The 104,768-nt window shown below is 39.6% G+C and overlaps 4 protein-coding genes and 2 long non-coding RNA genes across 9 annotated transcripts; 4 read left to right on the forward strand and 2 right to left on the reverse strand.

Moving 5' to 3' along the window:
* Positions 1-16,234: 16,234 nt before the first annotated feature.
* Positions 16,235-40,199, forward strand: marchf9 (membrane-associated ring finger (C3HC4) 9). Its single transcript, XM_003457079.5, has 4 exons — positions 16,235-17,963; positions 33,176-33,331; positions 36,033-36,225; positions 38,862-40,199. Exons 1-4 carry the CDS (start codon positions 17,604-17,606, stop codon positions 39,191-39,193), a joined length of 1,041 nt encoding a protein of 346 aa, XP_003457127.2. The 5' UTR covers positions 16,235-17,603; the 3' UTR covers positions 39,194-40,199.
* A 1,366-nt stretch (positions 40,200-41,565) lies between these two features.
* LOC112843280 (uncharacterized) lies at positions 41,566-47,116 on the reverse strand. Its single transcript, XR_003215506.1, has 2 exons — positions 47,033-47,116; positions 41,566-42,994 (listed from the first exon to the last, which is right to left on the reverse strand). It is a non-coding gene; the product is annotated as an uncharacterized LOC112843280 (long non-coding RNA).
* Positions 46,929-74,846, forward strand: LOC100690878 (natural resistance-associated macrophage protein 2). Of its 4 annotated transcripts, none has more exons than XM_005477899.4 (17): positions 46,929-46,968; positions 48,473-48,716; positions 49,955-50,044; positions 54,321-54,475; positions 54,578-54,700; positions 59,149-59,268; positions 60,563-60,669; positions 60,793-60,863; positions 60,942-61,009; positions 62,907-63,062; positions 63,149-63,307; positions 63,414-63,500; positions 65,778-65,897; positions 66,176-66,325; positions 70,389-70,462; positions 71,569-71,722; positions 73,295-74,846. In XM_005477899.4, the coding sequence occupies exons 2-17, from the start codon at positions 48,695-48,697 to the stop codon at positions 73,400-73,402; spliced, it is 1,764 nt and encodes a 587-aa protein (XP_005477956.1). In that variant the 5' UTR covers positions 46,929-46,968; positions 48,473-48,694; the 3' UTR covers positions 73,403-74,846. The 4 variants fall into 4 exon arrangements, with proteins under 4 accessions (XP_005477956.1, XP_019205248.1, XP_019205250.1 ...); XM_019349703.2 differs by lacking the exon at positions 46,929-46,968 and adding an exon at positions 47,841-47,856; XM_019349705.2 differs by lacking the exon at positions 46,929-46,968 and having other exon boundaries at positions 48,358-48,716; positions 73,295-73,416; positions 74,562-74,846.
* LOC109196202 (uncharacterized) lies at positions 49,293-50,174 on the reverse strand. The gene is made up of 3 exons (XR_002057696.2): positions 50,131-50,174; positions 49,941-50,032; positions 49,293-49,522 (listed from the first exon to the last, which is right to left on the reverse strand). It is a non-coding gene; the product is annotated as an uncharacterized LOC109196202 (long non-coding RNA).
* A 4,984-nt stretch (positions 74,847-79,830) lies between the features above and the next one.
* ctdsp2 (CTD (carboxy-terminal domain, RNA polymerase II, polypeptide A) small phosphatase 2) lies at positions 79,831-89,302 on the forward strand. Its single transcript, XM_003457078.5, has 7 exons — positions 79,831-80,535; positions 83,412-83,590; positions 84,803-84,904; positions 85,275-85,331; positions 86,489-86,581; positions 86,913-87,098; positions 87,472-89,302. Exons 1-7 carry the CDS (start codon positions 80,475-80,477, stop codon positions 87,595-87,597), a joined length of 804 nt encoding a protein of 267 aa, XP_003457126.1. The 5' UTR covers positions 79,831-80,474; the 3' UTR covers positions 87,598-89,302.
* A 1,033-nt stretch (positions 89,303-90,335) lies between these two features.
* Positions 90,336-101,874, forward strand: tegt (testis enhanced gene transcript (BAX inhibitor 1)). The gene is made up of 10 exons (XM_003457055.5): positions 90,336-90,495; positions 92,737-92,845; positions 92,951-93,059; positions 97,105-97,225; positions 97,313-97,361; positions 97,511-97,608; positions 99,241-99,320; positions 99,418-99,518; positions 100,405-100,480; positions 101,684-101,874. The coding sequence occupies exons 2-10, from the start codon at positions 92,790-92,792 to the stop codon at positions 101,705-101,707; spliced, it is 714 nt and encodes a 237-aa protein (XP_003457103.1). The 5' UTR covers positions 90,336-90,495; positions 92,737-92,789; the 3' UTR covers positions 101,708-101,874.
* The last annotated feature ends 2,894 nt before the right edge of the window (positions 101,875-104,768 follow it).

The following is a 104,768-nucleotide window of genomic DNA, read 5'->3' on the forward strand; positions in this document are numbered from 1 at the left end:
TGTGACAAATTAAACATTTTTACTGGGTACAGAAAGCTTTCATTTTAGCTTCTTCTTAATTTATTTATGCTGTCATTGTGTAAAGCAACCCGGTGGTGGAAACAATACGTTTGCACCTTCGTAATGGTAATATGAATTTTTTCTTTAAAGCTGATTTAAACTGTGAAGCCAACTTACAGTTGAGACTTTTAATGTGCCACCTTTCGCCACATGATGGCAGTACAGAGTCTGTGCAGCTGCCATTTCTTTTTCCGCCACTCACTGCTATTTCAGCCCTGCTCTGAGATGAGTAAATACCTCAAGACAAGCAAAGAATCTCTACACAGAGGTGCCTTTTCCCTGTGACTGACATCATACAGATTGATTTCCTCCCAGCTGAAGGTGGACTGCATCGACGTGGCAGCTGTGAAATTAATTCATTCTGGTAGTAGGTTTTGTTATATCCTGTGATATTCCTTCAGAAGGCCATTAATCCCTTTAGCTGGGATCGGTCCAGAAATGTGGTGGTGGGTGGGTGGGTTTGGGGGGGGGTGTAGTGTGGCGAGAGCAGAAGGAGAGCTCAAGAACACTCTGATAGGAGAATAGAGATAACGCACAAGAAAATTATCCTGATACCTTTCAACCAAGGTTATCCTAAATGAGGATAAACTGCTCTTCTGCCCTCATCTTAATGGCCCATGGCAGACTGTCACCAGCACCGCTGCCCCCCGCTTCATGAAAGGCGTGACCTAATCTCTGGTGCTGGATGAAGCCCGCCAGCAAGCACCTGCAGGTTCACTTTCCTGAGACGCAGGAACATTTATGTAAGTGAAATATGCCTGCTAAGGGCTTTGGGTCTTGAGTGTATCCGGTGGCTGGGAACCAGCATTTTAGAAACTGTCCCCTGTCCTGTCAGCGTGCTGTCCCAAGGGCCCGGTGCCAGTCCCCCACCCTGTGATGCATGTCCATATGCCGGGTGTATTAGTTTGGAGAAGCTGTGGAGAATCACACCAACAGGGATGGCCATCTGTCCTCTTACAGATATAGCATGGGCTCTGCAAGCACATCAAGACAGGATCTTAAAACATTTGGTCCATTATATCACAGCGCTCTGGTGAATGGATTTTACAAGGGCTTGTCCGTTAGGCAGAACTAATTATGTATAGCTTGTCAGCATGGGGCATGGTATTCAGATCAGTAGGGACCAACAAACTGCTTCCTGTTATATAGTATTTCCAGCAGAGGATACTCTACTATTACAACTAAAAGCCCTGCATTCAGAATCCACTGGAGTTCACAGTGCAAGGCTCAAAGATATATTAAACTATGTTTTTTCAAATTCAATATAAACAAACCAACCCCTAAGGTAAAAACAAACTGGCAAACCAAAGTTAAAAATAAACCTCAAGTACCGCAAGTTCCACTCAAACGGTTACTTTTTTAATGAAAGGTTCACAAATGCTGTTATTTTCTGCTCTGGGATGAAATAGTTGTGTCCGTCCCAAGGCTAAATTTGAGCACTAACGATGCAAATTTGATTTAGGCCACAAAATAAAAATCTTTTAATGAAGAGATCCAAAGAAATATGTTTGTCGGGTTGCACAAATAAAACATACTCTTTGGTATTAAGAGTTGTACAATTAGCTACTGATTCTGAAACTGGGGTTTAAGCCCATTCAAAGGGACATTTATAAAAACGCAGGGTCACAAGATGATAAATGTTGAAATGTAAAAAGTAAAGATAAATGTTCATTTTGGAAACTTTATCATTCATAAATTCCCAGTTCATGTAAATACTAAAACATATGAACTTTTACTTCATATGTTTTATGAAACACATGATATGATAAAATATAACATATAATAAAATATAAACTGACCTCACAGACCCTGTATTATGACGTCTCAGACTCACAGAGGCACCAAAAGACCCCAACAAGCTGTTAGTTTAATGGAATATAGTGCTTAAGAAATTTATGTGACCACTTATAATACAACAAACAAACAAAAGCAAAACACAAATATTTTAGAAATCTGTCAGAAACGTGTTTAAAAGTAAAGATATCGCGTTTTTATATCCAAATTTGAGGCAACGCTGGACTTTAAAAATTAATGAAGCACATTCAACCGTTAAAACTAATTTTTTCTGTTCAGGGAGCCAAATAAAAAACTGTAATTTGGCATCTTAATCAAAAGATAATGAGCGTTTTTCAGCATTTTAGTAAACCAGTAAATTTTAAAATTCATGGACAAAAACAATTATATTCTATCATTAAAAACTTTATTTTGATGAAAGAGTTTGCTCCTACTGGTGGATTAATCATTACAGCAACACTAAAAATTATTTTGGTAATTACCAAAAGTGTTAATTTAACTGTGGTATAAACCTTAGATTCAGTGGTATTCTAATAAATTTGTCTTTATGCGTTTATGTATACATACCTGGTGCATCAATGGTGAAAGTTTGTCTACGACGTTTGGAGTTACTGAGAATAAACCTGTATGCTTTTATTGGGTCTGTATCTAGATTCTTCCCACAGCTCAGCGAGGACAAACAGGAAGGTAAATCATTCTCATCAGTTAAGAGAGACAAACAGGTCAATATTGCCTATCAATAATGAAACAGAGCAGGGATGCATGTTGTTAGATCTCAGATGGAAGGGCAGTGCAGGTGATGTAAGGAGTTATTCTGAGCATTCAGGTCTTGAATTGGTATTTCACTTTCATAAGATATTCCATTTTCATGCCTTCACCTCCACGTGAAAGAAATAATTCTCTGATTTATTTTGCCTCACCAGTAGCAAAGAAATGATTGAGATCACTTGCATCATTTATTAACCACTGGGATGATTATCCATTTCTTAAACTGTTATTAATCGTTATTAATCTTTTTAGTAACATTTACAACTATTTTCCACTCAGGTAAAAGTAATTCAAGCATTCAAGTTAGCTAAGAGTGAAGAATAAACCAAATTGTTTCCAAAAGCTAACACAAGATTTTAAGGTATAAAAAGATTGTTAAAATATTTAGAAATGTGTAGAGACTTTTAAATGTGTGGCATTAATAAATCAACCATTTCAACAGTTAGCAAAACGTATTAAATGTTGAATGAATAAATATTCAAATATATACTAAAAGTTTCAGTAAATTTGATGAAAGTAATGAATTTAGTATGTTAGCTAAAAGTAACAAATAAAATATTTTAGCATGTTAGCTCCAAGTAACAAAATTAGCTCAAAGTGTCAGAGTTGGTAAGCTCTATTAACATATTTAGTATTTTAGCTAAAAGTAAGAAATAAAACATTTTAGTGAAATAAGTAACAAAAATAACTCAAAGTGTCAGAGTTAGTAAGCTCCTTAAAAGTAACAGATTTACTGAGTTAGCTAAAAGTAACTATTTTAGTAACATTACAACTGTTCAATTAGCTAAGAAGAATACATGTGTATAACTGAATCATTTTAATAAAAAATAATTGCTAAAAAGGTTAAATATTTAAATTGAACAGCTAAACAGCTCAAAGAATTAGCTGAGATCACAAGAATAAAGAATCAAATAGTTTGCCAGCTATGTTTTTGTTGGAGGGACAGACCGACAAGGATACAGGAAACAAAGGACACCCAAGTGGAAACAAAGACATGAAATATATTCAAATCCATGCATTTCAGCATACATGTTACTTCAAAATAAGTCTGGATCACTGCTCCAGAAAACACAAATTTATAGTTAAAATGTTTTTACTTTTTGTGTCAGTCTGCTGTTATATTATAGACCTATCAGGAAAGTAAACACTGTAAGTATTACTTATTTAAGAAAACTTGGATGGCCCTGTATCGTTGCCCTGTACCTGTGCATGTGCAATGACAATAAAGTTGAATTCTAATTCTATTCTATTCTATTCTGTTTTTGCACACAGCCTGCTGAAGCTACAACTTTTATTTTAGTGAAAGTAATAGATAATAAGTAATAGATTAACGTCTCAGATAATTAAAATTAATGGATAAGCCATACAAATGCTTTCATAAGAATAATGAAAACTGTTCAAGTAGTAACTTGGGTAAAAGTAATGCCTTGTGATATTTTTATATCTAAGGCTACCAGACAGATGGTTGAAATGTCTGGTTTTTCCCACTCCAAGGTAGTTATACAAACATCTAATGAGAGCAACCAAGCAATGATTAATAAATGGCGTGGTGAATATGCTGGGACAATATCAGTCTAACTGACATATTTGGAAAATAGTGGGTGGTGTTGGTGAGGAGGTAATTTAGCTCAATTGACAGTCTGTTGATACATCAGAAGAAGAGAAAACATTTGGGAGCAAGCGCTGCAGTTGATGGGCAATATAAAGAAAATAGTTTTAAAAATGAGTTACAGGAGGCAGAGAAAGAATGGGGAAGGGAAAGGTAGAAGATGAGTTGAGGAAATCAAGTTTACACATCATTAAACATAAATGTTAGTAGCCTACTTTACCCCCCACAGCATCATCATAACAAGCCCTCCCACACAATGTAATAGTTTATTTGCAAAATCATTTATTTCTGTGCTGTGTAATGCTAATTTATGTTAGAAAAATCACGAGTGTTACACCTTTTTCCAGCGCTCTGTATGAAAACAATGTGAGCATACTGAATTTGACCAATTTTGCGATGGTCAAAAATCTATAAACAAGCACCTGGGCCGCTCACTTGCATCCCGGCTTAATCATTACCTCGCTGCAACAGCGCACATACAAATATAGCTGTAGATACAAGGAAACCGTGGCGTGATAGCTGAAGTCTGGCACCGTATCTCAAAACAAATGTTACGCTTAAAATAAATCCATAACTGTAACAAGCAGAGTGTGAAAAATCAATCAAGATCAATGTGACAGGGGATTTTGTGGGAAGTGCTGCCACGGTGGAGAATACAAAGTGTGCGAAAGCGAGAGAGGGAGACGCAGTGAGGCATCTTCTTCTCTGAAAGCTGCAGATTAAAGTGACCTCTTGACCTGAGCCTCTGATGTTTCCCTAATTACCTTGTCGCACCATCCTGATAAAAAGCAGCGCGGCGGCTTCCTCCTCTCCTCTTTACAGCATCATTTACAGCCTCACAACCTGACACAAGGACAACGCCTGTGGAGCGACTGGCCAACTCTGAGAGTTTTGTGCAGATATTAATAGAGATTTTAGGCATGCTGAGGTCCACTTTATAGAGGATAAGTCTGTATTACAGAGTAGTGGGTGGTGTGTGTTGGCTCAAATGTAATGAATTCTAATCTCATCTCAGGGTCTGTTAGTATCAAGTATCAATAAAGGAGCAGCCTTGGTTTATTCATGTAAATTAAAAATATAACATACTATGTAAGTCTTATTTAAGAAGCAAATTACAGGAATATTTATCAGAACTTTATATTTTATATTGTTGGAGTTTGAAAACCGATGCACTGCTCACTAAAAATATATATTTTTCTGTTGTGTTTGGTTAAACTGTAGCTGTTATTACGCACAATCATGCATTACAAGTTACTGAATGTCAGTTTATTTACATATCTCCAATTCACAGCAACAGGCATCTTAAAGCTCTTTATATTGTAAAGTAAGGAAGAGAGAGAATGCCAACAATCTGATGATCCACTATGAGCCAGCACTTGGGAATGGTGGGGAGGAAGAACTGCTTTTTAACAGGAAGAGAGCGGCTGAAAGGACCAGCAGTAATCTGCCATGACTGGTTGGAATGTGAAAAGAGACAGAAGCAAAGAGAGATCACAGATACTGACAAAAAGGCCAAAACAAACATGAGCCTAATCATATAGTATTTAATTTTGAAGTAAAGTAAAACATTTGAGTATTGCTCAGTTTCAATGAAAGAACAGCATTTTTGTCGAAGACAGGCAATTTGATGATAAAAGCTTGTTTAATATTTAGTTTTTCGCATTCTCACACATCAGTTCCTTTGCAAAATTAATTGAACAAACAAATAATAATAATAATGATATTCTGTAGAGTTACAGTCAGGACCTCCAGCCTTTAGAACATTTAAGTTTACTTACAGCAACTTACACATTCTTCTGCTTGTTGTTGGAGTTTGTAGGATTCATACATTCAGATAGGAAGTTATTCTTCTTTAAGACAAGCACTTATAAATTGGTCATTTTGAACAAAAACATGAGAAAAGTACATTTTTGTCAGGGCACAAGGCTCGGAGGAATTTACACATTGAATACTTTGTAAAAAAGTGACATGAAATTCAGAATTTTCCGGGTCCAAACTTTCTGTGTATTGTATATACACACCAAATGTTTTGTGATAAATTCTTCCTCAAAAAACACACTGTGAAAAAAATGACATCGATGTCAAGCGATGATGATGATGAGCTGGTCCTGATGTTTCTAAACAAGTTGAGGAAGAAATTGAGTTTCTGGGTTCATCCAGTTCTCAGGAGAAGACAGCAGCAGGGAGAATTTCATGGTTTGATCCAGGAGTCGAAGCTGTATCACAGCTGTATTCGTCAGTGGAGCAGTTTGAACTCTCGTTGGCAGAGTTGGGACCACGTCAGAGAAATGCTTTTAAAGAGTCGATTGACCAGGAGCAGCATCTAGCTGTGTTTCTGAGGTGAAAAGGTATTATTTTACTATTGGTATATTGAGCTGCGGTGCACTTGTTACCGAATGCAGTGGTACGATTCGTCGGAACTGAAAAAATGAGCTTGGTTCCAAAAAATAGAATAAAATAATGCCACGTGCTCGGTGTGAATGGCTGCATAAAGAATAGGTGAGCCAGTAAAATATTTTTAACACACAAAATATTCACATAGATTTTACACGTCTGGTGTGTGAAGCCCTCGAGTGTTGGATCCCCTCTGAATCTGAAACTTCTCTGCCTGAAGCTGAAGCATTGTTATCCAGAGGTTAGCGACTGGGTGCCCTTCCTCTCCGCACACGTCTTCTTTGCCCCGCTATCTGTTTAAATCTTCACATCCACGATTTGGATGATAACTTTCAGTGTCAACTCCGTAATTCCCCAAACTTCTGTTTTGTGTTTTACTGTTATGATTGTCATGTTTTGGTCCACCGCATTCATCAGATCTTGCAGATCTGTTTCTTAAGGTGGACTGAGTTTGAGTTCTTCAACAACTCCAAGGTTTGGTAGCTATATACTTCTTATTAGACATTAGAATATTCTCTGCTTTGTAGTTTGCATGTTAATTAGCTTTGCTGTGCCCTTCTTCTCCTCTTAGCTCATGATGGATGTTCTTCTCCATTTATTTTCCAACACAGAAGTGTTTTACTATGTTACTAGATGTGTAACAATGCCCCTCGTCATACAGCAATGAAAACACAGCCTGAGGAAATATCTTTTTTATTGGCAGAAATAATGTTAATAATCATTTGCTTGATTAAATAAGGTTTACATTTGCCTGCACCAGTTTCTGGTACACAATGGTATTACACAAAAGTATCGTATTTTTCAGACCATAAGGCGCATTAAGCGAAACAAAACAGTGAGAAGAGTCAAACTTTACTCAACTCATTCTTCTTGCTTCCTCCACTTCTGTACCATTGATTCATTAATGTTGAAATCTCTGGCAGCTGCTCTATTCCCATGTTGTTGCAGTATATTAATGACTAACCTCGTATTGTGGATGGATTATCTCAGTTGTTCTCCTGACTGAAGTTTGGTCCGTTTACAGCATCCTGCCATGCGATTGCCTTTGTCCCTAACCATCGGGAACCCTCACGTTAACTTTTATTGAGTGAAAAAAAAAGTTTGTGTTCATCCTCCAGTTCATCCACTGTATTTATGTTATGCTAACATAACATGCACACATCATTATATACCAGCTAGCCAACTTCAGTAACCCTACAAACATCACTGCTGTTTAGTTATAGCAGAGCTGTGCATTTTAAATTTTTCCGAAATCTCTCAGTCAGAACATGCTTTATCATGTTTAGGTGAAAACTAGCGAGCTAACTTCCTGCTAACTTCTAACGCCGTTAAATTTAATAAATGGTGTTTTCATGGATGCCTGGATGTTAAACTTAATTGTTACACCTACGTCTTACAAAGTCATACTAAAACAGATTTTTGAGCACCATGTAGCACATAAAAAAATAAGGCGCACTGTTGATTTTTGAGAAAATTAAAGGATTTTAAGTGCACCTTATAGTCTGAAAAATACGGTACAGCCCAGCCCTGTACCGCTAGAAACTCCAACATCATTGTGAAGTTTGCGGATGACACTACAGTGGCGGGTCTTATCACCAACGGTGATGAGACGGCCTACAGGGAGGAGGTCAGCGCCCTGACCCACTGGTGTCAAGACAACCATCTCACCCTCAACGTCGCAAAGACAAAGGAGTTGATAGTGGACTTCCGGAGGTGCAGAGAAGTACACACCACCATCACCATCAACGGCGCCGCTGTGGAGAGAGTGAGCAGCTTCCGCTTCCTTGGTGTACATCTGGCTGAGGATCTCACATGGTCAGTACACATAAACAAGACAGTGAAGAAGGCGCAGCAGCGCCTCTTCTTTCTCAGGAGACTGAAAAGATTCGGCATGAGCCCCCGCATCCTCAGGACCTTCTATCGCTGTGCCATTGAGAGCATCCTCACTGGATGCATCACCACCTGGTATGGCAACAGCACCGCTTACAACCGCAAAGCTCTCCAGAGAGTAGTGCGGTGTGCTGAACGGATAATTGGAGGTGAGCTTCCCTCCCTCCAAGACATCTACAGGAAGCGGTGCCTGAGGAAAGCAGGGAGGATCATCAAGGACTCCAGTCACCCCAGCCACAAACTGTTCAGACTACTTCCATCAGGAAGGAGGTTCTGCAGCATCCGGTCCCGTACCAGCAGACTGAGAGACAGCTTTTTCCACCAGGCCATCAGACTGCTGAACACGTCATAGACACCTCACCTTCACTACTGGAACTTCAACATTATGCACTCCATACTGTACATTAATGCCACTGTTTTGCACATGTCCGACTACCAACCTCTGTATATTTTATATATCTTATTTTATTGTCTACTCTATTTCATTTGTAAAATATGTATATACACACTCACACACACACACACACAGAAAAACATATTTAGTATACACATCCAGTAATGCATATACTCTTATATATTGTATATATATTTATTACTTTCAGATTTAGCCATTCTTATATTTTTGTTTGTTTTACGTTATTGTATTTTTGCACAACTCTGTTGCTTGAGAAGCTCGCACACAAGAATTTCACTCGCATGTACTGTACCAGTGTACCTGCACATGTGACGTGACAATAAAAGTGATTTGATTTGATTTGTTTCTACTGCAGTTGCTATCTCTTCAATAAAATAGAGAGACATAGAGTCAAAGTGGTTATGTCCTTACATTGTGTTCAAAGCATTTGGTGATTGGGGATGTTTTAATCCATTTTTACACACAAGACTTTAAAGTAAGCACCTTTACAAGTGCTTCAAAATAAGTAGCATTAGTGGTGCACTCAGAAAAAGGGATGCAGTTAAAGTCTATTTCTGTCCCTTCATGTACAGTCTACATCTACATGTCCCATTGGTTTAATAATTTGACCTCAAGGTAAATATGTGAAGAGCAGAGTTTAGCTTTTACTGTTTATTTGTGTTGAATAGAAAACATTTGATCCACTTCAACACGTTTCATTTTGTACATGTTTTGTGTATTTGGAGAATTGTGGTTCAGAGGTTAACACCATTGCCTCAAGGCAAAAAATACAATAAGCTGCTTTATTTTCTGAGACTCAATTATTCGTTCTAGTATTGGTGGTAGTTATTTGAAGCCAACTTTTGCTGTGGCCCTCTAAAAATAACCTGCAGCAAAAACACTGAATAAGAAACTGTATTTATAGTGGTTCTGACAAAGCTGGCCCATACCTGGCTTTATTTTTGCTGAGAACCTGTGCTCATCCACCTACCATGTTGGGGTGCCTTTGAGCAAGACCCATAGCGTCAAGCCTTTGAATATACTTTGGAAAAAGGGCAGAAAACGTTCCCAAAAAAGAGTTAGATGAGAAGGCTGATATCACTGTTTATACAGTAGATATGAAGCCACAGCCGGCAGCAGCAGCAGCAGCTATGTTCAGGACTGTTTCTTGGCGAGGGCTTGGCTGGGACTCCCGCCAAGAAATAGTCCTGCTCAAACATAACCCCACATAAAACTGCAAATTCTCTTTTTCACACGTTTTGGTTTTTGTTGAAGTATCAGATTGGCATATTTAATGGCTCATCAGACACACAGTGACTCTGAGTATCGATCTTCATGGGACATTTTGTTTTATGACATCTTTGTGGTAATCTTTTTCACATTTGTGGCCGTTTATTTCTCTCTGTTGACATATTGTGCATTTGTGGACATTTTCCATGTCTTAATTTTAATTTTTATCTGTTTCTGTGGTATTATTCATCCTAATGTCCGTTTGATTGCCACCTTGTTTTGTGTTTGTGTCTCTTTGTGGTCTTTTTGTAGTTTTGTTGTCATTTTCTCTTTTTATAAGTGTTTTTATAGGGTCATTTTATTTAATGTGGCTGCTATAAGCACCTCTTTCATCGTTTGTTATCTAATTATAGTTGCCTTGGTTTCCTGATGAGGGATTTTCGACGTTATCAAATTTATCAGTAGCTTTTTTTTGTAGATCTGTGTGGTCATTTGAAGCCTTTTCATGTTGAGTCTCTTTGCAGTCCTTCGATGTTCTTTTGTTGTTGTTTTCGGTGTCCTTTGTGATGGTTTTCCTCTTTTTAATGTCATTGTGTGTCTCTTTGTAGTTGAAATGTGTGGCAACCGCCTGACTTTGACTCCAAGCTCTTTACAACTCTGTAAAGTTAACAGTGGTAACTTTGTCTTCGTGTTTGTCCACTTTCGTTTTCTAACGATTTAAAGCCATTTTGAGTCTCTTTGTGAGCCTTTCATGTCTTTTCATGGTTGACTTGTTCTCTTTTGTGCTGAATGGCCTCATTTTTCCATCTTGGAAAACGGGGCGACCGTGGCTCAGGGGTTGGGAAGCGTATCTGCAACCGGAAGGTCGCCGGTTCGATCCCTGGGCTCTCTGTCCTGGTCGTTGTGTCCTTGGGCAAGACACTTTACCCTACCGCCTACTGGTGTTGGCCAGAGGGGCCGATGGCGTGATATGGCAGCCTCGCCTCTGTCAGTCTGCCCCAGGGCAGCTGTGGCTACAACAGTAGCTTGCCTCCACCAGTGAGTGAATGAATAGTGGCATTGTAAAGCGCTTTGGGTGCCTTGAAAAGCGCTATATGAAATCCAATCCATTATTATTATTATTGTTGTGGTCCCCTTGTAGCTCGGTTGACAATTTGTGTCTTGTTTTTGTTTTTTGTTTCTTTATGGTCATTTATTGTGCATAACATTTCAAGTCTTTCATTGGTCCTTTTATGTATTTCCACAGTAGTCTTTATCTCTTTGTTTGGTAGTTGCCCTCTTTGTTGTCATATTATTTCTTTCTGTAGATCTTGAACTCTATTCTGTCCATCTTTTTTGGCCATCACATGTCTCGTCACCATTGCAGTGCTCTCTTTATGTGATCACTGATCATCACAGTTGTGTTGGTCCCTTTGTGTCATGCCTGGCCACTATTTGTTGTCATTGTTTGTCTTTTTGTTTGCGTTTCAGTCTCTGTAGCTGTGTTGCATCGTTGTATGGTCATTCTGTGACTCTGGTGATATTTTGAGCCTCCTTTTGGCTCTTTTATCTTTCTTCACTGTTTTTGTAATGTATAACACTTTGCATGTGGTGCCAGTGACTCTTTGACTCTCTGAGCCCTGTGGGCTAATTCAGTAATCCAACCATGACCCTCAAAGAGGCCTTTACAACTCTGTGAGTTAACATAGTGGTCTTCTTTTGTGTTTCTTGTCATTTTGTGACTCTATGAGTCTCTTTTTGGTCCTTTTATGTCTTTTCATGGTTGACTTATTTTCTTGTTGCGATGACTGGCCTCATTTTTTCATCTCTTTGTGGTCTGCTTGTAACTCTGTTTGCTTTTTACATCTTTTTTGGTCATTTGGTTTGTGTGACTTGTGACATTTCAGAGTCTCGTTGTTGTCCTTTCATATCTCTTCATTGTTGTCTTGGTCTTTTTATGTGTTGCCCTGTTTTGTTGTCATTTTGTGTCATTTTTCAGATGTTTTACTGTCTCCAGCTGTTTTGAGTCTCTGCCTGACCACCTTCTTCCTCTTTAATGTCATTTTAAATCTCTGTGTTCCTTCCATGTCTCTTTGTGGTTGTCTTTGTCTGTTTAAGTGACAGATTACCTCTCTTTGTCCTTTTGTTTCTCCTCAGAAACAACTCTGTGGCTGTTTCGCATCTCTAGGTGGTCATTTTGAGTCTCTTTGTGGTTACATGTCTGTCCATCATTGTTGTGATCTACTAAATGTGATCATTAATTTGCTTTTGTTGTCATTTTCTCTATTTTGTTGGTGTTTCTTTGTGATTAGTGCTTGTTGCAGTTTCTGTGGTCCTTTTGCATTTCATCATTGTTATTGTTCTGTTAGTGTAATTGTTTTGTGTTGTCGTTTTGTGTGTCTTTACAAATGTTTCTGTTGTTGCAGCAGTTTTGAGTCCATGTGGTTATTTTGTCTCTTTTTATTTTCCATTATCTCTTTTTCATTGTCACGGTGTCTCTATTTAGATGCTTTAGTCTCACCAGCTGTTTTGCATCTCTACGATGTCAGTTTTTGAGACTTTAATGTCATTTTAAGTCTTCATTTATTGTTGTATTTTCCTCCTTTTTGTGAGGAATGATATATTTTTGTTCTCACTTTATGTTTTTTGTAGATGTTTCAGTCTCTGCACCTGTTTTTTGTCACTGTGTGGTCATTTTAAGTCTCCTTTTGTGTATCTCCACAGTTATCTTGCTCTCTTCCAGTGATGATTGGCCTCTTTTTACTGTCCTTTTGTGTATCTTTGTATATGAAATATCTGACACTTTGCACACACACCCTCTGACTCTTTAGCTCTGTGGACCCTGTTGGCTCGTTCAGTAATCCATGCGTTACTGTCAGACAGGATTTTATAACTCTGGAAACCTTGTGGCACCTGTTTACACTGTGAGGTAGAAGTGCAGCATGTATTTGACAGACCAACACAACATCTTGCCAGATGATCCTGCAGCAAAAGTTTGGTACAACTTTTTTTTTTGCCAACCCTGCACATTGTTGTTGTGCTGAATCTCACTACAGGGCTACAGTGGGTATGAATGTGGCTCAAACTAGTTCTTTTAAGGTTCAATACTCACTCCTGGTTGTGAGAAGGAGGCTTAGAAACTGCATTAAGAGTTTAATTTTGGGAGTGAATAAGTAAAATGTGGTCTCAGTATTGCAGGAATGACCCTCAGGCAGAGTGGTGCTGTCAGGGTTGGAAAAGGTAATGAAAAAATCTGGAAAGGACCCCAGATATGAGGCCGGAGGCAAGAAAAGTGACTGCACTTGAGTACAATTTAGATTACTTGTACTTGATTCAGCAGTTTTGTTAGTAGTTTGATTTAAGCTTTGTTGTATTAAACCAGTTGATTTCAGCATTTTTAAATTACAGCGTTTTACCAAAAAGCAGTGTCTATTTAACTCATAACTCACAAAGAGTTATTAGCTCTTTCCACCCAAGAGATGTTTAACATTTAAGATGACTTAACTATCAAATTACACAATATTTCACCACACTAAATACTGGAGGGTTTGTTTAAAAGAACTGTCACAACCTTTTCCTCTTTGCTCTATTGATTATCTGTACTCTTCAAGTTATACTGATGTATGCTGTCTTCACAGTGCATTTCAGGCAAAGCCAGACAGCCAGTTAACATGTAGATGTTCCAATAAACCGACATGTCCTTGATTTCTTTGCAAGGTTTACTGAACAAATATCAGCGGAATAAAACTGAAAGATCACAGAAATATACAAGCATATTGCTCTATGCAAATGACAGCAGATTCAGCAAAATAAATCAAACTAGTTCGCAGCTTACCGAGAAGGCAGAACACACCATTAATGAGCTAGCTTACTTAAGATGGCACCTTCCAGTTAGCTTCTTCAAATTAATAAGATTTAAAACGTCAGAGGAAATAAGAAACACTATGACAGATCAATCACTATCGAGCTATCAAAAGTAGTAATGGAGCTGATTACAGGCAAATAAACTCCAAGGCACAGCACGGGTGCAGCTGCATTCTCGGTGGCAAGCTAACACTCCAATGACAAGCTACAAAACCGGCCCTGTCATTACAAAGAAGGGCCACTAGGAGGCAGCATAAACAAATCGGGTCACATAATCAATCATTTAAGTCAAAACATTTCTGTTAAAGACAGCACATTGTTGTACGTGCCCAACAGTTTCTGCTTGTTAAACGGTGACATATTGACCCCTTTTCTGGCTTCGGGTGTCTCCTGCGTTAGATGAGGCTGCAGTGATTTTTCTCTCGGTTTTAACAAGACCCGAGCGGCCAAAGCTATTCAGAATTAGTTCTAAATCGTGTTTCATTAGCACCGATAAGCACGTTTGAGCTAAATGCCTTGCCATTTTAATGCCTCATGAAAGAATTGCTAGAGCTTAGATTGTGATTTTTTCACGAGGCATTACAGTGTTTGGGCTCGTCATGCAGATGTAGTTTGGTCTGTTTTCTGTGTCTTCTTCCTCCCATAGGGTGGTGTTTGTGTCCACACACTTTAACCCCCATCCTGCTTTTACTTCATGTGTTTATAACCATGTAGCTCTAACCATTATCACCACACCTCTGCAGCTGTGCCTGTGTGTTGTTTGAGACTGTTTTCATTTGTGCAGCTAACTCATGCTTTAGTTATTAATTTACTACAAACCTTCATCCAAAAAAGGATAGGATTTGGCTAATATTTCTGTCTTTGAAAAAAAAAATTCTTAGACATGAATACAGGACAGATTTTTATGCACCATGTTTATCGGGACTCATTAACACAGTCTTTGGTTGTGTTGTTTGCCTTGGGGCACCTGTGGTTCAGGTGGTAGAGTTGGTTGTGTACCAGTCGGAAGGTCAGTGGAGTGATCCCTGACTCCTCCAGTCCATGTGTCGAAGTATCCTTGGGCAAGATACTAAACTCCGAGTTTGCATCCATCCAAGTGTGTGACTGGCTGAACAAGTGCTGTGAGTGCTCAACTGAGTAGAAAGGTGCTATATAAGTACCAGACGATTTACTTTTTAGGACACTGAGATGGTCTAATCACACCTCAGTGATTATCATGAAAAACTTATTTAGGGTTAGCCAATAGAAGTACTTGATTAGATTTAGAAATATATGCTTCAGCCTGACATTTTTTAAAGGAATGTTCCGGACTGAAGAGTCTGGCCAGAATAGGTGCTGCAGATACCAAAATAGCCTCTGTCTCTGTTCAGATTCCGGGGTTTCAAACTTCTACTCGCTTTCAAGAAAAAAACGGCACAATTTTCATGAAGATGCATGGCTTACTTTTATTTGACTTCTTTGTATTACGTGTAATATTTGTGACAAATGACCACTGAGCAGCAAAGCTAGAGTCACCGCAGGCAGAGACAGGATTTAACACAGCCCACGTTTTCTTATTTTTATTTATCCAAGTTTAAATTTAAAAGCTTAAGGTGACAGCTCTCCACCAACTTCCTCCTTGGTGTTTCCAAGAACCCTTAAGTGTGTCCCAAGGGGTCCGAACACCCCGGAGAAGTCAAAGGAGAAAACAGGTTGCACTAAAAATCAGCACCCACACTAAAACACAGTTACAAGTGTGGCTAATATTGTGTCTTTATCTTACAGCATCTGTCCACGAGTAGCTGCCCAAGTGCCTGAAAGAAGGAATTACACAGATCAATACATAATCAATAAATATTTGAAAGCATGCTTCTTAATGTGCAAATGTTTTCTTAAAAATGCAGAGTGCAAATATGTCCGGAAAAGTGTCCACTGGGGTTAGGGTTACCTAAAACAAAGATACATATTACTCTAAACAAGTAACGAAACACCTTCCTTACATCTTGCACCTCCTTTAAACGGAGTTTTTCTTCCAAGCTGCTTCTTTAAAAAGCTTCATCGGAACTTGTAGGTTAATCTTTGCTAGAGTTTTAGTCGGGTGTCCCCAGCAGAGGGGTCCTGGTGCGGGTTTGTACTTCGCGGGTTCCCGGCGCATGTGGCCGCAGCGCGCACGTCAGCAGAGGGAGATCAGCACCCTGGACAGCGGCGCTCGGTCAATAATAAAGCAGCCAGAGCTCCTTCCCTGCCCAGCCGCTGAGAGCACGGGGAGAGGCGTTTCAACCATCGGGAGACGGACGGATAGCTGGAGGAAAAGCAGCGACGTGTTTACGGGATGACAGTCTTTTATTTTTTTTCTCCTCTCTCCCTGTTCCGGAAGTAGCTGCTGCGTTGGTTCAATCTCCAAGCCGACCATTTCGAGGAGGAAAATCAGCGCCAGCAGTATCATCACCACCATCTATCTGATCCAATAATCAATGCCATTACTGCTGTGTAATTGCTGTCGGAAACGAAGACATCTTCACGCGTCTTCCCCGTCTCTCTCTCTCTAATTAGAAAAATCGCAGGGTGCCTTTATTATTCTGCCTCTCTCTGGCATTTCAGCGTTGCCTCCCGTGTTCTGGGCTTGCAATGAAATGCTGATGGACATCGAGCGAAGATGGGAAGCACGGGGCTTTCGGGTGTTTTTGTGCTGCCGTGTTTCCAGCTAGGCTGCTGAGAGAGAGGGGGGAAGAGAGACGGAAAGAAGAAATGCAAATGCACAGGATTGTGTTTTTGATGCCGACGTGGATTGTTGGGGTGAATGGCACGGATTTTTCGTGGATCAAGCCGGGGCTTTACAAAAAGGAGATGAAATAGAGAGAAAAGGGGGAAAAGGGGGACCATGATCTGACGCTTGGGATGCTACAGTGAGAGGGACAAAAAAAAGACATTATAATCACATTCAGATCAAACTTCCATTTCATCTTCCGCACCCTAATTTTTCTCCTTTTCTATTTTTATTGGATTATGATTCTTGACAAGAGTCTCAGATGTGGCTGTGTGGATGGCATGTCGTTGTATTTTACATCCCATCTTCTATTTCCTGGCTCTGTGTTGCTCTCTCCTCCACTCGTCCACTCTCTCGCGGTCTTCTGCTTCGGGTAGCAAAAAACATGTAGGCTGTTTTTTTTTCTTTCTGTCTTTCGTTCTTTCTTTCTTTGCCGCGAGCCTCAGTGCGTGTGGAAAACAAAACCAAACAAAGCAAAACAACAACAACAATAACAAAAGGTGTATTTGAGAGCGCAGGAAAATGGACCGTGGAAATCAAAAACCGTGCAAGTTGTAATGTTTTCTGGGGTGCGGTGGAAGATAGACGGCGTTTGCTGAGTTGTTTGAGTAATGAATATTGAAAGAGTGTGTCGGCCAGCTGAAAGGGAAAATCTTTCATCCGCATTGGCTTAGACACACATGCCATCAGTGGGGCGAGAGCCTTTATCTCCTCTCTGGATTTTCCAATTAGCAGTTGTGGCATCGTAGAAAATACTACAGTAACCATGAACATATCGGATGTATGAATAATAATAATAATAGTAATAATAATAACAATAACACAGGGAGAGGAGGGGAGACAAAAACACTTAATTTATTTATTTCGGATTCTTTATGTGGCCAAACATGTTCAAGTATCGAATCCGCATGTTTTTTAATGAACTGAAAGTCCTGGTGTTTATGCGATCCGATTCAAGACAGTCCAGCTCAGACACAGATAGACGGTCCAACACCAACACCAACACCACCATGCGAGGTCTGGGGATGGGCGGCTGCGGCTGGCCGCCTTTCGTCGACTGCCATTCCCGGGACGACGAGGAGGAGTACTACGGCAGCGACCCGCGGCCCCGGAGCCTAGCGTTTGAGGAGAAGGAGCCCAAGCTGCAAGTGGGCCTGGACGCCGTGTCCCTGGCCAGCACCGCCAGCAGCCTGCGGACCCCCCAGTGCCGGATCTGCTTCCAAGGCCCAGAGCAGGTAGCAAAAAAAAAAACAACAAAAAAAAAAACAGTGAGGTTCCTGATGCTGATGCCACGTCCTGCGTGGACGGCGGGCGGGCAGGCAGCGTGTTTGTTTCACATTTCACACTGCTTTGAATGAGCCTTTGTGGGGCTGTGGAGAGCCATTTCACCATGCATGACTTGTTCCAGATCAGGAGGGGGTTTAGGAAGTTGCTCCTTTTTTCCCAAGTCTAATCTACCATTTTGATATACAGCGGAATTTTGATATATATATATATATATATATATATATATATATATATATATATATATATAGGTGTATGTATACGGAGTCTCTACTATTACCATCCTGTCCTACATTTGTATCTCTCCCACCCACCTTCCCCTCCAATACATCCTTTGGAAAAAGATAATCTAAGATGAGGCCAAATCATTTTTTTTTAAAGTTTTATTTTTATAGCCTAAAAATCACAAATTCGCCTCAAGACATTTTTACAGTCTGTGCATCCAAGCACACTCTCAGTCCTCCCAGCTTCAAATTAGAGGCGACTATTGTCCTTCTTCTCTCACCCCCCCCCCCCCCCCTTTTTTTGGAAAGATGATTGCTCAGTGATCTGGTTATCTAAATAACACTGTTTTCATAAGTAAGCTAATCAGAAAGGCAGCAGTTCCCACACATCTGAAATCCGGCCAGCATAGCAACAAAGAAAGTTAGCCAATTAGGCCTGCAGGATGACAAACAGAGTGAGAGGCACTGAATATGCATGAGTCACAATCATTTTGTAAATGTAAATCAACTGTCCCCCGTCCGCATGTGTCACAGAACACGATGATCAACTATTGATCTTGTGATGATCACAGTTCCTGGTCAGACAATGGTGTCGGCTGTGATGAATTTGTCACACGTTTTCTATTATTGCTTCTATTTTTCTCCTCCTACTTTCCAGTTCTTGGGCCCAAACAAAACAATAAGTAGTGCGTAGCTTTGGTCTGTGGCCAAATGTTGGTCTCACCAGATGTGTGGAAACCTGTGCCGGCTGGATCAGCAGGTAGCTCCGAAGCCTGAGATAATTAGAAACCCTGTAAATCCTGTAGGAGCACAGATGGATATTATCATTTAGTCACTTCCCTAAGATAGGCGTATAGTGTTATTACAGCCCATGTGCTAATTTATGACATCTGCCTGAGAGTTTGTATTGTGAGAGCCACAGGACTGAGTATAAATCACTTCAGCCTTGTTTTGGATACAAGGCAATTTGATGTTACAGACAGGGATCGACCCCAGGTTGTTGTCTTGCCCACTCAAACATCTTCCTTTAATAAAAGGTTCATGTTTTGGGCTCTGGGCTCTCCGGCAAGGTGACTCATCGTGCAGCATGGCTCTGAGCTGCCTCTTTTAGCTCCAGACAAAGAGCAAGCAAACAAAGCACTGAGGGAAAACCCTGAACTACACTACTACATCAGCTCCTCATGCTCATATTTGCTTTTATTTTGCCTCCACAGCACTCAGCTTTCTACTCAAAGGGAAAGTGCCTCATACCTCCATGGGTGCAAGGTGTGTGTGTGTGGGGGGGGGGAGCTCACGTTTGCCATTTCATTGTTATTTCATTATTCAAGCAGGTCACAACAGGGGCCGGGGATCATGTCGCTGTCAGCGGGCCAATTACCTACAGACATAATCACTTTCCTCTGTGGGTTGCATTGAGCACGAATCCTTATTAACTGTCTGTCAAAGGCGTCAGCGGGCGCCGCGGTACAGTCACTCGGCCACTGATTCCACTTAACGCAGTCTGGATTCACAAAAGTCGTCGCAAAAGGGCTTGCGGGGAATTACTGGCTTGTTGGTGTAAGAGGAGGTGGTGGAGGTGGGTGTTGGTAATCACCCCGGCCTGCCCTTTACTCTGGTAGTGCTCGGCGGCGTGTTTCCACAGGCACACTCAGTCAGGAGCTCGGGGGGGCACTTCCACACCTAAATTTTTTTGTCTAAAGGTTGCAGCTGAGGAGGAAGACCATTTTCTTAGTCATGAAGTGACACACCAAATTAACACCTTCGTGCTCTGTGAAGTGGCCTCGAGGGACAAATGCATGACAGCTCATCCGAGCAGGAGGAGTGTGTATTTGTGTGGGTGTATTTGTGTGTGTAGCAGGCTGCCTTTATGTTTGTTGGCCCTCTTGTTGTTATGAGGGTAAATCTAGCTAAGTATTAGTGTTAACAAATCCCATGAAAACAAAAACAATCAGCTCATCTGAATTAAAATCATTGTCTGTTTGTCTTAAATGTTCTGCACTCTAGAGCGCCGCTGTTGCTCATTAAAATCATAAATCTTCAAAGTTAATGACAAATTAAGTCCAAAAACGCTCTCCAGACACACGTCTAATCTGACGCCTACTTTGGCAGGAGGTAATCTGGCCACGGTTGTGGTTCGGTTACGTTTAGGCACAAAGATGACCTGGTTTTTGGAAGAGAAAGGCTGTGGTTGAGGTTAATATTATGAATTTGTTAAACTTTAACTATCACACATTTCCTTATTTTCCATCAGGCGTATGCTGCTGCATATACTCAGTTCAGACAGTTTGTTTCTACTCATATTGCTAATATGAACCTGAACTTGGGCAGTCAATCAAAAGAAAGCTGGCTTAAAGGGAGAGGACCTTAAAGACATCACAGCCCAGGAAACATGCTTGTGTGGGGTCCACAGTGGGTGAACTGTGGGGTTGTGTGGGCAGAGCCAAACCCACACTTACCCCACACAGGCCCAGAGTGAGTGTACCCACACAGGGCCCACAGCATGGGTTTTCTGTGGCCTGGCCACTGTGGGCTATGAGGGAAGAGGCTGTACTGAGGTCCAGTATGAGATAAATAAGGATTATTCTGAACTGTGAATCATGCAAAGCTACCCTAAATGTAATGCATATGGAGCTATAATTTAACATTATCCACCTTAAAGTCAATGACAGATGTCTTAGTTCTGGATGGATGGATGGATGGATGGATGGATGGATGGATTACCACATTAATCCAAATCTAGGTTGCACTTTTTAGGACAGCTCTTTAAAAGAACAGTTCATGCCCCAAATTAAATGTACACATGTCCCCTCTGGCCTTCAGTGATGTTTATCCATCTCATTTATTTTGGTGTAGGTTGCCCAGTTTTGGAGATATCAGCTGTAGAGATATCTGCCTTAGTCTTTAATATAAATGTACTAAATGGCACTGGCCTGATGCTCAAAGGGCTAAAAAAAAATGCATTTGGAAAACTCTGCTTCTGTGCCTCTTTTAAAAAAACAACCTAGTTAAGTGTAGTTTAGAATATGCTGTATAAAAACAGGGAGGTGTAATATGCTAAAGCTTAAGCTTACACCTCTTTTTGGCAATAATTTGTATTCTTGCCATTTAATTCAGTTCTTTGCTGTCATTTATTTACATTTATGGGCATTTTATTTGTTGTCGCTGCTCATCTGAACTATTTTCTACATACCAGAGGAAGTGGACAGCTGGCTAAGGTGAGGGGGGCCGCCATTAATATTTATATCCTGTCCCGCACATGCACGACCCTCTCGTCGCAGGTAGATGGAAGATTCAGTCTGCTTGGTGGGTGTAGATCTGTAGAAACATACATAAAACTGAACAGAACGAGGTTTGTGGATTTTTGTTTTTTAATACCAGGGACCTTAGAGACATTACAGCTGAGTTTTTCATTTTTATTTTGTAATTTTTTCATTTTCCATGCTTTGAGCAGCACAATGCGAGTGCCATTTAGTTCCATTATATTGAAAAAAGGCAGGCATCTAGTTCAGCAGACGGAAAATAGTAGGTTTGTGGACTGTTTTGAGTAACAGGGTCGTGCTTTCTGGAAAAAGACATTAGTGCTGCGTTTTTCCGTTTTTATTATTATTAGTTGTAGTAGCATTATTAGTAATAGTAGCAGCACTTTGAGCACCACAAGCCAAGAGCCATTAGCTTCATTACAATTAAAAAGAATAGACATCTATACAGCCAGTATCTGCAAAACTGAGCAAGTCCCACCAAAATAAAAGAGATGCACAAACAGCACCAACAGAGGGGAAACATTTAAATGTAAAATTTTGGTGGTAAATGACCTTTTTACCCCTTAAAATGAATTTTTCTTAAACCATTTATTTGTTGGAAGCTGTTCCGCAGCACAAAACGATTCAGCGTGTCCTTTTCTTTTACAGATGACAGAAAATGCAATAAAGTGCCGTTTCATTGGGTGCACATTCTCGCAACAAAATAAGAAGCTATAGCTGCTCTGGTGTCGTCATCTTAAAGCGGTTTAAGCTGTTTGAATCATGAGATACGGCGCTTTTTATATCAGGTATGGACAGGTTGTCAAGTTGGATCCTTTAAAAACACAAATCTGATGATGATGAGCCACACTGTTGTAGTGGGTGACATGTTCCCTTATTACCACGAACACACAGTTTATTCTGAATCAGTGCGACACACACCTCTTGTCCTAAATACTCACTAGAGCACCTAATTTGTATTAATCCGCTGCTGAAATAGTCCCTAAGAAATGGACTATTTCTTACTGCTGACGTAAGGTTTACGTAAAACTACAGCGCCCACGTGTTTGAAATAATACGGAGCTTTGTATTTTTAAAAAGAAACAACATATTTTGGGATCCATTTCTAATTATTTATGTCACGGATTCAGTGCCACAGACAGGTGTTAGTGCTTTGGTTCTTTTGACTATGACAGCACATGGCAGTGCTTGAGAGTCAGCGTCTTTGTGTGCCCAAGCATAGTCTATCACTACATGTTCTGTTTATTTATTTTGGTGTGAGTTCATCCTGCTGGTCCAGATGTGACCTTTTATGTCTCGTTCGGTGTTTTCTACACTGTGTGCTGCCTTCAGGTGTAGGGGGCTGACTCACAAAAGCAAAATATCCTTCAAATAGAAAGCAGGCTTTTCCAAATAAAACAGGGTGTTCAGTACAAAACTATTAATGTAAAAACATATCTCATTAAACAACCTTAACAGCTTATTATTAGTGACATTATCTGTGATGACCTTGGAACCAATTATAGTGATTTTATTTGGATGTTTTTGTTTTTACATGCAGTTGTTTATTCCCCTTAAAATCAGTTATGTGTTCATTCATTATTAGACTTCTGCACGTGACAAACATCCTTTGCAGCCTCACTTTGGTTTCTCCAAACTAAATTCACTCATGTATGTCCTCTGATCCTTGGCAATATTTGCGAACGTCAAGCGAGTTTGAGTGTCGAACCTGATTTTGGGCTGAATTCACGTGACACTTCAGGTGAATGCAAACAACACCAGCCTTTAAGGAGCGTGGAAAGAAAAGCGTCTGGACTTCTTTAGGCTGCTTGAAGATGTTTCACCTCTCATCCAAGAAGCTTCTTCAGTTCTAGGGTCAAATGGTGGAGACTCCCAGATTTAAACTCCGTGGGAGTATCCCCCCAAAGAGGGGGGGACCCCCTGATGATCCTCTACCTAATCACATGAGCCAAGGTGTGAAAACGGGTGTGGGTCACAATCAGCCAGGGTTTCGGGTGAGCTCATTGTGAAACCTAGCCCCACCCTATCATGTGATTTCCTGAGGTCAGATGGCCCAGGGTGTGAGTGGGCGTTAAGGCGTCTGGGAAGTGATCTCAAAACTGGATTATAGATGGCAGACAGTTGGTGTCGTAAACCACCGCCTCTGTTCAAAGATGGTCGCTCACAGTGGACCCTAGAACTGAAGAAGCTTCTCAGATGAGAGGTGACACGTCTTCAAGCAACCTAAAGAAGTCCAGACGCTTTTCTTTCCAAGCTCCTTAGACTACGATGACCTGGATGACTGAGAACCTTCACAGATAACACCAGCCTTTGATTAAAAAGTATGGTTTCTGATTCTTTAGTATTTAAGGGGCCTCATAAAATGAGTCACTTTCTCCTTTAGACAAAAGTTGCGGTCATTACCTGTATCACAGTTTCTGCTAAAACATCCCTGAGGGAAAGGTCTGAAATGATAATCAGAGCTTTTAAAGGTCTTTGTTTTTAGTTTGCTCTAGTTGATCATGACATTAACTTTCTCAGTCCGGCCTCGTAGCGCAGACACACACAGAGACTCAACGACGGCTTTGACATTTTACAAATGTTTGCTTTCATATTGTTTTTCTTTTATTTAGCTCCTCGTATATTTCTGACCTTCTCTGTGTTATCTTTATAATGTCAGCAGCCAAGTTATTTTAAAGTTTATGAGTGGCATGTGGCTCATCTGCCGAACTCAGTCTTTATGCAGCGGGACACTTGAAGTCTTTTATTATAAGTGGGAAGGTCAAACGAGCCAGATGGGGAAACGACAGAGTGCAGACGGACAGAAATAAAAAAAAAATGAAGTGTTATTTGTATAAGCGCAGCTCTCTGGTGCATAAAACCTGTAGTGATGAAACAGGTAGTACTCTGCCAAGTCTGTGAACAGATTCATGTTTCTGAGTCACCGTTTGGAAATGAAAGATTTTTATTAAGTTTGCACACAAAAATGAACCTTTTTTATGGGCAGTACAAAAAAAGAAAGAAAAAATGACTAAATACTACTTTATCAGGTTAGTGAGTGAAATGATTTCAGAAAAATTAATTTTTCCCAGAGAAAAAAAACACAAATTCTGTCATCCAGGTGCCAGAAATTCAAATTCCTCATCAATACCCGACTGTTTTTTGTTTTTTTGTGCTTCCCACCAGTTCCCGTGAACAGTCGTTAACATGAAAGAGCTGAAAATACAGAAATATGTTGCAAGACATCAAATGTTACCACTTTGGTGTCTCATTACAGCTTTGCCTCCAGTTTTAAATCCAAGGATTTTATATCAACATGATCTAACTTCTTTTTTTCAGTTTGTAGGGTTTAAAATTTGAGTTTGATTTTGAGGAAAAAAATCAATCCAGATAAATTTCACTGTCTAAACTTTCAGGCACTGATGCCAAAGAATACCTGGGATGAGAATACATTGAAAAGACATTTGTACTGGGACCTTACTGACCAGTACTTTGCCGCAACACACTCACTGGGCCAAACCTGTTGTAGTTTGTCTGTAAGTGTAAAGCCTGAAGCCAAGAAAGATGGATTCTCACTTAGTTGTGATCTCATAATTCAACATTTTATGAGGCTCTGTTTTGCAGTGTAGCATCTCACTCGTAGTGTTTGTACGTGTGGCTGAAATATTATCTATCTTGTTTGGGAGTCATTGTTAATTGGTCTTTTGTGCTCTCTTGGGTCTCAGGTCATCTTTTCGACCTGTGTTAAGTGTTTGAACCTTCAGCCAAGGACACATTTCAGCTCCAAACTTTTAACTGTAATTACATTTTTTAAATTAAAATATTAATTGATTTCAATTTAACTTGATACAGATACACGATCCTGTCCAAACAACTCATCAAATAAAAAATTAAGAGATAGTTGCACTCAGTAAAATCAGTGATAGCCTACCATGAATGATTAGCTTACTTTAGCTTAGCTTAGTGCAGCACTAACTTGGAAGTAAGAGAAAGCGCCTGTTGCTGTTGAAAAACAGACAAAATTCACATATAAGTAAAAAATGTACTAGTTAACACATTAAATTCCATTTGATATCTCTCACTTTGGTTTTAATAGGAGTTATTATTGTTCCTTAACAAAATGTGGAACCCCACCCGCCCTCTGAATATAGTCGTATTTAATCAGGAGACAAAACTGTTACTTTGAAGGATGCTTATTATATTAATTTCCAGCTCCGTATTAGGCTAAAGTAGCTTGTGCATGACTCACAGTTGAAAATAATCCTTGTTTGTCTTATGTTGGGTTTGGTGACTCAGTTAATCCTCTGTCTGAAACAAGCTGTTTTAGCTCCTCCCTCTTTAGGCCAGCTTTCTTCTGATTGGTTCATTAACAGAAGATTTGAACAGCTTCTGTATAAATAGCCAGAATTTTGACTACAATAAAGATCATTTTTGCAAAAACCCTCTGTAGGATTCAATGCAAACCTTCTCCACAAGGTGGCAGCAATTTACCAGAAAGTTTCAGTATCATTGTTTTGCACCAGACAGCTTTTGTCTTGTCTGAAATTCTGGTGGTTGATGGCTTCTTAGAGTAGTGGTTTATATATTTCCTTGGCAATTTAAAGATTGTTGGTTCAGTTCCTGTGTAAAAGGCCCTATTATACTTCGCAAACGGCACCGTACAACAGTACTGACGGCAAATTGAAGCCACATCCGCTGTTGCAAGCTGCCATTTGTGTTGGTCTTGCATCTCTTGATTTGTGTGACTTCAAGTGTTGTGCTGCTGTTGCCACAGCTGGCTTGAAGGTACAAGTGTGTGATTGTGCTGGTTTTTACTACCATACAGAAGACTTTGTTGAAAAAAACATCTTGTTTTGACTTTTTTGGAAGTGAACCAACACTTTTCCACTTCCCAACTGGGAATACCCACTCTGGCCAGTCTTTTTGATAAGGCCTAAAAGTAGCTACTCTGGTCTTTGGGCTGTGATAATGAGCCAGCTGAGTGCGATGGTAATGTTGGGGTGTCTCATGTTGGACTTGCAACAGATTGGACACTACACAAACTCACTCCACCATCTAGTGGTTCAAGGTGGTATTACGTGAGAGTACAGCCCAGCACTACCTCAGCTTCAGTTAATATCTCTCCATTCTTGGCCAAAATGCCACAGTTGATGTTTCTTCACATGCCGTCAATAGTTTCAGTTGATTTTGAAAGGTCTTAGCGCTTTTTTAGCTAAGGTGTTTTTTGTTGTTTATCTTTAGAAATATCTGCTCTCTGATATTCTGTCATACAGAGCCAAGAGTAGATGAGCCCATGTCTTATATTTCGGTCCATCAATCTGACAGTAGGTGTGTTTGGTGTTTTCCGGCTTTGTTTGTGTTCACTCTGAGGTATAGTTTGTTGTGAGGTTAAACTCAGAGTTTTTGTGGAATGCCGTCAGGCTTCAGTGGCTCCTCTCTCCTTCACCTGGCTGCCCTTGAAGCGTCACCGCTCCCCGCTGCTGTTGCAGAGTGCTAACATGGCCCTTCACCAACTGGGCCCCGGATCAAGCTGTGCCCATTCATTGATTTACTAATGATTCGCACTGATACTCCCCCCTCACCACCTCCATCTCTGCTGCCTTTCCTTCAGTTGAGGCACACGGGCTAGATGAAAACGTGCCATCGAATGCTGAGTCGCCTGACAAAATGGATGTTTGATGATGAACGGTGGTGACAGCCTGAACTCGCTCATCCTTAATGTGGTGAGCATGCCAACAGGCTTCAGGTGCTGCTGCGGTGCTGAAGAGACAGTTGGTCCATAAGCCACTCAAGCCTGCATCTTATGGACACTATGAATATCATTAGGAGGCGAAGGGATGGGCAGAAGAGTGTCAGTTTTATTTTTGCTGACAGGAGAAGAGTGTGACTTTTGGGGGGAATTATTATTATTATTATTTTATTTTATTTCAGCCTTCCAATGGTTTGAAATAAACTGTGGCTTTGGGGGAAGTCTGCTTTCACTCACCAGGAGGCTTTATTTCAAATCCCCCTGCTGAAACACAACATTTAATTTGCATGAAAGGGAAGGAGAGTTTATTAAGGTCCCCTTTTAATTTAGAGGAAAAAGAGAAAAAGCTGAGCGCTCAGTGAATTTCTTGCTTCATAAGTAAGTTGTTTCATTACACGCTGAAATCTTGCTTTTGTGGTGGGCATAAATGAAAATGTGCACAACAGCGAGAAAAGAAATGGTATGGTGTAACTAAGTCCATTTTTAAATCACATATTTGTTTATTTTACACAACGGCTACAAACGCAAACCAAAAATAAAAACACTGGGATGAAAAGAAAAGCAACATATTGCTCCTTATGTTCAACAAACAGCGATACGCATTCTCAAAAGAGAAAAAACGACAAACAGAGACAAACTCAATTCAATAAATGCAACAACAAATAACGCACAGTTTAAAAGAAATAACTGTAAGGACTGACTTCTGGTTAGACAAACATCCCCTACAAATTTTTTTAAAAAGTCCCCAAACATTTTTGATCACCTTGTTTTTCAGGAAGATGTTGCTAACATATTTTTAGGAAATGTGGTAGTGAACAGCACTATTTATCTGTCGAGTTTTGGTTCTTTTACAAATTACATGTATACATTTTGAAAAGCAGAGCACACAAGGGACTTCAAACAGATTCCAGATTTTAAAAAATCAAAAATAATGTGAGTTCTCTTTCAACAATTTTTAAAAAAAATATAATGTTGAGGTTTGGACTGCTAGTTGGACAAAATATCCATCCATAATTGAGGTTAGGGTGGAGCCTATCCTAGGTGTCATAGAGCTAGAGGCGAGGACTGGTCGTCTGTGTGTTTGCTTGGTTGGTTGTTAGCTCCTCCCACAAAACCAGGATTTGGGCATCCAGCTTATGTCCATAAAACTTCAGCTGATTTTGATTTTGACACCATGAGGTTGCCCGGCAACCACCTATCCACAGGCTAAAATGATCTGTTTTTAGCATTTATTCACCTGTAGCACCTTATAAAAGAATTGTATCGGGGGGGGGGGTTCATTACAGTAACGTATATTTTATTTTCAAAAACCTTCAGTTACAGCATACATGATAAATTATGATGCAATCAGCCAGGCAACTGCCTAGCTGCAGGCTAGAATGACCTGTTTTTTGCCTTTATGAACCTACACCCCCTCATGCAACCATGGTAAGATCTTAATTTCACAACCAACTGCACAAATAGGCGTAACAAAGTGTAGCTTGGGCATGTACTAGTTAACCTGACAAATGCCTTTCGACAGTTCATGTGCAGGGTTAATGCTGTGTAGAGGCACATTTATACCTAAATAACACAATTTTTCGTAAATCTAACAAGTACATTTTAGTGCCTAAACCTGAGGCACAGATGCCAGAGAATGCCTGTAATACAAACGTGTTGAAATAACAATTTTAACTGAGACCTTGTGGGCAAGTAGTTCCCCATATGTGGCCTCAAGTGCAAAGCTTGAAGGCTAGAAAGATGTATTCTCTCAAGACTGAGATCTCATCAATGTGTCAGAACTATTTAGAAACTGTGGTAATGCCTCAGGGGTGCTTGATGTCAATCTAGGACATCCTTAAACGTTTTTCTCCCAAAAAGAACCTCACACCGCAGAATTTTCAGCATTAACAAACAAAAGTGTACAAGTTGATATTTTAAATATCAGCTGGTTCACTCCAGAAAATTTCTGTTTGCTTAAAAAGATCACATTTTTTCATTTTAGTTTCACATAATGTTTCTACTGGTTGTTTCACATGCTGCCTACAGCTGAGACCAACACACAGTTTAAGTTTTTTTCAGTGATGCACAACCAAATAATCTACAGTTTCAGAAAATAGCAACTTAATCCTAAGAATGATTATTAACACTCCAGAACTACAGAAGCCAAGGAACTGCCTGCTCCTATTTATAAAAGGGAAACTATTCTGTGCATTTCCAAATTCATATTTGTATTTTTTGAACTCCAGTAAGGGAGCTTTGCATGATTCACTTTTTTTTTCATTTATTTTATATTTACTATATTTAAAAAGAAGAAAGTAAATGACTATACTTTGCTCCTCTTAAACAGACACCTCTAAAAACATTTATGCCTTTTTTTCTTTGCACTGGTGGGGTGGTGGGCATGTAAAACGCTCACAATATGCTATTCTTGCTGTGCACTTCATTTTCTGTATTTTTATTATCATGGTTCATGTATAAAATCGGGCTGTTATTGATGTATGATTCATGCAGGAGGGTGATTCATCACTCATTCACTATAATAAAGATAACAACGTGCACGGTACTCTTTCCAAGTTTGCTTTTCCTACCCACCTTTTTTAAAAGAAATTAATATAGTAAACTGAAGTGAAAAGCACGGCACTCTGGAAGACAAAGGTGCACTTATTTTGAGTCTGGGCTAGAATGGTCTCTTCTGTTCTATCAGCAGTAAAGTTTACTACTATTAACCCTTAGACAAGCAGCCTTTATATTCTCATCGCTCTTCATACCTCTGTGGAGAAAGATGTACAACAGAGGCACCTTTGTCTGTTCTTATTAATATAATTAATGATGACATTTGTTTATCTAAACAGATAACGATGTTTATTTTTTACATCACTGTTGACCAAATTGACAATTAAATGTTGGGTTATGCTGTAAAACATGAGAAATGGTTCTGGTGGAATAATAGCAGTTGCTGATGTGAGTACACGTGTAGACCTTGAACTGGCATCACTGTCGCTTGTGGTGGCTGGTCAGACTTTAGGCAAAGTCATGGTAAAAAAAATAAATAAATAAATTATGTAACCTCAGCTTAAGAGGAGTGAGTTATCCTGACCTGTTTGAAAAGACAATTTATGTGAATTTAATATGATGCACCAATGTCAAAGAGTGCAATTTATTTACTGTTGAATGCACTTTAGTTTAACAATCCCCCTTTTTTTTTAGGAAGAGAACAATGATTACATGATGTGATGTGGTTAGAGACACTGGTTTTATTAATGCTCATTCGCAAACAGTTTCTTATTGATATAGTAGACTTTATGTTCTTGCTCTAAACTAGTAATTGAGCCCATGAAGTCATCAATAAAGTGTTTACTGAGGCCACAGAGATATTAGAGAAGCCAATGTTGCCCCTTGGAATCCATTAAGAAAAATGCAGGCTTAAGGCAATTCTCTGGTTGCGTCACTTTTCAGATCTTCTGTACTGTTTATGTTCTTTGAACTTTCCATTGCAAATGAGTTCCTTACATAGGAAAATCATTCATTCATCCATTTTCTGCTGCTTATACGGTTCTGAGTTGCGGGGGCAGCTATCTGAGCAGAGATGCCCCGACCCCCCCAACCCCTCCACAGCCACCACCTCTAGCTCTTCCAGGAGGACAGCCAGGCATTCCCAAACCAGCCGAGAGATGTAATCTCTCCATCGTGTCCTGGGTCTGCCCTGAGGCACAAAACACCTTGCCTGGGAGGTGCCCAAGAGGCATCCTAATCAGATACCCGAACCATCTCAGCTGGCTCCTTTTGATGTGAAGGAGTAGCAGCTCAACAATGAGTCCCTCCCAAATGGCTGAGATCCTCACTCTGTCTCTAAGGCTTAGCCCAGACACCCTTCAGGGGAAGCTCATTTCCACCACTTGCATCCACAGTCTTGTTCTTGTTGGCTCGTTTGAAGGTGGCGGACCCTCCACCGCACAGATGGTTCGGACTGGACACAATCACTCCAAATCCTTATAAAAACATCACACGACCATGTAACCTCCTCCGACTTGTGCATCGATTGGGACAAATGGTTAATTTGTGTTGAATAGATTAGTTCAGTGAAGTGTTTGCGTGTGGAGGGGGGGTTTCTAGCATGTGGCCTACGTAGCTCTGGGCTATGCACGCCTTCTTTGTTTCCCGACTGTTATTCCTAAAAGCCCACCCTGATATAGAAAGCTAAAACTGTCCTCGGCTTTCATGTGTGACATGAGTCATAAAGACACGTTTTCACTTTATACGGAGATGATTCATGTCACTCTATCAAGATTTTAATTTTCCCTTCAAACAAACCAAAAATTAGCTGATGGGATGAATAATAATCACAAACTGATGGTTTGGTGTTGGTGTTTTTAACTTACACATGAACAGTTTATCCAACCACACACACATAAAACCTTGTTGGCACTTTAAATGTAAAAAAGTGTGCTTTTTAAAAATATATTCATTGAAATGTATTCATTCATTTATAAACACAAAGCTAAAACAGGTAATGTACAAGTTTAGGAGTGACGATCAACAATTCAGAGAAAATGGTACATTTTTTCCTTAATTATACTGTGGACCTATTCAAATACAGTCTGTTAATATAATTTAAATAATTTTCTATTTATAAATATATAAAAACTTCAACTTGAGTTGAAATGTCACTCAGCTTTTCCGAAATCACAGCAAAGCAAGTTTGAAAGAAAAGCAAAATTAGTGTTTCTTTGTTGCCATTTTCTTTGTTTGAACTTTTATATTTAATATTGTTGACAACATACCAATCATCTCTTCTGCACCACAACATATGAGTCAATGTGCGAAATCCTCCTCCGTCCAAACAATAACCACAAACATTAGAATTATAATTTTTTTAAAGTCCAGACTGTTTTGTGTGGGCTCCAGCAATCTGTAGCGCTCGCTGTGTGACTGGAATATTTGAATATTTGATGGAAGGGATGAGTATTTGTTTTCCATTCGATTTTCAGTTTCAGTTCTAACGTGCACGTTTCCAAGATAAAACATAAGAAATACTTTATACAGTTTGTGACATACATGTATTCTAGGGAGCACAGTTAAAATTAATGTGCTTTAATGTTTTAAGTGTAGAAAATTTACATTTATTTATAGTTTATCTGTTGTAGATTAAAAAAAAATATTCAAAGCATATTATCCAACTCGCTGTGAAGGTTTCCAACTTCGAAGTCATGAATTTATGAATTCATAAAAACTGGGCAACCCTGAGATTAAAGTGAGGAAGTTAAAGAAAAAATATTATTATTATTTATTTGATTGTAACTTGTGAATTTTTAAGGAAAAAATTTCCAGGATTAAAGTGAACTCTAATGCTTGTCCTTATTTTCTGTATTATAAGCATATATAGTTTGGATGGTGGATCCTCATATTAAACAGATCAGACGTCAGACTGTTTTTTCTACTCTTGGCTCTCTATGATGTCAAAGAGAGTCATCACAGGCCTGGAAGCCCCGCCCACTTTGTGTTTAAACCTTTTGTTTACCAGGATCAGCCAGTCAGAAGAAAGCTGGCTTAAAGGAGCAGCCAACACAGCTTGTTTTAAACAGAGGTGAACCGAGGGCCTGCACTGAAGTCCAGTATAAGACAAATAAGGATTACTTTGAACAGTGAATCATGCAAAGCTACACTAGTCTAGAATTTAAGTATGGAGCCAGAAAGGAGCAGAATGTTGCAATTTAAGGAGGGAAGTTACGGTTGTTGGAAAAGGAAGTCTCTTCACTTTGCACTTTTGGATAATCTTCATCGCACCAAAGCTGCAGTGCGGTTTGTTTCGTTTGGCTTTAAATGTATTTTTTCTTATTTTTAACTCCTCCCCCAAGCTTCACCCCCATCTCTTTGCTCCATATGATCTCAAATAGCTTTAATAGGTACACAGCTGTGCTGAATAAGATGAGCAAACATTTTGATGTGTTTGTTTCTTTCGTGTCCTGCAGGGCGAGCTGTTGAGCCCCTGCCGCTGTGACGGCTCTGTGCGCTGCACCCATCAGCCCTGCCTCATCCGCTGGATCAGCGAGAGAGGCTCCTGGAGCTGCGAGCTCTGCTACTTCAAGTACCAGGTCCTGGCCATCAGCACCAAGAACCCACTGCAGGTAAACACGAGGGGAGTCTGCAGCACAAACACGCTGAAGTCTGGGAAAAAAACAAAGCCTCACACCCCTTGCTGTGATTATTACTGTTGCACAATTTGATCTAAAAACACTGATAGTGAGTCTGTCCAGATGACTCACACTGACTGCACAAACAAACCAGCACAGCGTGGCTCTGTCCAACGTGCTTTTTGACTAAGATTCAAAGTATTGGATAAACAGCCACATAAACAAGATGATGATGGCGTGTGAATATGGAAATGATGACAAAATGCTCTCTCCTCTCTGAGGTGCTAGCTCCTAAAACACATGAGCGATGGAGGCAGGAAGATTTAATGACGTGGAAAGAGGAGCTGCTGCTGTCAGCTAACCTTTCATAATAAAATATACAAACGCTGCTGCAGCAGACCCAACACTCTTTTGCCTGAACAAATCTCTCAGCCGTCGCTGTGGTGTGAGGACTGTTTGCCATATTGTGCTGACACATTTTCCCTCTGCGTCACTGTCCGTCTGCCCTCCTTTTCAGAGGCAGCCAATCGCTCTAAAACCTATTGAAAAGATGCCATGTGTGTGTTGGTGTGTGTGTTAACTTGTCAAATGTGTGGATTTTTCTCTCTCTGGTGAGATGTAATGTAGAAGATTGGTGCAGTGTGACTAAGTATGCACAACTTGCAGGTACTCTTGCATGTCCATGCTGTGCTGCTTTATTCTGACACTCCAGTGTTAGGAATGTTGCACTTTCAGCTTCACGAGACTTAATAGACTTAAACTGCTTTGTAAACAGATTACAGGGGGAAATCGTGTGATAACACTAAGGCTCTGTGTTTTTTTGTTTTGGTCCCTCTGCTCGTTCTTTTCATGTTCGTGCTTTCTTGGTTTCCCCAGTGTTTCCTTGTTTTTGTCTCCCTCTGATCTTCTTCCCTTGTCTTTATTGTTTCCGCTTCCTGTTTTGTTATGTTTTGGTAATTGCTTTTCCTCGGTTGTCTCCTGTGCATTTACTTCCTGCGTCTGTGGCTTTCCTCTTTTGTGATCGTCTGCCCTGTCTTTATTGTTTCCACTTGTGTCTTGTCATGTGTGTGTGTGTGTGTGTGTGTGGTCCTGGTTTCCCCTCTCTTCCTGTTGAGTTGTCCTCTTTGTTTCTTTGCATCTCAGTTGAGTTTAGTCTCCTGGGTTCTTTCTTCTTCCTCTTTTATTTTTTTTTATATCTTTTTTGTGACCTAATACTTGGTGTCCTCCATTTAGGTCTTATATCCAGCAACCCATTTAACAGATAAGCTTTTAAGCTATAATTCAGTGTCTTTCTTCGCTTTTGAGCCCTTATAACAGCAGTAAGTACTTCTGCAGGAGCCATGGGACATATAATTTCAAAAAGGAGGCAAACTATTATTTTATTAAAAGTGTATAGCCACAGAAGGAATATAAACACACCAACCAAGACTCTAAATTAGTGTGAGGGTGATCTTTATTAAATTTATTAACCTCTACTATCTATTGAATCTGTTAATCTTATTACCTGTGAATTTAATAGTGCACACGAAGAAAAGGACCTAAACGCAGGACACAGGAGGCAAAATTAAAATAGTTAAACTCTTTAATAACTTAGCAGCAGTCACACACGGGCAAATAAGACTGGCAAAGGAAAAGCAAAGGTCGATAAAATGAGCAAAAAGTCATAGGTGAAGACGAACACGATGAACCACAGAAACAGAAAAAGGAGAATTCTGGATTCTAGAAAAAGCCGAACTTGTGAAAAAATGACAGCAAACATGTGAAGTAAAGTTCAGAGGGAGTGAAGACAAAAATAAATGCTTATAAATTCATTGATGACGAACTTAAACGAGTCCTTATAGTTTTTATTCATTTATTTATTTAGTTTTACATCTAATTAAAACCTGTTGACTTAGTTTTTCCTCATTCCTGTATAAATATATATATATTGTTACTATGGTGAATATTAGTTTTTCGGATAATGGGGGTCTGTTGGCATATTTCCATATCCCTTCAACAGTAGGTTCAGGCACACCGTTCTGCTGCGAGCACACACATGACACCCATCTAATGTTCAAACCTTTTGTTTGTGAGGGGCAGCCAATCACAGGCAGGTTTGCTTAAAGAGAAAGGAAGGGAACAAAATATGATTTGGGGAGATTAACAGGGATTATTTTGATCTTTGAATCATGTTAATCTATTCTAGTACAGTCCAAGATATAAATTAAGTTCAATTCAATTTTATTTATAAAGCGCCAAATCAAAACAAGAGTTGCCTCAAGGAACTTCATATAATAATGTAAAGACTCTACAATAATACAAAGAAAACAGAGAAAATCCCAACAATCATATGACCCCCTGTGAGCAAACGCTTTAGCAACAGTGGGAAGGAAAAACTCAGTTTTAACAGGAAGAAACCTCCTGCAGAACCAGGCTCAGGGAGGGGCGGCCATTTAACTTCAGTTAGTCTCTGGACTGGGTTTAGCTTTGGCTAGTTTTAGTTTACTTTCTGTGGGTTTTAATCTGGGTTTTTTTATGTTATCACATCATTTTTGTTCACTCCTAGGTTTGATATTTAGTTGATCATATAGTTATAAAAGCCATAGCCTTTATTCTGAGTGCAGGAGTATGTTTACACTGTTCCTCTGGTACTTTTGTTCCTGTAAATGACCTGATTTTTTTCCCCACCTCTGATTTAAAGTGTTTTCTCCTTCAGTGGCAGGCCATCTCTCTGACCGTCATTGAGAAGGTGCAGATAGCAGCCATTATTCTGGGTTCCCTGTTCCTCATCGCCAGCATCTCCTGGCTCATCTGGTCCTCCCTCAGCCCCTCAGCCAAGTGGCAACGTCAGGACCTGCTCTTCCAAATCTGCTACGGCATGTACGGCTTCATGGATATCGTCTGCATAGGTAAAAAGACAAAGAGACACAAGTCTGACACACAAACATAAGATGATTTCATAAGTGAATGTTTGGGAAGGGATATAGTTGTTTCTCTCATGTAGCACACAGCAAGAAATAGTCCGCTTCAGATGTGTTTGCACTACTGGAAATTATTTAGGTGAAGAAGCTGCAGGAGGCTGCACACATGAGACCAAAGAAATCGGGTCATTACTCAGAAAAGTCATGCATTACACATATTCTTTACTTTTTTAAATGCAATGCATTATTTTACTCGTTATATCAATTTTCGTTACTTCACAGCAGCTGTGTGAGTGTGTGTGCCAGAAAAGAATGAAACACCAGACTTTTAATATGCACACATAACTGCTTGAATCCCTCTTAAAAAGGACATTGTCAAGATTAGAGCATGGGAGGACCCAAATGATGCCTTAGGAAGCAAAAAGTAAAAAAAAAAAAAAAGCAACTAAAACACAAACTAAGAAGTTCGATGCATGAGATAGGAAGCACAGGTGCAGGGAAAAATGGACCTGAGAGGTAAACAGATGATCTCACAAAGAACAAAGACTACATATACTTACACAAAGAGCTGATAGTAGAACAAAACACAGATGGAAACAATTAAGGGGCAGACAAACAAGAAAGAGGAAAGAAAGAAAACCTTCAAAGTACAACAGGAAGTAACCAAAATAAAATGACTAACACTGATCGGTGAACCCAGAATGCAGGATGCAGGAAGTAACATAAGAAAAACAACAAATATTACAATGACCATGACAAACATATAGGAAGTCTTTCTGAGGTTTTCAAACACTCGTTCATTGCTAGCTTTGTGCCAGCATCATAGACTGTGTATAAAAGATGGCAGCATCTTGCTTATGCAAGTGCTTGTAGAGGTTTGATGTGTTCTCAGCAGATTCAGGACATCTTGACAGTCTGATCACAGCTGATCTCAGGATCGATAGATGAGCCAGGAGATGAGGACTCTGCGGTGACCGCAAGGGTCACAGCGAGTGGATGTACCCTGTTAAGTTTAGTTAGGTGAGAAAAAGGGGAATTAGAGCCAAAAGAAAATTGCTACAGGCTAAATGGGCAGCGAAGCAACAAATTGAAAAGAGGGCGTCCACTGACCCTGAGACCCTCTGTGATCCAGGCCCTTCAGGGATTTAGAAAAACTCCTTCTGGACATAAAGCTGTGTGATCTGTCTAAACTATTATATAGAACATGTGAACATCAGTGTCATTTCAGTGTTCGGTGACTTTTGACATGCTCTAATTTTCCCAGCCTCCTATCCCACATGTCATGTCTTTATCACAGAGATTAAATTTATTGAAATTATGGTATATTCATGATACCGATGCTCAAATAATGCTAAACAAAATTAATATTTAAGGTAGTCTTAGATTTAGATCGTGACACTAGTGGATGTAACATTTATTTCGTTGTAGTTTTTCATCCTGTTTTTTTCCTGATCAAAGCGGCATTTAATTTCTTCTTTTAAATTTGTCAGAAGGTTCAATAAACACTCCAGTTTCAAAAGAATTTGAATTTTATGCCAATTATTAAATGGTTCAGGCTTTATGTGGTTAAAAGAGTTTACATGTGTTTTTTAGCACTACAAATATTGTGTCGATTAACGACAAGAGCTCAAAAACACTTAAATTGAATGAATTTAAAAAGTGTCAAATTTCAAACCATCCCTATGTACTTCAAGGGCCTGTAACTCTGAAAATATTTATAGTATGAAGGTGAAATTTTCCATGGCTTGATTAAACATTTCATATTGTTGGTTGATTAAGATTAGGTTGAATGATCCTTATTAAGAGGGAGCATATTCAGTTTGTCCAACTAAGATAAATATATAATATTAAGAGTGTAAGGTCAGACTTAGAGGCTTTCTGATGCACTCTGTCATTATAGTCCATTATTGGTAAGTTGATAAAGGTTACAAACCGGCTAATGTCCAATTCTCACACCCCACCTCCATTTGGTAAATCCTAGAAAAGTTCAAGGCTGGGAATTGACTCCATTTTTGGAGCCAGCCTCAGTGCAGGTGTGAAAATGTCACACAGGAGTCGTCGACTGCAGGAGCTGAAGACATGAAAAGATGTAGATCGAAGGCTTAGGCTGCATTATGCAACATCAAGAAGAGCAAAGAAAAACAGGATGCACTGTGCAATGACAAAAATATTAATAAACATAAGTTGGATTATGCAAGGACAAACTAGCGCGGGGATGAAAGCTTGTATTCGGCTCACATTTTTCTGGCTTTTAAGGTCATGCACAATTACAACACTAAGCAGGCAGATGGTGCATAGGTAGGAGCTAACAACTACACTAAAAGCTAAACAAATTTTTGATGATGTTGCAGACTACAAGAGACTGTTTTTGGGGGGGTTTTGGAGCGACTGGCTTGATTGTTCTTGTGTAACTGCGAGCTGCCCGCCTAAGACAACAGTGAGAACAGATGGCATCAGATATCTGTACTGTGATTACTGCCAACTGTCTATTCTCAACCACAGATGAGATGGAAAGTTTCTACCTGTGGTGCTGATGCAGCTCCAGGCCACCTTTCATTAAATATCTCCTGCCTCCATGCACTGTCCTTCACCCTGCCTCTTCTTCTGCTTTCTTCCCCGCCCAGGCCTAATCATCCACGAGGGATCGTCAGTGTATCGAATCTTCAAGCGATGGCAGGCTGTCAATCAGCAGTGGAAAGTACTGAACTATGAGAAATCGAAGGACTTGGGTGACCCGGTGAGTTCGAGCAGTAAGACAGGCGCTCGAGGCTCTCGGGGTAACCCTCACGGTCTGGCCAGCAGCAGCAGCGGGCGACCGAGCAGGAGGCTAAGAACTATTCTGAACCACCACTGTGGATACACCATCTTGCACATCCTGAGCCAGCTGAGGCCCAACGACCCGCGGATCAGCGCTGCCGCCAACCGGGAGGTGGTGATGAGGGTCACCACCGTATGAGCGGCACAACAGGATGAGACCCCGTCTTTTGTGTCCCGATGTAAATGAGAGGAGGGACTTGATGTTGAATACTAAAGACTAAGTAACAGGAGCCCCGTGAGGAGCTGAGTGATGCCCGGAGCATCAACAGACAGCACACACGAGGGTTTCTCCTCGTTTCATACAACAAAAGAAAGCCAGATGCTCCTTTTCAATAATTAAAGAACTGATGAAAATACAGGATGAAAAAGCATTAAAAGACATCAAACGTGAAACATGTAAACAGGCTTTACAAACCTGATCCAAGATGATGAGACGTTTTTTCCAGTTCAATATCAGGATGCACAGAAGCATTTTTTTTCTTTGTTTTTAATCCTCTTGGTTTGATTTGTAACTCTTCTTCTTCTTCTTGTTTTTTTTTTTTACTCACTTTGATTTTGTACGGATGTATGATTTTAGAGGAAATCATGTAACTCCATACATGCCAAGCATTTCCAGACAGCTATGTATAATGATCTTAAAAAAATTTCTACAAGCTAAACTGATGCTGGTAAACAGACCGAAAACTGAAACTAAACAAACATGTGGGCTCCACAGAGGTGACAACAGGACAATAAGTCATAATGAGTAAAAAAAAAAAAGAAAAATGAAAAAAAAAGAAACAAAAAATATAAAAAAAATAAAGAAATCAGTAAGATTTCAGTTACACTTTTAACCTTTCTGCAATAAAGATACGTATGTACATTTCACAGGGAATTTTGCATGGGTATATAATTTTATTCTTGATCACATTACATAAGCACATGACAAAATTTGCTCTATTTCGAATGGTGCTTGCCAAAATAAACACTTAAACATCCAATTTCATTGCACCAACTTTTTGTCAGCAGGACAAATGGCAGTGTGTTACAGCTCTTTCAGCTAAAATACAGTTTGTTGCTGCTGTGTGCTGATTCAGATTTGATAATAAGTTAAATTATTGGATTAAAAAAACGGGGATCGGATGATCTCTTACTTCTCAGTCTCACTCAGTCTCTTATTTACCCAACCTGTAGCGTAACGCATGGTTTGGTTGAGTGTGTCATTGTTTTTCTGGTGTGGAAATGTAGTGATGTGCTGGAAATAAAGCGGGACATCCTTCATTTAGAAAAGTTTTTTTTTTTTTTAACTTGATTAACCCTATTTAAAGGGGATCAAGTCTGTTTTTTTCTCTCTTTTTCTGTCATATATCTATATACTGTTACTATGGTGAATATTCATATTAAACATGACCAAAGTTTCAAATAATGAGGTCAGCTCATGTGCAAATAATTTCTGTGATTTAAAAGCTCAGGCTTCACACTGATCTAAACTCTCATTTTCAGGATGTTTTTTCCAACTCTTGGCTCTGTATGATGTCAGAGAAAGAGAGCGTCATCTCAGGTCATCTCAGGCCATTTAACAGGTGACCAATCAGAAGAAAGTTGGCTTAATGCAATAATTTTCAGCTTCTTCTCCTAACTTGTCCTTGCCATCAGTGAAGTAAAGGTGTGAAGGAGAATTTATCAGGGGTTAGGAAAAACCCTCTTTATCACACATTCACACTTAGAACCGACTCCTTGTTTCATGAAGGAACCAACAGTGAAAATTTACAAAAGCTAGACATTTTAAAGACAAAGCATCATAGAGCCCATATAATGTAATACATCTTATTTTATTTATCTTGGTTTTTTACCTGCTTTTAGAGATGATGCAGTTTAACTCCTTCACTTTCCTTGGTTCAGTTTAATGCGAAGCTATAAATCTAATTTTGTCTCATGCGTCACTTATCCCAGCTTCCCCAAAGTAAACACTAATTCACGAAAGGCTGCAATGCAGCAACTGATAACTAATGGAAAGTGAACCTTAAATGCATTTTGATCAATGAATGTAGATCATCATGTGGATTTGGAGAATTTATATAAATCATAGTGTCGTGGTCTCCTAACAAGTGATAAATAGACTTATGCAGCACCTTTAGCTGAGCACTCACAGCTAAATCTCATTCACCGATCTTCTGATTGGTAGCCCCACAATGAGCAAATGATCCCCGGTTTGATTCTGGGAGGAGACACAAATCCCCTGGTGGTTGTGTCATGAAGGGCATCTGGTGTAAAAATCTGCCAAATCAAACATGCGGAGCGACCCGCTGCGGTGACCCCTGGTGAATAAAGGAGCAGCCCAAAGTAGCTCGGCTATTTAAATCTGTGAGCTTCGTGCGAGGCGGCTCGTCGATAAGCAGCAGATTTTGTTCCAGCAGTGTAATTTTCAGAGTTCAGCTGCGAGTTTAACAGGCTGCTGTTGACAACATTTCAGCAGATTATGGCATGAAATGAAAAACACACTTATATTAACATTTACATGATATTCGCCTCTTTGCCAGTGTTCCTGATCATCTTCATGAACGGTCAGATGGTCGGTCGCTGTGAATAACAGGACGGCATTTCCTCCTCTCTTTTCATAAAGGATGATTAAATCTATCGTCTGTTGAGGGAGGTGAAACAGGAAGCACTGAAGCTCCTTTCTTCAGTATTGGGAGACTTCAAAAGGCTCTTATTGTGGCCCCCATGCAGATACTTCACTGCCATTTCACTCAGAAACCTTAGTATTCAAACACACCCCCAATATAGGATGAATAAGGACTATGATTCATGCAAAGCTACCCTAAAAGACTAAAAGGATAAAAATAACATGTTGCAAATGTTGGAGTGTAGTGTACTATTGTAGTTTAAGACTGGATTGTAAAGCAGACTATTCAGCAAAAGGTGAGACACAAACTGCATGACTAAGCAACTCCACCAGGAATATAACAGACCATGCAACAAAGGTAAAGAGGAGGGCAGGACTATCAGTGTATATAACAAGTGAATATCAACACAGACAGGAAGTGAAACCCAGTTAAAACTATCAAAGAAAACAGGAAACAACCCTACAGAACACTAATAGAGGAAACAGGGGAGGCAATAATAAAAAACTCAAGACAGGAAGCAAAATGAAATGATGAGTCAGAGCAAAGAATTTCACACCAACAACCAAGATATTTTAAAATAAGAGAAAGAAAAAGAAGTGTAAGACCAACAGTACGTCTCAGATTTTAAGAAATTCTGCTGTAGTAAAGGAAAGTAGTCTGCCAGACTCTTTGGGTATAAATTGTAAAAGATAAATGTGTAAAATGACAAAAAAAGTTTTGTTAGGTGATTATTCAGACTTTCCTGTGACTATAAAAGATATTTTTTGTTAATTCACAGAATATATCCTTATTTTATTTTGTATTTTTTAGCAGTTTTGTAAAAATCAAATTTCCATAGCAGTCGAAAATGTAGTAAAAAAACAGGAACTTTCTGTCATTTAATTGTTTATCTGCTACTTATTATTTATGTTGGTGCAATACAAACGGCTGCAAACATACAGTTAAAAGTCTAAAATCTACGTCCTCCTTTACATTTTCCAAAGCCGCCCAGTGGGCCAGACTGGAGTCTTTGTCTGGCAGATTCTGGCCCCCGGGCCTTATTTTTGACACCCTTGGGCTGGAGGATATGCATACAGTCTGAGAGGGTCTGTAAAGAGGAATGGCACTGCCATGAAATATGGGACTGGCTGACTGAAAGCGGCGAGTCGTAGTTTGTATTCCTTCCTTGTGATGAGTTAGAGCAATGAGAAGAAGAGCCAGAGGGCAGGCTTGGTTCCAGGAGAGACGAAGAGACGGCAACCAGAGAATATGGATTTCAGTGGAGGGTGCAGGGCTGCGAGCATGGATCTCCACGAGGCAAGGCAGGTAAGTCTTACAGGTAGGTAAACAGTTTCCTTAAACAGGACACAGAGCAAGAGACTGGAGTTACACCAGGGGTGGGCACCGAGGGCCGGTGTCCCTGCAGGTTTTACATGTGTCCTTACACCAACACAGCTGATTTAAATGGCTAAATTATCTCCTCAACATGTCCTGATGTTCTCCAGAGGCCTGGTAACGAACTAATCATGTGATTCAGGTGTGTTGACCCAGGGCGATATCTAAAACCTGCAGGGACACCGGCCCTCGGGGCCTGGAATTGCCCACCCCTGAGTTACACGGTGAGAACAGAAGTCAACAATGGAAGCCAAATTACCGCCATAATGACAGAGAGAAACGTTAAACACGAGTCCAAACATAACCAGCCTCAGCGGGCATGACAGCATAAATGTTCCCCTTTACATTTCAGGTAAAGAAAGTCAACCTAAAGCAGCCTCATCCAGCCTCACAGGGAACAATCTACTCAAGACCCAAGAACTAAGACCTCATCCAATGCATAGAATACCAACCCGTTTCACCAGCTTCAATATCACAGCTTTTCCTACTTTTGGTCATTTAATAAGAATTAATAGAGCCTGGTGTTAAAGAAAAGTAGCTGATCTTTAATTTTGCCCTTGCCCAAGGATGACAACTCAACAGCTGTGCAGGAAGTTTGATAAAGAACCAGCAGAACAAAAGTTTAACTGAAACCTTCTGCCATGCAGCTGGTGGTGCATGAAAATTAAGCCTCCGTTCTCTGTCTTTGAGTCCATAATTTTTGTTAATATTTACATTCAAACATCAAAGTGATGAAGCTATTTATTTTACAACAGAAATAGTCTTGTGGCAAATCAACACACAGTCTTTACACTCGGTAAGGATAAAGGCTGCTCAGTCTTCGGCTACCAGTGAAACTGACTTCCTTTAGCTTCAGATTTCCTTTTTGTAGCCGTTCTGTGTCAGCTAGTCCACAGTTACAGGTGCTGTGGAGCTGCACCTGTGTGTTTAGTTCTAGCTATAAATGGATGAGGCAAAATTTTACACTGACACGAGAGCCAGTTTTAAAACTGCAAAGGACCAGATATGGCACAGTGTTAGAAGATTAAGGATCTTTTTTGAACTTTGAGTCATGCAAAGCTGAATTCTGTCTGGTATGATCATTATTTCTGATACAGCACTTTTCGCTGAGCTGAAACTGAGATTTTGTTAGAACAGCTTCAATAATATCAGTGTTTAATAACTCAGGGGTTTAAGGCTTTTATTTAGCCTCTAATTCCTTTTTGATTAGACGGATGTTTAAAAAAAAAGTCAATTTTGCAGGAGTTTTTCAAATCTCGCTCACAGATTTGTTGTATTAATAACTGTGTCTGATTCACAGAGCCCAGGGTTGTTCAGCTTGGCCTCACAGCTGTTACTGACTAAATCTGACTCTATCTATATGCTTTTTTACTTAAAAAAAAATATCCTTACACTTAAGAAATGACTAAAAGTCTTTCTGTAAGAGCCAAGAAGATCACAGTTAATGTCATAGTTGGTTAAAAAGCTTATTCCTCAAAGAGCAGCGTTCCAAGGTCCTTGAAGCTACAACTAGCTTCCTTCTGCATTAAATTCAACAATAATAATAATCATCATCATCATCATCATCATATTGGTCACAGTTTTCTAAGTACGCCATTAATCTTAAATCATAACCTTGGAAAGGCTGGGCATCTTATTACTTTCTATAAGACTATAAAAGAAACATTACCAGCATTGTGGTGACGGTGCTGGAAGCTCTTTGCCTGAGGTTAAAGTATCAACAGGCCAAACACAGACAAAAACAGCAAAAAGTATATTTTCACGAGTATTTATGCAGCATTATCTGCACAGACGTGTCCGGTGAAGGCTTCATCAGATGTTCTTTTCTGCCCTGAAGTATGATGCAATACTAGGTTTTACTTAAGAGTTTAAACATCCTTAAACTAAAACATCAAACCAGAGCACAACAGTCCCAGCAGACGTCATCCTGAATCAGCTGACAGCCCAGCTGATTCTAAGCATCTATTCAATGAATCGCATACATGCCCTGCTACGTCACTCTGCTGCTGCACACATGCAAGCCGTTTTGCAAACCACTTCCATGAGCTCACAACACATATTTCAACATAAACACGTGACCCAGTCATAAAACAAGTCGAGAAATTTGTACCAAAGCCTCCTCATGTGTGCTGACAAATGTCGTCAGCTGATCACTAAACATCTCCTGCAGTTATTTTAATTTTGTAAGTGAATTGACTAAAACTAAACTAGACTAACTAAAATATCAACACTTTTTTTTTTTTTTTTTTTTTATTTATATATTTCTTTGCATTTAACAAACTATAATAGCCTCGACAGGGGCAAATAACAATAATAAAATAAATAATAGGTTCTCTGTGCCAGCGTTGATGTTATTAGTACTTCTTTTTTCCCAGCTCTAGTCACTCAGTTTGCCTGTTGTTAAAAAGAACGATGAATCCGGAGTTTCAGAAGGTAAACCAGCAGATGAAGCTGATGTTTGATGTTCAAGAGTGGAGAGCACCGTGTAACTGAGGCGTCAGTAAAATAAAAGCTCAGCACGGTGAAACATCAGTGCAGTGAGCTCTCAGCAGAGTGGCGCTTCCGGAGTGTAAATCAGTCAGCATTTGTCGCCACCTAGTGGCTGCTCTTATTGTTGCAACTCACTCCAGAGCATGGCTCAAGTCTTTCTTGGACATAAAAACAAATCACAGCTCTTGCTGCTGCTAGAGGGCGTACAGACACCTGCAGCAGGAGGTGACTGCACTCTTTAAAGGTATCCTTGCAGCAAGATATCTGATAAGTACAATAATTATGGCTTTGGATTAAATATGTTCATTTTACAAAGCAAACATCTTGATTTTTAATTTTTTTGCATGAAAGCAGTCCTGTTAAATTCACATTACAATGTAAATACTGCAACTGCAATATACCATAATTAAAGGGTTTAGAGCATGGCATCTTTTGTATTTTTTTGTTAATAATGTCAGCATTTTAAAAATTAAAATACAAAACAAACACACATCTTGACTCCAGCTTCCAGTATGTTTGGACTCTTAGTGTTTTAGAAACCTTATTCAGATCTTCTCACCTGTCTACCTGTCTGAGTAGTTTTATTTCTCAGCTTCTTCGCTCATATTCTTTTTTTTCACATGTCCTCTCTTTTTTATGTGTTTAGGATATTATACCACGGATTTATAGTGTCACATAACCTTTTAGTGTTTAATGGGATTTGTTGTTTCCTGTTGTATAAAGCTACATAATCACAGGAACTTGTTGTCATGTGCAAGGAAGGATAATTATAGCCCCTAACTGTCCTCATTAAACTGCACTGTTGATGCAAGCTGCAATTAAATCGTTGTTTGGTCAACAAGACACCAATCTGCAACAGGATTAACAAGGATTTAGAAACATTCTTCTCTTCCACATCCATTTCTTTGTCTTGTCTAATTTTAAATCGAATAATTTTGCACCACAGTGGGTTTAATTAACTGTAAAGCATACAAAAGACATGTTTTATTGTATTGTGTGATTTTAAAAATGAAACAAACTCTTTGATCAGTATTCTTGTGGTTAATTTACACTATTTAAAGTTAAAACAAGAGCAAAACACACACAACTTTGGTATCTTAGCCCTGGCTCACAGTGTTTTTAGATTCATTGTCTCACTTTTAACAAGCCACTACATGTAGCACATTGTTGCTCCTAATAACGACTTCATTATTGATTGATTTGCTAGTTAAACAGCAGTGATAAGTGGCTTGTTTTGTCAAAACAAAAAAATCACAAAGATATTTTATGTACAGATAAAATAAGAAGCTGTACTTAATTATCAATAACTAACTCAGTTCAGCAGGAATCTGACACCCTGGTTTCTGGACGGTTTCCGGGTTATAAATTAAGTTTAAAATAAACTATTAGTGCTGCCCAATTTAGGGACCTGACTCACAATCAGTGTCGTGAAAGATGATTACAGGTTAGTATTAAATGACTAAAAAGCTAAATTCTTTAGAGAAATGCATCTAAAGCTGCAATTTTACCTGATTACAAGTAAAAGTAAGTTTCTCATGGACACAGACGTGCAGTTCGGTATGGAGGTTGTGGGAACGGCTGCATTAGATTCCTCTAATTAATGTTTTCATGGTCTTCTGTCAGTGTCTGTATTGCTAATCCACGCAGTATGTTAATGTGTTGATGTGTTGTATATTTGTATAGCTGTCAGTACTGATTAACCATACTCACTTACTTTACAAAGCCAATGTCGAGACTCTGAAAGAAACCAATAATGTGACATCTTTGTGTACTATAAATTTTACATTTTGGAACATTTAACCAAATGTTAGTGAGTTTGTATGCATAGATTTGAGCCTGTATGTATGATTTTTACCCTGTGTGGGTTAGAGATAATCCAAACTAATTCAGAGTTGTGCACACGATTCTTGTTTTTTTGTTTTTTTGTTTCTTAAGTACCCTGGGAGGAAAGGAAATCAAAGAAATCATTAAAAGCCCAATAACATTCATGCTCATGATAAGTGGATGTAAACTTCTGATTAAATGGCCTCTGTTTGTATAGCGCTTTACTTCGTCCCTATGGGCCCCAAAGCGCTTTACATTCAGTCATCCACCCATTCACACACTGGTGATGGCAAGCTACATTGTAGCCACAGCTGCCCTGGGGCGCACTGACAGAGGCGAGGCTGCCGGACACTGGCGCCGCCGAGCCCTCTGACCACCACAAGTAGGCAACGGGTGAAGTGTCTTGCCCAAGGAAACAACAACCGAGACTGTCGTAGCCGGGAGTCGAACCAGCAACTTTCCGATTACAAGACGAACTGCCAACTCTTGAGCCACGAGTTGTATTAAGGTACAACTGTAGCTTAATATAGTATGATATAAATTGCTCTTATTTTTTTATTCAGGTTTTTAATTGTTAACGTTATACTTAAGTTGTCAAAGAGGTTTTACAAAACCAGCTATGTAAGTCAGGATATAAAGATACATCTATTTTTGAATACAAAATAGGTTTTCGTGTAAATTTCGCAGATAAAAAGTTAATAATTGCGTTTAATGTCCAAAGTTTGAAGCGGTAAAGTGAATAATTTCACTTCCCTGTAATTTGAGAGCACTCTAGTCTGTTTCTGTACCTGTCACTACCTCATGTGGACTTTAGTTTGAAAATTGCAGCTCGGAACGTTTGATGTGACTTTTATTTTGAATGGAAACCAGTACAAAAAAGAAAAAAAAGAAAAAAAAAGCTGACGCGTGAATTTCAGCTTCACTCCAACCTGGACGAGTGTAAAAATCGTTTCATTAAAACATTAACCAGGTCGTTCGCTTTATTTTGAAATCTCCTGCACGAGAGATCATTTCCTGCTGTTCTGCTCAGGTTGTTCGGGCAAACCTGGTCACGTGGTAGAAAGTGGCAAGAGGACTGGATCATTTATCAAAGTTTAAGGTTATATGTGTGACTTTGTCCTCAGGGAGATTCCCTTTCCTCCTCCTCCTTCTCTTTACCTGCACGATAAGTCAACACCTTCACTCGGAGGGAGGATGTCCAACCTGCCGGATATTCCTGCTCCGCGTAAATTCCACTGGATCCAAGAAGGAAGCGAGAACACGTTTACCAGCTTGGAGTTCAGAAGTTTAGTTCTGGTTTCGTCCGATGAGAAGATTTCAAAGTGTTAAAGACACAAAGAAGAAGCATGTTTTCCTTCCTGCGCTCAGGTGAGTTTTCCCTTTGGATCGTTTCCTCGTGCAGCACAGGTGATGCTGGCTGTCTGGAGATCTACACAGACGCATATTATAGGATATTATAGCACAGATTTATCGTGTCACAAAGTTCATATTAACCTTGTCGTGTTTATTGGGTTTATCGTTTCCTGTTGTATAAAGTTACACTATCACAAGAACTTGTTGTCACGAGCAGGGCAGGTAATTATACCCCCTCAACTGCCCTCATTAAATTTACAGTATTGATGCAAGCTGCAGTTAAATCAGTAAAGTAACTCGTGTGTTATATTATAAAATTCTAAATGACTTTATAATAAAAGTAATTCTCCATCTGTGGAAGTTTAATTGTACCCATATTATTTAGAAATGTGTGATGAGCGCTGTAAACAAAATATGTGTATGTAAAATACTGATACTTATAAATGTGTGATTACAGGTGGGCTTCTTTTCTGATGTTATTTCAAATAAAATGTTTATTCATTTAAAAGAAACAAATGCTGTTATGAATAAAAACTGTAAATACTGAGATGAATGAGCGACAAAAACAATGTAACATTATCTTTGGGGGGCTCAGGCTTTTATTAGAGGTACACGGTGGGCGTCTACATCTGTAAGCCTGTAAGACTGGAAAGTGTCTGATTGAGAGAAGCTTCATTTATCAGCATGACAGTGATCCCAAACACACTGTCAGTGCAGTAAAGTCATACCTGCACAGAAAAGTATACAGTGGAAGTCTATCAGTCATGGATTGGCCTCCCCAGAGCGTGTACCCCGACATTATGGAAGCATTATAGGGACATCTGGACAGAGGACAGAAGAAAAAATGAGCAAACATCCAAAGAAGAGCTTCGAAAGTCCCCCAAGAAGCCTGGAGAACTAACCCCGAAGACTGGTCACACCAAATATCAACTTTCAAGCTCGTTAGAATTGTACAAACTCTGTTTTTATCTCATATTGCACATGTTTCAATAAATCTTTGCACCTTTTTCACATTTTGCAAGCAAAATTTAAAAAATGAGGCGTGACTCAAGACTTTTGCACAGCACCGCACATGTCTTTGGAAGTATTAGAATACATAATACATACGCATATCAGAGAACTGAGTGGAGGCCCGACTACACATTTGTACATAGTTTCTCATAGTTTTCTGTGTGTGAAGGATTTGATTCTCTGTATGTAATCTGATTACATAAATCACTTTAATCCCAGTATAATTACCTGTTTGCTTCCAGGCAGAAACCCCGCTCCTGAGCAGATCCACATTTCCTCGCTACCTCCCAGTATTCCCACAGATCAGGAGCCAGAGCAAGCTGAAGGACAAGGTGAGGATGTTTATCCTGTACACAGCATTTTTTTAAGGACTCATCACATTTTTATGAAATACATGAAACCTTTCAGCCAGACTTACTCAGCAACGTTGAGCGCTACAGGAAGCCGTTACAGCGTCGTGACAGCAAAACACAAATCTGCTCTGTGTCGGGGGAAGTGAAGCATCAGCTCCTCTTTTCCCCTAAAAGCAGAACAAACTGTTGACTTTTATCGTATTATTAATTCATATCTGTTCAACCAAGACTCGATCATCTCTTTGCTTTCACTTTCCAGGCATTAACAGCGTGGCTCCAAATAGATTTCTCAACAAATTTGTGTACAAGAGAATTAATTTGAGTCCCCTAATTTTTTTTTTATTTGGCATCTTTTTTCAATTAAAATATGGAGACCATTAAATTACTAGCTTACAGTATTTCTGTCTCCTTTTGGAGACTCATTTCACAGCTGACCAGGGGTAAGGTGGTGCATCTATCAAAGACATGCATCTTAGGTTACCTGATTCCAAATGTACGTAGGTGTAAATGATGGTTGTCTCTTTGTGCTGTGAAACCTCTTCTAGATATACCTTCCCTCTTCTGCATGACATCTGGGATAGGCTTAAACACTCCTGAATAAGCTTAGGAAAAAGGGATGGATGCCTGTATTAGACCAGTGATTCCCATAGACTGTATATAAAGATGGACATAGCCACTGTGACAGTGGTTCCTGTTATGAAGCACGGAGCTTAACATGTCTGCTGTCTGTCGTATTTTGAAAAAGGCGTAACAAACGAGGGCGGGGTGGATCTGACTGCGACTGACGGCCTGACAGATTTATCCTCCTTCCTGAATTGAAGAGTGGCCACATATTTTCTAAATACCTTTCAAACAAATGACTGAACACATAAAGTCACCAGTAAAGTATTTACTGAGGCCTGTTTTCCCCACAGGCATCTATACAACTTAAAGGCTTGTTGAACCCTGCTGGACATTAAAAAGAATACATGTTTAAGGAGCCATCAGATTAGCTTCCCTTGTTTTGAACTTTATCTTCGATACTTTGCACGCACTCAGCCCCCAGTCCTTCGTGCTGCACCCAGATGGTGGGAATTATGAGACTGACAAATCAACAACCCCGAATGACAGCAGGAAGGAAATATGATCACTTTTTTCCTGTGGCACAGACCACAACTAAACACCGGTGCAGACGACCGTCCACCTAAAGAAGAGACAGAGTCGGTACAGACCAAAGTGACAGCTCCCTGTCTTCTGGCTCCAGCTGGACTGAGGATGTCAACAGTCTTCAGCTCAAGTGTGTCACCCGTCTGGAAAAGCTGGTTAAAGTTAGCACGATCCCAGGCTAAAGAGACAAACTGCAAACCAAATGTCTGTTCTGAGAGACACCTGGTCTGCTCAGTGTCTCGTGAGGCCGTGAAAGCAAGACGTACACCGGTTGAATGGGGGCACTTGTCAGATGTCAGGCTAGCTCTATCAGCTCAGAGGCGTGCGCACTTTAAAGACGTGAATTAAAACAGTGCTGAATTATGCTAAATATATACTAGACACAGCAGACAATAACCGGTCCTTGTTTTAAAAACAAGATTTTTTGTAAGGAAAAAGTTAAAAACTTCTGTTTCTTATATTTACCGTTGGAGAAAATTTGTTACAGTTTATAACTAAAAGTTTGTTTGCAAACTCAAGTGGAACGTCCACAGTTGAAGTAGACTTAAATCATATATAATGGTCTATGGACCAGTTCTGGCCCTGGGGCAGTTTTTCGCCCATGATCTTCATGTTAAAAGAAGAAGACCGTGAACTGAGGATATATCAGCAGACGTACGTTGTTTGTTTGTTTTTGTAAAGGTGTGCCTTGAAATTTTGGCTTGCCCGTTGGTGTGCCCTGGGCAAGAACATTTTGAGAAAACTGCTGGATTGGAAGTCTTTAAAAAGTACAAAAAAAGAAAGAAGACGTTGTGATGTGATCAAAAGCTCCTGAGTGGTGATTGTTGGTTCACCTGCTGATTGAAGGTAAAGAGAGAAAAACCTGAACCTGAGTGTTTCTTCTGCTTGACTCAAAGAAGTTCCTCAGGCCGTGAAACGCTGCACTGCATTCGTAGTTACTGCACTTCTCAAAAGGCATTTACACTCATAAACATATATTGGCTGTTGCTTATTTTGGACTGGACAGTATTGCTTAAAATGCCACCAGGATACACGTCTAAATATCATTCAATATAAATATTTACAATGATAAATGTCAGCATGTTGTTGATTTTTTCCTGGCAGTTTCCTGCCGAGGATTAGGCTGATGCTGGTCGACTCGTCGGGATCTGTAATGTTCCACTCGCTGCTGTTATAGGATGTGACAAAGTCTCAGTTTATGTTGTTCTGATGTTTGTCACATTGGAAAGAGCTCCGAAAAAGCTCTTATGAAGTAATGACAAGTTCTTATGAATTATAAGCTCAAAATTGATCAGCTCTTTGCTGAATATTTGAGGGTTTTTTTCTTATTTTATTTATTTTAAATTATGATAATTACTTTATACTTTTCTCTCGGATGTCTGAGCTTCACTGTCCATAAGGATTCAGGCAGAAAACTCAGGATCTTCTGCCGAAAGCTTTTCTGAGCTCAAACAAAATTTAACTTTAAGCTGTAAAGCTGTGAGCAGGATTTATGTCACGGCTGGTCTTGGAAGTCACTCCTGGTCCAACGGGCAACTTAAACTGTGTTAATGTGTTTTAGAAGCATTAAGGCACTTTAACTTTACACGGCGTTCTTGATATGAAGAAGAACAAGTTCTGAATGTCGTGTTCTAACTTAAAGTATTCGTGTTCAGTCATAATTGCAGCTCGTCTGCTCAGATAAGACTGACGCAGCTCGTGTTCCTGATAGCAGAGACATTGCTGGCTCAGATTAAGAGACTAAACCAGGAGAAACCTGCTGTAAACAAAAGCCTTCACATGACCTGGAGCCCTGAAGGCTTCAGATAACAGGAGGAGCAGGGAGGAGGCATAACCCATCACGTCAGGAAGGCGTCCTTTTATGTTCTGGCTGAAAAGTGAAAAGCCAGAAAGTCATTTTGCTAGAAAGTTGAAAATAGTTCTACAAAAAAAAGCAGCAGACTAAGAAGTAAATGTCAGAACAGATTATTTTAGAACGAGTTTTATCATTTTTATTGCTTAATTGATGAAAGGATGTTATTAAACAAACTAGAAAGCCCAGGATGGATATCCAGCAGACGGTGACGTGTCCAACATCAGTTAAATTTGGATTTTCAACCAAGACCAGACATTTAGAAAAGACAGTCAGTTATCCACATTTTTTTAATATTAAAAACTTCTTTACACCATTGCTTTCTCTCTACACGTGAAGCATTGTCTCATAGAGTGTTGCATGATGAGCTTATTTGTTTAAGCCTCTAAATTTACTGTTTCCACCTGCTAAGTCAACACAGTGATGCGCTGTAACTCCGACACCTCTGAGCAAGAGATGCCGTCTTTAAAGTTTGCAGAAGTGTGGAGGAGAAGAATTGGCACTTTCAAAGCAGATTTGGACACACGTAATTTATTCTTTGTCTTTTCGTTGACCTTAAAACCTTTTAACCATAACTCGATGTTGTCTAATAAAATATTCTTCAACAAGTTTTCGCTGTTTGGGATGAGCTGTGTGGAGATCTGCACGTGGACAGTGGGAACGTAGACCTGAGCCTAAACTAAAGACTCTAATGTTGACTTTCCAGCTCATAAAGTCATGTTTTTAAAGGATTTTAAATAAGTGTTTGCTGGGTGTGAAATTACTGTTTAAAGCAGAGTATTTTTTTATTGTATCTTCAGTTATGTGTGTGGGGTCCTGTAATCCCAGCAGACACATGGTTATAGTTAATAGATGTTTGGATGGACGATAGACTTTATCTGTTTAACTCGACCTGTTTACGTTTATTCAGAGGGATTTACAGAAAACGCAGAGGAAACAGAAGAAAAATAAGGAGACAAGCACACAGTTCATCTGACTGAACGTGGTGGCATTATTACCTGCAGCTCTGACAGCAGTTAAACTTTGGTTTCTATGAAAGTTTATAATGAAGCAAAACTGCATTCTCAACAAGCTAAAAGATAAACATTGAACGCATTATGTTATTATACTTTAAGCTTCACATTATTATGTAAATATCAGTTGTTTTCCTACTCATCTGCCTGCCTAACATGCTGTTTGTGTGTTGTTGACCTGTGTAAAGTTCACTTTTCTACTTTCTTACGATGCTTTTGTCATTTTGTTGGTTTTAAATTTCAGCGGATGACGTGGTTGAAGAGAAAGGGGTGATCCAGACCACATACACTCACAGAGTACACTCCACACCCTCGGTCTTCCTCCAGAATCACAGTGATGAGCCTGTTTCCAGCACTTACTTTGACGAGAAAGTCCCTGTCCCTGAGGAGGATGACGAGGTAAATCAACCCTGGATTACATATGCAAACCTGTGTTGATATCCCCTATAAATCAAGATTTGATGTTATTAGAGGTGCAACTTTTGTTTCCCCCTGCCATAGAGGTGGATCAGTCTCCGTAAGCTCTGGGCCTTCACCGGCCCGGGGTTTCTGATGAGCATAGCCTACCTGGATCCAGGTAACATCGAGTCTGACCTGCAGTCAGGTGCCAAAGCTGGCTTCAAGGTAACTGAGATCATGCTTGGTTTGTGTTTTGGTTGATTAAGAGTTAGCTTATCTCAGAGAAGGTCAGACTGAGATCATTTTTATTAGCAATTATGGTAATTATTTGGTAATTAACTATTTTTCAACTATACTTCACAAATTATTTTGTACAAGCAGCAGTTTAATGTCCCAAAATATCTAAGTTATAACAACACCGGACCAAGAAAGGCAACAAATTCAAAAAACACTGATTACTTGGGTACTAAAATTAAATCCTAATTTTCTGAAAGTTGGAGCATTTTGTCAGATATAAAAGAAATGCAGCCTTAGTTAAAAAACAAAGTTAAACATATCTAATATTTACAGTGGGAACCTTTTGTTTTAAAATATCTGCTCATTTTAATTTTTTTGCCAGCAGCAAATTTCAATAAAGTTGAGACAGGGGCTGCTTCACCTCTTCTTCACACTCTGTTAGTGTTATTGAAAGGATGAGTTTCTATTATTTTGAAATCAAAAATATCTTCCTATTCTTGCTCGAGGTAAAATTTGATTTGCTCAACAGTTTCTGGCCTTGTTTATTGTTTAGTCTTTTACTGTCCTCCAAATGTTTTCAGTGGGTGACAGGTCTGAGTGAGTGTACTGCAAATACAGACTGATGGGTCGCACGTTTTGCTTTTTTAACCTGGCTATATCACCATGGTAACCTATGCTGAACACATCAACTGGTCCAGAGCAGGTTATGTTTGGATTTCAGTTTAAAATTGTCTGGAAGTGCCACATGTTCGCTCATTCGTTTCTCTAAATATCTTTTTAACACTTAATCTGTTGAGAAGTACCTCACAAAGTTAGACCAGCGCCAACCGTGCGTCACACGTATGGATGAGGAATGTGCATAAATATGATTTTCAGCTTGGTCCTAATCAGATGCCCAGTGTTGGAGTTGTAGCAAACACAACATGCATTAGATTAAAAAAGAATCACTGTGTTTGTAGGCTGTTTATCACCAAGGCGATTCAGTCAATAAACTTCATTCCACACTCATCCGACAACTAAACCAAAGTGGTTTTCACATCTGCATCATCGCGCTTTGGGCCAAGTCAAATTTAAAGTTTCTAACTTTGCAGCTGTCGTGTTAGAAATAAACAGCAGCACTGCAGTGAAAGCTTGAGTATTCACAATATTAGTTTCAGATTTATTTGCAGCGCCATTAGCATGTTTAATCTTTCATATTATTTATAAATTTCTATCTCTTCTTCTGGTGTAGGCAGCAATGAAATAGGTAGCACTCAATGACAACATTTTATGCAGAAGAAGACTTTAATGACGTGCCATGTTTCCACTTTTCTGTGAGCGTGCACAGTGACACTGTCTTTGTCTTTCCCAGCTAACAAAAAGAAAGTCTGGCTATGTTGAACTTCCTTTCAAGAGTGTTAGCAAGCCCATTTAGCGCTCAGACTCGGATTATGGAGCACTGCTGCTGGAAAATGTGCAGAACAGACAAAGCCTTTACCTAAATCATCATGTGTTGCTCTGCAACCAGTAGATACCTTTCAGCATTAATGGTTCTTCCAGTTATGTCATTTGTTCTTTTGCATTTCAGCAATATTTCTTGAAAGACAAGTCTAACTCACTGCGCCTGAAACTGGCTGTAAATTCACGAGTCCCACAGCACTGCAGGTCAAAGTTTAACAAAGGTGTCCTTTGCCCTTAAACAGGTGGAAACATTCCTGAACTCGGGAGTCGCATCATTTAAACTGAGTGAATGTTTACTGAGACTGGTGTAAGAGTGACCGGGCCCTAAGCCTTAATCCTGACCGTCAGTCCGGAGGTATGCAGGGCTTTTCAAGGTTTTGAGCTGCAGCCAATCACAGCGACAAGGCTGCAGCACAGTCACAGAAAAGAAATGCTCAGAAGTCTTGTAGCGGCTCAGTAATGTGAGGCTTAATTATCGTTAATTAAGACAAAGATAATGTGTTCAACACTTTTCAACAACAATAAAATTCACATTGCTTCTCATAAAATAACATAAACAAGCTTTGAATAAAACTTGTAAATGCAACATAAGACTGTGTAAAAGCACATTAGAAAGAAATTGGTTCAAGAATTATTTGGTTTTAATGAAAGGCAGTGGCAAACAAAAAGTCTTCAGTCTTAGTTTACCAGAACACGGAGTTACTCCTGGTCTCTGTGAGGTTGTTCCAGACATGTGGAGCAAAAACCTGAAAGCTGCTGCTTCTATGTTTAGTTTTATCTCTGAGGACAGAAAGCAGACCTGCACTGGGAGACCTGAGGGGTCAATACACAGCAGATCAGACATGTAAAACATGCTGGCTTATAAACCGTTCGGTGCTTTATAAACCAGCAGCAGCAGTCTTTTCAATCAAACATTGAACACATGTGCTGACAAGAAGTGTTAATTGATTTAATTCAGATAAAGCAATCAAAATATGTTTGTTTGACAGAAAAAAAGAAAGAAAAACACAAACAGATTATATTCAGAGTTCTAAAACGAAATAAGAATATAGATGAAGAGTAAAGCATCATCTCCGTCATGGGGGAGGCAGAGGGAGTGCGAGACACAAGAATAGCACTGCATTTCCTTTATCGTTTTTAGGTTTTCCACCAAAGACAGAAGTATGTCGCAACAGGGGAAGTAGGAGCAGATGGTAAAACAGGGGTACGGGACTCGTGAAAGTTCGCGTCAGGTTAATGTGGCCACAAAACAACAGTCTCTTTTCACAGAAAACCCGCTCACACTGACTGAAAAGCAGAGGCGCTTCATAAAATGCAAAGGTTTCAGTTTTTTATATGTGCAAATATGTTTCTGTCAGAGGGCCACAACTTAAGATAATAAAAGAAGTCAAGCTGGGCTTAGACGTACTTTATTTATCCCAAAGGTTGATAACTTCCTTTGTTACAGCAGATAAAACACTGACACAACCAGTAACAACATATAAAAATAACAGACAGTAGTGCCAAAAAAATAGAATTACTTTTAAGTAAAATAAAGTTGACTATAATCTAAAAGAAATATATATAAGCTGCATCACTCCAAAAATTAAGTGGGCCCTTGATCATCGGTGTAACACAAAATCAGTTACACTTCAGGGCTATTAGTTTGTCCAGTCAGGAACATAAACCGCTGTGAATCAGTTTCACCTGCAGGTACAGTGGAGAGGCAGGACAACCCACCATTCACCAATCCAAACCATTCCCTTTATGGGGGCTGATACACGGTGGTTTATGCTTCCTAACTGAAGTTTAACCGACTTGGTGCTGAACTGTGATGATCGAGCGTTCCCTTCGATTTTTTTGAGCAGTGTAAAATGGCTCAATAAAATATAATAAAAGTGTGAAATGGCTCAATAAAACAAAAATAAAGCAGAAATTCTAAAAATAGAATACTAAAGGTAGTAGAAAGAAAGGTGTAAGGTTTAGTTTTACAGATAGAGTTGAGTAAGCGTAATAGTTAAAAACAGAGTCAAGAGTCTTGGAAATAAATTAATGTCAGTGCTGTCGCAAAGACAGCCAAACACACGTGGTTTTATATGTGTCTGTGTGCAGGGCGTGCATAGCAAAGCAGAACTTTCAGAGCGTGTTCACACCTATAGTTCGTTTAATCTGGTCTGAATCAGTCGATGAGTTTGTAAACTTGTTGCTTTTCCTTGTGGTTTGGTTTGTTTTCACACAGAGAAAAATCCAAATGAACTCCAAGCGAACCGAAATGAGTCACGAACAAACCACATAAGAATATTCGGTCCGCTTATTGGCCAGATGTGTCTGGGGCGGGAACAACAAAAGTAAATACAGGAAGCAGGTGCTGTGTCCTGGACTATCAGAGAACACGGAGAATTTATGTTTGTTCCACAGCTAGCTGCTAGCCCGTACAGGTCCTTGCACGTCTACCTTGCTGCATCTCTGGATACAAGGCATACGTGTCTACGGGAAGTTTTTTTGCACAAACTTGCAACATACCCCTGGTAGTTGGTTTGGATCAAGGTCGCATCACGTTCACAGGATAAACAAACCGTTCTGAAGTTCGTGTGGAACCGTACCAAGACCCGAGGCGATCTCAGTACGGTTGTTTTGGTGTGCGATTGTTGTGTTCACATCTGCACAAACGAACCGCACCAAGAGGGAAAACAAACCAGTTTGATTTAAACTGATGAAACACGGCAGCTGTGAAAACAGCCTTAGACTAAAGATGAGAACCACTCATTCAAACAACCTCAAACTACACGTACTCGAGCAACAACTCGCTGGGTTTCAAGTTGATCGAAGGAACAGTTACCAAGAAGGGCAAATAACAGACAGAACGACATACAGAGATTTCATTATTTACTGGTGGTGTTTTAAGCCACTTCCTGGCTTCAGTTTCTTTTCAGATCTTAGGGCAACTTCACAATCATGTTACCTATCAACTCACAAGCTCCGATTAACTGTTCGGTTCTCTGCCCTCGTCCTTTCAGCTGCTCTGGGTGCTGCTGGGTGCCACCATCGTCGGCCTGCTGCTGCAGAGGCTGGCGGCTCGGCTGGGCGTGGTCACCGGGATGCACCTGGCTGAAGTCTGCAACCGCCAGTACCACACTGTGAGATACGTTTGCCGTTATTGTTCTATTTTCTGTTGTTGTTGTTGTTGTTGCTGCTTCTGCTCTCTCTGTTCTCATCACAGTTCTAAAACACGAGCAGGATGAAGTCTGACAGAGAGGCTGTGAGCAGAAGCAGTCTTAGTTTACTGAAACTGCCTCCTTGCATTACAAGCACTGCTGTTACAGTAGCTGTAATCCTTGGATTATGCGTCTCAAAACATTAAATCAAACCAGCGTGAGCCGGTGACACTTACAAAACAGTGACTGCATGAATTATTCATGTGGATATATTTTTAAATCCAGCTTATAAGAAATATTTGCATCTGTAAAACATGAAGAGAGAAAATAACTGTTACAAATGTGCCTCTGTTTGCTCTCTTTCTGTCCTCTCAGGCTACACTGCCCACTGTTGGAAACATTTTTTAAGCTTCAGTAGGGAAACGTATGCAGAGAGCTGCATGGATGAATTGACTTCTTATCTTTGAATCTGTTAACTTTTCTGTTTCATGAGTTTAGAGGACTAGCGACACAGTTGAAAATGCAAATGCTTTGACTGCCGGCTTGGTTTATTAATTGATTTATTGAATGATGAAAAGCTGAAAAGAAGTCATAGGCACAAATTAATTTGTGCCTATAAGTCAAAGGTAAATTAAGGCTGTGTCCTCAAGCAGAAATGCATGAACACTTTCTGCCATCGTAAATTCACTTTATATGTTCTTGAAAAGGTTTAAGGCACAACCTGTCCCGGATGGGATGGGAGAAGAGCGGACAGAGGAGGCTTCTGTCCTGCTTCAAAGTCCTTTAATCGTGGTGTGACGTATGATTGTTGCACCTCCACGTCGACATGCCTTAAACCAATAATTCTCATTGTGCAGCTTCAGCTTTTCTGTCCTCTGTTCCTCACACCTCGCTCACGTTTTTGCAGAGAGGAGCTTAGACATAAAAGTAGGCCTTCATTTTTTCACGTGAACAGCGTGACGGCAATGACCAGCTGAAGCAGCAGAGGGCGAAATGTCCTGACTTTTATTGTCAGGAGATTGCTGGATCCTAACTCAATAAAAGTCCAGTAAATATGGCTCCATTCATGCTGTTTAGTGCTTTACAGGTGACGGACAAGTTGATAAAACAGCTGAATTCCCAAACAGTGTGCGACCAACACACACAAGAAATAAAAAGTAGTTATGGTATAGAGTAAAAATCTCCAACAATAAAAGGTTTCCTCACATGCCGGATGTGTTGCAAACTGAATTTTATGTCAGCTCAGACCTTTGTAAACACTGCCTGACTCTGACAGGTGCCTCGTATCATCCTGTGGTTGATGGTGGAGCTGGCGATCATCGGCTCAGACATGCAGGAGGTCATCGGCTGCGCCATCGCTTTCAACCTCCTCTCCTCTGGCAGGTGGTGCAAACACACTCAGCATCAGTTTAATGGCCACTGGGACTCAGTCGCAGTTTGATGATTGCCATAAAATGAGTCGATTACTTGGCGATGATCATTTCCGTTGTTTGTGTTTATCCACAGGATCCCCTTATGGGGGGGTGTCCTCATCACCATCACTGACACGTTTGTCTTCCTCTTCTTGGACAAGTACGGTAGGTTGGAATAATCACTTTCAAACTGTTCGTCGGCTTATCAGCAAAAATGAAGCACGCTTATTTTTTCCTCTGCAGGTCTGAGAAAGCTGGAAGCCTTTTTTGGATTCCTCATTACAATCATGGGGATCACATTTGGATATGAGGTATAAACACTTACACACGATTATCTGGAAATGAGTTGGGGGGGGGGGTTCTCTCAATCAGCTTGTTTTAACAGCTTAAACTTGGCCATCTTCAGCGGATCACATGCATGTCAGTGGGGAAAAAGTAAGCAAAATATTTTTAATACTACCTGGAAGTCCCTGGATCCGAAAGGATGTCTGGATCTCAACCGGATATTTTTTTTAAGAATATCAAGAAAATTAACACATTAACTTGAAATGAAACAGAGAAAGCGGTGACCGTGTTGTAAGAGAGAACTCTGCACAGTTAAGACAAAAGAAGCAAGAGAAGGTCCCACAGAAGACACGGAAACAGTGTCTGAGGAGGAAACTGGAAAAGATGTCGCCCTCCGAATTGTTTCCACTCAAGTGGCAGTGGAAACAAAAAAATGTAATAAAGCAAGGCTACGGCCGAAATAATGAAGGTTAATGTAAGAAAAAGAAAACCGGTAGAAGACATGGAGCAGCTCAGAAGAAGAAAAGAAACTCATGGCAGGTTTGAAGTACATGCATATTCTCCAGCGTCTGTGTCACGGTGCCAGAAATTAAAATAATAAGTGATGCGATCCAAGGACGGGTGTCATTTTAAAGATGAGAGGAGATAAGATATCGCGTACAACAATATGTGTTTTAAAAAGGTTCAGATCTACACAGCCGTAGAAATAACTTGTGCACATTTTGCAAGACAGCTGGTATTCATCATGTGTGGTATGAATTAAATCACAGATTTGTGTGTGACATGTTCATGTCTACACAGATTTGTGAACGAGGCCCGAGCTGTTCATGTTTGTAAAAATGTGAAATGTCTGATTTTTTTTTTTTCCAGAATCCTTCTGAAAAATTTCTTCAGATTGATTCCAAAAGTTAGCTGAAGTTAGAGTAAAATTTTAGGTCCTGGATTTTTGGTGTTTGGTGGTGAGATGGCACATTTGAACCTATTCTGTCAGCGGCAATTTGGGCTTTGAAGTCAACTAAATTTAAATTTACCCACACTTCTGATTACAAGCTCTGGGTAGTGACTGAGAGAATGAGATTGCGGATACAAATGGTGGAAATGAGCTTTCTCCAAAGGGTGGTGGAAAGAGGGAAATTCAGTCAGACTCAGAGTAGAGCCACTGCTGCCAACATTGAAAGGAGCCAGCTGAGGTGTTCCACACGTCCTTCTAGTAGGAGGTAGGAGGGAAAGTCTCCAAACACGCGAGAGCGATTATGTCTCTTAGCTGGCCTGGGAATGCCTCACTGTTCCCCTGGATGAGCTGGAGGAGGTCTGGGCTTCTCTACCCAGTGGCAGAAGATGAATTGATGGATGGACTTTTGGCTTCCATCGATTATTAAAACAAGAAAACAGAGATATTTATCAAAATGGTCATGATTATGATTTTTTGGCATAATCAGTAGTCATAGTGGGAAACATTGTTTGGGTCAAATGTCACAACATCCCTGACACCTCGACAAGATGACAGACTCCAGGAAATACAAGAGAAAGGCAGTAATCCCGTAGACAAGACAGAGGAACAGAAAGACAGGGAAACACTGGGAATACTATGAACAGAAGAATGTGGGAAACTCAACAAAAGAGGAACCAAAGTTACACAAATACAAAAAAAACTGGGACCACAACACATGAGCTTCAGGTTGTTAAGACTTCACTGAAAACCACAAATGTTGCATTGAAATCTTTTGATCACCGTGTTAAGATTTTTCCTCTAAACATCACATGAATGTTTGTACCAAGCTTGTAATCTGAGCACCCAACACTCACTCTGAACTCTGAGCAGGTGGTGCAAAATCACCAAGTGTCTCTGGTCTCTTCAGGTTCGTCCTAATTTAGATCTTCTAAATGTTTTGCTTTTGAAATCACTCCTTGCTTCCTTTTCAGTATGTGACAGTGGGTCCAGACCAAGGCCAGCTGCTGAAAGGGATGTTTGTGCCATACTGCGAGGGCTGCGGACCCGTCCAGCTGGGTCAGGCTGTTGGCATCGTGGGCGCCGTCATCATGCCTCACAACATTTACCTCCACTCTGCTCTCGTCAAGGTCAGACAGTAATGAAATCCCTGCTTAATCATCTGTGTGAAACTTGCATCGGCATCATCAGTGAGTTTTTAAATCTTCTCTCTCAGTCTCGAGAAGTGGATCAGTCAAACAAAAAAGAGGTAAAAGAGGCCAACAAATACTTCTTCATCGAGTCGACCATCGCGCTGTTTGTCTCTTTCCTCATCAATGTGTTTGTGGTGGCCGTCTTTGCTGAGGCTTTCTATCAGCGCACAAATGAAGAGGTGGTAAGTATCTCTGCGGCTGCTTTATGATCTAATAAAAATTCAGAGTCGTGATGGAAATTCAGCAGCCTGTTTTGCTTTTCTCCCTCCCCCCGTTTTCTTTTTTCAGTTCAATGTCTGTAATCAAACAGGCAGTCCACATTTAGACCTGTTCCCTCTGAATAATGAAACTCTCAAGGTGGACATCTACAAAGGGGTGAGCTTTTATGCTTTTTACTGAAAACATGATAAGAAAAGTCCGTGACCATTTAAATGTATAACAAAACAAATATGATTCAGTTATTCAGATCGACTCTTATTGGTGTTTACAGATAAACAGGTAACGATACTGTTGAATGCACGCCTGTCAGCATATTTGCTCATACCACATGTTTAAATGGAGTGCAATTATAAAGTAATAAGACTCAAGCTACAATGGTCCCTCCCTCGTTTATCGCGGTAGTTACGTTCTAAAAATAACCTGTGATAGGTGAAATCCGCAAAGTAGCCAACTTAATTTTTTTACAATTATTATAGATGTTTTATGGCTGTAAAACCCCTCACTACACACTTTATACACTTTTCTCTATGGTTTAAACACTCTAAAAGTTAAGACCTTCGTAGAAAAATAAGTCCAGTATTATAGAATAAACCTTTGGTGCAAAACGTTTCGTTTCATCGAAATTTTTGTGTTTGTTGGAGAAAACTTACAAACATACAGTTCAGCACTTCAGAGTCACATTGCTAGCGATGGAAGATTTAGGTCAATTTGACAAGCTGGACGCATTCTGTACTCTACAGGAGACACGGCACAAGATTGAATGACAATGGTCTACAGCCAATCAGAATACAGAACACAATGCGCTGGAAAAAAAAAAAAAAGCATGCAAAATTGCACAAAAAAGATCCGCAATGAAATGCTTTTTTTTTTTATGCTTCCTGGAATTCCCGTTCAGATCAGTGATGAACAACAGTTAAATACAAAGTCTGTGCAAAGATGTGAATTGATGCAAATTCAGACCAGGAGACACATTTAGAGGCAAACACATGTCTGCAAGCTTTGATCCACACAAAATGAGAACTTTGTTTTTTCCTTCAGAGCTGGCATCAATTCAAAAAGGTGCTGGGAACACTCCTTTTAAGATTTTGGACCATATTCACATGATAGTGTTACACAGTTGATGCAAATTGTCCGTTTAACCACATCTATTCAATTGACATCTACCATCCGAATGTTGCAGCAGAAATAAAGAACACTTTTCTTCTATTGCCCAGTTTTGCTGAGCCTCTGTGAACTGGAGCCTGTCGCCTGTTCTTAGTAGACAGGAGTGGCACTGGTGTGGTCTTTTGCATTCAGAGATGCTCTTCTGCATGCTTTGGTTGTAACTTGAGTTGCTTTAGCAGGCATTTTCCCCCAGAGAACAGCTGCTTCCTAGATATTTTTCTCTTTTTCAGGCCACTTTCTGTAAACACTAGAGATGATTGTTAATTATTTATATCACAACGTGTTTAGCACCAAGTTGTCTTTACCGTTCCTGAATGTATTGATCTGCTAACATTTAATTCACTCGTTAGAGCTTTGCCTTAATAAGCAGTTGAACTGGTGTATCTAATGAAGTGACCGTATGTAGTGGAATTACAAGAAAAGGAGTGAGTGAACTTAAGGGAAAATATTTGTGGCTTTTTTCAGAAACTGTGTGGACACGTTTGGTCTGAACATACTTATACTTGCATATGCATGTGTGATTTCACCACAGAGCTTTAAATTGCACAAAGAGCTATCATCAGCTCCTGTGTCAAATTAACTCAGAGCGCTTGCTGGGGATCATCACTGATCTCCAGCTACCGCCCAGAAACAAATAGAAAAGCTCGGGGTCATTTCTTCTTTTTAAATTTAAAGGCTCATTCATGCATGTGTTGCTACATCAGGTTATCTATCCAAGCAATCACTCGTTTTATTTGCTGATTATCCAGCTAAGGTCGGTCCATCACATTCTATTACCATATATTATGTCGTTTTCCACACTGTTATGAAATATTCCTGTAATAAATCAAAGACACCCATCAGCACAGCTCATTGGGCTTACACTGTAGGGAATAAAGGATTCCTATCCCGTAATTAAAAACAGAAGTTATCCGTGAATTCACAGAAATTGTTTTTTTTCACTATTTAAAAAAAAGTGGTGTGTTTGACGCCCCTGCTTGCAAACAGAACTCCGGGTGTTTGTAGCCTCCGTGTACTTTATACAGTTAACTTAAAAGCACACAAACAGGTCAAATTTGGAGCACATAATGACAGGCTTGTATTTTATATAATATTTCTGAGATCATCTGGATTCAAGCCCTGCAGGAAACGGTGACAATGACATTAACATGCATTTATTCTTAACTCCCTCTCTGGTTTTAGTGGCAGCAAAGTGGGCCTGCGCTGGTTTTGCAGAGCATGTTTTCTGTTTTTTATCCACTGTCATCTGTGTTTGCGTGTCTGTAACAGGGAGTGGTGCTCGGCTGTTTCTTTGGCCCAGCTGCTCTCTACATATGGGCCGTGGGGATCCTTGCAGCTGGTCAGAGCTCCACCATGACTGGAACATACTCCGGCCAGTTTGTCATGGAGGTCAGTGAGAAAGGAAGAACCAGATGTGAACAAAAACCACATGTAAAGCTCAAACAGTGGAAATGTCAGCGCTAACTCTTTCCCTTTAACGCAAATATGTTCTCCCATTCTTTCTTTACTTGAGCCCTTTATTTGGCCTGTTCAAAAGCTCCTGCATGTAATTTACTTATTTACTTATAATCACGTACAGCTGCAGTCGGTTTGCTTCACTAAATCTTTTGTAAACAAGCCCCGTTTTCTTGTAAATGTCACCGACTGATTTGTTCTCCTTCCCTCAGGGCTTCTTAAACTTGCGCTGGTCACGTTTCGCTCGGGTGTTGCTGACCCGCTCGCTTGCCATCACGCCCACCCTGCTCGTGGCCATCTTCCAGGACGTGCAGCACCTGACGGGCATGAATGACTTCCTGAATGTGCTGCAGAGCATGCAGGTCAGAAAGAGGTTAAAACCAGTTCAGCTTCATTCAACCATCCGCCAACAGCACCACTTTTCTTTTAGGCTTATTTATCTTTGTACTGCTGTTCTTATTAAGTGCATTAAGGTCATTAACATAACTTAAATGCACAAGCAAGCAGCACTGGTTTTCAGGTTTTGGATCAAGTTCTAGGTTGGTAAAATCAAAACAGGCTGTACTCTTATCGTTAAATGATAAGATAAGACTACCTAAGTGGCAATAAGAATGCCTCGTTGGAAAAAAGAAACAGGGTTGACCCAGTTGCTTCAGATGTAATCCTGCAGTATGAAAGAATTTATTGTCTGTACTGAATAAAATGTTGCCAGACTGGGTCCAGTTGCTTCAGAAATATTGAATACATAGCACAAATGAGTTGCAAAACATCCTTGTTACTTAATTTGTCTGTAATTAATGTTCGTGCATACTTAATATACACTGATTCACAGTCCCCAAGGAAAGCAGGCAAACTTTAGGTCCAGGCATTCATGTGGATATTACTTTGATACATAATAACTACTTTATTTTCTTTAAAGGAACCCATTCTGTTCTATTTCAGCTCTGTATATTTATCCCCAGAGTCTACTACAGTAGCTTTAAGTAGCTTTAGCATCTCTCCCTTTAAGCTGGCTAACTTCTGATTGGCTGCACCACACAAACAAAAGGTTTGAGCGGTAGATGGACGAGTTTCTGTATTCCTGAGATGACCATGTTAGGGATATTCCCTCCCAGTGATGTCATACTGATCCAACTGTCTGAAACAGTTTATGCCTAATTCTATGGACAATCTTTGTAGAGCCTAGGATGTAACTTATGTAAGGGCCCAGTGTCATTGCCCACATGTATGCTTCTCTGGTGTGGTGCATACGTGTTAATTACAGTGCCTGTCCCAAACATTCATATGCGGTGCCAGCCGATAGAAAAATTAAAAAGCTGAGATTTTTTCCCCCCTCATGGGTCTCTGCTCTTTGTGGTGGTCACTCTTTTTTCAGGGGCAAACATATTTGTCCCTGTAGATTTTGCACTTCTTTCTACAAAGAAGTGTACAGTTTCATCAATCTTCCTCCAGGAATTTGCTGGCATTTGTGAGTCCTTATATTTTATATTGATGCTATGATTATTATTGCTTATACTGAGGCAGTGATTGTTATTCTCTCACTGATAAATTCAAAAACAGCAGTGAAAACATTGCAGGTGTTAATCGCCATAATAAGTCGGGTTTAGTCATCGTGGTTTGTGCTGCTCAGTGTGTGAAAACAGTTAAATATAAATAATGATCATTAATCTTTATTGCTTAAAAACAGCAATATATCATCTGGACGTTTTCAGTGGGAGAAACATTTCATCACTCCCACTGAAATTGCTCCATCCAGATGGATCGGCTTTCTGGGATTTCCTTACCTGGACGAGTGAGCGTGCATTAGGACAGATGCATGCTCAGATAAGCTAAGCAAGACAAAAATTACAGGGAAAAAATTCAGCTGTACCACTGTCTGCATAGTGGGATAGGTCATGTGTAGAACTACATCTTAAAACTGATAAATGAACATTAAAGAGCATCACTGCAGATTCATTTATACATGAGGTTTCTTGAAAGTGTTGACTGCAGCAGCTACAAACACTGCAGCTGTGCATCATTATAAACCTATCATTATAACAGCAAGTCTCCTGCAAACAGGTGTAAAGAAGAATTTTCACTCTTTCCATAACTAGGAAGGGAAAATGTTTGCTTGTGCATACATCGTATGACATTGTGTATAAATACGTTCATCGTGTCTCATTTGATCTGTAATAACATGTCTACGAATATGTCTTTGGGGGAGGTTTTCAAATTGTAAGGAACAAAAACCTGAAGACTTCCTCAGGGTTTTTTCTCAGGGCGAGGTGTTAGCTGAAAACCAGAGTTACAGAGTGGTGTTATGGATTATAAAGGCAGTGGGCATGGAGGTTTTAATGGAAAAACATGAGCTGCATTCTGGGAAATGTGGGATCAATCCTTTTTTGGGGGGTTTAATTTACTCCTCCATTCTCTCAACTTTACAAGCGCCTTGAATCAAATGAACACCACATCCCTTTGAAAAGATAAGTTTGGACACTTATTCCTTCAAGACATCAATTCTGAATGCATCAAAACCATGGAATAGTTATTGATAAGGAAAGATTTGTTGGCTGTCAAACAAACTGTCTCAGCTGGGTTTTGGTCAGATGGCTGCAGAGGTCAGGTCACTCCATCACTCTGTTTCTTGGTCAAGCAGCTCTTACGGTGCTGCTGGAAAAACAAATTATAGCCCCACTGAGCATGAACCACATGGGATGGCGTGCCGCTGTGGGATGTTGTGGTAGCCATGCTTTTCGAGTGTTGCCTTGAATTCTCAATAAATCACCAACCGTGTCTCGAGCTTCACAGTGGGAACCACACATGCAGATAAGATCCATTCACCTTGACTGTGCCTCACAAAGACACAGAGCTCACATCTGGATTCATCCAGATGTCTAATATTTGTTCCTCCCAGTTTTCTTCTTCTTCTTGGTCTTCCTCAGTCTTGGTTTCTTTGCAGCATTTCTGTCATAAAGGAATCATGATGTGAGCTCTAATCTGAATTATTGATTTCCAGTGCTCAAACTTCCAAACTTAGCATGACAAAATGTCGAGTTTTTTTTTAAGCAATGACCATTGCTTAAAAAAACTGTTGTTTGTTTTTAACCAAAAACATTTACTACCTCATGAAGCTGTTTAAGAATTTAATGATACTGTGTAAAGTTAAATAAATCCAGTTGTGCCATTTAAGACCACTAAAACCTTCAGTTTTGCTCTACATTGCACAAAATAATGAAAAACCTTTAAATAAGTAGGGTTTAAAAAAAATTTAACAGTAATACTTTACATTCAGTATGATTAATTATGCTAAAATTGATGATTAATACAGCTTTAGTTAGTTATTTGCTGTTAACTAATAAATAGTTGATAACTAGTAATATCTCCAGAATTTATGTAAAACTTTCCACACTAGGGGGCAGCAGTTTAGCAGGAAATGTGTTTCACTCCTCTTTGAAGTCACTCATATAAAGCCAGGGACTCCTCCACCTTGCTGTTCCTCCTGTGCATGCGAAGCGTTGTAAGAGAGTCACCCCTGTGTAAACCACACCTGCTTAAAACCACAAGTTCCTTTCCTAAAGCTAACATAACTGTCTCCGTGGAAGCGGCCTCACTGTGTGGAGTTTACTTGCTTTCTCCAGGTATTACAGCGTCCTCACACAGTCCAAAGACATGCATGGGGTTGAGTCAATTGATATAATTCTAAATGTAGTTGTATATCTCTGTGTGTCAGCCCTGCAGCAGAAATAAATAAATAAGAAGATCTTTATAAAATCTCAAAATACACAATTATTTAAAAAGTAAATCAAGATTACATTCATTTGCAGCACCATCTTGTGATACAGACTGGTATTACATCAAAGACCAGCTCTAGTTCACCTTCAGTAGATATCACTTCAATACAATACATTTGAGATGTGTTTGTTTTTTCACATGCACCAGTGTTTGGTGCTTGGTAATGTGTAGTGTAAAGCCTAAAATAACCAGGCCAAAGCCAATCAACTAAATAACACGGTGCTATGTGAATGGACAGAGTGCAAAGACTGAGACTTAAATGCTGCCAATTTTAATAGATTAGCTCTGCCAACAAGGAGCCTGCAAGACAAGACAGAGGGACAAACAAAGGAAAACATCTGCCATTGAACTCCAACATTTCAAGTGCCCATAAAAACAGGAAAGCAGCTAAATAAGTATCAGAATAGTCAAATGTATCTTTTTTTCACTGATTTGAACTTCCGTTTCATTACCTGAGTATTCTACCTAAAATCTACTACAGTACAAGCAGACATAGAGGTAGCTAAAAGGGGAAAACTTTACAAAATCACTCCAGATGTGCCAAAAGACGTCCCTCTGCACCTCCCAGTGGACACAGAGGTTAACAGTTGGTGTGAAAGCGAAGGGGAATCAATTAGTGTAACACATCATCTTCTTCTTCTTCTCTCCCAGCTGCCATTTGCCCTCATTCCCATCCTCACGTTTACCAGTTTGCCATCTCTCATGAACGAGTTTGCCAATGGACTGTAAGTAAATCAAATCAAACCTGCTTGTTTTTATTATAACCCTGTTCTTTAAACAAAGCAAAATACAAATCATTTATAGCTCATATTTAAATGAGAAGTGATGACACTGAGAAATTGTGGGGGGATTTTGTTTTGTTTTTTTAAATATAAGCTTCTTTTCAATTTGATACCAGCAACACGCTTGAATGGGAGCTACAAAAGACTGGAAAAAATGAGTAAAAAATAAAAAGAGATGAATCATCTGTGAACAAATGCAGTTAATTAGTAACATAAGTATAAAATTACACAGAGAGTACCCCAGAGAGGACGAGACTTTAGAAGCAAAAATGAGAAGGGGTTCAACACTGTGAGAGATTACAAGGGCAATTTGTTTAATAATTTGGAAATAATTTTCTTCAACATCAAATTGAAAAGAAATAGAGGAATTCATCATCTCAGAGAAATCTCTGTATACAAGGGAAAAGTTTTAAAAGAGACGCGATGCTGCAGTTAAAATCTCTGCATGGGCTCAGGAACACTTGGGAAACTCTCAGTGGTGCATCCACAAATATAAAGTTAAATATCCACCATGCAGGCAAACAGACAGAGCTAAACAGCTCAAAGTTGATATCTGTGAAGGGAAAATGGGGGCAATAGGGCACAGAGCATGGAAAATTTGCATATCTTTAAAGGCATCATCAGTGCTTAATGATGTGCGTGGGTTTTGGAGCAACATAAGCTGCCCTGCAGACTTTAGCAAGTCTATGCCAAACCATGTTCTGCACGTTTCCAGACATGCCAAGCACGAGAACATAAAAAATATGACAAAGGAAGTGCTGAGCAGCTGAAATTTTATACCAGGCAAGAATCTGAAAATATTTTGTTTTCAAATATAAAGCAGAAAGTCTCCTTAGTTTCCAAACTGAGATGAAACAAGAGTAAAACCTTACCTTACCGACTTTTTTTTTTTTTTCCAACTGGGGCATCGGTTTTTCAAAAATCCATAACATCTATTATTTTCATCAGCTGATATGTTGTTTGTGTGCCTTTTTAGCGTTAATACATCATCTGAACTTTTATTGGAGCGGGCCTGCCTTTAAACTTCACCCATTCTTATCTTTCTGCAGGGTATTTAAGATAGGAGGCGGAGTGGTGATCTTGATCGTGTGTGCCATCAACATATACTTCGTCGTAGTCTACGTGAGCACGCTGGGCAGCGTGTGGCTGTACGTGCTGTCGGCTTTCCTGTCCATAGCATACCTGGTGTTTGTGGGATACTTGGTAGGTAATAGCAGGTTGCATGGGAGCTGTTCTTGGCAGGGTTTAACTTTGTTTTACTGAGTGAATATTAACTTCTTGGGCATTTAACAGTCAGAGCGTGTTTTCACAAATCTTCAGAAAATTATCTCTGTGAGCTCCTAACTTAGCCTAAAATTATTAAAAAGGAATTCCAGCTTCAGAGTGATTTTGGAGCAACTCTGAACAAAAAAGGGACCAAAACGTTTACCTCAGTGAGGAGGTGTGGCTGTGGGTATAATGGACCTTTTACTTTTTACATGCCAGACCCCATCAATGACACAAATATAAAGGCACAATGCAATTTCTGCAGTTAAGCATTGTTATTACAGTGGCATGTTTAAATTGAGTTAAATTAGTTAACTAACCAGCCAATCAAAATGTTGATCTACATGAGAATTGCTCTTTGGGTCCATCTTTCACTTTTTTCCATCAGCAACTGTACAAAATATAGGAAAAGAAACACTCAAAGGCCGCTAAGATAACTTTTAATTTGTAATGTCTTCTTGTATAAATGAATACTATGTATCAATCACCACATCTTAACCCTGTAACACTGTGTCGTATTTTTTATTTTTGTGTCAATAAATTGCACAAAAATGGCAGATATTGTCACATCTGTTGTCACATTTGCCAGTTTGGGTCTGTTCTGGGACCTCTTGCATACACGGTGGGGATAGCAGCACAGAACAGAGCAGGCATCAGTGACAACAGATTTGAGATCGTTTAAGTCAGAAAAGTCAAATCAAAGAATTGGAGAGGAAGTGGGTTGTAAAGTGGTGTCCAGATACAGGCCAAAGCTATAGCATGACCAGGTGGATGCATGATTTCAGCTGATGAGATTTGGAGTTTTGGGCGGAAATGCCTCAAATTCACTGCTTCTAGCCTCGTGGCCGTCAGTGTTCGCTGTTTTTTGTTTTTTTTTTTAACACAAAAAATGATTTTTAGATGTCAGTTTGCTAAATAATATATGCTATACCATATTAAGCTTTTTAGACCATTAAAAAGTGATTGTCTGACTAAGTTGTCAGTGTATATCGCACTTTGAGAAGTATTCAGGCCCCTTCACTTTATTAACACTTCTTTTGTTTCAAGCTTTAAAGCTTATAATGACAAAATAAAAATATTTTATTTTTTTAAATGTTAGAAAGTCTCCGCTCCACTGAGAAGTACATAAACAGCACTGTTTAGCCAGGACTTTGCAGAAGCAGCTGCAGCTTTAAATCTTTTTGCGAGAGTGTCTGCAGGATTTGGACACCTGGATTTGGGCAGTTTTCTTTCCAGCAGATCCTCTTGAACTTTTCAAGGCTGGATGGGAAAGCATCTCTGGACTGCCGTCTTCATCTCCGCAGATGTTCTGTGAGGTTTAAATCTGGTCTTTGGCTAGTCCACTCAAGGACAGTCTTAGACATGTCCTGAAGGCTCTCCAGCGGGTCTGAATGCTTTCTCAAGTGATGCATAACTTGAACAAATTCATTCTGTAAACCTTTTTTTTTTTTTTTTTGCCTGTGTGTGTGCGCGCTTTTTTTTTTAATCTGTCGTTTTTTTGTGCTGCAGGTGTGGTTATGTCTGATCGCTCTGGGGGTGTCCTGGCTCGATCCGAGCACCAGGAGAGGGAACGACACGACCATCCTGATCCAGCGGCAGCCTGAGTTTGACTCATGACATTCGCGTCAAAGGTGCATCTGTGGACAACCTGACTGACTGTGTTTAGCTTCAGATGAAGTCTTCTATAGTCCCAATTTATTTATACGAGACGTTTGTTGACTTTCAGATGAACTTTGACGATTGGTTGGTGCTGTACAGATTTTTTTTTAGTAATGAAGAAACAAATTTATTTGTCACTGTAACTTTATTAAAAGGTAACATACTGATTGTGAAAAGCTTAGGTGAGTTTTAAAGATTGACAGGTTTACAGATGTCCGATGTTTCTAATCATTTTTTGAAGGACTTAATATAACAGAAAACATGTCAAGACTTTTTTAAGAAACCAAACAGACTGAATCTGAGGTGCACAGAGTCCCTGTGAAGAAGATTTATAAATGATACCCAGGCTTTTAAAATCAGTGGTTTCATGTTCAGGAGGGAGTTTTAAAGTTTTAAACACAAATTCACGTCTTCAAAAATGCCTTTCAACAACAAGGCAGTGACGTGCTGGATTTCAGCAGATATATCATTTTATTTTTACAGCTCACTATCACACATTTGCTCAAGAAGCTTCAGAATCTCAGCAGCATACAGTATCTTCTGACATGTAGCAGAAATAAGGAGAAACTTCCCCAAATGCAGGAAGTCGCTAGAAAAAAAAAAGAGGTCAGGAAGAGCCGCTGAGGAAGGATCCAGGATGTTATGCTCAGAAAAGCAACAGTGCAGATTTCCAATGTGAACAACTGAGATGACAAAATTAGACCTTAAGCGTCTGAAGAAACTGAATTTATCGGAGAGGAGTTAAGACGTGATGAAAAAGAGAAATATAAAAATAAATGCTAAAATTGCATTAATATAATTAAACAGGAGAATAACATGTAAGTTAGTAAACAGACTCAATTTTTTTTCTTAAACAGCACTAGAAGTGTGCAAAAACAAAAGTTTTCTGGAAGTTCATTTACAAACACTAAAGATTGCTTCAACCCAAGAAATACAGTAAACAAACAGAGGATCTGAGATTAAATCTCCCAACAATATGTGTTTTACAGGCCATCAGTAGTATTTTGAAACAGGACCATTTAAAACCCTCTGAGACATTTTTGGGTTGTTTTTTTTTTTTTTTTACATTTTTTTGTATTTTGACCTAATTGAATTCAAACTGCAGTTTCTCTTTCAGCCACAGGGAGGTGTTGCAGGCTTCAGGAGACACTTCTCATTTACAGTAAACATTTCACTACCACAGCTTACAGCATAACACATTAAAGGACATGCAGCCTTACATCATGCCCATGTGCAGTCACCAAAAGCAGCGTTACTGTGTGAGACAAAACGAATGCTGTGCGCTGAGACTCACTGCTGCTGCACATGCCTGTGGTGGTATGTCAGAAGAGTTGCAACTTATTGTGCAACTGTGAGCCAAACGCTGCTTGTTTCACAGTGCTGAAGTGCTTCGGCTTTGCAAGCTGAGCTGAGGCGGATGAACAGGTTTTTCTTTGCATTGTGGCGGGGAACTTTTTTTTCCCCCTCTCTCTCTCTCCCTCTCTCCCTGTCATGGAGGCAGACTTATGTAAGAGGGGAGAGTCTTCCCACCGCCCCTCTCTGTTTTTGTTTTTCTCAATGAGCCAATGTCTCCCTGCCTAGGCCTCACAGCCTGTCCAGTAGGCCCCTTTCCTGGAAACATAGCCTAGCAGAGGCCACTCAGGGGCAGGCCTGTGAGGTGGGAGGGTGGGTGGGGCGGGGGGGGCTCTTCCAGCAAATCACATGATTTGACCCTACAGTCATAGCTCTACATGAGGCTCAGATGCTGCAAGCACATTTCAGCAGCCAGTTTGTCATCAGCATGATTGGATGCGGCTTTAATGCATGGCAGAGTGCATGAGGCTGTAAGTAGACTCCGTGCATCCCCAGGTGTGACATTTTTGAAGTAGAACCACAACATCTAAAGGACAGTGTGTTTGTGTGTGTTCTTTAAAGACAATTATGTCATTTATTTTCGTGTTGTTGGCCTTAATGCCAAAAAAACTTGATGAACAGTTTTGCAGAGATTAAAAAATATATATTTTAGTATTTGATTATGCTCACCATGATATTTAAAAATGTAATATTGATAGAGTGTCAATAATGCACATGTGATAATAACTGGTTTTTTGTGTGCCATTTCCACAGCGATGGTTACAGACTCTCCTTTTGAGGTCTTTGCACTTATTTTAAGTTGAAGTTATTTGCCATAGTTATTAACATAGTAGCTATTTTTCTCTATATATATTGCAATAATATTGATTCAGTCTGACAATAATTGTTAATTGAAAATCCAATATTGTGACAGCCCTACTTGATGGAAATTCAGTGATGTGTTTCCAATTTAAAACTGATGTATCGAGCTTCTTTATTGTGTGATTGTCTTGTATATTTCCAGTTATGTTGCTGTTAGAGCAGTGGTTCTCATTCTCAAAGTGGGGTCTGGGTTCGTAGCCATGAAGCAGTCTTTGCCTTCCCAGTAGATACATCTCTGGTGTTAAACCAAAATCATTAAGTTCTAATGCTGAAAACCTGCATGTAAAAAAAAACAACAACAAAAAAACAAAAAAACAAAACAAAACAAAAAAAACAACCTTACACAAAACTTCACAGTTTCATCAATTTATCTCGACTGTTTTGGCCAATATTAGAACACAGTTGATGTTACTAAAATAATAATTTCCTTTGAATTAGTTAATTGACCTTCATTATATAATAAAGAACAGAAAGATGTGAACATTTACACCATCCAGACAGATATCTTGTGCCCTTTACTCCCACTCATGTTAAATATGAGCCAGCAGAAGCTCTGATATGTTGTGACACATTATGCCACGTGTCTGACGTAGATAGGATAAAAATAATTCCCATGTAGTAATTTAAATACTAGGAGGATTAAAAGGGGGTTCTGGGAAATGTTTCCAAGAACCCCCTGGTCCCAGGCCCCCAAAGTTTAAGAACCAGTGTGTTAGAGGTTAAAAAGTCACTGATTGATTTTTTTTGGTTTTGGACAAATCTTTTGAATACCCTTGTTACGGTAGAAAGCGCCGTAGTGTTTTTATCACTGTGGCTCACCAGAACTTGCTGTTTTAATGAGTTTCAAGTATAAAAATCATTAACTGTGTTATTGAATTGTAAACAAAAAGCTCCACACTGGGGGGGAAGAAAATGCAATAAACACTAACATGGCTTCACATGTTGGTTTTAAAAGAACTTTTGTTTTGCGATGTAACTTTGATGCGCGGGTGCACTTATTGCTCTTAAGTGGTTGTGCTTTGGTCCTGTTAGAGCACTGGAAGATGGGCGGAGGGTTACGCCTGCAGCACCCCCTGAACCCTCAGCCCTTTTAACAGCTGCTGACCCCTCTGCTCTTTTGCTGTCTTGGAGAGGAATACCAGAAGATGAGGGCAGCAGAACGCAGGCACTGATAATGAATTTCAAGTTGATTTAGTAAACAGTGGCATCAGCTTTAAACCGCATGACATTTTCCAGCTGTGCGGCCCGTACTTGTTTTGTATATATTTTTACACCGAGCTGTCAGTGCTGCCTTAAAATGTCCCACACCAGGAATGCAAACAGCGGGGCCATTCTTGTTTATGTCTTGCATTGTGGCCGCTGTGGGCACTGGCTGAGCTCGCGGTATAATGGGCCCACATGTGTTTGGAATGGACCGTCTCAGCTGTGTAGTTATTCCTTTTATTAACAAGCTGCTTCTCCGTTTCTTCCTACAGGTTTACGGTCTGTGCCGCGTTCAGTGTGCTTTACATGTGTGTTTCGTGCGGTTAAATATAGCAGATATGTGCTGTTGCTTAATTTCACACCATATTTGCTTACTGTATGCTGCAGGGGAGAGGATCACTTTGATTTACTCAGAGGTCTTTGAGCTTTCAGAGGATGAGGAGGAGGCACTCTGCAGAACCTCCATGCTGTAAATATAAATATCTGGGGACCCGATGGTTGACCACATTGCCTAACATCATGTCAAACCCACTTCTGTTTATTTGAGCAAGGTCAAACAAATGTGTTTTAGTTCCAGCTGCTCAGAAAATCGCTATACTCTGTGTAGTGAAAATGATTATATAACACACAGGATTTGTCTGCATTTCAGTGCAACTTATTCAAATGAAAAACAACTACAACCACAACTGTTTGTGATTTTTTTCCCCCCCTCCCTCCCGGATGAATAAGTGGATGTAAAGACAGATAGCTTTATTAAATGCCACGCTGCACAACTTTATTCCTATATGATGCAACCATCCTGCAATGTTTATGAGCAGCAGCCTCATGCTAAAGTACAGTAACTGCAGCACAGTCTGGGTGCATTATTGCGCAAATGTTCAGTGATTGCCATAACACAGTGGCTCCCAGGGCTGGAGCCGCACCCCCCCCCGCCCCTCCCTCCACCCCTCCACCCAAGCAGTTTTAGGCAAAAAAACAAGTTTCATTTTAGTAGGAAGTGAAATGAAAGAGAAAAATGAAAGGAGCTTGGGTCATTGGTTTCACTCTGCCCTCTCTTACCTCCGTACATGAAGCTCTCCCATGTACTCCCGCATGGGGTTATATCTCTACCAGCAAAGCCTTTCACGTCTCCATAAAGGAAAAGGTGAAAAGCTCTTCCTGTCACATGGATTAAAGGTGATTATTTCAACTTTTAAAGGAATCTTGTACAATTGTGAAATGCTTTGTTTTTGAAAAGAGACACTTGAATCTTCTTACAGCCAGGGTTCTTTAAAAACTCTTATGTGCTCACGTTTTACTACTGCTACAAACACAAACTCCCTGTGTATTTGTTTATTGTTTATCACTTTTATGTCCTTCAGTGAGCCCGGTGGTGAGCTCTTACTACTCTTTTTCTTCTAATTAGAGGTTATGACATTGGAAAAACCAGGAAGTTAGGGAGGTAAAGTAAAAGTTAAACCAGAGGAAAATGCCAATTAGAGGCAGAAATCCAAGTATTAAAAACACTAAAAATAATGATAAAGCAGTATTTGCTGGAGGTGCTGGTGGGAGTGTTTATTATTCTGGGCTATAATTTAAAAAAAGGTAGCTGGTCATCTGGTTTAGAGGAATCATTATCTTAAAATTCACGGTAAGAGCCTGATGAGAAGCCTGGAAGTTAAGTTAGCTCATGCTCGTTTCTCAGGCAGAAACCTATCTTTTGGCAGCAGATTGAAGGTTGTGCACCAGTCCCTGACTCTGCAGATGCCAGCACTCTTAAGCCCTTTGATGTCATCCATCATTGTACCCTCTACAAGAACCATTCAAATAGAAAAATACTTTCTTTTTCTCCCCCCATTTATAAAGTCATTCTTGTATATATTATCACTTTTAAGGTTTTAAAGTCTGGGTTAGAGTGCACAGCAATGCATTACCTTAGATATCTCACTTGTGAATAAAAACTGCATTTTCTTGTGACTATTATTATTATGCGGTCTTGGGCGAGACAATAGAAGAATAGAATAGAATAATCCTTTAATTGTCCCACAAGGGGAAATTTGGTTGTAACAGCAGCCAAAAAGACACATATACAAACAAACAGTACACAGGACACAGAACAGAAACATACACAATTTTTCTTACATATTTACATTAAGGACAATGGTTACTATATATGAGACAAGTATGTCATTGTATGTTTAAGCTTATGTTCTGTGATGCTTTATAAAAATGAATGCTCCTGCTTTTCCTTTTGTGTCACCTTGTTCTTGATTCTTATAATTATTTTATATCTTACATATATGTGTGTTTGAATGTAGAAATATATTTCTGCATATATTCACAGACGTATCTTCACAGACTGCCAGTATCAGAACTGTGCAAAGCCATTTTTAAACACTGATCTGCTCTTTTTTTAAAAAAAAAAAAAAAGAAAGAAAAATATATATTTGTATAACCTTTATTCGGCATTTCTTTAATAATGTACATTTTATCTCTGTGTCCTTTTCTTGGTTGTATTTCTATCCCTGAGAGATGCCAAACAACATTTCACAGTACCTGAGCATAGTTACACTAGATGATTTATATTTTATGTAATTTACATTGATTTCCCCCTGACTAAATAAAGGTTTCTATAATTACTTGGACATAATCACTATTTCAGCCACCTCTGATTCAGTTTTAATTAGAAGAATGCATGTGAACAAACAACAAAATAAACATTTGTAAGAAAATCAAAATAAATAAATAGCGTCCCTAGTGTTTAGTTTAATAATGAATGTATTTTTTTTTTATTCCTCGTACACTCGCATGTTTCTTGATTAAGTTGTGTTCATCAGCGTTCGTTTATTTATTTGTTAATAATTCACAAACAACGTGATCTCATTTGTTGTAAGAGCAGCGCTGGAATGTGTTCGCTGCGGCGCGTGCTGGCCGGGGAGGAATGCCTTGACCACGCCTCCCCTCCTCCTTGGCGTCCAATCAGGGCGCGGGGACCGTTTCAAGGCGCCCGCGGAGTCCCAACCGTAGAAAAACAAAACCCGGGATAACAACAAAACTCTCGTTTTACACCCAACTACGAACCAGAATCCGTTTTTCCGCGCTAGATTTTCCGTACGCGATCGATCCTCGCTGTTTTCCGTCGCTCCTAGTGGCCTCTCGGGCGATGTTGTTTATCTGTAGTAACGGGGGGCTTGAAACCGCCCTCCCTTGCCCCATTTCCTCGGTTGTTTTCCTTCTCTCGCCTGGATTCTCCATGTTGTTGCTGCAAAAGTGAGGACTCTCAAAAGAGAGGGGGGCTTCTCGGCGATATTACCAGCAATACAATCGGCACATCCGAGAAGACGGGGCGCACGGAGTCTCAAATAGCGTCCGAAGAACATATCCAAGTGCCTTGCCCCCTCCCCAGGCGGACCCTCCGAGGGAAGAAGAAGAAGAAGAAGAGGCGGCGGACGGGAGAATAATAAAGAAAGCCAGGAACAAGATAAATCCTACTCCCATCGAGGATCGTAACTGAGGCGGATGACAAGTTAACTCGGCGAATAATAACGTCAGCTTGTCAATAAAACCCAATGAGGGATGCCCATCAGTACTCGGGGACAGGATTTGAGGATTTTGAGGGCTCCGTGATTGTCAGATGGAAAGTTCTGTTATCACCCAAGTGCAAAAAGAAGACGTCCAAGTGTCACCGAAAACAGGTGAGATTGGGTGTTGTTTACATCCCAAATATTCCCAGTACTCTCTTTTATGTGTACTATTTTCTTATAAGTGATTAGTGCGGTAAGAAATCGCGTAGTGCGCCCATTTATTTGACAGTTGCGCGCTGCGGACGCGCGGTACGAGAGGCGCATTGCCCTTTTTTGACATCCACCACCGAGCAGAGCTCTGTAATCTTTACATCTTATCGCTGGAAAACACAAAGAGATCGTGCCGAAAGCTACCTTAATGTGTTTATTCTGTTTTGCCACAAACCTGTTGTTTTCCTCCACCAATCGGCTGCTGTTGAATTTGGAAATAAAACCTGTGTTTGTTTTTGTATCGGGGGCCAGATCACCGTGTAGTTCAATCTCCGTCACTATAGCTGAATTAATGCATCGGACGTAGGCTCAGGTACAAGTTCACAGTCTCCATTACGCACCGAGCTTAGTAGCTATTGTTGATCCAGTTTTTGCCTCTCTTTTTCTTTGGCAGTGCGTGTGCTCTTGTTGTGCAAACCCATCTTTCTGGTGTATTTTTTACCCCCCAAGTAGTTCTCGGTGTTGTTGCCATGCCCAGCTTTTCCAAAATAAAAAAACGAGCTGCTGTATTTATATCTATCGGGTTCCAGCTCGTTTGGCAACATCCCATATCCTTCTACTACTACCACCAACACCAGGTCGAGAGAACACGGGGAGCCCTGCCTGACTGTCACCACAGGCAGCACTTACAGCTCGGTGTTTTTCAATCTTCACAAACTACTCTTCACGTTTTTGTTGATTGATTATGGTGGTCACATATCCGTGCGCCGTCGGTGGCTTCACGAAATAACGCTGCGCTGCTCTTTTATTTATTTATTTATTTTTAATTTTATCGTTTCATTTGACAAAACAGCCCGAGTGGGATTTGTATTACACCATGCTGTATATTACAGGCCAAGAGGTCTATAAGGGCTGCTGATTATACAGCAGGGTTGTATAGAAATACCCGGTGCCGCGGTATTGACAGCGGAATGCACAAACACACCCCTCTGCACACGCCCGTTGTAGCGCCGTTTCAAAGATTTCGTTGTTTGCACACTTTCCTTGCGCTTGAAAGAGGCTTTGCTCGTTGATTCAGCCTCTTGGTTGTAGTTATTACAGGTCTGTGGTGCTCCAGGTCATGTGTTGGTTTTACAAAATAATTCTTCAGCATTATTCTTATTATTATTGTCATTTTGCATGGCGTGTTTTGTGAGATTAAAGGATGTTTTGGATCCGTGTGTGTGTGTGTGCGCCACTCATAAAGCTCTAAAAGATTAATCTCCTTCTTCTCATCTCTCCATCCTTTTACATGCAGAGGAGATCTAATGTATGCTGTTATGTCACTCATGGCCAATAATGTCTTCCTGTGGAAATCAATAGGCTGATTTGCATGGCAGGATGCACATTCGTGGGCTATAAATAATGGAGGTTGTAATTTTTCCCAGTGAAAATGCTGTGTGCAGAATTACCAAATCAAGATCCAGTGTCCTTTGTCTCCTAAACATGGAGTTGTGTAACATGCTTGTTGTTGCCTGCATTATGTCTTCAGAGTGTAGAAGTAATAAATGTGTAAATCTCTGAGTATGCAGTTGTTTGTCACTCTTTTCCACACTTCCTCTTTCTAGCAGGGACTAGAGAGTGTTTATGAACTATTTTGATGGGTAAAAATTCTGCAAGTCCTCACATGAAATGCACTAGAGGGGAATTGCAGGGATGTTTTTCCTCCTTTTTCTTACACTGGTGGTGGCACAAGTCTTGTTTGAGGCTGGGACGCTGGTGGTCACAGTGGCTGATCAAAGACCTGCACAGAGCACTGAGGTGTGACTGCCTGTCCGGCTCGCTGGCTGCCTGACTGCCCGACCAGCTGCCTGTCTGGCTGTTCTGGCTCGCTTCAGGCAGCCCCGAAAGGTCCCGAGTTTAAAATGGTTGGAATGTTTTCTGTCTGTCGAAAGGTACTGCTGAAAAGTGTGGGTTTTCCCGCCCTCTGTGATTATATAACATGTACCAGCCATTTCCAGCAGCAGCAGCAACAGCAGCAGCGGCAGAGGCATTAAAAACAGATTTCATGTGGAGGCTGTGCCATCCCTGTGGACAGATGGATGGTACCTTCAGGAATTAGAGAAACTCAATCTGTGTGTCATAAGCAGCTCCTGCCTAATTATCTTTTATGGATGGAGAGGAAAAAACAAACAAAAAAACATTTCAATGTGTTTGCATCAAGATTTTATTTTGGTATAAGAAAAAAGATTAGATAACATGTAGCTGACCCAAGTTGTGGGCTGTAATTCAGGCCTCCACTTACCATGTTTCCTATGTTGACGACACACAGTTTCAGTGTCTGACATTACTTTTTTTTACCAGTAGAGATGAAAATTTTACTAGCCCAACCCAAAAAAAGCTAAATTAGTTATTGCTAGTTTTTAATCTAAATTTGCAAAATAGTTAATAAATAAAACTTTAAAATAAATGTTAAAATAAAAGGGCACTCCCCTCTTTAAACACACTCACAGGGATGCTTTTTGTCATCTTTTAAGTTTACAAGAAATCTTTGCAAACGCACAGGCAGCCTTCATTTTATCTTCCTCTGGATGTAGTTGTGCCATCGCTGCGGAAAACACATCATGTTAAAACTGGAAATTTTAATGTAAAAACACAGACTGGAAGAAAAAAAGTCCCCCTAGTGAGGATTCATTTTAGCCAATTTGCTTCACAGGTGAACTCAATTTGTGGAAATGCAGTAGCTGGCCAATCAGCTTGCTCGACATATCTTTTTATTGGTCCACAATTGGGAGCACTGGTTCTGTTGAGTGCTGCTGTTTCCTCATGAAGCGTGTTTGTGTCTCTGTTCCCGGCAGGCCAGGTGAGCCGGTCTGCCCTGAAACAGCCGCGGAGTTGCAACATCTTCAAAGCGCTCTTCTGTTGCCTCCAAGCTCAGGATGGCCCCAAATCACCAGCACTGCCGCCGCCGCCACCGCCGCCATCACCCTCCCAGCAGGGATTGCTGGAGTCACAGGAAAATGGGATGGTTGTCAAGGTAACAGTATTCGCATTTCAGAGATATTTCCGCACAGCTGAAATCAATTTGAAGACCTCAGCTTCAGCCCCTGCCTTTATTTTTGTTTAAGATCTTACTTCCTTGTTGCACCCACACACACACACACACTGCTTGCCATAAAAGAGGTGTGTGAATAGTTTAGCCATCTGTACGGATAAACTTAACATGCTGTTGTAAAACTGCACTTATTGTTGTCGTCTTTTTACAACTAAAACCACCGCTGCACCTGCTCTGAACGTCTTGAAAGCTAACCGCAACTGTCTGTGGATATGGAATCACTTTGATGTTCTCGCTTTATTCCCCCCCCCCCCCCAAAGGAAGATAAGAAATGAGAAAGTGACTATCAGTCCTTTAGGCAGGCATGAGCAGGCAGAGAATCGGTGTATTGTGTTCCTCATAATTGCTGAGGTGGAGGAAAAAAAAATAAAGCTCAGAGCGCTTGCTGCACACTGCTGGCCACGCTGGTGAGTGCTGTCAGCCTGATTAGGGCTTCACCACCATGTTAGGGGTATTTTAATGAGATGCCATGTTTGTTCATGTTGAGGAGTGTCCTCCAGCATCAGGAGCAAACAGGAAGCAGCATCTGTAGGACCCTGGTTATTGTCTGGCAGGCTCCTACTGATATGAAACCGAATTAAACATTTGGCACCGCTAGCTTTGTTTCATTTGGTTTCTTGTGTTTAGTTGAACGAAATTGCTTTAGCAGTCACCCACCACCCCCTCCCCAGCACAGTCTTTCCTCGATCTTAATTTGCCATCCGTAATAGATAAGCCATTTCTGTTATGTAATATATTAATAATTAATTTCACTTCGCCTCTACTCATAAAGAGGCTGGAATGAAACAAAACTAACAGAGCGAGGGGGGAAATGGCTATCTGAAAATGAGTTTGAATCAAGGTTATTGTTTTACCCTGCAGGTGAATTCCTGTTGAGTTTGACAAGGTGCACTGGAGAAATATTGCAGAAAGACACACATGCTAATCATAACGCTATACCACACAGAGGCTGTTACAGTAAATTCTTAAACTTCCACACATGCATGCCTTAACAAAAAGCAGTCTAATCTAATTTCCCAGAGTTAAAAATCCAAACCAAGCTTTGAGGTTTTCCATATAACTCATTGCCCTGTTGGCTACTTTGTGTTTCTCAAGTGTAATGATGAATATGACAGTCTACATGCATTTCTTTAGCTATCTGAACCAAACCTGCTGCCTGAGGTGACAGCCCAGGACCAAGGGAAGATATGCGTGGTCATAGACCTGGATGAGACCCTGGTGCACAGCTCATTCAAGGTACCGCTAACATCGCCCCAACATCTTTATTTCAGCATGTTTACCCATGTCAGTTGGTAATTTGATGTTTCAGCTTTTCCTTCCTGCAGAAATGACAGTCGTATTTGGGTAACATTGATTAAACGACCGCCTGTTTATTGGGCGTGTTTCTGCTGCGATTCTTTGTTTCTCTTACAAAAGTCGTTGCATGTGTTTGAGGCACATCAAAGCGAGTCATATTCTATTTGTGTAGGCTATGTGCTGTGATTTATGGCAGCGATGAAGAGTCTGGTTCTTGCTGTTCAGCTGTTATGTAATGCCATGTGAATGTACACAGCGTGGCTCATGTGAATGAGCATGCCAACCAACTCGCTCTGTGTTCTCCCTCCAGCCTATTAGTAATGCAGACTTCATCGTGCCTGTGGAGATAGAGGGGACCACACACCAGGTAAACTACTCTGTACAGTGCGTTTTCTGTAAGGGGGGGTGTATGTATGTTGATGTGTTTGCAGTGGTTGCTGAGCTGAAAAGGGATGGGTCAGTTGGGTTTTTTAAAGATGGTTGCACAGAGCCCTCTAGTGGCTAGATATTTAACAAGACTGCACAAGTCAAAGTGGATGCATCAGCAGGAAAATTAGTCATTTCAGCTAAAATGTCATTAATAATTGATACCGTGCCTTGGCAAGGAAGATTTTGAAATGAATGTACAAGTGTAGCGTTGCGTTGAACTTCGGGTTTCAGGGTCTTAAAGTTGGACGTGTGGAAATATAATTTACTGAGAAATGTGATTCGAGCGACCCCATGTGATAGTAAGGAATCCTGTGGGCCTCTGCCTGGTTCAAGTAATCCAGGATAGGCTGGTTAACACTGCACGGCCTATTCTTGATTACTTGTTTCAGGAACTGGCCATTAGCAGCTGACGGATGGAAACGAATCGTGCAGATGAACAAAAACATGGAAATCCCTATCAAACCTTCACACTTTAGACTAGTTGATCTTGCAACTGCACTGATAATGGACATGGCACAAAATCTCTTTCAAAAGTGAGAGATGCACTTTCTTTTTTCCTTTTTATTGAAGTTGTATGTTGTGTACTTTTATTTCCACTTGAACACTTACAAGATCCCAAAGTAAGGCACCAGTTTAAGAAGTTAGTGCTGCACTAATCTTAGCACTTATCTGTAGTGTCTGGAAGACTAATAACTACCTTCTCTTTAAAGTGTTCTCATGTATTGGATATCTTTAGGATTGGCATATTTCTCCTTCATCTTGTGCAAGTCTGCATTTGTTTCAGCTTCCTGTCTTGATAGTGTATTGTTTAAAGGTGACAGCTTCCTTATCCTGTTTCCCAGTTTCTTTTAAAAACTTGTGTGAAATCAAGTTGGTAAACGAATATAAAGCTGAGGCGTAATTATTTTTAGAAGACTTAACATATTCTAAGCTCTACTTTAAAAAAAGCCTTGTCCTAGACCTCTTGAGCACTAAAAAATTTTTTATATACTTTAATCTTCATTGGCAATATTTGGTTGCTGTTGTTGGTGTGACTGAATTAAAATGACAGTCGTGTTTGTTGAGCTGTTCACAAACTGCTTGCTTCCCTTTCAGGTGTATGTGCTGAAGAGGCCGTATGTGGACGAGTTCCTGCAGAGAATGGGCGAATTGTTTGAATGTGTGCTGTTTACAGCCAGTCTCGCTAAGGTACTTCACATCAGATACCAACAGTGATCCTGAAATTAGATGCCTGAATAAAACCTGAAGATCTCTGTTTAGCTGATGTCTGATCTATCAGATCTGCTTTCTCTCACCTTTTTAGATCCCTCTCTTACTCTAACGTGCTGGTAGACACCTTAGTGAACACCCGCACCCTCCATGCTTAAAGGAATAGATGGGTGTCAGTTTATACACAACTCAGTTTAAATTTTAAGTTGGTCTTGGTCCCAGCTTAATATTCTGTAGCAGCTTGGGACAGCTTAGCCCAGCCTTGTACATCCCTGCTCTTCCCTCACCTGCTACCCAATCCTCCCACCAGTACGCAGACCCGGTGACGGACCTGCTGGACCAGGGCGGAGTATTCCGGACCCGGTTGTTTCGGGAATCTTGTGTATTTCACCAGGGCTGCTATGTCAAGGATTTAAGCCGCCTAGGCAGAGACCTCCACAAAACCCTCATCCTGGACAACTCTCCTGCCTCCTACATCTTTCACCCAAATAATGCTGTGAGTCTCTGTAAATCTGGTGCACACTGCCTTTCATAAAGGACTTGGTTGGTTGTATGTGTCAAATTAAGCTGAGGGCCTGAGAACTTGAGCCACAGAAGTGAATTTGCCTTTTTTGATAAAATCAAGCCAGGAACATAACCAAATTATGAATTTGTCTGTACTAGGAAAAACATGTGTTCCTGACAATACGAAAATGGGAAAACTGCCAAACTAAACACTTGTCTTTAGATTTCTCTTTTTGCTGAAATGAAAGGTAAAAATTACTTTAACAGTAACTTATGATAACTCAAGGTTGTCTTGGCTTCGTGTTAACTAGGTGCACGCTTAGCTAGCCTAAATGCACCTTATATAATAGTGTTTCTTCCCCCAGATTCCGGTGGTGTCGTGGTTTGACGACGTGGATGATGCTGAGCTGCTAAACCTTCTTCCTGTGTTTGAAGATCTTAGCCAAGCTGATAACGTTTACACCCGGCTTGACCAGCTTCGTGGACTTTAGCTTTCAACAGACCTGCTCGCCTCCAACAGGAGCTCCAGCTCTAAAGTTGACTAAAATAGCCACGTGTATTCAGAACATAGACATAAGTTTCCAGACTGTTCTCTTTGCCTGCGCACAAAATCCTTCTGTTTAGAAAACTGCATTAGTATGAGGTCAAGGAAATTCTAAGCCTGGGGAAAGATTTTTGGCTCAACTGAAAGTGTATGTCACAAAGTGAGGCCTTTCCGCCGATCCACAATGCTGACAATAATCACAAATCACTACTCTTAAGCACCACGAGAGAGCTGCAAAAAAACAAAACAAAAAACACACCAACCGAAGCACTCCCATCACAATCACTCCAGTTGGTATGAATTTTAAAGGGGTTCTTTTGCCAAAGCAGAAGCCTGCCTGTCCTGACTTGACTTTTGGACATTGTTTTTGTTAATTGTGCCTTTTATGGAACAACAAAAACACCTTTTTTAATTAAAAAAAAAAAAAAGATTTTATACTTCATTTTAATAGGCTGTTTTATAAGGAAATCTATTTTTAAATGGTCAACACAGTTCCTCTATGCAACCCAGTTCTGTGCTCACATGGACAGTACCTCTTGTTGCCAGTCAAGCAGACATTACTGTAGCCTTTAACTATAAATGGGTGTCAAAACAAGTGTATTTTAGTCATTTGTATCATAAAAGTGGTTTCTACATAACATGCAATATAAATCCTAAGTGGTCAAATTGACATTTGATACTATTGGTTATAAAGTTGGGTAAATGGGGTGAAATCTAGTCTTTGGTCCTTCTGAAAACAGACACTGGAATTTTTTTTTTTTTTTTTTTTTTTTTTTTTATTTTGGCACATAGGACACGTGTTTATTTTTAAATGCCACAGTTTTAAGTCATGGTTTAATAATAGTTCGTTTGTTACTATATTCTTCTTCTATTGCTCAGTGGCAAACAACTTGCACTTCTTTTATGTTGACAGTGCTGTAAGTAAAAGCTGTGCCTTTTGAAATTAGGACAGAGAATGGTGTTTTGCCTGAACAGAGATTTGTAGGCCTACACACTCTGATGTGTCATGCTGAGCGTGAGAAAACACTGTCAGGAGCAAGTGTAATGCCAGGGGCTGCGGTACTTGCAGTGCAACACTTGAAAATATCAAATTTGATATATTTGGGGGGTTTTTTGTTTTTTTAACGTGTCTTTTTCTATATTTATTGGCCAAAAACTTGTGTCCAGTACTTCATAATGCTCAACCTTGTGTATTGTAATCCGTTTGCCTGTTTTGAGGCTGGCCTTGTGTTTAACTGTTTTATTTGTGCCTAAATAATGCACGTTTTGCTGTCAGAATTAACAATACAAAACCTTACAGTTAAATCGGCAATCGGATGTAAACCGGAGATTCAGTCATTCAAGCAAACATACATTTGAAATCCAGTACAACGGAGATTTTGCGAGGTTAAGTTTTTTGGGGGGGTTGAATGGTTTTGTTTTTCTATGTTTTGTCTGCATGTCAACTAGTGAAACATGACAATGAGAATTGAAACCGGTTGTGATGACCAAAAGTATTTGTTTAAAGTCACAATTTGTCTTTGTATGAGAATAAATCCAGAACTTAATTTTTTTTTTTCTACCTGGTCTGACCAAAACTCTAAAAGACCAGGTGTTACCAATTTTTATTTTCAAATAAGTTTTATTTTCAAATAAAAATTGGTTCTATTTTACTACCTTTGTGTATGTGTGTTTTATGCCATGTTACAAAGAAAATCACTATAGTGTATTAAATATCTTTAAATATTTGATTAAGTTTTTAAATCTAATGAAAGAAAAATTACATGTTTGTACAGTATATAGTACTTTTATGACCAACTTTACTAAGGTGCTGTTTTCAGGAAACATTTGGGAACCAAATTACTCTTTTTGTCTTTTTTTTTTTTAAACTTCATTTCAGAGCAGACAATTATTTTATTTTTTTACTCAGTTCTAACAAACTACCATCGTACAATTCGTATTTAAAAAGAAATAACATGATATAGGCTTTTGTGGACTATTTAATTTATGATTTTTCTTAAATGGATAGCGCCTCCAGAAAGAATTTAAAGCTTAATCGGAAACTAATTTACACGTCAAAACATTTCATTGACCAAAAATGATATTTAGTGGAAGCTACTTCAAGTATTAAATTTAATAAATATTTAAGATGTAACCATCAAGAAACACGTTTTTTGCACATTTTTCTTTTCTTTTGCAGAGTTTAACAATTAAGTAAATTATACAGTACAAAGTGTTATATTTTTGTCATTATAAACTATCATTGTATAGGCTACTTTTGGTATAATGACTAAAACATAAGTGAAAATATTTCACATGTTGCATGCAGTTGCACCATTCGTCATGACTGATATCTCGGTCATATCATCGAATTTAAGTTTACACTCTTATATCCTGCTTTTACTTCGGTTTGATTAGAAACCGTTGAGACGGTTAAGTGGTTTCTTTACAGTGTTTATTTTGTGATCAAACGTTGTTTTTATAGCAGTAAAGACGCTTTGCTGATGATATCAGTTACATTTTTGTGTCGGCCATTTTAGGTGCACCGGTGACATTCTTCGATGACACACCAGGAAGTGCAGCATAATATAAATGTTATTCGAAAGTGAAGAGAAAATAACTTGTAACGTGTAATGTTTTTAAATATTTTTTTCATAATTACAAACAGCTAGTTGGCTCATTAAATCGCATTAGATAGCCGGTGGTATGTCGTACTTTCGACCTCGCTGCACGTGACTGGACTTCAATCTTCTGGGCGTTTCCATGGTGACATCAGCAGGCTGCCGTGAGCTGACACGTACGGTTTTGTTTAAGAAAAAAAACTTAACTGTAAAGCCGAGAAAAGGAAACAGCTCGTAACAGAGAGGTAAGTAATATGCAGGTACAAATGCAACCGTTTTGTGCTTATACCGGTGTGTCGTGTTAACTGGGGCTGAAAATAACCGAAGAAAGAAGGAGACGTCGAACTGTGTCGTTAGCTCGCCAGGCTTCTTGTTATTTGACGCGTACTGGCTAGCAGCGTTAGCTATTAATACATTCCCAGGCGTCTGCTTTTTGGCTGTCTGGTGCTCAACTATCGTGCCGAATGGCTTATTCTCATATTTATGTAAGAACAAGTAGTTCAAGCAGTCACCATGCTTCCCGAATCGGAGACATGGCGACTACTAAACAGCTTGTTAGCATGTTTGTGTGCTAGTTATGGCACAAAGCTTGACATTTAAAGCTAACCTGTTGTGTAACTTCATCAAAGTAGACTACGCACTTCTAATCTACTGCGTGGATATCCTTAACGTGATTCTTACTTTCATTATTATTTTCATAGCTTAGACTCCCAGTTGCTAAATTAAAGGTTTAGATTTGCTGGAAAATAAAGACTATGGGGTTCGTAGAAAGGCCCTTGTCATTGTTCTAATGTTACAATTCATGTTATAGTGATAACGAAATCGTCCTATGTATGAAATTTTAGTGTGAAAAGCTTGTATAGCTGTTGAAATTGCTGCGATGTAAAAGTACATACCTCACTCTGAGTTGCTCAGTCACTTTCATTGAAACTTTGAGTTGTTTCTCTACAACTTTAGACACCGACAACAGCTTCACGATACACAGCTCTTTTCAAAAGCCAATTACTTTTGTGAAACTGAAAAAAATATGCTTTTGCACCAATGCATTACATGTAAGCAACCATTTAAATAGAGATATTAAGTTTTACAATTAATAAGCGGGCAATACTTAAAAATGCTAATTTGTTGGGTCAAAAAGTTAGGGTAAGCTTAATTTAAGAATGTTGTGCTGTGTTATCTTATACTGATTGTGCATCGCTAAAGAGAGAGAAAACACATGAACTTAAGGGTATGAGAATGTAAACATAAAGGAATATTCTGAAGTACTTTTTAATTTTAAAGGATCTTAAAACTACTAAAACTACTAGAAGAAAATATAAATATGGATATCTGAAGTGTTTTGTTTTTTTAAGAAAGGTAAGAGAAATTGTACACAGCATATATCTCTCACTTTGTTTTGAGACTGATCAGGTTTTTGTCATGGGTCCTATACACTGCACAGTTTGACAGATTTAACATTTTTAAATTTAATTTTACTTGATAGGTGTGATGCACTTTAACACAGTTCCTACACAGAGCATGAAACTGATGTGCTGCAGTTTAACTATCTCAGCTTTTTCAGCATATCTGTGCCCCATACACCACAGTTACAGTTAGACTAATTGCACCATTCATGTAGGTTACTGCAAAATAACATTTACAGTAGCCTGTAAATGCAGTAAGAGTACATCAAGTGAAACTTGGGAAATGCATGAAATAATGATGCAGTGAAATAAGGTATGGATGGATAAAATGGATTAAAATCTGAGACTAAAATGTACTTTATCCAATAAACTGATCATAATTATGAATAAAAAATGCAACACAGTATCACAACTGAAATAATAATGGATAAATTAACAAATGTGATTCACATTCTTTAGACATATTAAAATTATGTAGTCATTTAAACAAGAGTGCACAATTGTTGCCATTCTTGTGCTTTTATGGTGTAGTGGTAGTTTTGTGTATGAAGGCCCAAGACGATTGCATTAAAGTTTTTAATTAAAAGAAGAACAAAATGTTGTATTCTGCGCATAAAAATGCATTTAAAACTGATCTCAGTACATGCATTCTAAATTTCCTCAAAAAACAAAAGTGCACCTACACAATTGAGCTAAATCTCCCAATCCTTATAGGTTTGGGAATAACACATCGCATGCTGTGTTGCCTTGTTGTAGGCAGCGTGAAAAGTACTGGGGTGCTGTGTCTGAGTGTGAAGAAGTAAGTTGTGTTATAAAATTAGAAACTTGAGTGTAAAGAGGAAAAGGGTTTGGCACACTTGGTGAATATTTTGGCTGCAAGTGTTAGTGGCTTCAGTAATCACCGTTACTGTTTAAATGTTCAGAGAAAACTGCAAAGATATACCCAGTTTCTTTCCACTAATCATTAACAAATGGTTGCACTTGTACTACCTGCTCCAGGCTTACAGTCATCATGATAGAGGAGTTTTTACTCTTACTGTTTTAAGTGGAGCAGAGGTTTAATTTACATTCATATCTGTTAAGAGGAGACAGCGTTTCATCAGAAGTCTCATCAGATCTCAGTCCCTGATTTCATCATGAACGTGTTTGACCGCAGCATCAACATTGATGCCCTCTTCAAGTTCTCCCAAATGTACGTAAGCATTTTATGTGATAATAAAACGGTCGTCATGGTCTGCTTTTTAACTTGCCTTTTCATCACTCTTGCCTCGTTCATGTATTATCCCTCTTCCTGCAGATCTCATTCCACCCAGGTGCACTTGAAGAATGTGTACTCAAGCTTGGCAGTTTGTATGTTTGTGGCCGCTGCCGGCTCCTACGTCCATGTCGTCACACGCCTCTTTCAGGTAAGCATAATGAGATGCAGCTTGGCCTAGCTGTACATGTACCTGTAGATGGTCTCCTACAGCAAAGGTTGTTTTATCCTCCTATCCTAATATAATTTTACTAACATAAATTTTACCTATCTAGGAGCTGAAACTATCAATCTCAGATATTCAGTATATCACTATGCAATATCTGTTACATGTCAGATTAATAAAAAAATATATTTGGTTACAGCTAAATAGAAGGGTACTCTCTCTTTATGTAAAACAAAGGAAAAAAGTAGTCCTAGTTTACAGTACTGATAGCACTTTTATTTTTCTAAATATTTTTTTATAAATGTTGCCTTATAAAGATCTGCAGCGCTTCATTATATGGATGCTAATCTCCACAGTGACCCTAAATCACAGTCACACAGCTAAGGTGGGAAGTTAGTCCAACAAAGACCAGCTAAACTTTCATTACTGATATTTATTTATTTCATGTGTTCATTATTATTATTATTATTGATGACAAGCTCACAGTTTGTTGCACAAATTTCTCTGGGGATGTTCTGCTGTTCTTCAGGCACATTTTAAGCTGTCTTTTTTTGTTTTGTTTTTTTGTTCTCTGCTTCTCTTCAAAACACCCCAAAGGTGTTTGCTACTGGTTTTGAGTGAGGTAACATACGTCAGGCCATTCTGCTACAGTTTACTTCCTCTGTTAGTTGTCTGCAGCCAGGCAGTCAACTTGTCACCCAGTATTTTTGGTATTTCTAACAGGCATACCTTTTACCATCTATAAATTCAGACTTTTCCAATACTCCTCAGGCTTCTTTTTATATTCATTGCATTTTTAAATTCTTGGATGTCATCTAAAGGAGCGGTCCCCAATCTTTTTTGCGCCATGGACCAGTTTATGTCCGACAATATTTTCACGCACAGGCCTTCAAAGTGTCGTGGATAAATACAACAAAATAAAACCAGTATCGGTACCAAAAGACGGGTTGGGGACCGCTGATCTAAAGAGATTAACATTATGCAGTCACTTTCATGCTCTGTCATAGAAAGTTGTTTTTTTTTCCCCTCTGATAATCCTCCTGCCAAGCCTGAAGCACAAGGGTTAGATTGTGCAAGCACTCGGTCAGTGACATTGTGGTAGTAGGAAAGACATCACAGCTCTTGATTAGTGGCCTGTTCTGTACCTTGTGATTACTGCTTCAACTATGTTCTGACTAATTTCTAGTTGTTAACAGAACTTCGTGTCCCCTTTTCCTCTTTTATGAAGAGCTTGCAATCAAGTTTCAATTCCTCTTAAGTTCTTTCACATGTGGAGCTGTGATGCAGACAGCCCATGTGTCCAAACCTAGAAAGTCCTGGAACAACCTATTTCATACCCATATTTATTCATTAAGGCTGATTGAGCCCATGATTTTCAGTCAGTTTTGTTTCAATAGTCAAGAATTTTCTAACTTGTGTGAAATAATCATAGGTGTAGCCTATTTTGAAGCCTGTATTTCCAGTGTAGCGTGTCTCTCCCTTCACCCTGGATCATGGAGTTGTGTTGGATGACTTTGTGTGATGAGTCTTTTCTTCATCAAAAACAAGCGACCATGAAAGGGTACTGATGTGGGCGTAACAGAAAGCTACAAATATTTATGTTCTGGCATCAAACTGGTTTAAATGCAGTGAAGATGTTTCAATAGTCCATCAGAGAGGAAATTCAGTTCCCTCGACTGAGTTAGTAACTCCTTTTATAGAACTATAAAAGAAGTATTTAGAAGTATATAAATCTGTATTTTAGTTTTTGCGTTACTGCTTGGTTCACAAACCTAAATCTGTCAAAACAATCATCAGTCAGTAAAAAAAAAAAATGGACGTGGCAGTCTCATGAAAACGAGTAAAATCTCAGGTACGACTCAGGCCAAGTTTGTCATTTATATCAGGCACGTCTTCAGAAGGTCTCATACCCAATAGGAATGTCTCAACCATCCACACTCACACAGGAAGTGGCTTCAAGCAGCCACAGGCAAAATAACCACTGACAATGCAAAGCAGCCGGGTCCCAGGTGAGGTGAGGAATTGAAGCCACTGCTAATAAGCACAGGATAGTAGTGATCCCCCCCCCCCAAATTTCCATTCACTTATTTTGTGAATTCTTGTTGCAAAACAAATTTCCACAAGGAAAGTAAATGTGACCAAAAGGCCTGCGTTTGCATTGTTTTTGCCAGACCTGAGGGAAAGTTATGGAAATCCAGCCTGCTCGGATACTATGGAGCCCAAAAAGCCAGCTGATTGGGTGGTTTGAGAGGAGAGGAAGAGGAAGCACAGTTCAACACAAAGAGGACGTTTGGGGGGAAAAAACATCAGACATAAAGTAAATAAGTGGGCCAATTTAAAAAGAAAAACAGTGGCTGCAGTGGACAGTTTTCATTGTTTAAACACTTGGTTTCACTTCGCGAAAAAGTTCTTTCGCTATTATGTCTTCTGTCCACAGCACGGCCAAGAATAGCCCACATTACTGGTTGTTCCACATATTTTTACGCCCTCCAAGTCACAGTACACAACTACAATATGTACAATATGTTCAACCAACACACTGACATACCAGACATCTTAAGCATGACATCTTTGTTTTTGATTATTCATTTAACTTTACTTAACTTCAAGTTTTGATGCAGTTTCAACCAGTCTGTCATTTAACTGATTATTGCACAGAGATGTACTCACTTGTGTAGTGTTTTACTGGACAGAATAACACCAAATACTGACAGCTTTTCTTCAGCAAGTCTGCTGCTGAGGTGGCTTGTTTGAGATGTAGTTTTCTACTAATAAGATTTTTGTTCTGCTTTCTTTGTTTTGATTTGGTTTGTTTTTTGTTTTTTTTCCATTACATGTGAAATTCAGGTAGTTTCCAGAGTAAGTTTGACAGTTTCAGTTTTGTTTTTAATGTTTGAAAAGTTTTACTTTCGATTGTGTTTGTCAAGGGGAAGATTTTATAGCTTTAGAATGAATAAAACAGGACAAACAGATCACATTTTCAAAGTCTCAATAGGCAGACAAGGCTTCTCAAAGTGACAAATACTAAGACTAAATAAATTTCTTTTATATTTATGTTTTATTAAGTAAGTAAGAATACAATAGTCTTTGTTTGTTTGTTTGTTTTTAATCAGGTTTTTATTCCAGTTCAGTTACCTAAAATACTTCTTAAAGCTTGATTTAACTATAATAACCTTGATCCTGACCTTATTCTCATGGTAGCAGATTATGGTTGTTTGCACCATCATGCGCTGCTGTAGATGATGGTGTAAACAACAGGTGGTATTTACTGTCTAACAGATCCTTTTCTCCCCTTAAGGTTTAAATACTGTGAGAAACCTTGGGGGGGTTTTGTGTTTTTTTTTTTTTTGTTGTGTTTTTTTCCTCTTTGTGAAGTATAGAAGGTCATCGCTGGTCATTTACAGTGAGCATTATCACCACTAAGCCACTCAGCACATACTTTGAAGCTTAGTCACCTCTATCCCATGTTTGATGTGATAACAACAACAGCTTTTAGAAGAAAATGGGGGGGAAAAAGTCTCACCATTCATCAGCCATCTTAGATTAAGTCTGAGCAGTGCTTTTAAGCCACTATTTAAGTTTATTGGGACAGCCAATTTTAATTTCAGTTATTACTGGGAGTCACAAGTCAAATCCAATTTAAAGAGGTAAGTGTCACTGTAGTTATTTGGTAGCAAGACTTGCGACGTAAAGACTGAAAGACGTAGGTGACAAATTAATTTGGAAGGAGAACAGACATTTAAAACCATTGGCAATAACCATGAAAGAAAATCATGTACACATGAAGAGAAACCAAAGAGCAAATGTCCATAACAGAAGTATTTATTGCGCATCACAACTCTGCAGGTGCATTTCAGATAATGCTCATACAATGGGTCAAAGTACATGTCTGTAATTTGAATCTGAATTTTTATATATTTAGTTTATTAACACCTTGTAGCTGCTTTTTTTTTTTTTTATTTATTAAATGTGAGTATTAACTTGGCCACAGTACTGGTGCCCTGTGTTTACCCTGTACCCCTGTTTTTAGGGTGGTGTGCTGTCTGTGCTTGGATCCCTGGGGTTGATGTTCTGGCTTGCCATGACCCCCCACAACCCTGAGACAGAGAAGAAGAGACTGGCTATCCTCGCAGGATTTGCCTTCCTCACAGGTAAGTTCACAATGTGTTACTGTTTGTGTGATCAGAGGTGAACGGTCTGTAATCATGCAAAAGCCTAACACAGTGTTTACTCACCAGGTGTTGGCCTTGGACCCACACTGGACTTTGTCATCTCTGTCAATCCGAGGTAAGTGACAGATTGAACTTTAATGTCTGCTAACAGCTCAGTGAGTGAAAGTTAGTCACATCAATCTGCACCTCTTTATGCAGCTCTAAGCAAACCAAAGAGTCAATAAAGAACATATTATTTATTTGTCCTGGTATTCTTCTCCTCAGTATCATTGTGACCGCCTTCATGGGAACCTCTGTGATTTTCATCTGCTTCACTCTCAGCGCCCTCTACGCCAAACGCAGGAGCTACCTGTTCCTTGGAGGTAATTGTGCATCCTGCCACCCATAACTAAGACAGTTTACATCAGTTTTTGTCCATAAGACAAATTATAATTATTGTAAACTCCTTTGTACAAGATCTCCAGTTTATTCTCTCCCCATCCTCCACCCCCCACAGAACATCATTTGCATTATTTTATAATACACCAAATTGTTAAAGTGACAAAACTAATGGACTGACCAGTCAGGGAAATAAAAGCAATCAGCACAGCCTAAATTTATTACAGTTTTAAGCTACGTCTAGACTAGCCCAGATAAATTGGAAAATGTCGTATACGTCTGAAAACACTCCACGTCCACACTATTGTTTTCATTCGTTTTCACAGAGTTGTGCGTCCACATTGAAACGGCCGAAAACGCTTACGTTCCAGTACTGCGCATGCATGAAACGCAAGACGATTCGACCTGCCTCATTTCTGTCTGCCGTTTATTTACTTTCCGGCTCTTTGAAGCATTGAAGCAAAATGTTCAGGAAAAGCACCGAGTTTTTTAAATGGACTAACAATGAGGTGGAGTTGTTGCTGCGAGTAACACAAAGGTACAAAGTTACAAAAGCGAGTGAGAAGCTATCTGGAGCATGTACAAACTGATATTAATCTTCAATAGGGCTGTCAAAATTGAGAGCAAACAAAACAACTGCTGTGTAATGCCCTCCACTATTTTTGTTTAATTGGTCACATGACTGCATCACATGACTAAAATGTGTCATCGTTTTCGAAAAGGCTTCGGGTTCGCTGTCAACACTGCGACGCAAAAACAGCATTTTCAAATGTATCCGATTTGGAGAGCGTTTTCAAACGCTTCGTTTCCTTGACCGAAAACGCCGTCTCAGTGTGGACGTGAGGCCAAAACGGAGAGAAAAAGATGTTTTCAAACTAAAACGTATTAGTGTGGACATGGCCGTAATCTCAGTTCAGTTTTGGCTTCCAGTGATTGTGAAAATCAAATCTTCAGGAAAAAACTGAAAGCAGTGAACTTTCCCTAAGAGCACAAATTCACTCACTCGTCAGTGCAGCTGAAACCAAAGTGAGTAAAAGTGCAATAAGAAAGTCTGTCTAGAGCTCATAAAACTTACAGGTTCACTTACAGAAACCTTCTAGGTGTGTTTCTCTCTAGATTTCTAACCTGGGCCACTTTCAGCTATCCACCCTTTTCAAACTGTTGGAGCATTTACCTTTATAATTCAGAAATCTCTGAGCCCCCTGTACATCTGTATTGTTAGCAGTAAAGACTGACATGATTGTACAACAGTGACAACAGTGAGCATAAGCTAGGTTTTAGACAGGCCCAAAACACCCTAATCTGGGTTTAAAACTCTACCAGATGAGGCTGTCGCCCCCTCGCCTGATTTTTGTTTTTGTTTTTTGTTCATTTGCTTTTCCTTTTAAATTCTATCTAAAGCTTAACAGAATACTAAAAGGGTCTGTTTAAATTCAGGAACTGTGTGATGTTTAAGTTACTTAATCATATTAAATAACCTAATTAATTAATTAATAATAAATAAAAATTTTCACAAATCTTATATATTCATAAATCCCTGACATTAGCGGTGACAAAAAATTGGCAGCATTATCACTTATGCAAGTGATGCTCAGCTAACCACTTTGTCTCCTCAGGCACACTCATGTCCGGCCTTTCCATCCTGTTCCTGATGTCTCTGATGAACATGTTTTTTGGATCTATGATTCTGTTTAAGGTAAGTGAACCAAACAGTGCCGCCACCCCCCCCCGCTAGAAGTTTGATCAGCTGTAAGTGAAAATGTGCCGTTTAACATCTTTATCTTCTCTGACAGGCACACATGTACCTGGGGCTGCTCATCATGTGCGGTTTTGTCCTGTTTGACACTCAGCTCATCATCGAGAAAGCAGAGAACGGGGACAAGGACTACGTCTGGTGAGGACATGTGCTCACTGCTAGCAAAGTCCCCATGGGCCCTTTATCTGCTGGCCTACATTTTCTTATAACCAAATGCTGTGCAAATGCATCATCCCACAGTGAGGCATACAACTGAGCATCAGTTCTCATAAGAATAATTTGATGCAAACACATTGTATTATCAGACTGAGCTGGCAGCTCGTTTTACTTGATGATGTTCTTCACTCGGTCTGACTTTATCTCGACTGACTGATTTCTGTAGCAGAGTTAGTAGACAACAGTATATTTGACGATGACCCTGAGACCACGACCAGTTCTGATAAAAGACAGCATAATGCTTATTTGAAGGGTAACTGGTGTGTTGAACAACCTGTTATATTTAGTGACAAGAGTTGTGCCTGTGGTGGCTGATTAACTGTGACCACTGCCCTCTCTGAGAGGGTGGAGTTTGTTTATTGGCTGTGCTGATGGAGCTGTTTTGAAGAAACATCATTCGAGGTACTCAATCTTCAGGAGTTTAGGCTGGACTGTTGGATTGGTGATGGATCAGATGTGTGATGTGAAGAGCTGAGCCGGAAGTCAAAACTTTGGCTTTATTGATCCATGTTGTTAAATCACCTGGCTCACATTTAGACCAGTTCGACTCATTGCAAAGACTTTGGGTGTAATCACGCTGCCGAAAATGCTGCTTTGTGTTCGCTCTGCGTTCACTTTCCAAAAGATTGATGGAGTTTCCTCAGCTTGATAATGCCGATAATGCCCCCCCCCCCCAAGCTGTTCTCCTGCAGTGCATCAGAGCGATTTCTTTTTTTAACCAAGAAACCGCCGTATCATGTTATGATTGATCGCCCATTATGTTTTTACAGTTCAAAAACCAACTCTGTATATCTGTTTTATTTTTCAGGCACTGTGTGGACTTGTTTCTTGATTTCATCACCATCTTCAGGAAACTGATGGTCATCCTTGCCATGAACGATAAGGTACTGATATTATATGACTGCAAAATACTGTCTTTGAACATTTCCAGGAATGTCTAGCGATGGTTTGTTGTAATAACAAAAGTTGTTTGTGTACATTTTAACAGTTAAAAATACATAAGGGAGTTTCCCTGCCGGTCTAGTCTATTGCTCTAAAGCTATAAAGAACTACAAAAGCACTTTAGTTGTTTTGACTCAGTCCCAAATATACCATCTTGCTGCTGTACAAAGTCCCTTAGAGCAACAAATGTGTAGTCTTCATTGATGTAAATGGTTTCCATCTTGACTAAAATTATCACTGCTCAGCTGGTTTCACGAACTTATTTATAAGACCATTTTTGTGAGCTGTTACTACAGAACTTAAACATAAACTGACTTCAGGTTGAAATCCAGTGAAGTATAAAAAGGCTTATTGTTGTTTTTGGCCTTTTCATGCTTAACAGTGACAGAAATATAAAATATGTTTCATCAAAAAAAAATGCTGATGTTCTAAAAGCCAGTTCACTAAAGTCACACAAAGAGCACATTTTCTCATTTGGCCCTCATGAATTTGAGCTATGCAAATATTTGTGGTTTCATTTGCTGAGGTTTTGAGATATCTGAGAAAGCACCACAGTACAATGAGAGGAAATTTTATTAGTGGTCCACAAAAACAGTGAAAACTGAAACTTAGCATTGTGGATTCTCACAAACGGGGTCACAGAGATCTAAACCTTTGTAGTGTTAATGTTTTAATATCGGGAAAAGTTTGTTTTAAAGCTTTGGGGGGGTTTTTTGGGGTTTTTTTTTTAGTATTCTTAATTTTAACTTCAGACAGAAGGTACTTGGTACTTTTAATTTCAGTTAAGTACATCCTTGGACAGTTTTCATTTCACTTTATACTCCAGACACCTGTCTAATAAACTCTAGAACAATATTTTTCTGCATATAGATTTAAGCACACACTCACGAAGAAAATCATGTAATGAAGAAATAAATGCCATACTTGTAGCTGTAACTGTAATTTAAAACTGAGACGTCTGAATTTATCTGAGTGATGACGATACTCGGAGACAGGTAACTGAAAATGTTCGGCATCTTCCGTGTGATCAGCGTGGCTCGATATCCTGAGGCTGAAGTGAGACTCTGTTTCATAATACATAACTACAGCACTCACAACAACAGCTTGACCAAACTAACTGTCCCTGTTTGTGTTTTTGTTTTCAGGACAAGAAGAAGGAGAAGAAGTAAAGAGTCTTTGAGTAGCAGGAAATTAAAAACAATCAGAAAAGGCACAATTTGCAACGCACTTGGTGCTTTTCACTTTCTGTCTTCATTTTGAAATTTAACTCCTATGTGGTCTTACATTGTTGAAAATTCTTTGATTTATCATATACTTTTTTCTAAACTTACAACAAGGGTTGAATGTAAGTTTATGGTACAGTAGTAAACATCCCATCCTGGCTGTGAATGAATACTTTAACGCTGCAGTGATAACGCTTGGCCTGTAGAGGGGAGCGTTGCTCTATGATGGCTCCCAGAAGCTGAGCGGCACCTAATGAGGATTTTTTCATATTTACTTGTTCTTTAGTGCCATAAATTAACATGATAGGCTCCTTTTTATAGTGGGTCACGTGAGCTTCTGAAACTGATTATTGTAAAATTTTATGTAATTTCATTATTTATAGTTTTCCTTGGATCTCTTAAGTGAAATGTTGCCACATATGGTCCCATGGTTTTTGACAGCAGCTCCTCCTTTTCAGAAATTTTCCTCTGATTTGTTTTGTTCCCACGTTTTTTGGTTTTGGGTAAGAGTGAAGAGTGCTGATTAAAACCCCAGAAGCCTGTCAGACTTGTTATGATCTACACTGAACTCATTCAGAGGGACTTTCAGCCACTTGCTGGTTTGGATTTTGGATTTTGGCCTCATTGAGGAGGAAGAATTGCTGCCATCTGTCCTTTTTTTCTTTTTTTCTTTCATTTTGTTCCTTCAACTTGGATTGACAGGCGAATGATTCAGACCGCTCCCCTTGTAAATCTGTTGTCTAGAAAATAGTTTGCCAGATGATGATGTTAACCTGAAAATTTGGCATCTGTATAATTCCTTTTTTTCCCTCTTTTTTTCCCTTTTTTCTTTTCAAAGTGTATACTGTGAAAAATTTATTTTATTGATGTAAAACTGAAACTAATAATTTGATACATTTGCTCAAATAAATGTGTTGAACGTACTGAGACAAAGTGAGCGTGTCTTTATTACAGGCCTCTGTGGTTGTACTCTAATCTATGTAATCTGTATCCAATGTGTTATGGATGTGAGGGCATCTGTGGCTCAGGTGGTAGAGCGGGCCGTCTACTAATCAGACTGGTTCGATACCTGTGTCGAAGTATTCTTGGGCAAAATATTGAACCTCAAGTTACCCCTGATGCATCCGCCAGAGTGTGTGTGTTTATGGGAATGCTGGGGAAAGCACTGAAAGCATAGAAAACAGCAGTTTAGCTTTTAGAAAATGTAAGATTTGGCTTTGAAAATTGTTATTCCAAAGCTTTGAATCCCCCCTCCCAAAAGGGCTTTTCTACTCAGAACAAACACTTTATACAGCCTACCTCTTTCTACCATCCACACTCTGGTGGGCACATCAGAGGGGAACTTGGGGTTAGTTTTTTGTTCAAGGGTGTTTGGCACACAGACTGGAATCAAACCAGCAACCCTCCAATCAGTAGGTGACCTGCTCTACCATCTGCGCTACAGCCAATCTGTGAAGCAGAAAGGTTTTGGTGCCCTGAATCTCTCAGTAATAGCACAAGAAACAGCTTTTTGTCACTCATAATAATACTTGAGCTTTTGTATCTTACATGATGTGGGACTGATTATTTATTAATGTTTTTTTTATTGTGTTATGCATTTGCAAATGTGCATATGAGAATAATGATAATGGAGGGCTGACTTACAGCAGAACAAATGTACTGACAGGTGCACATAAACTGAACTGCACAGTATGGATATTTTAAAATTGATTTAACATGGTTTATGAATTTTAGAGGTTGTCGTTTTTCTGTTTGTTTGTTTTTAAAGGCGTCTTCTTAATGTAAACCAAATTCTTCAGCTAAATAAAAAGTGTCAACTCCCCAGAGGTTTTATTACAATAAAAAATCTCTCTTTTTAAAAGCTCAGTAGTTTTGAAGCTGAAAGGTTTTTATAATTAATGCTTCAAATATTCAAATATATGTCATTTTTCAAATAAAAATTTCAAATTCGAATTTTTTATTATATTTGCATAAAATATTCAGAAATAAATAATTGCCTTGATGGGAACTATAACATTTGTCCTCAAGCCTGTATAGTTTAAGATGTTAGTGAGATGTTAGGCCCTTTATTCTCAGTAAGATTATATCTCACCCTAAGGGGACAGTTTAATTCAAAGAATGTAATTTACATATTTTTCCTCTGCCCTGAGTGCTGTTTAGCTGTTTATCCATCTAGATTGCTTTGGTGTGACTTACCCAGTTTTGGAGATTTCTGCCTTTTCTTGAGTAGAATTTAAATAAATGGTGTTTTCTTTGTGGGGTTCACAGTGTTAAAAAATACATTTGAAAGTCAGTAAAAATGTCCAAAATTATTACCCACTTACTGAAAGGAATCTACAAACATTGTTGTGAGCCATATCGTGGAAAAAATTTAGTGTTAGCTGTATGGTTCACTAACATGGGAGGATGTACACAATAGAAAAATAAACCCGTCACTTTATCCGTGAGACATAAACATAGTTAAAACATGCTTGTGACAGTCGCATGGCTGCAAGCATAATGTACTTTTTTGTATCATTGTTGAGTTTTTGGTCAGTGTTGCAATTACAAAAGGTTCAGGCTTCAGGTTGCTGTAAACACTCTGCTGAGACAGTTTTTTATACTTTTGGCTCTGTATGATGTCAGCAAGAGTGGGAATTCCTAGTAAGGCCATCTGATGCCCAGAAACCCCACCAACCTGCTGTCAAATACATCTTCATTGGTGTGATTTTGAGGCCTTAAAATTAGTGTTTTCGCCGTTACCGTCTTTGTGTTTGGAAACTGGATGCGGTGAATAAGAGGTTGATCTGACCAACTCATAGGTGAACAATTTGTCAATCACAAGTTGTTGATTCAGTTCATTGTCCTGTTGTATGACCCCGTTTGGGCCACAGTTTATTTGTCAGACAGAGAAGAGCATGGCTGACTCAATGACCGCAAGGTGCTCCGGTTCTGTGTCTGCAAAACAGACCATAGTCATCACCTTCCTACCACCGTGCAACAGTTAGTATGAGCTGTTTGCGCTACT

This window comes from Oreochromis niloticus, linkage group LG20 (genome assembly GCF_001858045.2).
Source record: "Oreochromis niloticus isolate F11D_XX linkage group LG20, O_niloticus_UMD_NMBU, whole genome shotgun sequence".
Classification (NCBI taxonomy): Eukaryota; Metazoa; Chordata; class Actinopteri; order Cichliformes; family Cichlidae; genus Oreochromis; species Oreochromis niloticus.

What these genes read in the sequence shown, in the direction of transcription:
- marchf9 (XM_003457079.5), top strand. Translation starts at nt 17,604, where the DNA reads ATGTGGCCAAACATGTTCAAGTATCGAATCCGCATGTTTTTTAATGAA. An exon ending in GCACCAAGAACCCACTGCAG is followed by an intron (nt 33,332 to 36,032) that starts GTAAACACGAGG and finishes TTTCTCCTTCAG; the next exon opens with TGGCAGGCCATCTCTCTGAC. An exon ending in CATGGATATCGTCTGCATAG is followed by an intron (nt 36,226 to 38,861) that starts GTAAAAAGACAA and finishes TTCCCCGCCCAG; the next exon opens with GCCTAATCATCCACGAGGGA.
- LOC100690878 (XM_005477899.4), top strand. Translation starts at nt 48,695, where the DNA reads ATGTTTTCCTTCCTGCGCTCAG. An exon ending in GTTTTCCTTCCTGCGCTCAG is followed by an intron (nt 48,717 to 49,954) that starts GTGAGTTTTCCC and finishes GTTTGCTTCCAG; the next exon opens with GCAGAAACCCCGCTCCTGAG. An exon ending in CCTCTTCTTGGACAAGTACG is followed by an intron (nt 60,864 to 60,941) that starts GTAGGTTGGAAT and finishes TTTCCTCTGCAG; the next exon opens with GTCTGAGAAAGCTGGAAGCC.
- ctdsp2 (XM_003457078.5), top strand. Translation starts at nt 80,475, where the DNA reads ATGGAAAGTTCTGTTATCACCCAAGTGCAAAAAGAAGACGTCCAAGTG. An exon ending in CCAAGTGTCACCGAAAACAG is followed by an intron (nt 80,536 to 83,411) that starts GTGAGATTGGGT and finishes TGTTCCCGGCAG; the next exon opens with GCCAGGTGAGCCGGTCTGCC. An exon ending in TGGTGCACAGCTCATTCAAG is followed by an intron (nt 84,905 to 85,274) that starts GTACCGCTAACA and finishes TTCTCCCTCCAG; the next exon opens with CCTATTAGTAATGCAGACTT.
- tegt (XM_003457055.5), top strand. Translation starts at nt 92,790, where the DNA reads ATGAACGTGTTTGACCGCAGCATCAACATTGATGCCCTCTTCAAGTTC. An exon ending in CTCTTCAAGTTCTCCCAAAT is followed by an intron (nt 92,846 to 92,950) that starts GTACGTAAGCAT and finishes CTCTTCCTGCAG; the next exon opens with ATCTCATTCCACCCAGGTGC. An exon ending in AGGATTTGCCTTCCTCACAG is followed by an intron (nt 97,226 to 97,312) that starts GTAAGTTCACAA and finishes TTTACTCACCAG; the next exon opens with GTGTTGGCCTTGGACCCACA.